Here is a 144,179-nt window from a genome sequence, read left to right on the forward strand (position 1 = left end):
TGTCGACCTCACCAAGGCTTTTGATACTGTGAGCAGAAAAGGTCTCTGGCAGATTTTGGAACGTTTAGGTTGTCCCCCCAAGTTCCTTAAAATGATCATCTCACTCCATGAGGATCAGCACGGCCAAGTCAGATATGGCAACACACTTTCTGAGCCCTTTTTAATTAAGAATGGTGTGAAACAAGGTTGCGTTCTCGCTCCTACCCTATTCACCATCTTCTTTAGCATGATGCTCCAAAGGGCCACAGCAGACCTCGATGACCAGGACGGTATCTACATTCGATATCGTACTGATGGAAGTCTATTCAATCTAAGGCGACTGAAGGCCCACACCAAGACCTTAAACCATCTTGTCCGGGAGCTGCTTTATGCTGATGACGCCGCCCTTGTTGCCCACACAGAAGCAGCCCTGCAGCGTTTAACATCCTGCTTTGCAGATGCTGCTGAGCTCTTTGGGCTGGAAGTCAGCTTAAAGAAGACAGAGGTCCTCCATCAACCTGCACCTCAGGAAGTCCCCCATCATCCCCACATCACCATTGGCCAATCAGAGCTCAAATCAGTCCAACAGTTTAACTACCTTGGTAGCCTCATCTCCTCAGATGGTAAGATCGACGGAGAGATAGACAACAGGTTAGCTAAGGCATATAATGCTTTTGGAAAACTCCACAAAAGAGTATGGCGTAATAAACACTTAAAGAAAAGCACCAAGATCAGCGTTTACAAAGCCATAGTGTTGTCTACTCTCCTATACGGCTCCGAATCATGGGTCATCTACCGCCACCACCTGCGTCTCCTAGAACGCTTCCATCAGCGCTGCCTCCGTACAATCCTTAACATCCGCTGGTCAGATTATGTGACCAATATATCTGTACTAGAGCAAGCAGCTGTCACTAGTATTGAGGCCATGTTACTGAGAACGCAGCTGCGATGGGCAGGGCACGTCTCAAGGATGAAGGACCACCGCCTCCCTAAGATCCTGCTCTATGGTGAACTTGCCACTGGCTGCCGCATGAGAGGAGCCCCGAAGAAAAGATTCAAGGACTCCCTGAAACAACATCTCAGCCTTGGCCATATTGGCCATAACTGGTCTACTCTGGCCTCCAATCGGGAGGTCTGGAAACATACCATCTATAACGCAGCTGTCTCCTTTGAAAACTCACGCAGGATCACTCTCGAGGAAAAAAGGCAACGCAGAAAGAACCGTGTCTTGCAAAATACATCATCTAAGGAGTCTTTCTGCTGCGCCTTTTGCAATCAGATATGTCTGTCACGTATTGGCCTCATAAGCCACCAACGTGCCTGCAGCAAATGTGGATAGTGCCTTCCCAAATCTTCGTTCGCGAAGCCTAGCCATCATGATGATGATGATATCTCCTGTTAATTTCACAAGTACTGATGTATTTTTTCTGACTTTTCCTTTCTTCTTATGAGCTCACAGGCATTTCTCCTCCACATTGCAAGTGACAACTTCAACAAACACAAAGGATTCTATCTGTGCTCCTCAGCATGAAAGTCCTATTTCATAGGATATCATGGAATATCCTGAGTGGGAAGGGTCATCAAGTCAACTACTGGCTCTGCACAGGACAACCTCAAAAATCACACCACGTGTCTGAGAGTGTTGACCAAATGCTTGAATTGCATCAGGGTTTGTGCTGTGACCACTTCCCTGGGGAACTTGTTCCAGTGCCCAACTAGCCCCTGGGTGAAGAACTTTTTCCTAATATCCAACTTAAACCTCCCCTGACACAGCTTCATGCCATTCCCTTGGGTCCTGTCACTGGTCACCAGAGAAAAGACATCAGTGCCTGCCCCTTCAGTACCTCTCAAAATAATCTTCTCCATAATTTTACCAGTCACTGATGTGAGAATGTCAGGCCCGTAATTTCCAGGGTCATCTCTCTTGGCCTTCTTGAAAACTGGGACAATATTTGCCAGCTTCCAGTCCACTGGGACATGTCCAGATTCACAAGACTGTTCAAAAATCACTGAGAGAGGTCTTGCAATGACATCAGCCAGCTCTTTACATACCCTTGGATGAATCTGATGAGGCCCTATAGACTTACAGAGTGCGAACTGGAGCAGCAAATCCTGCACAAGTTCAGGGTTGACTAGGAGTTTATCATTCTGGCATTGTATTTCTGTATCGTTGCTAAATTCAGTGGGATGTATTTCACAAGAGGATAGCTCTCCTAGCTGCAGCCTGCAATCTGACTCCATGAAAAGCTTTGGCATCAAACCTGATCTCAGTGAACTATGAGCCACCTGAGTACCTGAGTTACCCAGTAAATTTGGCTCTCAAAGTGCAGGGTGGGATTATTGGCTGGTTGGCTATAAACATGTGAGTTTCCAAAGCAGCAGATGGAAATGCAGTGTAAAGAGAGAAAACAGTTTGGAAGCTCAGTTATTTTGCAGTGTTTAGGGTTAAATCCTCCTGTCCTTGCTTCTGCTGAATAGCACTAATTAGCTTCCCTAATATACCTTCAGGAGTATTTGGGTAGAAGGAGAAAATAAGGATGTTAAAATCAACTTCTCTACATTGTCTTGCATCAGAGTGCTGGTTCAGCACCAAAGCTAGTAGCAAGGTATAAAATCTTGTGTCCCTTCTGATGCTGGGAACCTCAAGATAGATGTGGCATTAGACTGACCTATGGTCAGGGCATGACATGCTGCTCAGACTTCCTGTCAAGGGTGAGATTCACTGGCACTGAGGTCTTCAAAGTTTTTATAGGACTTTCTTAGAAATAAAATAAGCTGCTTCCTTTCAAGATAAAGACAAAGACATCCTGGTGGCATCATCGCTGGTGCCAGGTGAGAGTGATCATCAGGCTTTTCCATTATGATCAACCAGTTGAGTTTATGTTTAAGGGATATATAGAGCACAGCATGGTCTTGAAGGCCAAGAAATATGTGCAGCACAGTGAGGCACAGCATGTGCCTGTGCCTGCTTGGGTAACCAGTGCATGGATCACAAGCTCCTAGAGGTACAGTAGTCCAGTTAAAACAATTACCTATGTTCTATAGTCTTAAGTGGATGTGAGAGACTCCATGAGGAAAATACATCAAGTTCTGGACAAAATTTGTGGTTTAGCTTTCATGGCTGACTTTTGCTCAGAAAATTTCTGGGTAAAACCAGCTTTTCCAGTGCTTTCTGCGTAGAAGTGTTTGTATCGCAGTGATTAAAATGGCTGTGATGGCATGGGGAGGAGCATTTCCACATCATTTATGCTATTCCTGTGTTGGTGAGAAGTCACAAATTGGCACAGGACTCAGACAGCTGTGTTGGTAATTCCCAGATGAAAGCACACGGTATCCAGCTTCTCTGCGTTGCTTAACCCTAACACTGCAGAAACTGCTTTCAAGGAGGGAGAGGGCTGTTTTCCCTGTTTTCCCTCAGTGATCTTAATCAGTATGGACACTGCCAAGGAACAACACCCAGTTGGTGCCAAATCTGGGCTGTGAGAAACAGACCTCAGTCTGCTTGGAAAACACTACAGCCTGCCACTTCCAGGCCTGCAGATGCCTGAGTCTGGTCTGGCAATGCCTCCCTTCTCCCTCTTTTGGTAGGATGTGCCGAGCTCTTCACAGCCTGAAGGAGCCCTTGCAGCAGCTGCTCCCAAGACAGCAACATTTTTCCTATGCTGCTGGAGCTTCCCCGGGCCACAGAGGACCTTCCTCTATAGCCACAATTGCAGAGGATCAAACTAGACCTCCTGACCATATTTAAAAACTAGCAGTGTCAAATAGAGACTCCTTCTTCCAGCTCTGACCATTTCACCAAGAGTATGAAACTGAAAAAATCCTATTGATCTCGTTTTTGTTTCTCTCCCTCTACTGTGCAAGCCCATATCATAAGGATGAAATCTGGGCTGTGCTGAAGCAGGTGGTAAAATTCCTATTGACTTCAACAGAGCCTGGGTTTTACTTCAGAAATCAACTGCAGAGCTATGCAATAAATTAAGTCAGCATTCCAGATGCAAACTTGTACACTTTACTGGTTTGAATTGCTCTACTCTGGGTGTATAGTAATGCTATGGAAGTGTAAATTATTCTAGTGTTTCCTACATGTTACTGAAAATCAGATGCCAAACTTAATCTGCCTAAACTCCCAAACTAGTGACACGTAATTCAACTATAAATTGTGTGCAAAAATGTGCAAGCTGCGGAAAGGAGCTTCGGTCAAATACGTGCCTGGGGGTTGTGTGCTCAGTAGTGGATACAACATTACACTTGCACATTTATTGCTGTCTGTGCTTCCTCCGGGCATGCATCCTTGACTTACATTTTTACCTAACTGTAGGCTCCTTTCTTTCTTCCTAAAATACTTAGTAGGGAACTGAAATGAAAAATTAAGATCATTGGCTAATTTTGTATGAACAGAAGGTTCTTTGGCATAGATATGCAGTGAAACAGGCATTACTGACAGCTTTGTCAAGCTTCCCATATGGACAGTTATGCTGATTTCCAGGCAGTTACAAATAATTGAAGTTAAAGATCTCTGTAGCTTGTCTGACAAGGTTGAAACAAGAATCATGTATATGTCTGACCTCAGAAAGCTTATAATTTCTAGTGCTGCTGGTTTGCTTCTTCAAGGAACTGGCATGTTGTCTTCCAGCACCAAACAGCAGAAACTAATTTGGGACTACCAGAAATGATCGCAAAGTGACTTGCATGAGTGATCACATTATGCAGCCTGAGGAAAGCTGCTAATGTCAGGAAAAATAGAGCAAATCCTTATGTTCAGTATGTGTTCAGCAAGAGTCCATTTCACCTCATTTTCATGTCCTATGATCTCTTTTTCGATATCTTATAAAAACGGTTCTAAGGAAAGGGAAGCTTGCCAGCCTGATTAAACATCTGTTTTATTGTGAAGATGGCTGTGGGAGAAAAAAATCTGTTTATTAAAGTCTCTGAATATGTGTAATTATAGGGTACTCTGTGATGAATAAAGATGATGTTAGGCAAGAAATAAATGGTAGACACTTGCAGTAGTTGTTGGATACCTTGAAAGTGTCCCAGCTCCCAATGGTAATGTATGAACAGAATGGAATTTCCTTGATGACAAAAGTGGGCAAAATTACAGATTATCAAATCCAATAAGCAGAATCACCACAGTGATTATTCCTATTTTTATGTGTATGTCAAGATTTGCATCGTGTATGTTATGTTTGCACTTCTCTTCTAAGAAAGTCAATAGGGGCAGGACCAAGAATCCACTGATAACTGATGCGTGTTGTAATTTTGTTGGGCCTGGTATATGTCTAATGATAAGATTCCTGTGTTTATATAATTTAGACACCTGAAAAGAAAAATGGGAGTTTGGAGCCTCAAGAACTGAGATTTGTATAAGAAGGGAGTTTCTCTTTCTGCTGATTCATGGAAAATAATAGGGCTGAGGGTTGAGAGGTTATCTAATCCATCCTCCTAAATCTGTGTAAGCTCAGTGCCTTTTGTGCAGCTTCTGAGGAACTGGGAGCAGATGAAGACCATTTACATACTCAGAGGCTACTCTCATGCTCATTCTTCAGTGCTCTTTTTTCAGTCTGCTGCAGTAGCCTTTTCTACACCAGTGCTCCTGACCTTTTCTTCTTCCTCCATAAGGTTTATTAGGGGAGAAAGAAAACTCCAGAAATGCCTACTGTTCTTGAAAAAAAAGAACCCATGGTTGATCTTTTCAGTGAAAATGGATGCAAATCTTGGTTTTCTGCACCTTCAATCAACAGGTTTACCCCCTCACGTCAGAATGGTGCATTTATGGAATGCCACAACTTGTTGTCCTGGTTGAAAGCCTTTAAGGTTAGCTGGTTTTCTACAAGAAATAGGAACTTTTTATCTTCATTGACATATAAGCATTCAGTGAAGCTCAGGCTCATGCCTCATTAGTAAATTTTAATGGGAATCCATACTAGAAAAGTCTACCTTCCAGTTATACTGGTATGGTGCATTTGCTGGGAATGTTCCATCTGAGAGAAAATCTCTGAAGTATCTATGTTTGCTGCTTAACTCCAGGAAGGTTTAGCACAGTACATAGGTCAGGTATAGACAAATCTGTTGAGATATTCTCCTGCGATTCTGTCTGTCTAGGGACTCTTTACCTTTTGTTTGTTCTGATAGAAACACTGAAAATCATGAAACTGAGAAAAATGTTATCTCATTTGCCAGATCTCTGTTTCTCTTCTCAACCCATTACAATTATATTGACTCATTTGAGCTGATGTAATTAGGAAGTCGAAATTACTTCTGAGTTTTGATACTGCTCTGTTCTTTGCTTCATCTTACAAAAAATGTTGGAGTTTAATACATGTCTTACAAATGTATGGTGCCTTCAGAAGCAATTGCTTCAACTAGAGCTATGCATAATTCATTTTGAACAGGAAATTCTGGGAGATTCTATAAAATCTAGGAAAAAACCCCCTCGTTCTGGAGCATTTCTTCCAGTAAATTTTGATCATGACTTACTGAAACCAGTGCGAATTTTTTTTATTGACATATGAAGGATGTGGTATAATTGTCCTTAGACTACTCTTGTTTTATATCTCCTTGTTGTGCTTAACCTTCTCAGCGTCACTTCCTAAGCTTATCTAGAGTTCTCTGTTGGCAATAAAAGTGCTGGCTTCCACTAGGCTTCCCAGGGATGAATTTGGAACATAACCTCAGTGTGCTCTCAGAGTGCATTTGATTTCTTTATGAAGTCACTTTGACTGTCTTAAAAAATCTCATTCAAACATCTAAAAACCTAATTGCCAGACTCTTAAAAGGCAAGCAGTGATGTAGATCTCCGGAGTTCATCCACTGGTTGCTGCCAGAGTTCAACACCCAAATATCCTGATTAGCTGAACCAGACTGATGTTTTTATATGGAACTAGTGAACATCTATAGCTCCAGTACAAAAAATATCCCACTGCAACTTTTCATATTCCTCACAAGTACAAATAGTTTAGAATTGTGAACCATATCTTAAAAGTCATTAAAGATACAGAGAACTAACAAACCTAGTTTTAATTTAGATAATATTCTTTTAAAAAAGTCACCTTTGTCAATCTATTAGATCAAATCCACCTGTCTCATACTCCCTTATTGCAACATTTCACCTTAGTGGTTTATCACTTTCTACATCAATAGCAACCTCCACGTGTGTAATCCTTAATGGTTACGGGGACTTTCTCCCTTTCTGAGTTTGAACTTTATTTGTGAGGAGCTGGAATTAAATTTTCATCTAGTCAGTGTTCTGTCTTTTAAAATAGCTAAGTTTTCATTTACCCTAAGATTAATTCCTCAGGAGTATCATCCTCAGGCCAGATAAGGCTTTGATGTCAAAGAAGTCATGAATCTCTCTTGCAAAGTCAGTGTGCATTTCCACAACTCTTTGGGATTTCCTCTATTTCTATCAGTTTATGTGTGCATTTTACATTTAATCTGTCCTCTTTTTTTTCCTCTTCCCTAAAACTTTGTGCATCTTTGTCTCCTGATTGTTATTTCTTTCTTGTCTTTTCTTCACTTTTTGCTTCTTTGAGGAAATCAATTCTCATTAATTATCCTAGCATTGTCATTATAATTGGCATGATCTTTGAGATTTTACCGTTTTGGCTGATCTAACTGGCCAAGTGACACACACTCCTCATGTTTACTGAGTTCCTCTCCTGACTGTAGAACCTGATTTGTTTTGTCTGAGTGACATCGTTCTCTCAGCTGTAATCCTTGAAATTGTTTCAGAAGAGCTTTTTCTTTCTTATCACTCCCTTCTTTCTTTCAAAATAAATTGTATTAATTAGCTTTTAAATCATAAGTTTGAGGATTTCTGTGTAGTCTCATTCTTATCTCTCAGTTCTTTACACCGAGGCTGTCCTCAATTAGGTTGTGATGGCTATTTATATCACTCCTGAATGTTCATCTCCAATTAAAATCTGTACAAAAGGCCAAGTCTGAATTTACATGGAACATACTTCAACAGTTCTCATAATATAAATGACTGAAATGTGATTAAAGAAACTAAGAGAGAATTGTGAAGACAATTTAAGGTTCTGTTGAAGTCATTTAAGTTACCGAAGCTCTTTTAAAGTGGTGAAATCAGAATTTGGTGCCAGAATTAGAATTTTATGTTAGATTTAGAATCCTATTTGTCAGGCTGTGAATTTTTTTCTATTATATGAAGAAGAAATAAGAACAAATCTCTTAACATCACTGCAACTAGTTTACAAAAATGATTCCACTTGGGCACTGTCTAGAGCTGTTCTGCTCAGCTGTGTCAAGAGGGGGGGGACACTGAAATATCTATGGACAAAAAGTGCCTCCAACATTAATACCTAACTGCAAATTCAGGACTTTAATTTGGTGTAGACATCTAAATGACACTTCTCTCTTCACTCAATTTTATCTGATTTTTTTCCTTCTTTGAGACCTGTGTCTGTGTGCTTTCTTGATTTGTCTCAGGGAGAGGAAATTAGTCTAACTGAGGTTGTATAGCCTCAACCAATGGTTGATTGCTGTGCCTAATGTCATTGGGATTACACCAGTGATGAATTTAATGCAAGTTTAACAAACATAGTCCAACCATAAAAATGTCTTGTATAAAGCTGAAAATCCCTTCGCCCAGTTCATTAAACAACCTCCATATTGAAGAGTAATTCAGTGACACTTTTTTCCCGTCTGTAAACATTTGCTTCTGGTTTTAAAAATTCTCATTTATAATGTATCCAACTGTAGATCTTATCTACAGTCTAGGGTGAACTGTACAATAACACCCTTTAAATACTGCAGTGTCTTCCCTCTAAGCACTACTTCTCTGGATTGTTTGTATTATGAGAGCTTCTGCAAAGATGGGGACTGTTTTCTTTAATACTTTTCCCTAGGTTACAGAATCTCTCTCCTGCTTTCCTGCTAAACAGGATCGTGTCTGGTCTAACACTGGTACTGAAGATAACTGTTTTCTGCCAATGAAGCACCATAAATTTGTGTAGAATTGTCTGGGAGTTCAGGTTTGTTCATTGTAGTCTCAGATATATTTGACTTTCTCATGGGTTATAGTTATGGTTTACATCTTCTTTATAGCTATCTTGAAATGACAGGCTTCATGTGGAAAATATTGTTCTATGAATGGCAGAAAAAAAAGGCAGCTGCACTAATAACCCTCTTATTTCTTATATTCGGAGTCAATGTGTCTCAGACAGTGTGTTGTGGTCATGGGGGATCAAAGAGGAGGAGTCTGAATTGAGTCTAGTATCCACCTTGGTGTGACTGATGTCCTGTCAGCAGTTAAAAGTAGCTCTTATCCTGGCCTGTAAACACTTAGAAAGGAAGGCACTGCAAAGGGAGATGCATCTGCAAAAGGTTTAAGGAATACTGCTTTAGAGTTTGTATAGAAAATGACACTCAGTTTCCTGAAAACTGGTGAAGTGTTTGCAGTCTAAACTTGAAGTCTCAGATAAGACTGAGAGATGAAGAATCTGATGTTAATTGTGAATTTATTGAAGGAGAATAAAAAGTAAATCCTCAGGATATATCTGAAATATCTTCATTGTAAATGTCTATTTTGAAGGCACTAACCATATATTTTCCTTTGCTCTTTGAAGATCTACAATTGTTTTGATTTAGTATAGTTAACTAGACCAATACACTCTTCTTGAAAATTCTCTTGCAAGCTTTTCATGACTTTTTATCCTTTTTCTAGTTTACAAATCAAGAAGATAACTTTCATTAATAGTTGCCAGCATTTTAATTCTGATTCCCAAAACTAATCAATTTCCTTTATCAGTCTACCCACACCCTTTGTATTCCTGTCATCAGATAGCACAACAGAGATGAGGGAAACTCAGTGCTAGTAATTGTTGTCTTTCTTTCCATTACCCTTGTTTCTGTTCTTAGCATGGAAAAGCAAAAAGGTTGTGACACTGAGAAGAACTGAGAAGAAAAGCTATCCCTTTTTACTTGGTGGAGGACAGAGAAGCAGGTGGGAAGCAATGTGTATCTAGCCTACTGTTAACAGTTCCCATTTAACAGCACACTTTAGCTTGGAAGCCACTGTGTTCATTTTGTACTTACATCTGCAAATGATGTACAGCTCCTATAGAGCACTGTCTTGAGAAAATAAATCCTCTTCCAGTTCTCTAATGGTTCATTTGATTTCCTTTATTTGGGCTCAGTTTATTTAAAGCTTTCCGAGCATTGAATCTCTAGCATGTGAATAACCTCAGGCAGTCCCATCTATTGGGAAGAACATCTCCAGTTATTTATCATGTTTCTAAAATGGCATATATGCAAAAGCAGACAGTGAAAAATATCACTGCATAATAATGTTATATAATTGTGTTTATCATAAGGAGGGCAATGTGCTACCTACTCTTAATTGCCACTTGCCACTATAGTATCTTGAGGCACAGATCTCTCCTTTCAGCAGTAGACTTGTTTATGGGCACAGTAACTCGCTGTCAGATAAATGGTGCTGCCACCTTTATTACAACCATATAGTCATTTCATATGTGCAGTTTTGGGGCAGGATTTCAAACTACTTCATTCAGCCACTTGTTTTTCCCTTGTTGCGGATAGATGTGTTTCTGGGAATAGCTCATACACAGTGATTGGCAGCATTTTGTTGATGTTTTTCAGTTTTGTGGGGGTCTGCCTACAGGTGGCTCACTGCAAAGCAAAAGCTGACCATAGGGGTTAAGTATTACTTACTGTATGTTTTCAGTAGTATCTGCATAGCGTGAGCATCTGTCTGGAACAGGCAAAAGAAAAAGGAATTCCAAGGAAAAGTAAGTGCAGAGCAAACTGTGCCATGTGGGAGTCCATTCCAAACCAATTTCCTTTAAAAACAAACATAACAAATTTCCTCTTTTTGTATTTACCAGAAATACAGTGTGCTGAGCCTGCACACTGCTGAGCTTTTTGCTCTTCCACATCCAACTCCCTATTGGCATTCATAGTCTAAGTGCTTGGTGCAGTGGTCTGAGCTCTATCAGTACCTCTTTATAGATTCATAGAATCATTAAGGTTGGGAAAGACTTCTAGGATCATCAAGCACCAACATGTTCACAACTAAACCATATCCCCAAGTACGACATAGAGCCAAGTTGCTCTGTCCCAAAGACAAGAAACTTCAAGTACATCTGGAGCTTCAAGGAGTTCCAAGGAGTGCTGATCCTGTGTTACCTTTCCTCCATATACATTACCTTTGGCAGGGAAGTTTGGCCTTCTTTACCTACTTACCTCCTTTGGGGCACTTAGTGCAATGTATTGGGAGGCCAAAACAAAACCTCAGAAATTATACATTCTTTGAGCTGATCTTCCTAGTTCTGTTGAGAAGGGAAAGATGTTTTGAGTGAAGATTTCTTACATAAGACAGATCAGAAGCAGAGAAGATAGAAGATCAGACAGAATCTGAAGAATGGGCAGCTATAGCCTTGAACACTGACATATTAGTTTTGGATGACCTGTCTTCCATTTAAAGAAGTTGTGAGGGATTTCTGAGGTCTTAGCTGCTCTTGTCCATGGGGACAACTGAGAGAGGGAGGAGGTCTGTCGAGGACCAAGAATCGGAATGGGAACGATTCCAGAAATGGAAAAATATGTATAGTGATTGAATGGACTTTATGATGCAGGCTTTATAGCTATTATGTATACACACATTGTATGTTCCCTCAGAATTTGTATCTTCTGGGCACATCCGGGCCTGTTTGCCTCCCTGCTCCTCTGTTTCTCTGCCGATTGGCTGGAAAAGCTGCAGACAGGAGACAGCCCCCATTCACCCTTCCCTCCCCTGGTTCCTCCTGCGCTCCTCCCTTTTCTGCCCGTTCCCCTACCTTGGTTTGTCCCCCCGCTTGTCTGTCTCATGCTCCGCCCTATGTTCTGGCCCTTTCCCCTCCTGAGCTGATAAAAGACCGGGTGCACACGTGAATAAAGCATTCTACCTGCATCCCACCCTCACGTCCTGGACTCGTGTAGTGCCACGGCCCTCCCCCCCTTTTTGGACCGCGGCAGAGGTCACTTCTGTTATGCAAAAGGATGTTGGCAGGGGTAGTTCCTGATTTGGTGGGAACATGTCTCTGCTCCAACTCTCTCAGCCTGTCTTCATAGGAAAGGTGCTCTAGCCCTCTGATGACTTTCATGGCCCTCCTCAGGACTCACTCCTAAAGGTCAATGTCCTTCCTGTGTTGAGGACCCCAGATCTGGGTGCAGTACTCCAGGTGGGGTCTCACCAGAGCAGAAGAGAAGGGAAGGATTACCTCCCCCAATCTCCTGGCCACACTGCTCTGATGTAGCCCAGGACACGGTTGGCTTTCTGGGCTGTGAGGGCACATTGCTGGCTCGTGTCCAGCCTCTCATCCATCAATGCCTCCAAGTCCTTCTCCCTGAAGCTGCTCTCAATCCCTTCATCTCCCAACCTGTATGAATTCCAGGGGTCATCCCAACCCAGGTGCAGCATCTTGCACTTGGCCCTGTTGAACCTCACGAGGTTCATATGGGTCCAGGTCCCTCTGCATGACATCTCATTCTTCAGGCATGCCAACCATACCACTCAGCCTGTTGTTGTGAATCTTAATTTAATTCAATCTCTTAAATCTTTATTCAGCTGAGACTAGATTTCATTAAAATACCTAAAACATATTGACTGTACTCTTGTCCATAAAGAACCATTCCCTTTCTCTTAAAATATGATAGTACAGTGCATTTTTACAAATGGAACTTAAGTTCCATTCTAAGATGGATTCTTTTGGACAGACAGAGGGAGATTTGGTATTTCTGCAAATAGAATAAAACTGTTCCTGAAAACATAGTTTAGTTCTAGAACACAAGCTGAGTTAGAAAAATAATAATTTTTACAACTAGTGAGAATTAAACTTTAATTAAATGAAACAGAGAAGGAATTGCCAAATGTAATATACAACATTAAATTAGCAACACATCTAGCAAGGATATTCTGAACTATCTTTGCAATTTACAGCTATCTAAATTGTTATTTCATTATCAAGAGGGCTCAGCAAGACAAAGAGGAGTGACATATGACCAGAAAGCTGAAGGAAAAAAGAGTAAAGGTGAAAAGAGATAGGAAAGAAAAGTGAGTTATGCAGCAGCAAAAGGAGGGAAGGAGGCCTCCACCCATTCAGCTGACTACACAGCAGCTTGAAAAAATACGTTCAAGCTGTGAAAAGCAGCCTGCTATTGGCATCAGCAGTGGCATTTAAAGACATGAGGGAGAAAGCAGAAAAGCTGTTGTGCATCATCCCTTGCTGTACCAATTCATATCTGCTGCTGGGGACAGCCCAGCTGGCAGTGGCAGCTGCCTCGGTGTCAAAGAGTTGCTGTTGTGTTTCCTGCCTCTGCCCCTCAAGGGTGGCAAAAGGAACTGTGCAGCAGTGTGTGACCCTGGGTGTGCTGGAATGAGTGACTTCCCTTCCACTGAGTGCAAAGTTACTTTCTCCTACATTTTACCAGGCTCATGCAAGTGGAGTTTGTTTGAAGCTTATGGTAAAAATAGGTCATTGTAGGAAATAGCTATAATGTCAACTCTGAGATACTATTTTTGGATACTAAAATTCTCAGAGTTTTCAAAAAGTAGATGAGAGAAGAAGGAGAGAATCCTGGTGCTGCATGATGTGATCAACTTTGTCATCACAGAACTTTCTTCTTATCAACGTCTTTGATAATCTTATTTAGAAGATAGTAGTAAAAGTGAGTGTTCAGTGTATGGTTTGAATTTCAGCACTGTCAAAGCATTACTTTTTTTAGCAGACCTGCAGCTACTTTTCAAGTGTTAGCATCAAAAGTTCAAGGCAAGTGCCAGAAAGCAGATATTCAAAACACGTATCGGGGTCTTTTGCAGGCTCTGCAAAGGCAGATGTAGCAGTAACAGACACTGATGTCTGCAGAGCTGACCATAGCAGCTCCTGCTGCCCTGCTCTGGGGCCTTCCTTGAGCACGTCTGCTAACTCCTCCTCCCATCCATCCTGTCCTGCCTGCTTTGGGGCAGTGGCTGTCCCCTTACCTTCTGCTTCTACTGTCCTGTGCTATGGGACTGTTAGAGACACAACTGTGCCACATCTGGAGTTTTGGAGGAAGTCAGGGTAGGTAAGCAAACTTCAACTCTAGCACTTTCATTTAGGGGCATTATCACCTCTTATCTCTAAGCTATATTAAATCTAAGGGCCTCTCTGCCTTATCTGCTGCCAAATAAAAGGGGAGTCCAGATATTCTGGCAAGGTTTATAGGCAGGCTGTAGGATAAAATCTGAAGAAATACAGGCAAAAAAAGACTACAGACATCATATTACTAGCCCCTTTTTTATTAAGTTGCTTTACTGGAGAAAATGGTTTATTTTAGGTAATTCCATCTTTTCTCTGTCTCATGGACAGCAGAACTGCAGGCAGACAGTGGTAGTTGTAAATGCCATCCTCTTCCTTCCACTGATTTAGCAGAAAGGCAGCATGTCTTTCAGGCAAGTACAATAGAAGGAATTGCTAAGATGGCTTTGAAACATTCATTAAGATTGAAGAAACTGGAAGGGAATGCTTCCGCAGGCCCTTTAGCACTATTTTACTGCTTCACCCAAATAAATTCATACATTTTATTCTGCATCTTGTGCCCAGTGATTGTACCAGAAGGTCTTTGCTACCTATGTCCATTTTTAGCAGCTGAGCAGTACCTTTCTATTTTGAGTTGGGTTTTCAAATGGGAAACAGTCTCATGAGAAACTTCAGCAATTTGAAAGAGCAGTAAGTTAGTTAGTAGTCATGAGATGCTGCTGGGAAGAAAAGTAATCCCCACAATTTAAATATTCAAAACACAGCCCTGCAGTTTTGATCAGAAAACAATCTTTAAATTTTGATTGTGCTTCCATACAGTGGTATGATTTTGGTCACAAGGAAGGGCTGCAGTTTTGTGTTAGAAGAAGGCAGGATGAAACAATGCCAAATATTTTACCACACTATTTCCCATTGCTTTTTTAACAGGTTTGATATAGTGTGGTTGCTGAAATCACCCATGCATTTAGCCAGTCCTATAAACCTGTTCAAGGAAACAGTAGACCAGATGTAACTTTTCATACCTTTTGCACTTAGTTGTCTAATAGTAAATAGAATTTGCCACCTATTTTTATCTGATTATATAAACCAAGCTTGGTAGTACTGCTAGGCACTGATTTAAAGCCGAGATAGTCAAGGTCACAAATCCACCCTTTGCTTGTGCGGTCTGTCAAGGGTTGAGGCATATTTATGGGAAAGTGTGGGAGGAAGTTTGTACATTTCTAGTGACTTGCACAGACTGTCAGTCAAGGTGCTTTGAACACAAAATTAGTTTTATGTTACTTTTAATCCCATTCATTTCTGCCATGGCAGAAGTGTCTGTTTCTCAGATAAACTCTTGAAACAAGCAGTTATACTGAGGGGAAGACATGAGGTACTTGCACTTTTTTGAGACCATTGACCTTCCAGGTTCTCTGTCAGTCACACCGATGGAAGTGTGCAAAGAATTAACCTTGGTTCAAATTTCCATCATACTTTGCAGACTTTTTTTTAAATGAAACCTGGAAGTTGCTTAGCCCCAAATATCTCTGTGACCTGGAAAAAGCAAATGCACCTTCTAACTGATTATGGATAAAATGTTTTCATAATCATCTCTGAAGTTTTTTTAAAGAATAGGATTGATAGTCAACTTTTAAATGGAAAGAGCTGGCTGAGTCACATCAGCTTTGATGCCAAGTTCCATAATGGAAGGAGAAGATACTATTAATTCCAAAGTATTACTACTTTATTCCTTAATTTACAATACTATGCACATGGGCAAAATCCATGTTCCCCACTGGGACTATACAATAAGAGTCAAGACATGGTTTTGTCAGGACAGTGGAGTAGGAATTGTATGAGCAAAAGAGCCCGTCACATACTTGAAGCAAGTTGAAAATATCCAAGTGACCTAAAGCAAAGAAGGTATTCCCTCATACCACAGAGCATGTTCATTCTGGGAAAAGAAGAAAAGCGTCATTGATTTAATTTCAATTAAAAAACTTTAACTAACCAATAGCTAACAGTTAATTACAGTACACTTAAAACACTATAGGAGACCTTGGAATGAAACAGCATTTAGCTGTATCTAGTATACAGTGATCTAATATGATATTCTTCAGCTGTATACAGTATCCAGCTGGGAATTTTTAAATATAAGTGTTCAATTTGGGAGAGGAAAAGTGGTCAAAAATTCCAGCAATGTAATATCCCTTTCATTACTGAATCTTGTAATATATTTTAAATTCAGTTAGTATCATATTCTGTCTTTAAAACACAAGCAAGTATTTGAATCGACTCCAAAATACCCATCTGTAATCAGCAGCAATGTTGAGTTCCAGACACCATTTATTTGGTATTACCCAGGGATAATCAGTACTAGCACTCTCAGGGACAGCTATAGGCACTGTCCTACAAGAGCAGCTAATTCAATTGCAGCCCCAATTCTGACTGTTAAATTCAGCTGTCTGCATTAACTGTGAGGAAAAATATCTAATTTTTGAGTGCAAGTTGGAGTACAATATCAGCCCTGTGATATTCACTTTAAATTTTTTTATGGAAATGGAGCAAATAACAACAAAAGTCAGTTTTTTGTGTAAGAAATTGCTATAAATGGAGGTGTAAAGTGCTGGGCATATATATTTCTAAATTGCTAAAGAAGTGTGCTTGAAAGAGTATTTAAGAAGGGGCTGGGATTGCCCTTGGTATACTGCTCTTGGCAAGGCACAGATGGAGCTCCATGACTCAGCTTCCTTGTTCTGCTGGAAAGATAGGACAAGTCCTTGGTAAATCCAAAGTGTTATTCTTGCTGTGCCTAGACAGCTCCAAAGACAAATTCAGTTCGGTGGTACATGCAGTCTTCTGCCCAGAGCACAGTCCTCTCTCCCTACCTACTCACACAGTGCTGTCAGCATTATGTTGTGTAACTATCACCATGTTTTTCCCATATAGCTACTGCCAAGGCAAAATCGCTACTTATCCATAGACTAAAACTGTAACTCGGGGATCTTCATGCCCCTTAGACTCCTTAAACTGTTTGCTGAAAATGAAATATGTACTCTGTATGGACACAGGCATTTATGACTGACTGGTGATACCAAGTCTTCAGAGAGAAACATTATGCAAGCAGATGGCAGCTGCTTTCAGTTGCCTTTAACTAGGAGACGAAAGGGACCAGCTGGAGTCTTACTAGTGCTTGAATAGAAAAGGCAGCCACTCATTGACATTTCCCTGTGCCACCCAGTTTCCAGAAAAATGATTTTTAATGTCTGTTCTGCAGTGCAGAGTTCGAGCCAGGAGCTACAGCCCAGCATGTAGAAAGGGAAGAAGAGGTTTTATCAGCAGGGACTGATACCGATGTCTTCACTGGCTGTAGGTAGAGAAGTTGACTGCCATATAGTCATATGAAAGGGAGCATCTAAATCAGGGATTAATTCTTAGCCAGGCATCCCACTGACAATGGTAAAGTACTGATGGGGCTTCTACACTGAAATGTGCAGTAGTTCAAAAGTAGCCAGTACATGCCCCACGAAAACTGAATGGTAGCCTATTTTTTTATATGTTATTCTGGAGTCTCAGTTTTTTTCTGATGTTTTAGTGACGTTTGCAAACTGTTATGGCTGGTTACAATATGAAAAAGTGCATGGAAACTGGGATTAGTTGGAATTCAAGCACACAGGTTATTTCAATTCTATTCTGTTTTGTTGGGTTTTTTTTAAAGAGGTTTTCTCCTTTGAATTTGGGTAGCCCTCTCTCTTCTCCAAGCATCACGTATTCCAGGGCCAGCCTAAAAGCAAATCCCAAGCCCTTTCCTTTCTGCTTGCATTCCTTCTAATGACTGCAGGCAGTATTTTGGTCCCCATTGAAATACAAATTTTAAAGTAATAGAACAGATAATTTTGGAAAATGGCTGACAGAAGTTCACATATATGCATGCAAGAAAATATTGTCAGTGTCCACTTTACTGCTGTCTGGGAAGTAGACTTCTGCTCTACTCTATCAGAAGCTGTGAAGCAGGGCTGGAGTGCTGTGCTCTTCTCTAAAGCCTCCCTGTAGTGTGCGCACATCATCACTTGCATAGCCAATGCCCAATTGACCACCAGATGGCCTTTGCAGAAGCAAGAAGTTAAGGTCAACATTTTCATTTCTGATTTGAAGGTAGACATTGTTTCCAGCCCCGCATAATCAGATTTTCTGTGCACCAACTGATTTCCTAAGGCATAATGTATTTAGATGTGCAGAAAATTGCTTATGTTATTATCCTCAAAGCACTACAAAGGTAAGCAACAATCCTCAGTATCCTTCGTGTAGACAGACGGAATAAAGACATGAATTGTTAATCACACAGGTTCTCCATTCATTCCCAACAGGCATTGCAGGGTAGTGGTGCTTCCAGCTGGCTCAGGACAGCTTAGTTTGCAGAAGAGCAGATAACATCTGTCTGTTGTACACACAACATCAGGGACTGCAGAAAGCGCTGCAAAATGGGTTGGAGACGCTGAATGAGCAACAGGGTGGTTACTTCCACACTGAGATTTAGTGCTGCAGCAGTAGCTAACCTAAAGAGTTTCTAACTTAGGTACATCTGCACTATTCTGTCATTGCGGCAGTGGTGCCTGCTCAAATGGCAGGGGTGGGAGTAAAAATCAGCTCTTCTGAGTCACTGTCAGGAAGCTAAAAACTGAGCTGTACATTGGTAATGATAATGATGCTACACCTCAACCTTTACCTCTGCTGTATGTGGAAAATAGGAGTGTATACAGCACTACACTGGAAGGAGTTATACACATAGCATCATGGAATCATTAGAGTTGGAAAAGATCTCCAAGATCATTGAATCCAACCTTTGACCGAACAGCACCATATCAACCAGACTTAGTGTAGTTTGCGAACTTACTAAGGGAGCACACAATCTCCTTGTCCAGCTCATCACTAAAGATTTTAAACAGGACTGGCCCCAACACTGAGCCTAGTGACTGGCTGCCAGCTAGATGTAACTCCACTCACCACCACTCTCTGGGCCCAGCCACACAGCCAGTTTTTAACCCAGCAAAGGGTGCACCTGTCCAAGCTGTGGGCTGCCAGCTTTTCCAGGAGAATGCTGTGGGAGGCAGTATGAAAGGCTTTACTGAAGTCCAGGTAAACAACATCCAAAGCCTTTCCCTCATCCACTGGTGACCAGGTCACCTGGTCATAAAAGGAGATCAGGTTGGCCAAGCATGACCTGTCTTTCTTGAACCCATGTTGGATGGGCCTGATCCCCTGGTTGTCCTGTACATGCTGCATGATCCCACTCAAGATGATCTGTTCCATAACTTTCCCTGGTGCTGAGATCAGGCTGACAGGCCTGTAGTTCCCCAGATCTGACCATTCTTGTAGCTGGATGTCACATGGCAAACCTCCAATCATCTGGGACCCGGTTATCCAGAACTGATGATAAATGATGGGGAGTGGATTGCCAAGTTCCTCTGCCAGCTCTCTCAGTACCCTCAGTTGGATCCCATCTGGACCCATAGACTTGTGAGTGTCTAAGTGGCACAGCAGGCCAAGCAAGGCAGTCATGGCTGATGGTATCATTGAATATACCCTCTAAAAAAGGTGGGGACAGAAGACTATGGAGAAGCTGCCAGTGGTCTCCTGCAGAACCAGGAAGAGTGCAAGAAATCCTTCTCCCAGAATACCACCATTCCAGCAAAGGAGAGGTTTGTGGCACGTGTTATAAGAGGAAGTGTTTTTACAGTATTCCTTACCACACAAATTGAGATGTCAAACCAAAATCATGACTATTAAATGGATAAAAGTGGGAGTCCTGAGCAGGAGCTGTTGCAATGGCTGAATTCACAGGCCAAATCTGTTGAATTCTGTGCCATCACTAATTGTTGCCTCATAGGGTGCAAGCAAGCTTTGGATGAATAAAGCCAAGAACAGGGATTTTACTTATACAAAGCAATCACGCGCTTTTTGCTAGGTGACAGATCGAAACCATGGGAGGTGTTTATGTTTTTTCCCAGCTCAACCTGGAGCCTTGTTTTGGCACAAAATTAGAACATACCTAATTCAAATCTTTGACCAGTCAGGAAAATTCACCTTTGGTTTCTGACCCAGCCACAGTTCTCATTTTGTTTCCTTCCCGAAGCCAAGTTTCAATTAGCGCATTATGGGCAGAGACTCGGGCCCCACATGACAGCATTTAGCTCAGTGCGAAACCACGGGAGATTGTTGAGCGACCAGGACTGCTAAATAGTCCTTGGGAACTAGTGCAGAAAGAATAATTGAGGAGGAAATGAGGAGTGTGTGTGGCTCGCGTTCACACAGGCACACACAAGCCTGTTCTCAGTTGTAGTAGCTGAAGTTGTTCCTACTAACAAGTCTCAGCAGAAACCATCTGGTTCTCTAGTGGACAAAGGGTGTTTGTGCAATGTCACATAGTTGAAATGTAACATGTTTGGGTAATTTTTTTCCCTCATTTTCAGTGTACTATAGGTTGTGTGAAAGCAATCCCTTATAAATCTCCATTACATAATGCTGTTTTAAAACATTCTTAAGTTCCATCAAAAAAAATCTCTTCTAATTATGTGATCAGTTTCTTCCTTTAGTGTGCTTTTTTGCATACTACATACCTTTCTACCCTATTATCTTCATGGGAGAATAAAGAATAGCACTATTTACTGTTCTAGGATTACAGTTTCATAAATAAAACATACAGTGAGAATCACCAGGTCTAAATAGGATTAGCATTATTTTTCTGCTTATTTTTTATGTGGATTATTTTTATATCATTTATTCTCATCCATCTTTTCTGTAGCAGCAAAACAGCTTTAAGCTCCTAACCCTCTTCTCCTCTTCCCTGGCCTGCTGAATATTTTCTTAACACAGAAGCTGATGAATAAAGCCAGAGGCCAGGCCAGGTATGAAACAGGATCTGAACCTTTTTTTTTTTTTTTTTAACTGGAGCCATAAACTTAAAAATCTATATCTCTCTTTCATCCTTTGGTTGTGCATTCCACCAGGAAATATGCACTAAATGAGGCAGTTCAAGTGTGGAAAAGTGCCCTCCCCAAGGCTGAATTTCTAGGACGTGTTTTACAGGCTTTGCCTAGAGCACGCTGATGAAGGGCTCCTTGGCTACAGGGAGAGCTGGGCTATAAGCAGGTGGAAGAGGGTCCTTGCTAGGATAGATGAGGGTCCTTCCTAGGCCTTGGCCCTAGCTGCGTAGATGAATGCTTTAGGGAGCACAGCTTGAAGGCTTTACCTCATTTTAAGTCCAGGCTGGTGGTAAACCATTTGACACACTCCAAGCAGGAATATTCTCTGAAGATAACGGCCACAACTACCTCCCATCTCACCAAATCCCCAAGGAGTGGGTGTCTCTGCCTTTCACACTGTAGGTCCCCTCTTGGAAAGGGTGTATGGGGACTCAGACTCGCCACTGAGTTTTGTGCAAGAACCAGGCTTAGGGGGCTGCTGGCAGCTGCTTTTGCAAGTATGATAAACAAGCAAAAGTACCAGTTTGATTGTTTCAGAGGGGATTAGTTCCAGAAAGAGAAATACAGATGCAATTGGGATACTACTGCTTCCAGGGCTAGGTGGCAGCCGACAGAAATCTTGAGGGCACCTACCTGAAACAGGAAGTCATTACTGACAGTTTTGTTAGACAACCTCACCGTGTTCACAAACAAGTCTGAGACACTTTATACAAAAACTTTGTTAAAAATATCCATTAAAATGGAGAAAGAAGCTATTTTGCTTCCTCAACAACAGGAGTTTTAAATGAGCTGGCTGAGGACCTCGTTATTTGTAGGATGAATTTTAAATAACTCTTTAGAGACAGAGGCCTCTCCCATGCTATGCCAATGTTTACAATCAGAAGATGGCATGACTCACATGCTTTTGACTGCTATTTCTCATTCTGACATTCATTCTGGGTAAAATATTTTAAATGGGATATAATAAGAAAATAGAGGAGAAAAATCAATGGGCTTATAATTATTATTTCTTACTCTTTATTAAAGAGCTTAAATGGATGCTTTCATATAGATTGCTAGATAAAGATGGGATAAATTTGGCTAGCATTAGGGATATAATGTGCTCAGACATCTGGTAAGAATTTGATTAGATCTTATGTGATATTTTTAAGTAAATAAGATTGCAACAAAATTACCATAGCACATCTAAAAAAATAAGATGGGTACTAGGTCTTCAGTACACATAAGCAGGTAACCGTGAGCAAGTATATGTGCTTTTAGAGTGGTCAGCTGCTAACTTCTTCTTGGTCATTGATTAAGTGCCAGAAACCAAAGAGGTTTACAGTGACAGCAATACTGGGCTTAAAAGCCATACAGAACAACGTGGTTCTCTGAACAAACTGAGAATAAGCTAAACAATGTAGGTCTTAACCTGAAGTTTATTACATGATCTGGGTGCAATTTATAATAAAAGTGAGGTGAGGAAATCTTCCTGTGCCCCAGAAAGCAGCATCTCTGTATAGGATTTGAAGGGTAATTTGAGCTGGTGGGGTAATAAGCTTCTCCCTGACAGGGTAGTGTCTAATGCAGTTCTTGGATGTATAAACAGAGGTAGCTCAAATAGCAATGGAGCGATGATATTTGTGTTTGGCACTGGAGAGAGCACTAATGGAATCCTGTGTCCAGTTCTGTCATCTGCAATTTGAGAAGGATATTGGTAAACTGAAATGGGTTCAGAGAACAGTTAAGAGAACAGTTAAGAAGCTGGGAAATATTTATTATGGGCAGAAAATCCACGACTTAGGAGCTAGTATGTATTTTATAAAAAAAAGTTAAAGGGTAACTTATTTGCAATCCGTAAGAGCTTACAAGGGAGGAAAGCTTTGGTGATGGCTTTCTGCAGTCTTGAAGCCAGAGAAATGGGACTAGAAATAAGGCACAGGATTAAACAGTGAGGCTTTCATTAAAATCTATGGTAGCAATTTGTAAAACTATTTTTTTCATTTTTTTTCTTACAGCTACACTGTAATGAGAGTAAACATGGGGGAGTGCTGCTCAAGAGCCACAAATCTGAGAAAACTACTGAGAGTATCTCAAACAATAAGTGAGTTAAAATTGCATGATCATCTACACTGACACAAATACAAGCATGAGGTCAGGGTCTTACCTAAAATCAAATCTTTACACTGCTTTGAATATTGAGATAATTGTTCTAGACTGCTCACATGTACACAGAAAACAGACACCTTACAGAACACTGGCTGACAAGAGAGATGTAAGAAAGTTCCAGTGTTTGAGGCTGAAATGAAAAAGGAATCCAATATTGCAAGTGAAAAGGTTTGGTTGGGCAAATAACATGTGTAAGGCATGGAGCAATGAGAGTAGCAGAGAAGCCAAGTAACTCCCTGCCAGGCAGGGAGGCCTGAGAAGAGTGGAGTTTTACACAAACACATGAGGGTGAAATGAATACTAAAAGGAAAATGGATGAGGTAGGGATTTGTGCTAGGCTCGTTTCTTATGCAGGTGTTCACATTTATGTGAGAGTAAGGAAAACTGCAGATGATGTGAAAGTATAAGTAAATGCCCTGGAGGAAATGGAAAATAAGAGACAAAGGCTGTAAAGGATAACAACATGGGCACAGAATAACAGCATGAGGTTCAGGGTGAAAATACATAAACTAACTTATTGAGGCAGAGGAAATGATGGAAATAATCCGACAAAGGAAGAATCATACAGAGCAGCTATGCTGAAAGATAAGAAATGTGTAAAGATGGGAGTACAGCCCCAATGAAATGAGTCTGCAGTGTGACATGGTAGCTTAGAAGATGACATTAGTTCTGGATTTCAGATGTAAAAACACAAACTTGGAGTCTAAACTCTACCTGTAGGAAGGTCTGCTGGCAGTTTCCAAGCACAGCATCAGGTGAAGATGCCCTGCTAAGGTACAGCTCTCCTGAAAGAAAAATACCATGCTGCAAGTTGAAATATCAATAATACAAGGCAATTTGGGAGTAATTGAAATTAGTTCAAGAAGGATCCAGATGTGGGTCAAAGTATGTTTGGATCAGAGTTTAGCTGAGGTATTTTGACACCTGTCAGGCTTCAGCCAAACTCCTGTTTGCATATTGAAAAGTGATGCAGATTGGATTGAGGCACATTGCTCAGGAAGTTATGGGCTGAAACTTGGAGAAAATAAATCTGAAGCTAATCTGGAAATCTGGGTCTTCCTTGGTTGTCAGATTGGGATTTCCCTAGAAACCTTCTAACAACATTTTCACCAGCTTAGATACAGCACTAGCACAACTGTAGCATAAAGAAAAATGTTTCAAAGGCAAGGAGATGGATTAGATGACCCACTAGGCATTTTCCATCTTTAACTTGTGATGACTTTATGAAAGCACTTTGTCAACCCTTCACTAACTACTGTGTACTTAGGTCTGATCTGTCTTGTCAGACTATGGTTTGGGAAGTTAGATTTCACTATAAATTCCAATCTGAGCCTCTCTGAAATCTAAAAATAGAATAGTTGAGAATGTACGGGCTGAATTATGGATCAAATATGTCACTGCTGAAACCAAGGACAAAATGTGTGACATTAAACTGATGTAAAAGAAAAACTACTTGACTATTTCTGTACTCACAGAGTGCATTTTTCATACACAGAGCTCTGTGAAGATGTTAGCTAATTAATCATCACAGGATGTCAGGGGATCATTACTCATACCTCCATTTTTTAGATGAAAGAGAAGGTTTAGAGAATCTTTCCACGTTACAACTGGAGTCAGGAATATGAATATCTTGCCCATTGCCCCATGCTGAAGTCTCCAGTCCATACTGCCACCTAATGCCTGTCTAATACATGCGAGAAAATGCAGCAGGTGCTTTGAAAAACAAATTAACTAGACATTTTCAAACTATTCACGATGTTTAATAGTTGAAAAAATATATGATACATAGACTGATTTCAGGGAGGGAAAAGCAGGAGAACGTGTGATATGAGGTTGTGGTAATTGCATGTAGGAGCATTGATTCCTTCTGTGAGAGGCTGCAGGCAGCCTTCCTGTGCTGGTTTGGTACAAATGTGACTCCTAGCAGCACAATGCACTGCTGGGGTTCCCCCTAACCTTTCTGAACATTACTAATGTGTCACCCTGGTTGGGGTAAGCAGTGCTTGAGAGGAGTTTCCTCATAATTTAGGGGCTTGAGGATTAATATTCCCCACCATTGCTGAGGCAAGCATTGGCATATGAGGCTCCATCCTTCTGGTAGAGGGGGAAACTAGGCCAGCCTGTGAATTGCAAGTCTTCTCAGAGATCTCAGGAGCCCAGGAACCCCAAGCCGTCATTTGTGATTACAGCAGCTGCTTTGCCCTACATACTGATGAGGCCACAAACTTGTCATGGGACCACAAGGCCAAATTGCTGCTCCCTCCATAGCGGTAACTTCTATCGCATCATCAGTCACAATTTCATCAGTTTTCAGATCTGCCACAAACAGTTACGGGAGCTATTATTCACAGATTCAGCCACAGCACGATAATATTCATAGCTACACAAGCCTCTGTGTGCTGCCCCTGGATTGTTTGCAGCTGCTGAAGCAGACAGACACATCTACACTGGCTCTGGACCAGTAGCAGACAGTTTACACAGCCATGGACTGCAAGATACAAGTGTCCTTAAAAGCAAAAGATGCGGTGTACTGGTTGTGCTGAATTAACATTCCTGATGAACCTACACTCAGGACTAGCTAAGGAAACATGCTTGTAACTACAGCATGCAATTAGCCATTGCCCAGAGGCAGCATAAAGCCATTATACCTCTTTTCTAAAAAAATTGTCTAACAGTTAGAAAATTCCACTAACAGTAATATTTGCATGGTCTTGCTACTCATTGAGCAATTTTCCTGTAACTATTAGGGGTTTTTTAAGTACTAGTTTAATAAATCCTGGTATTTTATTGTCCTGACACTGCTAACAGCATTGCTACTGGAAGAAAATAACAAGGGAAAATGAACTGATTTTCTCATCTTGTTGCCATTGTTATGGAGGTGAAAGTCTCTTTTGCTGTGGTTGAATAACCTTTAAATGGGGGGGGGGGGGGGGGGGAAATCAGGCCTATACAAGCACTCTGTGTTTTCATATGCAATATGCTGAATGTAGGGGATTGCTGACAAGCAAAGGAAGCTTTCATAGTGAAAGCCAAGCTTTTACCATTGGAGAATATTTCTAATTGTCTTTCTGACCATCATTCAGAAATCCCTTATTAATGTAATGAGTGACTTGTCCAAAACGAAAAATCTATGTATAGAAACACATTTCTACGACTTTGAGGATTTGGAGATTACACAGTTTGGTTTTGCCCTAATTCAAGTGGAAAAGACAACTTGAGTCCCTCATTTCAGCACTTGAAGGCATCTTTACTCTTGGCTAATATTGTCTGCATAGCAAACATTGCTAGAGCCTTCAGTCCTAGAAGTATACAAAATTTTTGCCTGCCAGAGATCTGTATGCCAGGCAGACTAGCTTACCTGGCATCTTTTCCCCGGGGAAGAGAGCTGCCAAGTGACTGGGAAGTGGGACAGGCAAGAAACCTGCTGAAGAGATCTTGTTTGTTTTCTTTCTTTCTTTCTAAATTTCACTGGCACAGATAGATTTGCAAAGCATTTCAGGTTCAGTTAATTCAGCAACTTGTAGTGAAAAAAGAATTTTCTCTGTTCTGCCTTCCTGCAGTGGTTTTAATATCACCAGAAGATGGCTAAAATTACTGAATATTAACTCTCATTAGAAAATGTCAAAGAGAAAAATTCTTAGCCTAATTTTTAAAAGGCAATGACTGCAAACTCTCCCTCTGGAGTGCACATTCTTAAAGAAATTAGGTTATTTTCCTGTTTCAGTATCTTCCAAAATAGGCCAAATTCAGCTTGGGAGGAAGTAATTGTATTTATTGTAGGAGAATTCAGGTTTCTGGGAGGTCAGTGTTTTTTTCCCAGGAAAGCTTGCATTACTATTATTATTATTGTTGTTGTTGTTGTTGTTATTGTTGTTGTTGTTGTTGCTGTTGTTGCTGTTGCTGTTGCTGTTGTAGGTCAGTGGGGTTTTTTTTCAGGAAATCTTGTATCATTATTGTTGCTGTCATCATTGTTGTTATTTTCCTTAATTCTGTATGGCAGTCCCACGATGCTATGTAATGTAAAAGTACTTAAGAAAAAATATCCCCTGCCTCAAAGAAGGTATATCCTAAGCAGACAAGAGCAAAGCAAGGAAAGGAAGGGAAAGGAGATGAGGGAAATTGAAGTTCTTACATAGAATTATGGGTATAGGCCTTATCATTTCTTATCGGTCATCTAACTTTCCCCCACTGCCACTCGAGTTTAAAAAGCAAATGTTTTTGATGGCACCCACCCACATCTCAGAGCAGCACAGTGAAGGAGACAGTGTGTCAGCACTCTGGGTCAGGTTTCCAACTGCATTCCCAAGCAGCCAATTAAAGCAGACAAGATAGGTACCAAAGGAAAAAATAAATATTCGTCAGCTCCCACCTCGTTATGGAATCCAAGTGCTTGTCTCCTGTCAGGATCACTGAAAGGTTTTTGCAAATGCATAAAGTGCATAAATTGTGTCTGTGAGATTGCAGCTACCATTGCTCCTAGGGAAGCACTGTGCACCTTTCTAGCTTGCTCTCTAGGTGTAATAATTAAAGCTCCAAGTAAGGATTGTGCAAAATTCAGATACTAAATCTAGAACATGGACTCTTACAATATTAAAGGTGCTGCTGCTCTCCACATTTCTTGGCAGATATCCTCCTTTATCAACTGTTTCCATTCAGCTTTTACTAGATATGGGACGGGCTGATTTCAGAAAGAAGCAAAATCCTGGTTTTGCCTAAGAGCACAGACACAATTTCTTGCCTGCACAATCAGGTAGATTTAGTAGTCACCCAGATGCTGAGACTTAGGTATGTTAAAAACCACACAATTCTCCCTCAGAAGAATAATATCCTATGCCTAGCCATCAGACGTCAACTTAAATTATTTATTAGGGATCGCCATAATTAGCATAAGGATACATGCTAGGCTTCATCACCAAAGTTATGTGGATAATGTATTTGTATAATAGAAGTACTACGCTTTTTTGTTGTTGTTGCTGTTGCTAAAACCAGTACATAACAGAGTTATTTGTACTGAAATAGCGACTGTGGTGGGTAGACTTCCCCTCTCCCCACTGAGCAGATGATGGGACAGAGGACATCTTGGACTGTGATTTCTACCTTTAATTGCTATTGTTTTGTTCTAAGAGGCAGGTTAGAAAGGATACGTATTTCCAAGTCTGATAAAAGAAGCTGATATCAAAGGGTTGATCTTTTTCTTCTTAGTGGTGTTGCTGTAACTAAATAAATTACCTGGGAATGCAAAGATAACAGATACAGAAAATGGATTAGAAATGTTACCAGAATACCTTAAAGAAATTAAAATTTTAAAAAAACATTTCAGCAACACACTGATTGTCCCTTACAAAGTCACACAGAACAGTTAGTGCACAGTGCAAAGCACAGGAGGAGGGAGGGCTTACCACAGTGACCAGCTTCCATTGAGTAATAAAACCTAATGACTGAAGGTGTTTGCCTCAACTTCACCTTTGATAGGCTTTGATAATGTCTGTAAAATCTCTTACTAAACTTCAAGTTTCTCAGGTTACTTTAGGGGGCAACAGAAGGGAAAATCTTGCCATTGTAAGTTTTTGGTTTAAATATAATCCCAGTTGCTAGTGACCATCACTGTGTGACAGCTGCTTGGTGATACGAATGTCCAGATCCCAGAGATCACCATAACCGGCTTTGCTTGCATTTGCAAGGAAGGGTTGTAGCTGATTTCCACTTCTGGAGGCCAATATGATCATGCACACAGCTTTTGATATTTCTTATCTGGAGGCTCTCAAAGATTCCTTAGTGCCTCGCTGAAGGGGAATTGCTGGTGCAATAGAAAAGAGTGTTTTCCCACACACTCTTTTAACTCTGACTCCTTATAACCATAACCTTTACAGAGTATCCCAAAATAATGAAGTAGGAATAGAAGACTATCTCAATTCTGTCAGCTGTCAGGTGTTTTCATGTCGCTTTTAAAAGCCTGGCACCTTCAGCAGCAAACCCCTGTTCCCTAAAATCTGAGTTGCTGTTTTTCAGTCAGAACTGAGAGAATTGTTGGTATCCAAGCTGCACAGGAGAACACCTTATTACTCTGCTTGTCAACTGCGATGCTGGGATCATTGCCTGCACGCTTCAGTGCACATCTCACAAATTATAGCTGTACCTGTATGCAGGTTCAATTAGGTACGTTCGTGTACAGGGGAGCTGAGCCATTTCAGTGCTGGCTCTGGTAGTATCTATTTCCAGCACTCTGACGTGGAAAGAAAGAGTAAAAGGACTCACAAGAGAAAGCAGAACAGCCAGAAAGGAAACCTACAGTAAAAGCGGTCAGTGCTTCCCACTATATTATCTACAGCACAGGCTGAAAGATCCAGGTTAGGACCAGGGGCCTGAGATGTGCACAGGCAAATGGGAAAGCAGAACAGGAGTGCCAGTGGCATCATGAGGAACTCAGGCCAGACCTGTAAGGGCAGAGAGAAGATGGTAACAGAAGCAACGAGCTTGAAGTTGGTCTTTAATCATCTGTTTGTTGGGGGTTTTTTACCTTTTTCCCACCCCCCAAATCAAATGGAACGATAAATTAATATTTCTCTAGTTTTCTGGTAACTGAAACCTTTAATTTTACTCTTGAGCTGAAAAAAGAAATTAAAAAAAACCTTTTCAGAATGAAAATTTGAACCTTTAGGTTTCAAAGGCATTGAGATGAAATTTTGGCTTATCCTAAAATATGTTATCGGGGGCAGAGAGGAGCACAAGATCCAACCTAATTCAGCTGAATGCATGTGAGCACACCTGAGACTGAATTCTTTATTATACTTAACTGCATTTGCTAACAAAATTTAATCGGGACTTGTTTTTTTCTTTTTTGTTTAATAATTAGAGTTTATGGTACAATTGTGCTCATGCTGTGGCCTGGATAGTTACCACATGTCTATGCCTGCTATAATGTTATTTCTAATAAATTCGCACTCTTTTTCATTTTTTATTTCTTACTATTTAAATGAAAATTGTTTCTGATCTGAAATACTTCTGGATGATGAAGAAAAGGTGTTATAAAAATGATATATTGCATGTTTGAAGATTTGATTTCTGTAGGAACACATGGGTTTGGACAAATTAAACAAATCTTGCCAGAAGATCCCTGAAATATTTTTATCTAGGCTGTGAGAGATGTTTATAATTTATAGAGCAGGATTTGCCCTTAAAATGTTTTCCGCAGTTAAGGTCCTTATGCCACTTGTATTTATGAATTATTTGAATAAAGGAGATATCAACCAGTTCCTTAATATCTGACTAAGGTATTTGTCAGTATTTGTCAGCCAGGCTCTGAAAATGTGAACATAGTAAAGAAATAGATGTTGGAGTAAGACGGTGATTGTTACAGCCAGCAGGAGAACAGGGGCTACAGATGTGCTATAAAAGTCTAAAACCTACATTTTCATCATCACAGTCCTCTGTACTTTGACTCAGTCTTCCCTGCAGCTTGAGCTACAGCACAGCTTTTTCTAGAGGGTTTGTCCTGTTAGAAAAGGAGGGTGGTGACTTTCCAGGCTGGGACTGCAGATGAACGCTTTTGGAAAGGCAGGAGGAAAACTGTCCTTAGTTTCAGCTGTCAAAAATGAAAAGCCTGACTATGCCAATCATGACATATGTAGGTATATCCAGTGCTGAATTATCTCTGATCCTACTTCATTTCAGTGTTACAGACAGGTTACAATATACAAAATGCTATTTTGTTGTGCATTACATTGCATTTTACAAAATACCTAGGAGATATTTTACATTGAAGGCTAATGTTTTTTACCTTTAATAAGGTGTATGGTAAAGTAAGTTGCATAGTTGTTTAAAACACAGGCATAGAAAAGCAATTTACTTTTTCATTAAATATTTCTATACACAAAACCAGTGGTGACAAAGTTGAATGAATATAACTTTTTAACACTCTCCCAAGAATAATTCCCCTTTTACTTCAGTTTCCTTTCTTGCCTCTCTTCACAGATCTCAGTAGTTTTTGTCCCTGCTATTTGTCTTCTAGTTCAGAGCATGGCTTCCCTGCAGAGAAAACACAGATGAAAAGAGTTTTGCCATTGATTTCAAAAGGGACTTGATTTGACTCAAGACCGACTTCCTGGCCATCACAACAGAAGAGTGAGGTCTGAAACACAAAGTCTGGGAGCTTTTATGGAAATCCAGGGCTTTATTCTCAGTGCATTCAGGTGTAGCGTTTCACAGGAAATTTCCAAAGGCTAAGCCAGATGATAAAAATCAAAAGTACAGTCTCACAGCCAGTCTAACCACTTTGCCTGTGACTGAAAATGATGAGGAGCTCCTTTGAGCAGTGCCGATCCCAACAAGTGCACCAGGCCTTTGAGGTTAAAGGTAGCCCATGTGAAAGCCAGTCATTAATATCACTGGAGTTACAGCAAGGATGCATTTATGCCAATGTGCTTAGAAAAATCTGTGATGTAGAAGTACAAAATGCCAAGCACAATTGAAAGGGTTTGGGGCATGTGTGTGCAGATGGGTAGAAAGATATGATTTCTTTCTGCTCTGCTTGGTATTTGTTTTTTATTCTATTAAATTTTTGGAGTAGTAATTTATTCTATGCAGTGTGTAGTGCTGTTTGTCATCTTTATTCCCTCAACTATTCCAAAATTGAGGTTTACTGGTTTTGGGTGAATTGAGAGGTGACAAGTTTCAGGTCAATAGATCAGGAAATTAAATGAAACTGGAAAGCTTGTAGAAGTAAACCACCGGGAAAAACTCTTAAATGAGTGCTATTATCAGAGGATTTAAGAACAAATATGGAAAAAATATGCCTGTGTTTCCCATTTATCTGAGCAAAACAGTGACTGTGACCTACATAAGCTGTGAACAGGCCAAGATATGTTTGTCTAGACACCAACCACGGTACGGACACGTACAGCACTTTCTTCAGGGCTCCCGAGGGAACATTTTAGGTGGTCCACAGCAAGTCAGTGTGGAAGCTTTTGTTTATAGATGCCAGAATGCTAATAATATGGGAGGATTTTCCAGTATTGTTCTGCAATTGGATTGAAATCTCTCCCATTACTATGCATAGACCATAGTAATTGTGTGTGTGCATGAATATTGACTTTGTTGGAGCACAATTTCCCAACCTAGGAGTCTCCCCTCAAAAATGCTTAGCTATTCTAAGGTAAAATCAAGGTGATCCCATAACCCTTCTTGTATGCAAGAGAAGAAACTATCCCCAAAATGCAGATCACGTCTGTCAGTGAAGGCATCTCAGAAAGAATAAGTCAGTAGCACATGTTTTAGTATTCATTTTGGTCTCTAGGGGGTCTTTGCAAAAGCATTTAATGAAAACATGATTTGGGATGTTTGCATTGGATGTGAAGGTGAAATAGAGTCCTTCCCTACATTGCTGTCAGCAGAGGAAAAAGCTGTGGTGGAGTTCATAGCAGACTTGAACCAGCTGAGGTCAACTGCCCTATCTCTGCTGACTTCCACCCAGATAAAGTGGCTGACCCTCAGTAAAAATCTGTCCCAGTAATTCTGCTCTTTCCCCAAATCTGTGTCTTATTAGCAAATGAGTTTCATGAAATAACCTTCATCCATCTTGTGCCTATCTTCCTACCTAACCATTCTCCAGAGTAGGACATCCTTCAGTAGAACACATTTCACTAGGTTAATTCCCCTAAGGTTTATAAATAATAAGTAGCATAAGCAGAGCATCTGATTTGCTGTATCTGCTTCATTTAACTCCATATGAGTTGTATTTCCCTGTACAGAAGGAAATAGCTTGGAAGTACCTAACAATACTCAGGACAGCACAAAAGATGATACTGAGTAATGAACTCAGCATAGCTCAAACATCCAGGGAAGCTGAGACAAAAGCCTTCCACAGACCACAGCTTACAGACCCAACCTCCAAATTACCTCTTGGTGCAACAGTCTTGATTCTCCCTGCCAAACAGAGGAGAAAGCAACACTAAAAGCTAGGTCAGCAGCTAGACCCACTTATCAGGGTTTCCCAGTCCCAAGACTGGAATCCCTCTATATTCAGTACAGGAGAGAGATGGAGTGGGCACTGGGGAAGAAAGCCTGCTAACAGGCTGGAAATTCCTGTATAGACCGCAGGAATTAATTAAACTCCCACTGGAGCAGAGAGGAACCAACAGTGAGATTTCCTGCGCCCTGCACCTAAAATTTACCTGGGAGCACAACACCAGAGCTCAGGTGCCTGACCCTAGGGTTTTTTCAGCATCCATCCAACATCCAATGCTGACACCTTTGCAACCAATGGGGCCTTAAAACCTGCATGGGAGAGCCCCATCCCTGAGACAGCAGACTGGAGAAGCACAGCCTACCAGGGCACAGTTTACCCTCAAGGGCACACACTAGTGGGAGGGTGCCTGTGGATGGTTTACTTGGATTTTAGCACTGTCTGGCCCCTTTACCAAAGCCTGGTTTTGGGTCTGGTCCTTACCCAGCAGTGTCCAAAATGCAGGCTCCAGCAGAGGGCACAGCCACCCAGCAGAAGCAGGGAGTTGGGGCAGAGGCAGAGACAGCATCAGTCGGAGGATGTTCCTGGGAGACAAGATGCCCCAGTACTCAGCAGGGCTGGTTCCTGCCGACCCCAGCTGCATCCTAAAAGAAGCTGGGGTCCTTTAAAAACAACCTAGTCCCTGCCACTTACAAGAGAGGTGCAGCATCCACTTTTGGCACCAGAGCACAAGTGCCTAGTCTGGGCAGGTGAAAGGAAGCTAGCACAGCCAGAATGTTCCCTTTTTTGCAATATTATGTTTGATGATCTTATATTGGATATATGCATCAGGCAGCCTTCCTAAGCTAGCAGCTGAGGGTTACCATTTCTTCCTACTGATATGGTACTGGATTTAGAGGTAACTGATGCAAGGTCAGAATTTATGACTGAGATGAGAATTTGGCCCTCATTCTCTATTTGCAAAAAACCTTCCACTATTTTGGGGGTTACCTGGTGAGCGGTGTGCTTGCTTTGCAAGAAACAGGAAACCCATTGGCTCTCACCCATAAGCTGATAATTTTTGTCTAGCTTTTGTGCCTAGTTCAACAGTGAGCCATGAGGTAGAGGTGGAGATGGGGGCATGGAGATCTTTCTTCTGGGCTGGGACAGCTCAAGTCCCTTTCCCCTCACTTATCCTGTGCAGCATTTCAAAGGGGCCAAGCAGAGGAAGAGCATTCCTCCTTTTGAGCCAACACGTGCAGAGAAGCTGATATAAATCCTTCAGGGAGTTACAAATCAGGAGATGTGCCTTCCTTATGTGAGGGAGAGCTCAGGGACCCCTTCTTCCTGTGAAGCCTCCCAATGTTCATTTTAGCTCTGTGCTCTCCCCAGTCAGGGTTCTCCCTCTGTGGCATGACTAAAAGCACACTTGAGTTTTCTGTTTGTCTCAGTAGATCATCATGGCAAGTGTAATTCTCATATTATACAACATGAAAGCAATTAACACCTAGTTACAGCACTATGGCATCTAGGTCTTTCTTCACACACAAATCACAGGCAAGCATTTATACTGTGAATATGCATATGGCACATTTTAATTTTGTGGACTATGTATATAACAGACAAGCAACATAACAATTATGCTTTGTACATAAAATAACACTTTTCTTCTAAGGCTTTCCTAACTTTTAACACTCACTGATGAATTCAGCCTTGCTGTATCTGCTGTGATGGGAGAGTTATTAGTTTTGCTCTTGAAGCAGAGAAGTGACTAGTCAGAAGCATGTTGGAAACTCTGTCATTAACCCATTTAAGCTCAATGAATAAAAACCTTTAAGTTCACAGTTTTGGGGTATAACCATAAATTGTATTTGTACATGCCTGCTTCTGGGGCCTGACTGAAGTCCAACAAATATTCTGTTGATTTCTGTAATTAAGAATCAGCACTTGAACTTCTGGAGCCTATGCCATGAATTTCTGGAGACACACATTATACGCATGGGAAGTAAGTGATGAAATTTCCTGTCTTCTAAGTGCTGGTTTGAACAGATGAGGTGCTCAGATAAGAAATGCACCGATTCACTGTCCTTCCTAAGGAAGCTCATGAAGAGCTTCTTCTGGTCAGTTCCTCATGGGGATCAGTGGTCATACCTGACCTATGTGTGTTCAAACCTTCATATCATATGAGCATGCTGGAAAAACTGATCTTTCTTTTTTGGATTATCCTGGAAAAGGGAGAGGGAAATGACTGGGAAAAGAAGTATGAGATCAAAGACAGTGGTATATTTCTGTATCTTCCTGTGGGAAGGCAATTCTCATCCCTGGAAAGAACTTTCCCAATATCTGTACATTTAAAAAGGCTGAAAAAAAATTATAGTTCTAGATTTTATCACCTTTTTTTTGTAGTCAATAATACTTACACAGATATATTCCCATCCTACCTTATGTCTATATGACAACTTACATATGGCCCTAATATCAGAAATATGAAACCTCTCATTTCCAAACCGGGAGCCAAACCTCACTTCAAGTAGAGCCCTCTTCCACATGGAGCATGAGTCATCCAACCTGAGGAAAACTGAACTTGTCCTTTTCTGGTCAGAATAGCTGGCCATACAATAACCTATTTCATGCACTCCGCTTCTATTAGTGAGAAGCTGTTTCTGCTGTAAGCTTACACTGCCGTGGATTTACCCTCAGACAACACCTGGCTGTAACAATATGCATTTCCCGGGTTACACATTGGTAGATAGATGACTACTGAAGCAGTAAAGCAAGAAAAAAGCAAGCAGATAGCTGAAACCAAGAAACAACCTGTCTGCTCAAGAATATATAAACCCCAAAGAGAACTAACACTTCACACTTTAGCACCCTTGCCATACTCAGCAGGTGGTCTTTCTTCCCCTGGGTCAAATGCACCATTTAAAGAGTTGGCCACTACAACCCGCTGGCTTGCTTGGCCCCTTTGAGAAAGTGGAAGGGAGCATCCCAGCTCCAGCTCCAACACCAGCCACGCTACTCACCCTCTCCATGAGCCAGACCTGACCCTTCAGGGAGCCAACACAATTCACTACACAAGCTATTTACCTTTTTTTTTTTGGACAACTTACACATCCACTGTAGTGAGCTGAATCAGCTGATGGAGGGACCAGGGGAGTGCCAGTGGTGCAGAGGCAGGGCAAGTGCATGACCAGCTGGAGAGCAGGGAGCAGAAACTCCCTTTCTGTGGCAACTAGGCCCTTCCACTCAGGAAGTCTCTCCCTGCTAGTGTGGCAATCAGCTGGAGTGCAAAGAGCAGGAAGACCAGTTATTTTGGAACACTCCCCAAATAGCATTCATCCTCCAAAGGACTGGCATTCCTGTGGCTCTTCTGTTGGAATGCAAACAGCTTGTGGCACACAGGCATGGTTATGTACCCAACTGCAGGTGTCTGCTTCCACCAGTTGGTGGGCTAGGATATCCCCCATTCCTGGGGCTGGTAGAGGGGACATGGGATTTAGGGGAACAGCTGCTGGAGGCCAGGAAGAGTATTGGAGGACATCTGAAATAGCAGTACCACACACTCATCTCTGAAAATGAGTTGAGACTGAACTGATCAATGTTAGAATCCTTATCAGTGACACAACACAGCTCCAACTACACTGATAAAACTGTCTGGGAAATGGGGTACTTCAAGGCTTGAGTAGAAGTGGTAGAGCCTGCTCCCAGACTTCCCCATACCTCTGAAATAGTGACAGCAGATTTTATATACAGCTGGGTAGAAAAGTTTCCTGTTGACCCCACTGAATTCCTAAAAAAATCCGGATAGTTTTATTATCGTCTTAATTTGTTCCTCTTTCTTCATGTATTCAACCTAATGCTATCATAGACCACTTTTTATGCCAACAAAAAGCACTTATGAAGCCAAAAAATACCTGTGCAGAAGATGTTCAAAGACGTATTTAAAAATTAAAGGCAGCCCTTTAAAAACAGATCCTCTGTGCAACTGTGAAACTAATTTTCTATAAAACATTTCTTTCTTGTACTCTAAAGTGCATGCATCTCTAAATTGCAAAGTAAAGTTCTTTTATATACTATTTTTGCACAGATTCCAGATGGCACAGAGCAAGTGATTTTGCCATGCAGAGCTAAAGATTTTAGAAGAGGTGACTATAAAGATTTACTCAGCTTTTGTTTCTCCTTCCTCACTGACTGCAGGATTTAGTCTCACTGATAAAGTGCATGAACAAGAGAAAAGCTCAGCAATCATTTCCCATTTTCAGTCTTGAAGAATCAGCCTAGGCATCATTTGAGGGGTTTATTTTTTTGATAAATCCCTAAAAGAGAATACAGTCATTATTTGTATGGTTAAATGCTCCATTGTTACATGGAAGAGTGAGACCTTCTTTTTCCCCTTTCTAATCAGTGAGCGTCTGTGCATATCTGTATGATCTCATCAGCAGAAGGAAGATTATGAAGCATAACTGATGACTGAGTCCTGTCCTTCATTTTTCTGCATGGCATTTGTGTAGCACATTCGATTTAATAACCGTAGAAAGTAATAGTAACTTTAACTGAATAGTTAAGCAATAATTAACAGAAATTAATCCTGTTATTGCCTTCCTGCTGTGAAGGAAGTGCCCAAGTGATGGTTTACATCTTCAAATAGGCAGCAAGTGGGCTGAGCACTCTTTCAAAATCCTATCACTGACTCCATTACCTCAGACAGCAAGTGTGCCACCACATCTAGTCCCTGCTGAGGTCAGCAGGACTTTCCACTGCAAGATACAGCACAAAATCCTGCGTCAGAATCACTGTCTGTATGTAGTGCAAGCTGAAAAAGTTGGGATAGAGCCCATAAGCCATTTGGCAATACCACTGTTGCATTACTAGGGGTTTTTTTAAGAAGGGAGTGAACTGATTCGTTCAGGAGAGATAGCAGTATCAGTTGTGTTGGCTCTGGAAGCAGCTAAACCTGCACAGAGCAGAAGCAGGTGAAGAGTCCAGGCCTGCTTGATGACACTTTCCTAATCACAGTTGGCAGGCAATCTCACTGCTAGAGGGTGAAATCGAGAAGAGAAAAACCCAACCACATGATTTTCAGGGTGCCCAGTACTTGGTTCTACAGCCACTTTACCAAAGCACCTGTCAGCTTTTTGCCCACTTTCCAAGATCATGGAATATGCAGAAACAGGCTTTCAAGAAATCCAGAGTATAAAAAAGCATGTAAAGTTAAGGTTGAAGTACACACACTTGTTGCTATGTTTATATCTTTCCACTCATCACCCAAAATATACACATACCCACGCATAATAGGCACCTGTAATAACAGCACTAAACACATGAAGCTTTCTGCTTCTGTAGCTCTTTTGTACTGTAATGTAAAATTAAAATAGTCTTTAGAACGTGATTGCACAAACCCCATTATTTCAGCCACCTTTCAATTTTTAACTTAATTCAATTAAAAAATAATACATAGGAACGTCATGAAAATATATGGATTAGCATCAAATACCATAAGTCAGTTCCTATTCCAACCTCTACTGCAGACCTTTAGCATGACCTCAGCATGCAAACTTAGGTAGTTCAGCACAGGCATCCAGTTCCAAAATGATGTGCCTGTACGTGAACTATTCTGCCTTTCACTTCTGCATCTCGCCTCCTTGTCTTACAAAACAAATTATTTTTGTTGAGCTCTGAGCAATGAAAGTCAATTTATTTTCTCTCGCATTTACTGATATCATCGTACTCAAGGTGGTAGGGAAGGAAGGATGCTGTTGGTGTCGTGCTCTCCCCAGCTTCTAGGGATGAAGCGCTCCACAGGTCTGCAGATGTGCTGGCAGACAAAGTAGAAAAAGACTAGTGTCTTTTGCCTATGAATGAATACCATCTGGGATATGCTTAGAACTGCTACTAGTGTGTGCAAACATAGCAAATACAAACTCTGTGATTTATATGGAAATGGCTATAATGAGGGAGTTCTTGCTGTTGGATAGCACTTTATACACAAGACTTCATTTGCTCCAAAACCATAGATATTTTCTGCTTCTTGCCAAAAACCATGACCTAGTGCTTCTGCACCAATTGAAGAATGCTTCTGCTTCTTATGGCTGCGAAGGAAATACTGAGAGGGGCTGAGGAGGTGAACCATATGAAGACAAGGAGAGAATTACCCCACTTACAACACTGAGCTTTTATCAAGCCAATCTAAACCATAGCCCTGAAATGAGGAGGAGCAGATTTCCATCTCAGCTACTCACAAGGACTGCACCCTGGAGCTGCTGCCTGGCCCTGGTAGTGCACTCTGCAGTTTGTTCCTGTCCATTGTCTTTTCTGCTGTAACTGGCATGAGCTGCACTAAAAATATTTCAGAAGAGCTTAGATCTAGGTGGTTTCAGAGCACACAGGTGATTTCTAGGTGCATGATCAAGCTGAAGTCCGTGGGTAATGTAGCACAACAGAACAAGAGTACATTGAGACATGGATTATTTTATAGAGCTGAAAGTTGACACAATAATTCTACTTTAAATTTCCTTATAACATTTTATTTTGGATTAGTGTTTACTATTGATTATAAGCTGACACTTGATGAGTACAGCAACTTCTTCATAGGGTTTGCTTAGACTTACCACAGCATCCACTCAAATAGCTTTCCAGCTACCCGTGGTTGAGTCTGGGTTCTATGCAGTGGCACAGATGATTTGCAGGCCTGAGTTGCCACATGGACTTGGGCTGCCAATAACCATCCCTTGGCTATTTTTTGTTTATTGCCTGGCACTTGATGAAACCTCTCTCTTTGTTAGGACCAGTCAGGACTGGCTAGTAGTCCTAGGGAGTCTACTATTCATTCTTGATATAACTCCCATTATCTTATCCAAGAGCATCACCCAATTGCTTCTAGATTACAGGGTATATCAGAGAACCCAGTTTTCCATGCCTTCCATTACTTGTATGTTATTTTGCTTTCAAGTATGGCAAAATCACAGAGAGAGATATTAAATCCTTTAATCCATTAATTGATACAGGTGGAAATAAGGTTTTGAGCACACTGGCTTCCTTCAAGTCCTTGTGTATTTTTAGTAATTGTTGTTATGTTTAAATCACAATGTCAGCTCTCATTGCCACTTACTATACCTTATGTTGACTTGTCAGCAGTATAACATCTCATTTTCCAGCAGCTGCTAAGAGTTTAGTTGAGACTCAGCTATACATCAGTACAACAAACTATTCAAAATTACTTCTTATAGCAATAGAAGCCTAATGGTTTTTGCAATAAATTAACACTATGACAGGGAGGGAAAAGTATTAGCTTAGTAGCAGAAATGATAATGGTAAGGTGCCCAACCTGGTTAGAGAGTTATTTGTAAATCCTGAATGAACCTGCTTGCATTATTCAATCAAAGGGCTTTTGGTAAATGGAAACAGCACTAACATATATCTGGTAGAAAATGTACCATTTAGCTGCTATGCTTTTTTACAGAGCCTTAGGAGAGATGCTAAATAAAGAGAATAAAAAGTAATGCTCAATAACTATCCACTTACTGAACTAGATGGAGATGGGCACCCCATAAAAACCCACAACAATATAGAGGTATGCACATGAATGTGCACAGAGGGACTAAGACTGTCTCTTGAAAATGTATCATTCTCTCCATATGCGTTCTCCTGAGAGGCATTCACTACTTCAAGTTCGTGCTTTTATGTGAGAATTAACTAAAATACTTCAAAAATGGTTACATAAAAGTTATTTCCCCTTAAAATAGACCATGAATTTTTGTTTATTGTTCTGGACTGCAATTGATATAATCAACTAGAAGCACAGCTTACAAACTCCTCAAAGCCAACAAGGTTTTATATGTTCTTCCATTGTTCATGCAGATTTTGACAGTAACCCCAAGCTTAGGCATTAGCTTGCAGATAGTCACATGTTAGGGGAAATTTTCAGACAGACACCATAAGACCAGGACAGGCAGGGAGGTAGGATTCGTTGCAGATTGTTTAACCTATGTAGAAGTCCTGTGAGCTACAGAAAATCTGGAAAAGTCCCTGGTGAGCTTTTGAGACTCACATGAATCCCAGTAGGGTTTAGCGTTTCCAGGTTATAATTGTATTTCTTGAAACTGTTACAGTTGATTTTCAAGTGTTGCTGTGACTTAACCTCTATGTCATGTCTTGCACAGTCAGCACTCCAGAATGAACACTGAATGCCACATGGATGATTTGTGAGTCTGGATGGCAGCTGAACTCCTAGGTAGAGAGAAACCCTGGAGGCAATCGTCAAACTCATCTGAAACCCTATAGCCATCCTAACCCTAAAGGAGCCCTTGCCATAGCATTTTATAACGTTCAGCTTCATCCTGTAAACCTCACCAGCTCTGGCACCAACTTTAGGAAGCCACCAGTGTAAGAGAGCTGGTCTCCAACTTTCTGGCTAATGTGCTGAAAAACATGACTCAGAAGAGCATTGTAGTAAAAATGCAAGCAGGATCACCAGACTGGTTACCTGCTGATGTCCTACAGCTTTGGGGCTCTCTTTTTTTTTTTTTTTTATTTTCTGAGTGCTTGGCTTTAATATTAAAGACTTCCATGTCAATGAGAACTAAAATCCGGGAGAGTAAAGAGCATGCTGACCTGTGCCAGATCTGCTCAATTACAGCTGGCTTTTCTGACATGAAAGCATTTCACCTCCTGTCTTCAGACTGCAAGCTCAGTGGAGGCTGGGACCACTATTTTAGGTCAGCTCGTACTGTAACACACATCCAGGGTGCTGCTGGAGTCGGAAGAACTCAGCAAGTGGCAAACTAGACAGGAAGGCAAAATTAAGGCTACATAAACACCATGTGACCCGGCTGTGAGATGAGCTCAGCAGGTGATAGTAAGACTCGGGGTCTCTGCCCCATGTTCCACCAGCTCCATGCATGCTGTAACATCCAAAAGTGTGTCTGTGCACAGCAGGGAGCTCGGGGTAGCTTGTCTGCGGGACAGTGCCCCCCGCATGGGGACACCCAGCCGCAAACCCTTCCCCTGTAGCATGCCAGGCCCGGGGCAGAGGGCCCAGTCCCGAGGGGTGGCAGCAGCCACAGCAGGTGCACTGGGATCTAAATGCAAAAAGGACGTGTAGGGGGTGTGTGTAGGCTTCTTCTGGGGGAGTATATGCGTCTGACCTTCTGCCCAAATCTTAACTCGTCCTTCTTCAGCTCCCGGGTGGCCGGGGAGGGCGCGCAGGTCGTTGCGGCATGGATTCAGCCCGGGGATGGGGGCTTCCTATTTTTGTAGTTATTTTTGACGGCTTGGGGTGGCACGGGGGGGTTCCCTCCCCGCCAGGAGTGCAGCCCCTCAGCGGATGCCCCGAGGAGCGCTGCGAGATGTGCGCGGGGCGGAGGGGGGCGGGTGTCCCGGGCGGCGGCGGCGGCGGCGGCGGCGGCGGGCGGGCACTAAGACCGCGCCGCCCCCGGGCGCTGCGCGGCGGCCGCAGAAGAGGAGGAGACCGGCGGGCCCGGGAGGAGAGGCGCGGAGGGGAGCGGAGCTATGCTAAACCCGGGGTACCGCTGAGGCGGGGCGGGCCAGGCCAGAGGCGGGGGCTCTCCGGCGGCGGGCGCGCAGGGGCCCGGCTCCCGAGGCGGCGGCAGGCAGCATCTCGGCGCGGGGAGCGGCTCCGCAGCCACCGGGCCAATGAACATGTCGGTGTTGACTTTGCAGGAATACGAATTCGAGAAGCAGTTCAACGAGCATGCGGCCATCCAGTGGATGCAGGAAAACTGGTGAGTGCCGCCCTCGGGCCCCGCCGCCCGCCCGGATCGGGAAGGCGCTGAGCCCATCCGGGTGCGCGGGTTGCGCCCGGCCGGCGCGGCGCGGCTGGGCTCGGCTGGGCTCGGCTCTGCGCCGCCGTGCGCGGGCACACGGGCGCTGCCGCCGGCGCTACCTGCGCGCCCGGGCGGAGACTGACCCGCCGGGTTACACAAGGCCGGGGCATCCCGCCACCGGCGCGGTGCGATGCGGGCCCTGAGCCCCGCCGCCGCCCCGGCCCGGCGGCGCAGAGCCGCACACGTGCCCCGGCTCTGCCCTCGGCCTCCCCTGCCTCCATCCCTGCCTCCATCCCTGCCCGTCCCTCCCGCTCCCGCACTACGCCCCCGTTCAAACAAGTTGCGCGTTTGCCCGCGTTCCCCGTGGAGCCCCTTTCTCTTCCCCTTCCCCTCCCCCAGCTCCTATTAAACTTCATTTGCAGCCATGCGGGTATTAACTTTCCCGGCGTGTGCGTGTGGCTGGGGAGCCGGGGCGAGCCGAGCCGAGCCGCGGCGGGACCGGGGCTGCGCAGAGACCTGTCGGGGCTCCCCGGGTCGCGGCGAGCCGGAGCCTGACGGACCCGCAAAGGGACACACGCACTCTCACAGCCTGGCCCGCCGAAGGGGAGTGGCTGTGCCGCGAGCCTGCTTTCCGCCCGGCGCCGCCGCGGGAGCATCCCTGGGCCCTGGCCGGCAGCATGGAGACAGGGATGGAGGGAGCGCCCCAGCTGCCCCTGCCCCCTCCGCGGGATCCACTGGCCTGTCCTCGGGAGAGGATTCCTCTCTCCATCACACCTACCCACACTGTGTCCCAGTCCTCGCCCTAGCTTTGTCCACTTGCACTGGCCTTGTGTTCAAGGCTTGCCCAGGCTCACCTGCGCCCTGCTGCTGCACCATCACTGACCACCCTCGCCTGTTGCCCAGTCTTGCCCTTTCTGCTGCTCCTGTGGTCTGTCTCCCGAGCTAGCCCCCAACTTTCTCATTGCTGGCATGCCCTCCCTTGGCAGTGCTACCTGCCCTTTTGGGCTTCCAAGCGAGGACCCTACCCATACCACCCTGATGTGACAATGGCAGGATGAGACTGTCTACATTTTCAGGGCAGAATGGTCCCAGATTGTAGATGGATGTCAGCCAGGGATTTGCTAGAATACTCTAGTGACTGGTCTGGGAACTTTTAAGGGCAGTATAATTAAAGTGACCATTTAAGTGCATGTATGTCTCCCTCTGTTCTCCTCCAGGTGAGCTCATTAGCTCTTGAAGAGTGCTTAGTGTCACTCATGTTTCAGGAAAAAGGAAACCACGTAGATATTCTCGGGCTGGGAGTGTTGGATGCTTCCCATTCTGTCCATGTTCCAGAAGAAAATTGGCATCAGAATAGGACAAGCTGGTAAAAGAGGATAGAGAGGGTGTTGCATGAGTGTATATAATAGCCAAATAACCCAGGAGAGATGCAGTTTAGAATAAAGAACATGACTAGCAACCACCACTCCTGCATCTTCTTCTTGGCTTTCCTGTGCTTCATGATATGACCTTGGGAACATTACATAACTTCTTCCAGGCCTCAGTTTCCCCAGCAGGGAAAGACCAGGGGAGTTGGGGATAATAATGCTGAAATGCCCTTATGAGGTGCTTTAATGACTTACGTAATGTTTGCCGAGTGCCTTGAAGATGTCAGGTACTATATAAATGCTAAGCAGTGTTATTAAAATATCCCTGGCAGTTTCATGTGCTGCAGAAGTCACCAGCTGGACTCTGTAATGCTGGGCTCCCACTTCCCAGGTTCAGAGGAAGAGACCATCAGTGTTATGCTGCTGCTGTACAGCTAAAGAGACGTGATCATCTGTGTGCACGAGCTTTCCAGTCTAGTTTCCCCTTCTCTAAGGGAACTGATGAATTAACACCTTTGATTCACGTGAAAGTAAAGGAGAGTGATCTGCTTGGGAATGTTTCTGGAAATGAAATGGAGCTGTGCCCTCTGAGGTCTCTGTCGTGGCAGGCTTTTCCTGAAAATGCTGAGGATGACTTCTGAGTTTCAGGTTAAATTGTGCATTTTTATCTTCAAGAAATGCACTTGCTTAGTGATACATGTCCTGTTCAAGCACTTGAGTTTTGCAGGGAGCTTAACTGGTAAAATACAGCAGCTAAGGGCTACACAAGAAGGCTTTTTTACTTATCAGGGTGACTCAATAGGTTCGTGTATGCAAACATCAATGGCAGTACATGGCTTCTACACTTTGTAGGAGTAGCCTTAATGTACACATCACTGACGTAAGAACGTTTTAAGATGAGGTTGTTAAGTAGTAGTTTGCAGGGATAAACATGTTTTTTCATTCTTTGGGCAGCAAGACAGACTAAGGAAACACTATGGCAGGATTTTAAACTGTAATCACCATTTAAATTAGGATGCAATACTATTACAATGTCCAGCATAGAGGGAAATAAATTCTTTAGGTGTGGCATTTGTTATTTTATTTAATCTCAAAAATATTTCCTGATACCTTATAAAACAAAAAAAAAGGCTGTGAGGTATTAGGGGGGATGAAGTGGTTCTAAGGACTTGACCCTGACTTTTGGATTATTAGATGCATCTTTGGAGTCTGACTATGTTGCATATGAAAACGTAGCCTAGTTTGAGGATGGACATGAATTCTTTTACATACCTTCTGACTTCTGAGCTGGTTAAAGCACCAACAAGCCCTTTTAATTAAAGCTGCGTAAGGCTAAAGCTGGAAAAGCTTGAATGCAAAGCCCGGGGTAGTGGCATACCCCTAGGTGCTGGTATGGTTGGTCGGGAAGGATCATGGTGCAAGGAATGAAGTGTCTGGGTCAGCCAAGGTTTGCCCCTCCTTTTCCTCAGTCCTCTGAGTCTACTTCAAGCTCCATCACTGCCTAGGGAAAGTGTGTGTCCTCTGCCCTCTCCAGTCGCTGGCTCCCAGGCTTTTCTTCAGCACACCCTCATCCTAGGGCTTGTTTCCTCACTGCCATCTGCCCCTGGAAATCATCCCTTTGAGTCCGACATGAATGGAGCCCATCTGATGGTATATTGGTCTAATGGCAGTGAATGAGGACCTCCTTGCTTCATTCCAGATGTTTCTGTTTCACTGTATGGAGGACCCCATCCTTCAACTTGCATCACTCTGAGACCTCTTAAACCTTGGGCCTGGATTAGCAGTGCTGTAAAGAGGGTACTGTTTTGACACAGAGGAAAAATGAATAGTCTGTTTCCTGATACTTATAAGCTGATGCATTTCATGCCTCCCTGAGTGCTTGGCTTTATGTTTGTGCACACCTTAATGGTATAGCCCCCAGACTGCCTGGTTCTTCTGCATGGAGTCAGGAGAGGCTGAGCAAAGTTGGAGGCTGTGAAGACAAACCTCCAGCCTGCTGGTCTCTGATGGTAAGAGCTGCCAGTTAGTTGTCTTCCCTAAACAAGCAATGGCAGGTTTTCAGGAGGTTAAAGAACTAACAGGTCCATTTACTGTCATGAAACTTCTTAGACTTTATGCTGCGGGAAAGCTGTTGTTCATATAAGTTTAAGTATAGTGCCATCATGTAGCTTTGAATATAAAATACAGTATCACTTTAAGATACACTATCATATTGTGCTGAAACCATGGGAGGTTTGATTTAAGCATGACCAGGATTAAGTAAAATGTTTATTAAAGTAATTGCTTAAAATGATTTCTCAAATCAAACTCTCCCAGCACCTCCTCCCAAGCTTCTTCAAACAGGGAAGTGGTATGAAGTAAATACTCTGCAGAGGATTTTTTTCCCCTTAAACTGCTGTATGAGAATTAATGCAGTTCTAGTTCTTTATCTCTCATAGAGATTATATTATTATTTTTGAAATATTATTATTTTTGAAAATTCACAGTTCTGTCAGACATGCAGCAAAGAGGGTTGTAGTGCCAAGATCCTGATTCCCAGCTGCAGCCAGTGAGGCAGCAAAAACTGTCTGGTGCTTAGGAAAGCCGAAGTGACAGAAATGCCTGGATGGAGTGGTGACTGCTGGAGTCCTTCTCCATCCTGCTGCAGAGCACCAGGTTCGGGCATCAGCATGAAGTGACAGTCGTTCCTGTTATAATTGTCTGGCCAATAATAATTATCTTCAGATGTCTGCTGACGAGGGGCTCGCCAATGGGGAGCCAGGAGGCCTGTGCTGACTGCGCCGAGATTATCTGGGCGAGGTGACGTCACGCTGGGGCTTGCCTAAAATCACAGAAACTTTTCCTCTGCTGCTCCGCCGGCTGCTGCAGCGGTTGGGCCATCCCTGCCCTGGCACCGATGCCCTCCAGCCAGCTGCTGCCCTGGGCAGGCTCTCCTCGCTCCTCTCTCTTCTGCCTCTGCTGTTTTTCTCCCTGGAAAGCCACGGTTTAACCCTTGGCAGCCGGCAGTGTGCTTGCAGATAGTAGCAGGAGCTGAGTAGGAGTGGAGGATGAGCAGGATGAAAGCGAAACTGGTTGTTCCCTAAAGATGCTGTGGGGCTCTGCTGCAGAAACAGGCTGGTTTTGTTATCTTTAACAAAAGTAATGATTGAATAAGGAGAGAAGCACTGCATTAGGACTGCTGGACATGTTTTGCTTTTTAAATAGCTCTAGCAACTCAAACTCGATTCTGAAATTAACTTTGTGAACCTTAGGTGAGTATAAACGTTTGTGTATTTGAAAGAAAACATCCGTGCAGGAGGTTATTTTTAACATTTTGTTACCAAAACTTTTATGTGGTAGAGGCAGAAAGTGCAGCCAGCGCTGAGAGAAATTTATCCTTTGGTGTGATTCTCTTTCAAGTCAAAACTGCAGATAGATGTGGAAGGGCAGATGGTCAGCTAATTTGGATTTGTAAATGCAGTTGCCTTTTAATAATTCACACAAGCACCATCATCCTAGACAGGTTTGTTTCCTAAATGCAGAACAAGCTCTCCTCATCCACTTAAGCTGCTCTTACTTCATGGAGAAATCAAGAGTGAGAGGCTGTGAACATATCTCTCCAGGCATATGTGCGTAGTGGCCAAAAACTGATGTAAATTACTATTTTTTTTTTTTCCCTGAGCTCTTGCTAGATGCCAAGTGAAGGATGTGGAGAGGGACGCTGCAGTCACCCTGTCCTTTTCTCTGTGCTGCAGCAAGGACTCAAAGGGAAGATGTATGAGTTGCTCTTTTCAACAGAGAGACTATTTTATTTGAGCAGAATTCAGTTGGCCCAAGAATTTAGCTTGCCTCCACATGTCATTCTCCAGAGGGGATTTTTGCTGCTCTCTTGTGCAAAGTGGCCATAGAGCTGACAGGGCCACCAATACATGGCAGCTTTGGTGCGGCAGAGGTTACCCACCTCTTTGCCTTCATCCCACAGGCCTGTCTGAGCAAAAGACTGATGGAGTATCGCAGGGCTTTGGCTCCTTGAAAGTACAAGGATGGAATGTGTGGAATAACAGTAGGTGTCCTTTCAGAGTTCAGGTATTTTCAGTCTATGTGTGGGCCTGGGGAGAAGAAAAAATATGGTGGGCACCAAAATGTCATCCTGAAGATAAATACATCAATGTCTTTTGGGTTCAGCCTACTACTAAAGCATAGGCCTTGGCCTTTTGCTTACTCTTTCCCTAGGGTATGAACACATCTGTCATCATGTAGCTTCAGTAACTGTAAGCCTCTGAGAGTGAAGACATCTCTTCTACTACGTGAAACACCATGTGCTTCTGGGAGTAATAATTTTGTAAGAATGGAGCAAGGAGTAATCTAGGAGCTTGTCATAATTTTCAGAAGTAAATATGGACATTCGGGAACATTTTAGTTTAGGATGAGATATAGGATTCTGATTTATTTTAGCTCTTTTGAAAAAGTAGCTCATATCCTCAAGTAAGCGTACGCTGTGAAAACAGAAGGGTTTTTGTAATAAGCACGGGCTGAGTAGCAAGTGGTGTTGTGAACCCTTGGAAGCAGTGTGCTTTTTGTGAGTGGGCAGAGGAGCAATGGGAAGAAACTGATTTCCTCTAGAGACTGGAGTGCAGAGTGCCCAGCTCTCTCCTTCCTCCTCTGAATGCTGTGGCCCTTTTGAATCTGAAGAGAGTTTTTTGCCTCACCTTGAGGAAACAGCAGTTTATGTACCAGCACGTGAGTTGCTGTTGGCTGTTCTGCTCTCAGGTTGCATAGGCTTCTAAGCCCTTCCCGAGCACCACAGCAGCATTCCTGTCCCAATTACCGAGCTTTAGTCGTATCTTGATGATGACCCACTGTTATTAAGTTGATGTTTTTTTCCTCCTGCTAGTTACGTGTTCGTTGTCCCTTGCAACTTAGAGACATTTAAAAAATGCCTCCTTTAAAAGCAGTGAATAAAATCTACATGGCTACAGCTTCCATGTTCTTCTCCTCCCACAAACGGGCACAGTCTGGTTGTCTGTAGTCTGGTAAAATAAGTGCTGTAGACAGGCTACAATAACTTGTTAGATCCTGTTCTTTTAATGGACTCCATGCTGGTAGTTGCTGCCTTTAAATGGGCTTAGGGAAAGCAGGAGATCGCTACTTGTAACTCATAGTGTGATCTGCAACGCCTTATGTAGCTGGCCTTTTCCCTGACCCCCCCTGTAAAAATGCAATGAGCATTCATGTCCAGTACATCTACTACTCCTTTAAAAAGTCAAATGTGGTCGCATTCCCACTGGTCTCAGCAGAGAAAGGTCTGTCAGACTGTTTAACTCTCAAGTTTATGCACTGTGTTTTGCTGTCGATCTCTTCTCCACAGCTGCCTATAGTGGTACTCTGAATAAAAGGATGTTTTGTACTTTTTTCTTCCATCGTGTCTCTGCCCCTTGCTGAAGAGTCTATCCCAAGCCCTTTTCAGCTGACTTTGATGTCCTGACTCTTAGGAATAAATATGGAGATAAAAAAGGGGAAAAAATTTTAAGGGAAAGGCTTACAGAGCTGGAAGTGTTGGAGGGTACAGAACTGGGGTTTCTTTTTTTGCTTTGAGAGTGAACTTTTGTTGGTTCTTTTCACAGATTTGAGAATGATTCTCAAATCACAGGGTCCACTGGGACTGCACAAGGCAAGATGATGTAAAACACTTTTTGGAAAGCTTAATTAAGAATTCAGATACTTCTTTTTTATTGGAAATGGGCAGAGGTTAAAAGATATTATTATTTTTAAATGTAAATTAGCATAATCTAAAATATAAAATAAACTTCACTGACTCAGACTATATCAACATGTGAGATGTTTGTGCTACCCAGTACCTTTTTTCTTGCCAACCATTTTGTCAGCCCACTTGAGCCCTGTCCTGGGTTGGAATAGAAGGGGTTTGCCTTCTGCTGTGCTGCCCTGTCCCTGACCAAAGCACCCTAGCCTGCTCCTACTACAAGCCATGCTGTTCCTGTTCATGTCACAGCATCACATCCCCCTGGGGCTCCCTTGGTTTGCTGGGCAAGGCTGGTGCAGCCTGGTGGGGAGCTCTGCAGGGACACCCAAGTTAGCATTTTGCAAGCTGGTAACAGAACGGGAAACAACCACGCTGTGGTCAGACCAGGCTAATAAAAGGAGAAAATTGTATCAGTTCTCATGGGTGGTTATTAAGGCTTTCAGATCCAAAGTAGCAATGGTACCTGATACTGCCCTTCATGGTGTGCCCTGTACTATGTGCTTCGTTGCAAACTGTCCATTGCAAATCTTGTTGACTTTTGTGAGGAGGTCTTACCCTTTGATTGCTGAGAGTTCTAGTTACAGGAACTAGGAGCAAGGTGGAAGGATTCCAAAAGCAACATAACCTCAGTTTGGCTAGAGAAGGGACCCAGGTCCTACGGACATGGCATGAAGTGGTGGGCAGATCTTACATGCTGAGCAGTCCTTGACCTCCTGTGGGGATGAGCTGATATTTGGAGTAGGGAAGAAAAGGGGCGGATGCAAGTCAGTTGTTTGCCTCATGCCAGTGGACTTGGGACTTTGCAGAGCACGTGTAATGGTTTATTCAGCGCATGGTATGCAGGGGACAGATACACCTCTGAGGATGTGGGGAGACTGACTTCAAACTGAATGCAGCTATAGCCACCTTGTAGAAGTTGGGCATCAGTCAGGTGCTTGAGTCTCATGATTTCAATGGAAATCAAGGACCTGTGTCATCTCTGAAAAGGTCTCTTTGTGCTTCAGTTCCTCAGTTGTAACATAGGTAAAATTCCTCTCGGGGGATATTCAGAATTGGTTTTCTCCCATGTCAAAAAAGTGATCCTGATGTGGTAAGACCCATATGAATAAGTACATTAAAATAATACAGAAAACATAACTGTCTTACACTATTACTATGAGGCTTGTAGTAGCACTGAAGAATACTTTATTCTTGCCAAGGATGTAGGAGAAAGTTTGTCTCCTTCATTGGGGTAACTGAGGACTGAGAAGAGCTGCTGTAATATTAGAGGCAAGGCAGTTTAGTGTTGGTACCATGCGGTTAAACTGCAAAAGTTTTAATTGCAAATTTATGAAAGGAATTGTCCTTCAAATAGTTCAAGAAAACTTCAGACTATTCAACATTCAATGATAACTTTTAAGTAGAATTTTAAAAATTTGTTGGTAATTAGTTTCAGTATATGAAATCTGCAGAAAGAGTGAAAAATGAATTTGACGTCATCCAGGTTGTGAGCTCCTCAAATTGAATGTGTTGATTTTGATGTCTGATGGCCTCGGTTACCCCTGAACATAGAACTTGAGGTCAGTCAAGAGTGTTATTAAGGACAAATGTCTGCCCTATATGTCTTGAGCCATCAGTAGTATAAATATACCTGGAAAGAGCAATCCCAAGGAGTGCCAATTAATATTTTAAGGGGAAGAAACAATGGGCCAAGCTAATTTCAGAAAAAGTACCAGAATGCTATTATTGAGGAATCTGACCTTCTGACTAATAAAGATGGTTTTCAGTTTTCTTTTTTTATTTTTTTCTTCCCCTTTTTTTTTTTTAGTTTATTTAGAGCCATTAAGAGCTACTTAAGATGACAGTAAAATCCCTTAAGTATAAACAAAAGCAGGATGCCAAAGTTCTTGCACTGTGCCTTTCAAATACTGGGTTTATTAACAAATGTTTATGAAGTCTGGCTTTTTCCTTATGTAATTTTCCTTTTAGGTTTAAATGGGAAGTTCCCCTCTAGGTCTCTCTTCTGAATGCAGGTCCCCTGTAAACATTAGTGGGAATTTTGTTGTTTCCAACATATGACATCTCCAGGCAGCTGAAAGCCCTGGGTTTTCTTCCTTTTTTTTCTCCCTTGAGGATCTGGCTGTCCAACTCCTTTTCCATGTCTTTACAGGTCATGACCAAGTGAAACATTGGTTATTAGGAGGAAATTATGTAGACACCTTACATTTCAATTCCTTCCTTCTTGTTTCTTCATCCTCCTGGTCTTGGCAGCCAAGCGGAAAACTCCAAGCTATTTTGTACACCACATTGATGTCTAGATCTTCTTGTCTACCTCCACTTTCACAAGGAGTTTTGCTCTGTTGACATGGTAGCTCTGGGGCTGCCGGCTGCCCCAGCCCGTGTTACATCTCTGCCCCTCTCCCGGGTGTACAGGGGTCCTGCCCGTGTGCCTCAGGCATCTTCTGTGCTCGGGCAACTGACCCAAACCCAGCAAAACCCGCTGGTGATTTCACTGCCTTTCCTAGGCAAAAGCAGAAGCTGTGAGGATGTGCTAAGTGGAACTGCTGATGAGTGTGTGCAGCATTGATTGCAGACTTATGATGAAACAGGTTATTTAACAGGTAGAAGTATTTCAAGGTGCATAATGTTGTCTTTATATTATTTTGTAAGGGCATTTCCCCATTATGGTTTTTCATAAGATATTGATGTTGGCCACTGTCTGAAACAAGATACTGGCCTAATTCAACCTTTGATCTGATCTGATCTCTCCTCTGTGCTTAAATATCCTTTTTTGATCATATGCCTGATAAAGTGACATTCTCTCTTGCAATGGCAGTGTACACAGACAATCAGTTTATTTTGTTGCATCATTATTTGTTATTTTAGAACTCTGTAAATATTGTGGAGTTTAAATACGTTATTTTTAAATCTTGCTTGGGAGCCTGATGCTTGGCAAGATTCCTTCTGGGCAAGGCACTGTCTGTGGACACAGTAAAAAACTCTTCTCTTGCCCCTAACAGCTTGTGGGTTTAGTTTAAGACTAGTAGCCCAGGCAGACAAAACTTACTACTTTCGAGAAGGTTTAGATAAATTATTGCATGTACTATGAGAGCCAGATCTGTGCAGCTACATTGCCACCATCTCTGTGACCCAATTGGGAGTTTTGCTTCTGTCCCAACAGAGAGAGGATGGCTCTAGACAGCCAAACACTGTGAAGAAAAGTAATGGTATAGCACTGGAAGGAATCCTCAGCTAATGTGTCCTTGTTCACTGACTTCTGGTATTGTGTCTGAAATGCATGTTTTTTATTTTTAACAAATTCACTTGAGCTCTCCAGCATTTTCCAAGAACTTCCCTCCTATATCAGCACTTGGACCATGGACAAATTTAAAAATTTAGTTTGAAAGATAGGATCAACACCAGATATTCCTGTTGCAACACTTGGAGCCAGACTGTCACAAGGCTGTTGTACTCAGGATGCTTACTCTTGTTAGAAATGAAAGAAAACTGCTGAAAGAAACATTTTGAAAACCTGTCCCTCGAAGTTCATGAGAGGTGGCCCTTGTATAATGGTTCCCCTGCAGGAAGATGGTAGTTACAGGGGATGCCCTTTCCCAGATTCCTTCATGTATGTGTTTTGATCCTGCTCAGGATGTTTGCACGTCTGAGGTCCTGGTATTTGGTGATTGTGGGCAGTTTATGTTATTGTTCACTCATCCAGTTCTTGGAGCACCTTGCAGGCATGGTGATGGGATTTGTTTGACCATGGATGCCTGCTGTGTATGGAAATAGGGAGCTGAGAGAAATAAGTTGTGTCCTAAAACCACTCCCTTCTCTTTAACAAATGTAGAGAGACTCCAGGGAGCTAACTGAACCATAGCTATTTCTCACAATCCTTCTTCCTTCCTTCCCCACCATGCTTTTTCTTCTTTTTTCAGATACCTATTTGATTTTTACTTGTTATCACCCTTTGCTCCTCCCTCTTTTTCTGTATATCTTCTTCCCATTTAGGACCAGTCAGGTCAGCAGCACGGGTGACCGTATGCTTCTGTAAAACAACTTGCAGGGTGGGACACAGCTGGCACATGTTTTGGTGTTGTGCTGGTGGAGCTGGGCAGTACAGACCAGGCCCTGAGCTGTCTCTGGATGAACAGAAAGAAGACTGCATCAGGGTAGGACCACTACCACCTTTTGATTAAGTCACTTCGTCCTTGATTTCTGGAAAAGGACAATAATAACCGAAGAAGAGTGCTTGTTTGTAGCTTTCCACAGCGCCCATCGTATCCTGATATAAAAGGGCCATCTATTTTAAAAGCTACTTTTCAGTCACCAAATGGAAAAATCCTGAATAAAGTCTACAGTAAAAATTCTGTTGCCTTCAATGTAAGAGATTTTGTTCCTAAACTTGTATGTGTTGGCTAAATGTAATGTAGCATCTGGTATGTAAAATGATTATGACAATTCACATATTTTGAAATGGTCATTACTGTAAATGGAATAATTAGGAAAGATGCTAGAAGAAAGTGAAGAGAAAAGAAATTGTGTCTGCATTTTGGAGAAATACACACCAGGCTGATAATATGGGCAGTCTAGAGATTAGAGAGAAATCGTAAGATTTCATTGTGGGGTGAACAAGCAGAGCTCTTCCTTGTGCTTTCTGTCATAGCATGCCCTTGACTTAGAAGAAAAATGGACTAGGGTAACAAAAAAGATCTGTTAGAATCTATCATGTGTCAGCATTAAAGCTGGGAATGCAGATTTTAACCTCAGGCTTTCCAAATACTCTTCTTGCCTTGGCAGTCCCCATGACTTCAGCTGTTGTGATGTCATGGAGCATCTTCCCTAATGAAATGCTGGTGGCTTCAGGGTGGGCATGCTAAGTATGTAAGATACTGGTGAATCTCAGTGAACTGTTGCAAGTACTGTGAGCAGTTTTCAACTGCTTCCCTTAAAATGGCATATAGGATTGAGGGAGGCTTTTGACAGACCACAGGTATCTTGCCTACAATTATGTTCCAGCATTTTGTCTTCACAGGCTGTGTCCTGATGACCTTAGTTACTATCCATATTTATTGCTGACAGAGTTAGGCCCCTTTTCATTAAACTAGATAGTGTTGTGGCTGTTTACAGGGGACATGAATTTGACTTTGGACATCTTTAGCCCATTTACCTTGTTTAAATTTTCAAGAATGAGGCTTGATGGAGTTTCAAGTAGCTCTTCTGTTGTTAAAAGAGCTGTACATCTTGAAAGAGGGACACTTGTGTTCACTGTATTACCATGGAGAGTTACAGTATTTTAGTATCTTTTTTCACTTTGCTAAGGTCCAGACAGAATTCCACAGTCACATTCTTGGTGAGTTAGATGCTTTAATGACAGAAGCTCTATAATGTAACATTTCTAAGAACAGGAGGGATGCCTTGAAAGTGGTGAATCTGCACTACCAGGGCTGCTCTGAGAGCTGCCCAAAGTAATTTCAAATGGAAGTCTTGCTGAATGAAAATGGCCAATTTCTCCGACTTTCAGCTGAAGTCTCTCTTCTTAGCGCCCAGGTCCTATATGACATTTAAAGAAAGCAAGACTTTGGTTGTTAAGGCTGTTGAGAGTCCCTCATTGCATATACAGACATAAACTTGGTACCATCATGCATTTTTCCTAGCTGCTGGATCAAATGCTACATCTTGAACGTCAGCCAGCGTATGAGGCAAGAGGAGCAGCCTCCCTGTCACCCAGGTTGCACAAGGGGGTGATGTCAGGGTGGGTTACCTTGGGTTTGCTGGCACTGGAGTAGCTTCCCAGGGCTGAACTTTTGCCCCATGCCACACAGATGCAACCACTGCTACAGCTGGGTGAACTGAGCTGCCTGTCATGGCTTCTCCTGGGACCATGATCTCCTGCAGTGGAGCAGAAGGGACCAGCAGAGGCAGAAAATTGTCACACTGCTCCACCTGCCTTGCCTGGAGGTTCCTGAGAGCAGTCCCAGACACAGCACAGCATGGAGGTGATGTGTCCTAAATAGTACCCATGATGGCTTATATACAGAGGTATTCATGGCTCGTGTGCCCAAAATGTTGCACCCATGCAGTCAGAGCTGTTTCCTTCTAGCTGCATGAGTAGGGATTCTTAAGTAGTGAATTGGACAAACATCCCTCTCTAACTGGCTCTCGCAGTCTGCTATGATAACAACCTGTGGTGTGGTCCTTAGACCTACTTCATTCAAAGAGTGAATAGGGCACCCATCTGGAGAACTATAGACTTTCAAGGACCTTCATTATTAAAATTGGGGTCTGGATTCTTCCAATTCAGTGGGAGACATCTGTGATGTAAATGGGAAGTAGATGTGAGTTTTTGTGCCTGAGTACAAGACGGCTCTACCATTACCTGTAGCTTTGGTGTGGACAGAGATATGAGTGCTGCTGAAGTTGGAATAAGCCAGCATTCTGCAGGTTTCCCACAGAAATACTGGTGAAGAAGATGTAAATGCAAGATTTGGCTGTGGAGTAAATGGTAATATATGGGGGGTCACTTCTTCAGTGTGAAGATTAAACTGAAAAGGACTTGTTTCCCAGAGACTGGCTTACATGCAATCCTTTCTGTGCAAATGCTTCTCTTCCGGAATAAAACTACCCATTATCCAGTGTTGAACTAGTTAATGTTAGCAGTGGGTAAGGGTGCCACCTTCTCTGCTCTGAGGTAGTGGCTGCACGTTGCAGAAAGCCTTACAGAACAGGAAGGAGAAAGATGTCATTTTAAGTCAGGCTGTGTTGACTCATAGGAGACATTCTGAAGGTTATGGATATATGTTAAGCAGGTATTAAATAGCCCTTGCTTTATAAATATCATTTACAAAAGCAAGTATCCTTCAGGGCACCAGGGTGTATAAGAATATGAGTTAATTAGAGTCTGCATTTTCAAAGCAGCGGAACAACTGGATTTAGATCAGAGGAACTGCAAATAAGTTTGCTAGTGACTTGAAATCCGGTGATTTTTGTAAAAATTCCTGGCCTCATCCCTTGCTTTTTCTTCTTCCTCGCTGCTTTCTGCAGCTGTGGCCACTGGACTTGGTGTAGTGGTTTGTGATCTGTGTGACTCCAGAGAGGAGTGGTGCAGCCCCACTGTGCGGTGGCTGTTTGCAGAGGGGTAGGTTCACCCGCTGGTGGGATGTCACAGCACTACTCAGAGGCACTCAGTGACTTGTTTTGCAGAGAAATGCAGGCTGGCAGGAGGAAGAGCCAGAACACAGGCTAATTTGTAAAGAGGCTCGGTGGAGCATTTCATGGCCTGCAAAGTGACCAGGTTAATCCTGGAAACCTGCAGCCTTTATCATGACACCTGACACAGCAGCACAGCTGGCCGGCTCTGATTTACCAGATTTCCATGGTCATGTCTCCGTCTTTCTAAACATGGCACAGATTTTTTCCTTTCTCAGGCTTAAGGTGGGGAGCGGGGATGGGGGGAGCTGGGCAGCAGTGGAAGAAATCGACATTAAGCCTTCCCAAAACCAGTATGAAAATGCAGGGGTCTCATTGTAAAAGAAAGGGACCCTAACACGGGGGTGGTGCGTCGTTCAGGTTACTGAGGCTGTGACTTTGTCTGCAGCGTGAGCAGCCTCGTGGTGCATTCAGAAATGCTTGCCTGACTAACATATTGCTTACATTTGCTGACTCACTCTTGCACTGCCTTTTTCTTTCTTGTTCCCTGGATGTGTTGATTTTTATCTCTGTTACTAGGGCTGTGCCCCAGACACTGTATAATCAGCGTGTTTGTGTTTGGCTCCCATGTGGGTGGGAGGTATCTACATTTGGATACAAATGTTAATATAATTCACCCGCAAGTGAATAATAGGAACAAAATACAGAGGTCTGAACCCCCCTGGCGTGGGAGGGAGGTTAGTGACACACTGCTTTTGGGGCAGGGCCATCCCCAGAATCATTGCCTGGCATTTTGCACCACCACCTGTGTTTGGTCTTGCTGTCTCTTCAGGTTCTGCTCCCCAATACGGTTTTGACTGATTAATTTAAATTCAGACTCTTAAAATATTCTGAATTGGAAGGGACCCACAAAGATCATCAAATCCAACTCTTAAGTGAATGGCTGGTAGGCAGCTTAGTGCTTTCACCTGTAGAAGATACTAACACGAGCAGCCTGTGTCTGGAAGAGCTTTCAAAGTGGGAGCCATACCCGGCCATGGTTGAGAACCACAGCAGAGCTGCTGGGTCCCCTTTGTCTTGATTTTCTAGGGGAAGTGTGGGTGTGTAAAGGTCCTGCTTTCCAATTGCACTGGTTGTAGGATGCTCCTGAAAGGGCTTCTTTGGCAGCTCCTCTATGGCTGTGCTGCAGCAGCCCTCCGTCCTCACAGCCCAGCTTGTTTTCCCACTTTGATCTTTCACCCGGAGCCATTAAATATCTTGCCACTTCAAAGAATGTCTGTTCTTAATGTGCAGTGCTCGTGTACTTCTGGAGGTACAGCTCATTTCAGACATATCTTTTCAAATACTAGTGATCCTAAGCGATGGTCCTAAAATGTTTGAAGATCCAGGTTAGTATGCAAGGACAATTATGTCTTCAGGTTTTTTTCCCTTTACAGCCCAGGCTCCTAAACTTTGTGTATGAGTATGGTTGCATCTATCTTGTGTTCTGAACAGACCACCATTTATTTTTCTTGTCCAGCTTGTTTAGGTCTAGTTTGAAGCCCCTCTCATTAAGTCGCTATCACAGAACACTCCTGTCTCCTGTTTTAATCAGATGATGTCCAATATTTTCACAGTAGTCCTCATGTGAGGAATGACACTGTATGGCTAACTACCAGGGAACTAATTAGCAGACAGTTCCTTCCCTCATGGTTCAAAGAGCATTATGTATGCATTCCCAGGAGATCATACCACACAGAATCACCATGTAGCAGCATTGCTGTAAACAAAATATGCTTTTTCCCTCTGTGCCTTTTCATACTTATTACCATTGTGTTAGATGGGGAGCATACAGACAGTGCTCCCTGACATCACCAAGCAGAATCCAGCTTCGATGGTGCCTTCAAAACCCTCCCTGTGTTGAAACTACAGCCTCCATGTGCTGGTTCTGCACAGCAGCGAGACAATCTTCTGAGTGCCTGGACACTTCAGGGAACTTCAGCCTGGAAAAGGCTGCCTTTTTGGTTCTTTTTAGGCATCAGTGCTTTTTTCAAGTTAAACAGTATTTATAGGATTTCTTATTGCAGGTTTCAGTATTCCACATTCAGTGAGATCAGTGATATTTAGCATTTGCAAACAGAAATTTCAGAAAAATCTTGGCATTTTTGACTGTGACTTTTGTAAGTGCTGGAGGGCATTAAACATGCAGCTTCTCTGGTGTCTTCTGTTAGCTGTTTCTTCATAGTGGAGATAACTGTCAACTTCTTGAATCAAGCTCTGAAAGACCTCCAGGCATTTCAGTGGCAATGCTAAGGACTTGCGACCAGCTTTACTCACTTTAGGGTTTACATTTTTGTTATTGATTCTGAATAGATAATGGACCAAATATATATTCAACCAATATCAGGACTATGTGTGCTTGTACACGCATTTTTGTACACTTGTTAATGCATTTTTCTCAATCCCTTTGGCAGCAGAGTGCTGGCTACAGTTTGCTTTCACTTGGAGGGGCATGCAGTACACCTGAAATCCACTGCCCCAGTGGTAGAAATACAGCCCTACCCTCTACCGTGGACTTACCTAGACTGCACTGGAGCAGGATGAATCTCTGGAACACCTGCAGTACATTGATGATATTGTGTGGGGCAATACAGCTGAAGAAGTTTTGGAGAGAGGGAAGAAAATTGTCCAAATCATTCTGAAAGCCACTAATTTTTATTGACTCTTAAAAACAGCGCCTGGCACCTTGAACCCATGCAGTGAGAACTTACTGATTTATTTTACCCAAGTGAACAGAAATCAGTCACATAACAGACAATAATAAGAGAAGTTTAATAAAGAGGCCTTATCTTTATCAGTGGTAGCATGTGTTCTGTTGAGATATCCTCTACTGAAATATTTTTTTCATTTCTGTTGAAGTGAAGGTGAGCAATAAGCTTTTTCTTCAGCATAATACACTCTCACAGGACTGGGTGAGCACTGATACTGGAACAGATGAACTCTTCTCCACCTCCAGACTGCAGCACCTGCTCCCAGTAACATTTTTATGTCCCTTGTGGAGCTGGATAATGAATTTCTGGGATGAAAAGCTGCTTTAGTGCAGATTTTAAACTGGAAACCAGGACTTTGCCACCCAGCTTTCAAATGTCCTTTATCAGAGAGTTGAGGAGAAGGCTTCACTGCCTTACCAGAGTACCCTGTAGGCTGGAAACCCTAAGCCTACTCCCACCATGGTTGGCCCTCAAAGTGCTGACACTTCAGCTTTGAGCCATATCCTCTCCCCAGCCCAAAGATGACCACTTGACTTTTTCTGTAAGGTATAGAAAGAGGTTTATATCCGCTGGAAGATGCTTTGGGCTGCAGGCAGAATCCATGAAATATCCATATATTAGTTATAGGATAGCTGGATCAGAATTTTCCAGCTGTTTATTTTATAAGCATGTTGAGACATCTCAATGCAGTTAGAGGTTATTAAGTCCAAGTTGTTAAGTTAATTTTAATTACTTTAGTAGACCTTTAGCATTCATGTTTAATCCAATGCTACTTATTGGCCTACATGGTATGTTGATACTTTTTAAAGCTTCAGATTTGGCAGGACTCTGAAAGAGTACTTGTATTTCCCAGATACTTGGAGGGTTTTCTTTCTGCTGCTGTTAAACAGCATAGACTTAATTTCTGCATTTGGACTGAAATTTAAAGCCATCTGCAGAAAGGAGCCTGATGCTGTCGTTGTAAGCAGCATCACTGACTGATTTTGAAAATTGTACCTATTTGCGTCTGCCAGGCAGAGGCATTGGGTGGAAGGCTGATGGAGAGAGAAAGAAACAGATTTGGTTTGGTTCAAATGAGGCATAAAACATTGCACCAGCCAAGGAGGTCTGAGAAGCTGCCCAACAGACCATGCGACCTTGTTCACTGAAGTGAAGCCTAGCACAGGATGCTTTCAGCCCTCTTCAGATTCCCTGGGAAAAACATCCTGCTGGCTACAGCACAATAGAATAAGTATCAGCCACCACGTTTTTCTGTGTTGTTTGAACATCTTTTCTTTGCTTTTGTCAAAGTGCTTCTCCAGCAATTCAATTTTAAATTTCAGAGTTTCTTGCCTACATTAGTGTTTAATCTGCCTTCTACTAGCTGGCAATTTCTATCCTGATTTGCAGTGATTAAAAAGTAATCTAGCTAGGATTTGGTGGTACTCCAGGATTCAGGCATTTTTATCTTGTAAGTCAGGTTTTAAACTAAACGCACATTATATGTATACCTGCTTTATTTTAAAAAAGTTTCATTCAGTGTTTCATTTTTAATGTAAAGACTGGTTTATTCTGGTTTATTCAGAATTGAAGATGTATAACTGTAACTACACAATGAGTGAGCATCTTCCAATTGACTATTTATCTCTTCTAGGGGGCACCTTTTGTGGCCAATATCAAAAATGTACTTAAGCAGTTTTTGAGTCTCTACCTGTGGTTGCTACGTTTTTGCTGTTGTGTTTCAGGAAGCAAACCCAGCCCTGCCATGTTTTGCTGAGGCAAAGCTTCCACTAATGCCATAGGACAAGTTTTTTCCTATACCATGAACAGCTGTAAAAAGAATGCTAACGTAAAAAGAGAGGAGATTCAAAGGTATATAAATACCTGATTCTCTTACAGAGATTATCCTTATGCAATTTTCTTAAATATTTGGTCAAGCTTTTCTGTCTATTGTTTTCTTTGGTGTATGTTGTCACCAAATGTCTGCTGACCTTCCTTGCATCAGCCTTCACTGTTTAATAACTCAAGATAATGTGTGCAAATCCTGGAATTTATATATTTGACTGATTTATGAGTAAATCTGTCTCAATGTCTGTTTAAATCTGCCTCAACCTAAAGCAATGCTGATGTTGATACCCTACAGATGTGTTGCAGTTATATTGCAGGTACTTGGACATGACAAATTTTATTTATTAACTCTTCTCCAATTATGACGAAGTACCAAGTAGGAGCACTGATTTGAGTACATAAGAAGGATGTGGACCTGTTGAAGTGAGTCCAGACGAGACCACAAAGATGATCAGAATGCTGGAGCACCTCTCCTGTGAAGAGAGACTGAGAGAGTTAGGGTTGTTCAGCCTGCAGAAGAGAAGGCTTTGGCTAGACTTAATAGCACCTTCCAGTACCTAAAGGGGGGCTCTAAGAAAGATAGAGAGGAACTTTTTACAAGGGCCTATAGTGATAGGACAAGATGGAATGACTTCAAACTGAGTGTAGATTTAGATTGGATATAAGAAAGACATTCTTCACTCTGAGGGTGGTGAGGCACTGCAACAGGTTGCCCAGAGAAGTGTGGATGCCCCATCCCTGGAATTGTTCAAGACCATATTGGATGGGGCTCTGAGCAACACAGTCTAGTAGAATGTGTCCCTGCCCATGGCAGGGGGATTGGAAATAGATGATTTTTAATGGTCCTTCCCACCCAAACCATTCTGTGATGCTATGATTTTCCATCAGGTAAGTGCACTTTTTGCAGAAGTTGTACTTGACCTGCAAATATTCACACAATTTTGTTGTGGTGGGTTTCTGGGTTTTTTTACAAGTACACTTTAATTAGCATTCCTCTAAATTCTTCATGACTGCTTATTAGTTCATGAAGGGCTACACAGCACTTTCACTGGTTAAATTCAGTGGTTAAGCATGTATGATGAAACCCATATTACCAAAGCTGTAGTCTTTGGTTCCTGGTGTCAGTGCTCGGTCCATACAGCTTTCATGGCTTGTCTCTCACTTTTTCATGTTGTGATCTGTTTAGCTTAAGACATCTTTTGATCTTTGGCTTGTAAACAAAGGCAATAAACACTTCTGTAAGGTGTCTAGGGCTTTGTAGAGAGAGTTGTCCTGTTGTGCCATTAGGCACTGTTAAGTGAAATAGCGTATCCCAGTAGACATTGAAATGGGAATCTTATTTCTAATCCAGGTTAGACAAATAACTATATTTGAACTCCACCAAATGTTTATCCAGTAGGCTGCAGTCACACTAATGTCAAACATCGTTTTATCATCCATGAGAAGAAAGTAGTGGTATCCTTGAGTAGCATCATGCAGTGTCTCAATTTTATGGCACTGCTGAAAAGCAAATGCAATGAATGTTGCTTTGTAAAGACTTACCACACCCTCTGTCACTGACACATGGGGATAAACCCCTGTTCCCATTTCACTCTGCATTGTGGGTACTCTTGTGTTTTACAGCATCACATTTTATTTGGTGCCAGCCTGGAGTGTGGTCCTGCATGAGTTAGTACCCTTTCTCACTCTGGTAGCTGCTTCCAGTTCACCTCAGAATGAAGATCTAGAATGAAGAATGAAATCTGCATGCACAAAGTGAAAGATTCAGGCCCAGGTTTCAACTATACTAGAGTTTTTGAATATTGAAAATCTTTGATTTTGATCCTAATTCATTTCCTACAGTGAGTGTGAACTAGGTCTAAAATTCAAACAGGCTGGACATTTTAAAGTTCAGATGAGTTCATTTCACTGAATTCAGAGAAGGTTTCAAACCTTCCAGGGTTACTTTTTCCAAATATAGAACAACCACTCTTACTATTCTTTTATATATAATTCTGTTCTATAACTTTTTCAGTTATGTACAATACATTTTTGATGTTGCTTGGGTGGCCATCCTAAGTCTGATAAGAGGTTAATTTGGGAGACCTAATTCTTAAACTTCTGTCATTTTAGCAGTGTGGTCTGGAATATAGTAGCAGAGTTTTCAGCATTATACTTTAGTTCTTTTCTGCCAGTGGATTTGTAAGTCAGGACCAAGTTTTAAGTTAAGTAAGTAGGAAAAAGTAGCAAGTACAGACTTCCAGAATCAAAAAACCAAGGCCATTTCATGTTTTAGTGAGATGTGAAATGTTCTCACCTTGCAGAAAAAGCTCTCCAAAGAAAGATCGCTTTTGTCTTTAGGTTATTCTGTGGGTAGAGTCATATTTTTTCTACTAACAGCTAATGTCTAATACAGTTACTGTTCAGTTATAAAATAATAATTTTGCTTGAGAGGCCAAGGCTTTTTTCTCGTTTAGTATATCTTCTTTTTGTTCTCCATGGGTGAGACCATAACAGCTGTCCTACTATACAATAGATGTCACAGACCAAATATGGGCACAGTAGTCCTTTCCCAAAATAAAGGTTTTCCTACAGGCAAAATCAGGTAACCAAATTCCTGAGAGCATTGAAACTTCAGCATGTGATGTGCGTGAATCTGCTCAACATGGGACTTCACATCAGAGTTAACTGCAGGGACAGGTTCCATATTTCAATGGTAACCTTTTAGAAGGTGATAAAATAATATCTGAAGTTTAACATAAGCTATTCCTCAGTAACAAAAGCTGATGAAGTAATCTGCACAGGTTAGCGTGACCAGACTAGAGTATCCGATACAGTGTTACAATAATGCTGTTTCTTACTACCTATTATCAGTAGAAGAAGAGTAGACAGCCCCAGCTGCAAACTCATGTAGACCCTGCATGCTCTTTCCCCAGTTCTGTGCTTGCAGAACTGTGCAGAGATCCATTTGTTCTCTGTGCACTTCAGTGTCTATGTGGGGAGAGAAAAATCACAGGTTTACAATGTTTTTAGGCTCAGTCACAGTCCTCCCAGAAGGCAAATTTTGAAGTCATTTTAGAAGATCATAATGAATGAATCAGCCTGCCCTGTACTTTTAGTTGTTCTTAGGATGATCACATAATTGTGTATTAGATTTAGTTTAATTCAGTATAGTTTAGATAGTTAAAATAGCTGAGAAATAAGCAAAAAGACTGGAGAATGAGTCCAGGAGGAAAAAAATTCATTGAAACTTCCTCTTCAACATCTCAAAGGCTTAGAAAATTAGCTGCTTTGCAAGGAACTTCAAGCTGCCATTTCCTGTAAGGCCAAAAGGAATTTGCTGTATTCTGTCTGATCTTTCTGGATCACTCCTCATAGCTCCCAAGTGTAAAGGTGGCTAAGCCTAAATTTGCTTAATGGTCAGTAGAAAAGGGCCTTGTATTTTTAAACTTCTTCCTTGGAGTCCAGGATGGAGAAAATTTGAAAGAGAACAGCATGGTCTGGACCTCTCTTTGCAGACCTGATTAACCTGGGGAGCTCTTAGCAATTATAGGGTTTGCATTTATAGGGTCCTTTCAGTGCTGGGTTTCATGTAAACAGGAAACAATTGGAGAAGAAATATCATGCTCTATTTTCATTGCATTTCCTGTGCAAAACTGTGGGCCGAGCCATTTGGGAATTTCCCTCTTAATTACACCCTTGGTTGTAAGAGGTGTGTTGATTGAGGTTCAGTGAGACCAAGCACTGGATCCTACACTTCGGCCACAACAACCCCATCCAACACTACAGGCTGGGGGGGACGATTGGTTGGAAAGTGGCCCAGTGAAAAATGACCTGTGGGTGCTGGTTGACAGCAACTGAACATGAGCCAGCAGTGTGCCCAGGTGGCCAAGAAGGCCACTGGCATCCTGGCTTGGATCAGCAATGGTGTGGCCAGCAGGACCAAGGCAGTGATTGTCCCTCTGTGCTCGGCACCAGTGAGGTCACACCTCAAGTGCTGCATCCCGTTCTGGGCCCCCTCACTAAAATGAGGAAGAAAGCTGGAGTAAGTCCAGAGAAAGGCAACAGAACTGGTGACAGGTCTAGAGAGTAAGTCACATGAGGAGCGGCTGAGGGAGCTGGGGTTGTTTAGCCTGCAGAAAAGGAGGTTCAGGGGTGACCTTATCACTCTCTACAACCACCTGAACAGAGGTCATAGCCAGGTGGGGGGTTGGCCTCTTCTCACAGGCAACCAGTGACAGGATGAGAGGAAATGGCCTTAAGCTGCGTCAGGGAAGGTTCAGGTTGGAGATCAGGAGGAATTTCTTCACAGAAAGGGTTGTCAAGCATTGGAACAGGCTGCACAGAGAGGTGGTGGAGTCACCATCCCTGTAAGTGTTAAAGTCTGGACGTGGCACTTTATCCCATGGTCTTGTTGACGTGGTAGTGTTTGGTCAAAGGTTGGACTTGATGGTCTCAGAGGTCTTTTCCAACCTAATTGATTCTGTAATCCCATGATTGACTTTACCTGATGCCCGCACACACGCACCTGCCAGGAACTGATTCAGGCAAATTGCCTTGTGTAATGAAAGGTGTTTCAACTCAGTTTGCTCAAAAAAACCCTGAGGGCTGAATTCAGTCCTCAGTTATGCAAGAGGAGTTGCAGAGATTGTACCCCTCTTGCTAGCTGTGGGAGGAAGATGGCATGGTATGAGCTTGGCACCATCCTCCTTTCAGGCATTCCCAGGGTAGTATCGTCATGATTATGGCTTTTGCTGGTTGCAGGTAGCCACACTGTGTGGTTGGGGAATGCAAGCTGTCCGCCCCTGCCCTTTGGTCACACATGAAGTTGTGTATGTTGCACAAATAAACTTACCATGTATAATCCTCTGAGCTCTGTGGGATGAGCTGCACTGCTTGCCTTGGGGTTTCCTGTTTGTTACCACGTCACTGTAGTAATGATGTACCATCAAATCAGAAGAGGCAAAGACCACCTGAGGCAGGCAAGTCCTTTGAAAGTTTAGTAAGTGCCAGCAAAACGAAACCAGAACATCGGGGTATCCATACACCCTTGAAAATTCAAGGAATTTGTGCGTAATTAATGGCAGTAACCAAAGCAGAGCAACAAGTGAACATTGGTCTTGGCTTTCTTTTGGCAAATATATGTCCCTTCTCTTGACTGAGAAGAAGTGAGACCAGATGCAGGTTTCAGTGCTATCAAACTCTACTCAAGATGCCACTGCTAAGTTTTATTACTGGTGAAGGTCCCAGAATTGTATTGTACTTTCATTTGGCCTCAGAGATGCGTTACCTCTAAGGCATCCAGTGGAAGACTTTGACTGCATATACAGAAACCTGAAAGCTTCTGGAATTGCCCAAGATGACCAAAATCTTTCCAGAACTGTGTAGTGCTAGTTGAGAGCAAGGCACAGGCAATTGTTCTCAAAGTACCCCTGTAAGTCTGCAATTAAAAACTATAGGTTTTTGTGATACTTGCTGGATTATTTGTCTGGATTATCCAGAATATGTGGCTGTGCTGTATGAATGGATGCATCCCTACATGAAAACTTTTGAAAGGCAATTTTTATGGAGAAACAATGAAAAGACACAATAGGGGGATGACTGCCGAAACATTCTTAATAAGCCACAGAAAGTTAAATAAGAAATAAATACATGTTGTAACTTAAAATCAGGGGGTTGTGTTTGTTTGTTTGGCTGGTGATACATGTACTCTTTGGTAAGATGATTTTTCTTGGTATGATTGATACGTGCGTGAAGAGACAGGGATTGGGCTTAGAAGTTTCTGTGTGAAGTGCTACTTTGCTTCTGCCCCATAAATTTTCATTAAAAAGAATTTTATGATCATCCAACATGAAACATGAGATTGGATTGATAATATATCCGTAGCTATGGGAAAGAATGCCTTTTGAATCTACGCACATGGTACAGATTCATGTTTTTGCAGAGTTGTATTGGAGGGATGGTACTTAAATTGCAGCCTAGAGTAATTACAGGAAACCAGACAATTACATTTATGCATCTAGTATTTTAGAAGTTCAGTTTCTTAAATATATTTGCTGCATAAATGTCACCTCGGTGGAACTTGCGCAACCAGGTGATTTGTTCACTTGCACAATCAAGAGCAATTCAAACACACAAGAGGACAATGATAAACTTGGTTTTGTAATGATAATGCCAAAGGCCTTCACTTTTGTGCAATTAAAATTTCACCTCAAAACTGCGCAGTGAGTTGTTTGCATAGCACTCCCTTTGATTCTTCAGCCATCTTATACCAAGAAGGACATGTAAAACATGTGTTAAGCAGGTGCTGAGCTGCAGTTTGTTTGGAGCACTTCTGGGCCTTGGTGCTTACTTCTGATGAGGCAGTGGTTAAGATCTTAGGTAGTGCTTTTAGTTGTAGCCATCCTAAGTTTTTTCTCTTTGATATTTCTTCCCAACGGCTGGGAATGACCTCCAGTCAAACCTTTGTGGGGAGCCTAACCATTTTGCAGTCTGTCTTGTGCTGCTCAACCTCTGAGTGCTTTGGTATTTGTTTTTTATAGCCAAGAAGGAGGAAATTCCAGCTTCTCTTGATCATTTCTAATCTTTGGAAAAGTGCCTTGTAGAGAAATCAAGTGCACACAGCCAGTGTTTAATGGTACATCCAGTGTGTTTGGAGGTCCAGTGATTTCAAACAGCTCTTTTGGAGAATGTGCTGGTGCATCAGCTGTTACTGTTATAGACAGGTCAGGTATTTCCTTGCGCAGAACATGTCCAAAGAGACATGAGTGCATGTCCAAAGAGACAAACGTGGAATAAAGGCAAAAAATTATTGTGAATATTGAAAAAAAATTTATGCGTGTATCCAGCATGGACAGTGTTATTATGAAGATCAGAAAAGTTGTGAAAGAACTTGAAGACGATGCAAGGGCCGCAGAAGATGCCCTCTGAGAAAAACTTCAAACATTTATCTGGTGATTTAATCCAAAATCATCATGTTAGCACCAGAAAGGAAAGAAAATAACTGAGCACTGAAGAGTTCTTCCATCTTGTAAAGGGAGGATGAACAAGGGTCTGTGCCTGAGAGGTGAAGCTCTGTGCACAGCAATTGTGGGTAGTAATAAGTCTGATTCTGCATTAGAGCAAATTAGTAACCTACATAATGAGACTACTGTAAAACCTTTTGGCACCTAAGAAGATTTTGCTCTTTTCTTAAATATTTTCTGTTAGTTCTTCTTGAGATAGTTACATCTTTAGAAAAAAGCATATATTGTTATCAGTCCCTAGGTAGAAGCTTCAATGTAGAGTTTCTGGAATTTCAGTAGTGAAGCAAGGTTAAAAACTTGTATTACTCTAACTGCCATATTTAGTTCTTTATTTGTACCACTTCATATGTTACTAGTGTTGATAGGGGCATCTCTGGGAGGTAAGGCTCGTTGTCACATACACAGCTCCTGGAGGCAAAGTGTATCCTTTTCTTTACTTTTGCTCCTGAGCTCACAGGATCAGCTTAAATGTATGTTCAGTCTCTTACCTGCATAGTTTTATTACATGCTGTGGATGTAACAATACTTATAAATACCATTGCCTTTCATTTCCCACTGGATTATTATGTTCATTTACTTATACCTTTGACCAAATTAATCACCCAGAAAGTGGAGCTCTGAAAATGAGGAATCCAAAAATACTGAGGGCATTGAGCTTTGGTTATGGGTAGCAAACCAATTTTTTTTCTGAAAGCAAAAGGTGCTGGCAGTGAGTAAAGACAGAGGATGACAGAATATTTGATCAAATACTGCTGCTCAGAGTTGCCACTTGGATTTCAGAAACCAAATTTTCAGATAAGATAGAACTAAATACTTGAAAAGAAAATGATTAAACACTTGCAAACTAAGTTTGCGTCGACATGTAATTTTCTGCCCGATAGCTTAAACTGAATTGAGTGCTGCCTAGTTTCTTTTCCATAAGGCACCAGCTCTGAGAGTTTAATCATAGCAATTTAAACGCATAATTTGCTGATTCCTTTGAGGGCAAACACAAAAGAAGTACACTGGGGTCATCACAACTGAATGCTGTCTGCCATCAAAGGTGTGATAGGCTGAGTCTGAGAAAACAGATTTTGAGTTTGTTACAACTAAATGCCCTCTCCTCCCAGAACTTCCCAGTACCAGTATGCACACAGTGTGTATATAGAATGTAGGTATTGTTTTTGCACAGTGCAAGAGACATAGACGGTCCGGATAGTAAATTTTGCGAGCTTGTCTTTCCTAAATGCATATGTTATTAGAAAGCCCATTATTGGCTTCTTCTGGAGTAGAGGCAGAACAGTTCATGTTGGGCAGAGGAGAGGAGCCTGCCTCTTATGTAAAAGACATTGCCATAGTCCGGCTCAGCTCCAGGCCGTCCCTGCGGGTGCTCTGATCTAGCAGCAAGTGACCTCATGCTCTCTGCAGGGACACAGTGACTCAGTAGCAGACAGATCCCATATAAACATCACAGCGCTGATTGGTGAGTGCTCAAACACAGCAGCCAACAGGGATTTGAACATAGTGTCTGCACTTGAGAAAAGGAATCAGAGGCAAAGAAAAAAACTACCCTGAAGTGCTGGAAACTAAAAAGAAAACCAAACAATCACCAACCAAAACCAAATCCCACACAACAACCTTAGCACTACATTGATTTGCTTACTTAGAGATGTCTGCGTGTGTCTCTCTGTCTCTCTTTCTAGTAATCTCCTCCACTGATACTTGGTATGTCTGATTTTTTAAAGACTAGGATTGCTTTTTTAATAAGAAACTAACAAAATCACTATGTTAATTAGTCAATTGTTGTGGAAGCAGGCTGCTTATTTTAGTTTATTGTAGGAGTAAAATGTGCCGTTAGGTCAGCCGAGACTAGCTAAGCCTTGTAAAGCTGCTTACATTGTATTAGAGAACCTGTAAAGTAAGGGGAGGCTCATTATTTCTTCTTCAAAGTTATTTCAGGAATGTCACTGTGAAATGCACAAGATCTCACTTCAGAAGAATCACAAATACTTGAAAAAAAAAAAAAAGAAATTATTGCAACCAGTAAAAAGGTCTGTCAATGGTACAACAGTGCCATAGCTTGCTGTTTGAGGGAGACTATAAATACAGAATAAAATGCCCCATTTCTAGCGAATCAAAGCTTTGTATTCAAGCGGTGATATTAGAAGTGCACCTGTTTCCTGTCGAGTCTCTGAATTCAGATAGAATTGGTTTTGCTACATTGAGGTAATCCTTCTGTTGCCTTTGCCTTGTAGTATCAATAGCTACCATCCAATCTGTTTAGATTAAGTATTAAAGCCAATAAACAAGCAATTTGAATGTGATTGTAGTTAAGATGACAAAACTGATGGTGTGGCATCCTAGATAAAAGTACTAGCCACTCATCAAGAAACTGCAGTTTGTCAAAGGTTTTTTCGGTTGGAACCTTTTTTAGTGTTGAGGGTTTTACTGAGAGAGGTTGTCCATGTGCAGTCCGTTTACACAAGGACCGCAGGGGTGACTCCATATCCCAGCTGGAGAAGAACAAGTGAAAGCACAGAGCAGCTGAAGGTTGCACGTGTAACTTGGGCAAAAGCTCTGTTTGTTTATGTGGTGTGGGGTTTGGAGGGTTCTTAACTAGTTAATTAATTATTTGTTTGAATCTTATGCATGACATTCATTATTCTGCTGCATGTATTTGTATGAATACTGGAAATGGTGGGAAAAGAGTGTTTATGAGAGAGCCAGTAACTATGGAATTAAGGCTACAGGATACAATGTGAAAGTTTCCCTTTGAAACATGCATGAAATGAGATGATTAACCTTGGATAACTACTGCGTCTGGAGATTTTCAAAGTGACTAATGGTTATATCTCCCCAGTAGGTTCCTAGTCAGAAACACCATATGAGAGTCTGCAAAAGGTACTGAGCAGCTCCACTCTAAAAGCCAGACTGACTGCCAAGATCTTGGCATCTGAAAGCTGCAGGCAGCTATAGTCACTGTCCCCTGTGACATGTACGACAACACTACTCAATAAGTTGTTCTTGGCTGTTTCATGTATTGTCAATTGCTGATGCCCAGTCATATATATATGTAAATGTAAATATGTCACAACTGCCCAGTTAGATGAGTGACTGATTTTTACCCAAGCTGCAATCCTTTAAAAAAAGCGTAAGCTAGAATTACTATCTTATATGATATGACTGAAAGCTAAGTCTTGATCATTATTTTTAAAAATTAAAGGAATAACAGGCCCCTGCAAGCATTTCGTTTATCCTACATCTGCACATATGGACATTTGAAGCCCATAACTACAACTGAAAGAGTGCACCCATCATAGTGTCAAGTCCGCAGAGGCCTGGGTGCCACAGAGCAGTTTTAATTTCATTTTCCATGGCCAAAAAATGGTGAGGGTTTGTGAGATCTCCCACCAGTAATCTCTTGCAGAAGATAATCTACTCCAAATAAAACTATATTCTTAGGGCACTAAAAAAGAAGAAAGCTAAGGTAAGCTAGGGAATTGCTTTTATTGCATACATTGCCTATTTTTTTCAAAATCAGTGCTTTAGGAGGGTGCTTTTTCAGGATTCATTATGGATCTGTGCTGTGACTCAACGTAAAGGCATGAGTTAGATGGCAATGCGAGGGAATGTGGTGCTGAGGGTATCATCCTGTTAGTGAGACACATAACCTCAGTCGAGCCCATGTGAGAGAAGGATTGCCAGCTTGAGTGCAGTGATTGAATTTCTGTTTGAGTAATTATGTTGTGCCTACCCTTCCTAAAGTTCCCTGTGAAAACTTAATAAGTCCTAGTTCTTTTAAGTCCTTGAGTAAATAATTTTATTGCATGTGCATGTCACATTATTTACTATCTGTGAAGGGGTAGCAATATTTTTTAAGGCTTGCACTGGTGTGCTGTCGGGATGAATTTATTAATTTTGGATGTGCTTATGTATGGTCTGAATTATATCAGTGCCCAATTATATCAGTGCATAATTTTTTAAAAGAGTGGATGCAATGTGTTGGCCACTACTGCAGGTCATGTTTAACCTTTTGGTTTGCTGGACTGGCAAGAGGGAACAATATACCAGGAATAACATGGTTCACCTTTGAAATGCTTTTCTGAACCTAATGAATGACTGGCTAAAACCTAGAAAGACCAAGTATGATCTTCTATGGGTTTAATATTTATTTGTTTTTCCTGTTCTCTTTACGAGTGTGCTAAAAGCAAACAATCTGCGACAGTGAGTCAGAGAGGCTAATTGTATCTTGCACAGAAAATCCCCAAGCTTTTTCAACTTGAATTATTTCTCGTCTACCTTCATTGAATTAATTGCTGGCAAAAGATGATGGGTGAACAGTTCTAACAACTGGAATTTTCTGACCGCAGCTGTGTAAAAGTAGCACACTGCAGTGACCTTTCTCTGCTTTGCTTTTCTGCTGAGAGCAAATTATAAGGCTGTTTCTTGCTAAGCGTGGGCTTAATGCTACCAGCTCGTCTCACGCAGATTATCAAATAGTCTTCAGGTAGTAATGACCTTTGGTCATGGTGGACATGGGCCAGATCTGAACTAACAGACTGTAAAAGGATCTATATCCCATTACCGAACCACTATCTGGTCTTACTCATTAACATTTTAGTGGCAAAAGTTCAAATGAGTTATTTCATTAATAGTCATGAAACTAATTACATTGAAGTGCATCTGTCAGTGGTAAAGGCAACTGACTTCTGTGCTTCTGAATAAATTCAGTCTGTGTTAGGAAATGTTATTCTGCTTCTAAATGAGAGAAATACATTGCAAATCATGAAGAGGTATTAAAAAGGAGAATGCAGATGTGTCCTAAATGTGATGTGCTTGATGCTGCAGTTCCCTAATACAATCAGTTAATGAAATGAATAATCAAAAGTGTGTTTGAGTAGAGAAAGGATCTTGGGTGATATTTTGTGCCTTTTTTCTTCCCTCAGGCACCAAAAACTCTGCAAGATAAAAAAGGTTGTAGGAAAGGAAGGTTGTCATTGATTTGGATAAAATCAAACACAATCCAGTATCAAGACTAGTTTGGTTATGTAGAGATGAGACCTGAGCATACCAAGGAATTCTGACCAGAGCCGACAAGGTTCAAGTGATTTCAGTAGGAATTTGGCATCTGATTGTGACTAAGGACGTGGTCAGTTTTTCTTTGCTCAGGATCACAGGAAGGTTTGTGACTGAGCAGCTCTAGTTTCCCGAGTTCTAACCTAGCAGCCCAACACTGCAATGACTCTAGTTTGCTCAGAGTATGTGAATTTGTCTACTGCATAATTCCCCTACCCAGTATAGCATGTCAGGTCAGGTCCTTTCCCATGTCTACCTGAACCTGAATGTGCTCCACAGACATCGTGGAGATGTGAAGGTCCAAGCACACACTTGGAGGTATCTGCTGCCTTCAAGAATGAAAAACAAAGTTGTCCTGATCATGTGGTCATTTATGGTTCCCCTACAGTCACAGAATGGGAACTGGCTGGTTTGACCCCAAAGAGAGAGTTCTTTGCTAAGGATCATCCAAAAGCACTGTATTTATGATCCTAGACCCTATGAGAAGTCCAAGATACGTTTTTCTCTTTCCTAGAGTGAGCAAGTTGAGGAGGGGAGAGAAAAGGGAAGAAACCTTAAATCTGTTTCTGCTAATTCTTGCTGTTGGACAGCATTCCCTCATAGAAGCGACTCAAAAGAAAGGATAGGAATATGACCAAGTCTATTTTTGAAGCACAGTCTTCTGTCTGTAAAATGGCCCTGGCCTGTTCTGGAGTGAAGTAAAAGAGTGTGAGAAGAGTGTGAGCAGTAACAAGGTTACACAGACATTTAAGGTAGATTAACCACTTTATATAGTAATTTATGGCCTGAAGTCAGCTGTATTTACCAACAGTCCACTGTTAGGAAATATACTGGATATGGGTAGTTATTGCTGTGAATCTATGCATATTAACATGTCTTTATGTGACTTATAATGCTGTGGTATTTTTCACAGGTATAAGAAGTTAGGGAAAAAGGATAGTTTTCCCTCTTGGCTTTATTATCTATGATCTTTGTGTTGTTCTAGGCTCTAGCAAAAAAAGTTGTGTTATAGATGCATTGCAGGAGGTGGGAGTCTCCAAAATTTAAGACAACGATGCAGACATAGAAAATATATATTTATTTTATTTATAATTATATATTTATTTATTTTATCTGAACAACTAAACTGAGATACTTCAAATTACCTAAAATGAAGTTCATGAGGTGGTACTTTCATATGTCACATACATGCTGTATCCAATGAGCCATTATAAACCAAAGATGAAGCTCAGTTACCTTTGCTCCAGTAAGTTCTGGTTTTACTTCTGTTCTTCAGACATACTCTAGAGAAACCTGCACTAGAGTAAGTGTAACGGGGTTGTACAATGCAGATTCACAATGCAGACAACCTGGCACCAGTGCAAATACCGTCATGTAGTATTGCCACAAATGCCAATGAAATGACCTGTAATGGGCTCAGATGGGTTGGATAGGCCAAGAATTAATAGAAGGAGACAACTTGGGTTTTTTATTTAGTAGAGTGCAACTTGCTCTTACTTTATATGGAATGTTCCTCAGCAGTTTGCGGACTTCTCAGTTCATCTTGAGAAGAAGTGAAGCTGCAGAGGGACCAGGGATGTCACCACCTGTGTTCGGTGAGTGGGAGTCATAAAAGGATAATCCCCAGGAAGCAGGAAGGCAAGGCTGCAGTGACATCTATCCCCCTCTGACTCCCAGCTAATGTCTGTTGTGAGGATGCAGAGGTTGTAAATGTCTTGAATTGACTCCTGCGGTTGGCCACAGCAGGAACACAGTCAGACATGTAGTTCCGCTCATGAGATGCCTTTGTTTAACTCACTCTTGGAAGCTGGGCCATGTGAATTTTTTAGATGAGGAATAGCTTTTTCAAATGTTTCTTTTTCACTTAGTAAGCGATAGTGAAATAGTCAACACATCCATATAGGGAGTGGTACTCTTGCCAACCGAGTCAGAAAAAGGCAGAGTTGAAAACCTTGGAGGTACTGCAGGGAACCCCAGGGAAGGAGAGCAGACATTCAGTGCACCTGTGCCTGTGAAGAGGTCGCAGAGAAGGAGAGATCACTGAAAGCTGATCTGTCCCTCAAGAAAGGTTGCTTAATCAAGAAAAAATATTGGATGAGGGCCTTAGGGGAGCAAGAAATAAAGTAACATTATTAAAGCTGTTGAGTTTTGCTGTTTGACTTAGGGGTGGAAAATGACAAAAACAAGAGTCCACCAATTAATATGCAACCTCTCCAAACTGCTCTGAAATTTAGGGAATTTTCCATTAATGCCTTTGAGCTATGGCTGAGACCTAAGTGTTTCTCTGGCAGTAAGAGAGAAGTGCAGTCTCTCCTTGCTTCTGTGCAGCTTCACCACATATTTTGGCAGTGTTTGGCCTCCTCACTCTGTTATTTCCCACTGGGCCTGTGCAGATAAAGAGGACAGGATACAACTATGTTTGTTATTTTACAGGCAGTAGAGCAGCTTTGCCTGCAGAATTTATGTTTGGCTTGGAGTTGCTGAGCTGTATTTTTCAGCTGTACAAATAGATGCTTTCTGCCAGCTTATGCCCTAAGCAAGGGTTGTTCCCTGCCCTCTGTGCCCAGTAAGTTGCACTAACTTAAAGAGTGTGTCCAAAGAAGGGTAGTGAAGCTGGTGATGGGTCTAGAGCACAAGTCCTGTGAGGAAGGTTGAGGGAGATGAGGTTGTTTAGCCTAGAGAAAAATAAGCTCAGGAGTGGATCTTCTCACTCTCTACAGCTACGTGAAAGAAGGTTGTAGTGAAGTGTGGGGTGGTCTTTTTTCACAGAATCACAGAATGCATTGCATTGGAAGGGACCCTGGGAAATCATCTAGTCTGACCTCTGTACTCAAGCAGGGTCCCCTGGCACACATTACTGAGGGCTGTATCCAGATGGCTTTTGAGTATCTCCAGAGGAGACTCCACAACATCTCTGGCCAACCTGTTCCAGTGTTCAGTCACCCTCTAAAGAAGTTCTTTCTCATGTTCAGATGGAACATGTGTTCCAGTTTCTACCCACTGTCTCTCATCCTATTGCTTGACACCACCAAGAGGAGTCTGGCTCCATCCACTTGATATCCTTTCCAAGTAACAATTGATAGGACAAGACAAAACGGCCTCGAGTTGTGCCAGGGGAGATTTAGATGGGATATTAGGAAAAATTTCTTCATGGAAAGGGTTGTCAGGCACTGGAGCAGGCTGCCCAGGGGAGTGGTCGAGTCACTGTCCTTAGCGGCTTTTAAAAGATGTGCATATGTGGCACTTAAAGATACAGTTTAGTGGTGAACTTGGCAGTGCTGGGTCAACTTGATGGTCTTAAAGGTCTTTTCTGACCTAAAAGGTTCTATGATTCTGTTTTTTCTTGATGCATGCATGGCCACAGCTAGAGAATTATGTGGAAAAGCATATTTACAATTGGGAGCAAACACCAGCTTGGCAGCCCTTGCACATTTACAACTGGGAGCAAACACCAGCGTGGCAGCCCTTTGTCCACCCTTAAAGGTTGATTAGTACAGGTCTCTCCACGTCACCTCAGCTGTGACCTGGGCTGACTTGACTTGGAGTGGGAGAGTGACTCAGTTAATTCCCCTTCAGCCCTTTTGGCGTCTGCTGCAACAATAGCTGAGCTGCCAAGTGCCGTCAGTACAGTGCAGTGCAGTCCTGTCCTTCAGGAGGTCTCTTGGAAAGGGGATTGAAACTACAAAAGACTTGCCAGCATCAGCTGGTAAAAACTTCTCGTTACCAAGACTTAAGCTCAGATAAATATTGTTATCTCTAAGAGCCAGACTCCCTTTCTCTCTCCTTTCTGCACACACAGTGTTGGGCCAAATCCTGAAATCTTTATCCTTGTCTTATTCTGTAGTGATACCACTACAGAATAATGCCACTGATCCAAACCAAGCCAGGAAAAAACGTGCTCTTATTATAAGTGACATATTTACTGGAAATGGGCTAGCAAATAGTTTACTTTTTAGTACCCAGGAACACACTGTTGTCAGCCAAATCAACACACTGATGCAGCAAAGCATGGGTGCATGGGTGCTGCTTGGTGAGCTTTTTTGAGTGAGGTGTTTAAACATTTGGCTCTGAGTTGCCTTCTGAACTGGAGCCCTTTAAACTGTGTAGCTACAGGGATGTGGAACGCTGAGTAAAGCTGGGCTTGGCTTGGGGAGGTGTGGGAGCCCGGTAAACTGCAGTTCTTCATCGTTCTGCTGCAAGGGAGGCAAGCACATGGGGGAAGGGAAACACAGGCCAGTAAAAGACTACACGTCTGCTATGAGTCAGCCCCAAAGGAATCTTAATTTTAATTTATTTGTTTTGGGTTGAGCTGCCAGCTTTTATCGGTGCAGCCAAAACCCCTGGGTCTACAGAGCACTGTGCTGGAGGAAGGCTGGATACCTTGACAGGGACCACTTTGGAATCCCTGCTGATCCCACTGCCAGAGCAGCTACAGCCACTCCAGCCCATCTCAGGGTCCAGAATAATGAGACATTTCCCAAGCCACCTCACAATTCCTGGTCACTGAGTCGGAGGGGTTTAGACAGGCCTGGTCTTCAGGGGCCCTGGGGACAGAGACCATCCTTTTCCACTGGGCTGCAAGGATGCAGAAGTGATGCAAAAGAGGATATAGCAGCTGGGCTGGGTTGACTCTCACTATATGGCTGTGCAAGAGCAAATCTCTCTGCCTCTTAATGCTTGCAAACTTACTTTTCCTTCATTCCTTCTCTGAATTTCCCTTCCTTGCTGATAACTCTGCAGCTCTCCTCAGGAGGTGGTTTGTAGAAAGTTGCCTGTTCAGAGGATAGCTGTATATTGTTGTTTCGTTGCTGTGGTGCTGAGCAGGAGGCTCAGTCAGAGTTTCACTGTGTACATCTTGCTCAACACCTCCCAGCCTTGCAGCCTGGGGGGGTTTGCATTGGCACTGCAACGTGCTCTTATTATAAGTGACATATTTACTGGAAAGGCACGGGAGAAGCTTTTGCAAATTAAAGGTACCAGGTTTGTGTGCTTCTGTTTGCATCTAATCTATTGTAGGGTAGAGGTGAAACTTGTCTACCACCTTCACATGTCACACCCTCCTGTACCAAGCACCACTGAGCTTTTCCTCTCCTGGATCTGTGTTCTCAGGGATCGCTTTCAGTACAGTCATCCAGGAAGTGATGGGCTGCAGGCAGGGATGCCTAAGCCCAGTTTTATTTTGTAAGGGACCTGAAGGGTCATGCAGCCCCTCACCTAGTCTTTAATTATTTTTTTCCCCAAACTTGCCAAACCCCATCTTTGAAGCAGGCAAATGTTTTTGCACTCGGAAAGCAGAGTCTCACAGAGTTTGGATGTCCTAATGACTGGGAATCATCTTCCTGCCTACACTTAGGGCTGGCGTCTGCGTGCTTGTTCTGGTGCCAAGAAAAGTGAAGCAATTTTATACCTTCCTCACCTTCCCCCTTATATGACAGCAAACTCAACCTGCCAGGTTCTTCTAATACGCATGTAGCAGGGCAGAGTTGTGTGAGCCTATGTAAGGCATCAAAAGATCTTTAAAAAAAAAAAAATTAATGCATATGTGGTTAGCACAGGCTGAGGATCAAGATAGTCTTTCCGACCTTGTGAGATCAGCCACCCACTGTGTTTGTTGTGATAAATTTGCCCCAACCTGCATGCTAAGAGACTGTTTCTCGCTGTTATTTTGTTAGTGTTTATCATTTAATATAAATGCAGAAATCCTGAATCATTTAAGACACTTGCTTGTTCGCCTTCTCCCTCCCAAATTAAAGATGGCTGAAAAGTAAGACTACTTTAGCAGAGAAGGCAAAGCCTTTTCCCAGTATTAAAAGTGAAAATGAATTGCAAAAGGCAGCTGCGTTTTGGTTTGGGGTTTTTGTTGTTTTGGGTTTTTTTAATGCAGGGAAGCATATTTCCTTTTCATTTGTCAATTATAACAGATAATTCACTAAAGGGAGTCTTGTTAAGCAAGTCTGGCATTGAGGAGAGAAAGAAAGAAAAGGACCTACCTTCTTTCTGTATTTATATCTGAATTTAGTTTACTTCAGTTTTTTGTTACCACGTTTTTCCTCCATTTTTTTTTGGTCCAGTATTGACAGCTTCAGAAGGGACAGCAGAGCCTTTTATTTTGCCCCTAGGCACACCATAGAAACAACAAGTTAGAAAGTTCACAAGGTTTGCTGGGAAACCAACTAAACAGTGAAGGAGCCTTCCCTGTGTAAAGGAGCCCTAGTCCTGGTGGGTTCATGACAACCTTGGATGTCAAGAGTTCTCCAGGACTGTTCATGCTGTCCAAAATGGATTAGCATACAAGAATAAACCGTGCCAGGACATGAAGACAGTATTCTGTCACTTTTCAATTATATTGGCTGCAGGATGATTAAGTTTAGTACCAGAAATTTCACATTTTCATTTTGGCTGCAGGATATACGCCAGGCGGCTTTTCAGTGTGCCACCCCTATGGTTTAAACGACTGCATGGTTTAAAATGCTTCAGAATACCATGGTGAGGAAGAGAGGGATCTGCTTGAGAACATTGTTGCATTGCTCTTTTGGATAACTGCAGCCGCTAAATTCACATAGGCCCATCATTAGCAGCTTTTTCTTGGTCTCAAGGAGCTCCCAAACTCTTGCTTATTGATATATACTGTCATTAGTAGGTTTTAGGAGGTCTAATAGAACCAATTCATGAGCTTTCTCAGAAAGTCTGTGAGCAACAAATTTCGCCAAGTAATTTGAATGTAGTTTTACTCAAAGTTTATGGTATTTCTGTAAATGCAAATGCAGCACTGTGGTTGGGTTAAATTTAAATTACATAGTGCCACATTATCACCTGTTTTCTTTAATTATTATTTAAGAGGATCATTTGCATGTTACCAGTAGTAGTATTATCAGTAGTATTTGGTTGTTATCTGTAGTGCTGGTATTATTTAACAGGAGTGAGTGCAGAGTAGAAGTGGGATTTATTCTTCTGCCATGTAAGCAAACGAGCACATCTGAGACATGAATAAAGTGTGTTACAGTGCTATAGGAAGTTTGGTGTATATCAGCACAATGTTTGAATAGAAGAAGAAAGAAGCACAAGCCAATTTAAGTAATAGTGACTGGTACTGTTGTGACTAAAGTCTAGTTAGGTCCATGGTCTGGTTTGTAGCCATGTTAATGTCCTTGTTTTATTCAGGGTAAAAGCTGCCAGGGGTGGGGCAGGATGGGTGGAGTGGCAGCTGTAACACAGAACCAGCATTCTTCAGAATTGTGGATGAGAAGTGCAAAGCTGTATTTATAAGAATTCAGTACCCCAAAAGAACAAACTTCTGCAACTGCAGGTTTGATAAATCTTTGAACAAGTCACCAGTGTCCCGTGAGTTTGCTAAACATCTCAGGTGGGGAAATGCTGATTCTTTTGGCTGGTAGAGTAGATGGGTAGAGGAACAAAAACATAAACTGTAGGCTGAATTGAATAATTTGCAATGAATCATAAACTGAATGTGTTTTTGTTTGGCCAAAGCTGTTATACCAATGGGACTGAAACTTCTGAACTGAAATGTATTTTGAACATGGACGTTGTGCCTTCTTGGCAAAAGACAGAGGACTGGACTATTTTTCTTCAGAGATTTCTCTCTGCCACTCATCTCTCTGCACTTGCAGTCACTTTTGTGATTCAGGCTAGTGGTAAGGACCAAAATGAAGTGCTGCACTGGATATCCACGTGAGCCGGTGCACCCTTGCACTGTGCTGACCACGTGGAGATAGAAGCTTGGAGACGCAAAGAAGCAAAGTAGAGGTCATGCCTAAGACCATTGCCCTGGCTCTCAGTACAGGGACAAATTGACCTCAACACAGCAATACTGCAGCCAGGATGCAGGCAAACACAGGGGCTGTGTTTGTCAGTTGGCTATGTTTGTCAGTTGTTGGTGCAGGTCAAGGTCTCTAAATATTTTTGTTTTCAGTGGGCAGGACTCCCAGTGAGCTGGGGAAATCAAATAAAAGTACAAAATCCCTTGCAGTGGGACAGGAGGGGAATCACTGGCATAGATCCCTAAAACATAAGTAAACTCTTGTCCCTTGATGTTTTCAATTTCAAGACTGTTTGCCATTTGGAAAACATGCTGGAGTGAAATGTTGGTCCAGATGCAGAGTAATTCTTGAAGTCTCTGATACGCATTTATAGTGTGCTTACACTCATTAATCTCAAAGCAGGCTACAGCTAAAGAAGAAACAAAACTAAAAGCAGTAAACATTAGTAAACTACCATGTGCTCTAGAGTATCATGGAAGTGGAAGAACTTGTTGAATACACAGCATTACAACTTTTTCTCTGGGCACTTAGGTTAACTGGGTGGCAAATATGCCATTGTGTTTATCATTACCAACCTCAAAGAGACAGCGTTTACCTTCCCCCAGGAGAGAGGCTTGTAAAAGCAAGCTATTGTTAGTGTGTACTTAATGCCCAGAACTAGAGTGCCCCACCTGTGCAGACTGTGGTAGGCACTTGGATCATGTGAGCTTAGCAAGAAGGCATCAAAGATGCCCAGTCTTGGTGTGCGTGAGTTGTGTGATGGAGCCACCAGGTGCAGTGAGAGTGCCCAGTGTCTCGGCATTCTTTTGGTTTAGCTGCTGGCAGGGGCTTTGGTGGGAGAGTTGCAAAGCACTGCAGCACCTCAGCGCATTCTCTGAGAAAACAGTATCTTTGGGAAGATCACTTTTTTCCCCCCTCTCTTGCCTACAGATCCTGCACACAGGGGCCAAAGGACTCTTGTATTCCCTTTGCAAAGGGAATAGAGCATCCTTGAACCAGATACTGATGTAAACAGGTTCGTGTGTCATCTGATCATAACACGGCAGAAACGGTGGGTGGATACAAGAGGCAGATTTACTGCTGATCTTACAACAGCCACAGGAAAAAAAAGCTGGTGAGCATAGGTCATGAGGATACAGGGTATTCTACTATATTAACTATGTGATACAGAAATTAATTTAGGAGTAGCCTGGCTTTGTACTAGAACAGATTTTTTTTTTTTACCTCTTTATAGGCCAACCATAAGTTAGTAAATCTACCATGGAGAGAAATTTGAGCAAAATCCACAAGTTACAGAGGTAATCAGTGGTGGACAATCCAATTAAGAAAAAGAATAGCAAATGGAATATGTTTGGAGATGTAAAACAGATTTTGGTTGTGTGACCTTTGGGAACAAAGGTCAGGTAACTTACTTGATTTCTCTGCCTTCATGAAAGGCTGCATCCTGTTTGAAAAGAATCTGAAGCAGTATCATTGACATGCTAACAGGCTTTCTTATTCATTTGAGATAATATTTTTCTCTTTTTTGCCCCTTAATGATCATAGCTATTAAGTTCTGACTGTTGATATATGTGAATTTTTTAAAAATGTGTCCCTGGTAATGCTCCTTTTCCTTCTCATGAGGTCGTGTGTGCAGACACTTCCACCATAGTCAAGATTCATCACCTCATTTGTCTGTGATTTCTTTCCTTTTGGCATCTCCTATCTTTTAACAGGTCCCCTGTGACCAAGATTTAGCAGAGACTAGGACAGGCAACTCTCTTGTATATATAACACTTTAATGTTATACTTGCTAATCCTTTAGTAACCTGGTCTTCTTATACTGCGATGGAAAGTGAAATACTGCTAAGCAGTTTAGGATCCCATCTGATTAGGTGAGGGGGTGCCTGAGGGCAGAATGCAGTCAGCCAGACCTTCAGAGTTGGAAGCAAAAGGACCAAAACTCTTTAGTTTGGAGAGCTGGCAGGTCCTGCCACCTCGAGAGAGAGACGAAGGGGCCTATGCCAAGCATGAAGCTGTAGGCAGATGTGGAAAGCCAGGACAAGCTGTCACAAACATATTGCTGACAGGATAGAGATAAGCTACTTTAATGCCATGTACTTTGTACTGCTTTGTGCCACTCCTGATGGTTTATTCTGATTGTTTCAGGCTGGTTCAGGACTGCAAGTGGGATGTCTGCAGGAAAGCCAGGCTGTGATATTTAGCTGAGGAATGGCTGTTGGTGATTGTATAGTTTTTGCTATGTTCCTTACTCTCATTTTTTCCACTACAGGTTTAGGAATGTCATCCTGCCTCTTACATTTTGTCTGTGTCAGATCCTGAAAATTCTGACAGTAATTAGAAAATTACTCATACTAGTTTATTGCTTGCAGAATTTCTCATTGTGTTTAATGTACTCCTCAAAGAATTTTAGTCGGATTCAGGCCAGTTTGCCTCTTCCTTCACCTTTGAAAGGGTCTGCTTTAAAGGTATTGCCGTGACTGATTTCAAGTGAGACAATTCTGGATTTAATGGAGAAGCTATAGATTATGATCAATGACATGGGAATTGTGACAGGTTGAAAGTGCTGGGAAATTTATTAGTAGATTATTTTGGGGACTGAAGCCTCCTGGGAATGAAAAGCAAAAAATTCTTACGTAAGCAGTGGTAAGGTTTAGTTCATGAAATTGCCATTTGTTAATGATAACTTAGTCAGCATGTGCTACCTTCTCTGCCAGTGGACTTGTTGGACAAGTGGCAAAGCATCATGTTGAAAGGAGGTAGCAGCACATAAACCTGCCTCCTAGCTACTCTGAACTGCTTCCTGTTGCAAGTTTAGAGCTCCACTGAAACACCTTTGTATCTGTTCTTACCTGATTCCCAGTTGATTAAGAAGGAAAATGGCTGTTGGGTAGAGCTCTTTGTTTTAGAGAGGTAGTTGAAAAGATTATGACAAGATTGCCCTATTTTTTTCTGTTTTCCTATCAGTCAAGAGTTAGGTCCAGGTTCACTACAGCATTTCCATTAGCATCCTTTGTCACTTGCTCTCTCAGCGATAGACAAAGGTCAGATGTCCTTGAAGATTTTATTGGATACATCAAGCAGTGCTTGACATCATGCATCAAAACATACTGTAGGACCAATCAGAGCAGTTGTTCTCCAGATGACCTGATTTTTCTTCAGTAAGGGATGCTGGAAGATATTCTTTCATTTGCTTCTCTACCAAAATGTCCTTTTCTATAAGTTCAATTTGCTCCCTTCTCTTCCACAGGGCACCTGAGCATTCACAGGGTTTGAAAGCAAGACATTTGATTCCACAGCTCCATTATTGCAATGTCACTAGTACCAGCATCCCCTTTTAATCAAATAGGCCACCAATTGTATTCCTGGCTTGCTCTGATCTGTCTATATGGTTTTAGGTCTTTAGATGGGTAAGGGAAGGGTAGTAGGTATATATTGTAAATTATTATGCTTTTCAGGCACTCCCTCAGTTTGTTTTCCTCCAGGATAATTTAATTGTTTTCCAGCACTGAAAGTGTTATGGAGTGATGTTTTCCAGGTGGTCACCAAGCCCTAGCTGTAAGGGCTTATTTATACATTACTTTTTGATGCCCTGTTTCTAAAATTGTGCTCTGCTCCACAGGAAAATCATGCATGTCTATTTTGGCTGTGAACGCTCCCAGGAAAATCAGAACAGTTTTTATTTGCTTGTGTTTTGCAAGCCACTGACAGTTGTAGCAACATCATTTTCTGAGGTTGTATTGCAGAAGGCTGGAAAGAAGGAATGCCTACTGGAATGCCTTTTAGGGCAGACAGGTGGAAGAATAACACATTGGTTGCAATCCCTGCATTTTCCATGTTTCATTTTGAATGACTATTTTTTTTTTTTACTTAAATGTTTTTTGAGATCCGACAGACATTATTTCCAAGGCTGTTTACAAGTTACATTTCCAACAGTAGAGAGACCTGAGCATGCCACTGTGATGGATAGGATTTCTGTAAGTGCAAAGGTAACTTCAGTGAAGTATTCTTATTGATCTGTTGCTTTTGTTGTGTTGTGTCCTGTTAAACAAACAAATACCTATCTGCTAAGTGGTTTAAAAGAGCAGCACTTGTCTATATAAATAACACTTATGAGTTTCTTCAGGGAGCTTCCTGGAGCTGAAGGACTTATGTTGATGTACTCCCTTAAGTGTAACATTATTAAATGTTGCAATCATTGATTGATTTGATCAGATAAAGCAGATCAAAGGACTAAGACGGTTGGAGATGAGTTATTTTCATGCTATGCCTATATGACATACTTACACTAGCATCTTCATTAACTGCTTTCAAATGAGATGTAGGAACAAACAGAATGACTTCAACTTGGAGAGATGTAGGTTAGTAGTCCCTAAGTTCACTTGCAGTTGTGTTTACTAGTTTTTACTGTGGAGGCCAGAGGTTTACATTGATGAAATTAGAAGTGAAAGTACTGTAGCTTTTCATCAGACCTCCAGTGCCCATGACCTACATTAGCTTCTCTGCTTTCTGCCATCTCTCCACTGACTGCCTGAAAGCCTCAGCAAAGCCTGAAAAAACCCATGGTGGGTCCAAGGGGACATTGGGACATCCTACTTTGTCACTGTTATAATCCCAAGCCTTTGTCTTAAGAAGTAGATCTGTTGTCAGAGAGATATGAGTGGATTTAGAAGAGTTTTTTTGAGAGTTTTTTAAGAATTTTAAGAGTTTCTCAGACTACTACACTGACCTGCTGTAAAGGCTATTAACGGGGACAGGAATGGTCATAATTTTCCCAGTAGGCTCCTATGGCTCTTCTTGGGCTAGATTCAACTCCTACCTCTGGCAATATAAATCTTGGGAGGGTTGTGCAAAAGTGCTTGTTACATATGATCAGTGTCAGGAATAGTGAGGTCAGATGCTGGCCCATCCCTGGGGATGTGTGGGGGCATTGAAGGTGGGGTGACGTAGGCTTTGACTCAGGCTGAACTGTGTCATCTGAGATGCCAACTGGGTAGGAGGGTATGGTAGGGCTCATCCCAGCAATCCAACCCACTGCTGTCTGTGCAAGGTGAAAACTCAGAGGTGGCTGTTGTCACTGCAAGCACACTATCATCTGCTATCTCCACTAGGTGTATCCCCATTTAAAGCATAATTTAAAAGTGGAGGAAATGTGGGGCAGAGCCAGAGATGAAGCTGATTTGCCTTCTAGTGATAACAAAATTTTGGCAACTTGGTTTCAAAACCCAAAGTTCTGGAGCTTGTTTTGTTTTGGTTTTTTTCTGAAGTGCTTTCTATTTAAGAGATTCTTTTCTCTTGTGATGTTTTTTACATTTGGGATTGTAGCTTATGAGGTTTTTATGGGTTTATGGTTTGTTCCATCAAGCCTATATAAGGCTTATAAAGAACGAGGGACTTCATGTGCTTCAGAGCTGAGTTTGCCTCTGAAAAAAAAAAGTTCCTGAATTTTAACTTTCTTTTCTCACCCTTATGCTTCTCTTACATTTTCCCACTCACAGAAAAAGCAAGAAAAATTTGCTGCTGTTTTTGTCCCTAGCTGCACGCATTTTAAGTATACGGCTAGTACTCTGTAACAAGTATATTCTATGAACAATGAGTGTTACAAACTACTGGCAGACATATTTCAACAAAATAAAGTCAACCATCAGGGAGGTGCAGGACATGAGCCACCTTCTCCCATGCCTCCGCTCTGCCGTGCCCTTGTTTCTCCTCTGTAATTTTAGGGTTGTTTCCTGCCCTGCCAACGCAAGACTGCTTCTTTGCTCCTGGGTGTGATTCAATGCAATGTGGGCAGAGCTGCTTGTTTCCCTGGGAGGGCAGCAAGGTGACTGGTGGGGAACTGATGCTACCTTTACTGGACCAGAACAGGCTATGATCTGGTGATATATCACAAAAAAATAGTTTCTCTGCTCTTCAGAGGTCGTCGTCCCTGCAACTCTCATCCTTCCCTCTCAAACCTGGGCAATGAGGGACCTGGAATTTAGGCTATGCCTCAGCTCAGCTGTTAGCCCTTATGGAGCAAGGAGTGCACACACAAGTCTTGCTCATCCTCCATCCTTTTCAGCCAAGTCGAGCTTGGGACAGTTCCCACAGCAGTCGTTCTGGCAGCCTAACAGCACCGTGTTGCTTTCTTTTCTGTGGGTTAAGGAGTTGGGGCAATGACACAAGTACTGTCTGTCAGTTATGACATGACTTGGGTGAGAGGAACAGGATTTTAGAGAGAAGGCAGATGTGGGAGAATAACAGTCCCTGGTAGGTATGTCTTCCGAGGGCCTGACTCCTCTTCCCTTGCTCCCAGCAGGGAGAGAGGTGCCTGGAGAGCTGCTCTGGCACTGGGGGAAGCATAGACCTGCGCATCCAACAGTACCTGCCATGAGGAGGCTGAAATGGTCTTTTGAGAGGCAGTCTTTAGAAATCAAGGGATCAGATGATCGGTATGAGATGCATCCCTGTTTACTCTCTGATGGCTTGTTACGTCAAAGACCATCATCAGTGAGTCACCTACACGTGTGTGTGACTGTCATCATTGCTGTGCTAAATATAAATGTCAAAGGATATTGGGCTGTAGGAATAAATCAGTAGGCATGTATATATCCTCTTCTGTGTGTCCTTCTCTCTCCATTATTAAGGCTGGTATGGTCAATGGGAAACAGCTGCAGAAACTCAAATCAAAATCAGGAGTACAGATTATATTTTCATATGCAGATCTGACATATCCACACATTGGATCTCTTTTTGCTGGTTCTGTCAAAATTATGTAGTGTAGAGAGAGAGAAAGGTTTGTTTTGACAGCATTTCTGAGGTAGAAACACCGAGAGACTGAGAAGCATTTTCACACCCTTTTTTTTGTACAGAATGTGTTATTTTTAAATAAGCACCAGAGAGAAAGTAACTTTGCAAGGCTACCAGCCGTGCCTGTGATCTGCGGACGTGGATATGCTGTGTGATTCACATGGGTTCAGGTTTAAAGCACTTTAGTTATAGGCTCTCAAGTTAGCAGTTTCAGTTATAAACACAAGTGATTGTTCTTGTTTTCTCTTGAAAGCTGGGAGAAACTGGTAGGAAAATTCCCTTATATTTCATACAACCAAACATTCCTTTTTCTTCTTTTTTTTCAGCAAGCCTATTTTTTTACATCAATAAAATGGCGATGGAGAAGGCCAAAAGAACATCAGGAACCTGAAATTGCACGATTACTTGCCAGAAGCACTCTGCTCTGGCAATTGCAGAGGATTTTTTTTTTACCTGTTGTTCTCCCTTTACAGCATATGGAGAAGTTGTAGTGAATTTAAAAAATGAGCTTTGCATGTGCATTCTTGATTAAAAAAAAAGTTTAAAAAATCCTATAAAATGTAAAAATAGGGGGCTAATACTGCTTCATTTGACTACTCCTCTACTAAATGTAGATTATCTCTTACACAGATAATCCTGTATTACGTGAGAGAAGATAGTTAAAAGATCTGTGATAAGGTTATCCTTTGAGCATTTCTATAAGGATTTTTTCCTTAACTATTAAGGAAAAACCTATGGAAATAGTCAATTTTATAACATATACATGTGTCTGTTCCAATTTACTCATTAACATCAGAGAACTCTACAATAATGACTCAGTCTGCGATTTTCATGGGGAATATGGCAATAGTGCATCTGGGCTGAAACCACCTCCTTCAGCAGCACTGCAATATTCAGGGCTATTTCACTTTGCATCAGAGGCATGGGGATGTGTCACACTGCTGCGCATGAGGCTCACCCTCAGGCCTCTTATTTTAGGATTCTTTAGTAATTTTTGTATTTCCAGTATTTTATAAATAACGTACTGCTGGGGCAGTCAGGATTTCTTACTCCTGAGCTATTTGTTTTCCTCTTTGGGTTATTACCAGTGTTGTGTTTTCCTGCCTGAGGCTTGGGTGGCTGACCTGTCCCTGTCACTCCTTTGTGCCTGACTGGGTGGAACTCCCTGTCTGGAAATGAGGAGAAGCTTTGTTCCTGGTGGGTTGTGTTTCCTCTGTCTTACTTTATCAGCCCCAGTTTCTGCCTTCTTCTTCTCAGTTATACTTCTTTTCTTTTTCTTCTTTCCTGTCTCGATTCCTCTGCCATAGGTGTGCTCATGGATGCAGGAAGCATCCTTCCAGGGACTTCAGGAGAGAAAGGACTTCAAGCCTTCTTCCCTTCCATGCTCTCCCAGCTTCACATCTATGTCATGGCTGCCATCTGCCCTCATTTGCTGCCATGCTTGCATTTGTCCTTCCTCTTCTTTCTCCCATCATGTCAACTGCTTCTGCCTGTCCCTTTGCCTCATGATATAGCCACCTTTGTGCTACTGACCTGGAAGATCTGTCTCTTATCTTCAGCCTGTAGCCCAGGCTCTTGCCTCCCTTTCTAGTAGTAACCCACAGCCCAAGTAGAGCCTTTTATAAGTTCTCCAGAAACCTACAAAGGGGGAAAGAGCTGGCAACTTTCATCAGGGAAACACAGAGTTGTATTCAGTAGAGATAGTACTTAGTCCCTGAAGTCTGAAAATGTAGGAAGGTGGGAGACAACTGTGAGAAGCAGAAATGCCAGAAAAATGTGGAGGATTTGGCAGCCCTGTCTTTATGTCTACTGTGTTACCCTACAGAACAGAATTGAAGACAAACATATGAATGTGCTAACATTGAAGTTACTGAATGCGAGTCTGCTACTGAATTACTTTGGGGGATTTTATTCTTTTAGTCTCAAGGTTATTTTTTTTGTCGTTGTTCTGCTCTATTTAGTTTCTCTTCAAATAATAGAAATGAAAATTTACAGTGCTCGAGAACAACTCCAAACCTCTGTCTTTCAAAATGCTTGTTTGACATTACTCTCCTTTGGCTAAAATCTTATCAGATATAATTCAGTGCTGCCAGATCACCATTGCTTTGTGTCATCAGCCCAAGAACCAGAGTATAGTCATGAACCTTTGAGAAAATCAATCATAAAAACTCTGGTAGGAAACTGGTTAATACCAGTCTAATGCAGTTAATCAGATATCTTGAGAGTACATACCTTTGCAACCCCTTTCTAACTCTATTATCTGGCCTGCCCAGTTCTTTCAACCATTTTTATGCTGCAAAGAGGGGAAAATTCAAAGTCCTTTGAATGCAAAAAGTTAGCAAAAGTTATCAACAGGTGTCAAAACAGAGTGATGGAGATAATACTGCTGTGTCCCTCCTTGTCTGAAACTGCTTACTCTGCAGCTGCTCTCAGTGGTTCAGATCATGCATGCAGTCAAATGTTCTCCTCTGCCACTGCTGATACAAAGCTGTATACTGGGGGAATACAATTTACCATCATTGTAAATAATGCTGAACTCATTACAAAACTGCTAAAAGTGATCTAAAATTCATCTGTTCAAATTAGTGTAATGTAACTATTGACCTCAACAAACTGACTGAACTCACAAAAAATAGTTTCAGTAATAAGAAGCAAAATGAAATGTTACTTGCTGTAAATATATAGATTATCTGACTGACTCAGGAAGAAGGAAGTCAAACAGAACACAGACGGGAGCTACTAACTCAATCAAACTGGTGTTTTTTTTCTTGAACTACAACTGAAATCCAACCATTACTTTGAAGTCTTGGCTGTATATGATCCAGAAATGAATTGCTTCTTGCCTGCCTTCCTGCAAAGTTATCTCTAGCTACTCCTCTTGAAGCCTGATGCCCTCCCATGCCAGCCTGTGTAGCCTGTTCCCTGTTGGCAGTTGCATAGCAGCACTGTATTGCAGTCTTTTCCCCTGCTCTACTCGAGATGTCATCCTGCACTAACAGGGATGTCATCCTGCACTACTCGAGCTGGCATCCTTCACTGCTCTTGGTTGCTTTGGAGCTCCATGCATGAATCATGCCTCTGGCATGAGGGACTCCCACTGCAGTGTTGTGAGGTGGGGGGTTTACACCTCCTTCATGGCGTGGGGCTGCGGGGTCCCTCCTGTGGAGCCCCTGCTTGTGACCTGGCTCAGGTGGCTGTACATGTGTGTGCATATCTCCATACCTTCTCATGTGCATTGCTGTCTGTCTGCACTGACTGTAAGCCCAACCTTTTGGGGGATTTAAGGGGCAGAAGCATGCAGAGCAGACATCTCTCCTGATGCCCAGGGGCAGCCAGGACAGGACTGCAGACTGCGGGTACAGCCCATCAGACTCCCTTTGCCTTCCCTCACCCATGCCCAGGTTGACAATGGGCTGCTCTGCACACTGCTGCTGATAAAATTGCAGAGGGAAGGAGCTGAGAATGCAGTCCATCCTCACACTGACAGCCTGCTTCTATCTTGTAACCCATAAATATTATCTAAACAGTTAGGCGGTTCGATGCCAGCAGGTTTGAGGTGATTCGTCATTACCCAGACTAGTTAACAAATATTTGCTGATGTCCAGACAAGCTAAACTGCAATCATATGATCAAATGTGGTGATTCTGCCCCTTCCCTGACTGTGAAATCCAAGCCCAGAGAAGTGAAAATGAATGGGGTTTTTTCTGTATTATGAGATAAATAAGGGCTTTGTGGTTTTCAGAATCTGGTTGTAATAACCATTGCCATAGCAATTAGACTCTCTCAATGTGCAAGGTGAGAGGTTGCTGGACCTGTGGTTGTCCTGGTCTTTCTGGGGGTTTTACCAGTGTGAATGCTAAAGCTCACCAAGGAAGCCACAGGCACCAGGTCCTCCCTTCTCAGTGCAGAGGACTGGGTGGATTTTCACGCAGTTACCTTTGTCTTGCAACACAGAGCTATAAACACATCAGCAGAAACTGAGGAGTTTCTAACTGGGCAGAAAATGGCATGCTGCTGAATCCATACTGGTATGCCTCCATCTCCTTGGACTTAGTTTTTACTTAGCTTTCAAACGTATATAAAATTCATTTCTCTCGAGTGAAGGCTCACGTGCTTTCTTTGTATTTCCAAAGAGATGTGTTTTTCTGAACCTGACAGGAAGACCCATGTCCATCGAGAGTCTTGTGTTCCGTGTACCAGTTCCCTTGAGCAGGTGCAGGCACACGCTGTGCTGTGCCACACTGTGCTGCACGTATTGCTTGGCCTTCAGGACTGTGCTGTGCTGCATGTATTACTGGCTGTGGGGTACCCTCAGCTGGCTAATCATAATGGAAGAGCCTGGAGGTGGCACCTACTTGGTACCAGTAGTGACACCACAGCATGTACTTGTCTTTGTCTTGAGGTGAAGCAACACACTTTCATTTAAACTTCCAGTTGAAAATCCTATAAAAACTCTCAAGACCACAATGTCGGTGAGCCTCGCCACCAACAGGAAGCATGGGCAGCATGCCATGACCTGATCACAGGTCTGTCTGCTACTCCTGTATCTTGGGCTTCCAGCATCAGAAGGAACAAAAGGTCTTGTACCTTGCTGATGCCTTTTCTGGGATGTTAATGAAGTAGTTACCTTTCTTGAGAGTGTTTGTCATTTTCTTTTTGGGGTCCAGAAAGAACCAGAACCTCCTGGTGCAAAATCATAGTCCATTGATATTTGTGAATGTAATTATAGATTTTGTGGAGAAAATTCTGTGCTTGAATAGATGCCCATCCAGTTAGGCTACCATTAATGCTGTACATAAATTAAGTCTTAGTCAGTGTAATACTGTGCTGTGTGGGAAGGAATCCCAGGCCGAATCTATTTTTGACCTCTACTGGTTGATTTACAATGAGTTATAGCAGCAGAGTTCAAATGTTTGGTGATTATTGCTGAGCTGGACTACTATCAGGCAGTTTTAAAAATAAAACTTGCAATTTGAATAGTATCATTGGAGTTATTTAGCAAAACCCTGCCTGACCTTTCAGCAAATGCACTGGATTTCCTGAACCGGCACTCACAGACAGGACTTTTTTCCGCAGGGCAATGCTACCCAGCATGGTTCACTGCTGCTTTATGGAGCTATTGACCTCTCCTTGTTGGTTCTCTGCTTTTCATGAGGCTCATCATATTGTGTTGCAGTGCTCATGATCTTTAAGTGTCTTCTTGGAGGGAACAATATGTAACTAAATTGCCAGGTAGCAAGGATCCTGCAGGAAACAAGAATTTATATGAAAAAGATAAATGAGGCACAGAATGGATCAGGTGGTTCAAGTATCAGCCATGTTGGACTTGCAGAAGGGTGTCTGGGCTCTGTAATATCTGTTCTATTCCTCACAGAAGTTCAGTCTTTAGAAACTGGGGAAGAATGGAAGCCAAATTTGGATGTTCTTTTTCAGAACTTCCCCAGGGTCAGTTTTGCCTGCACCTGGCCCTAACTCTATGTGCAGGCATGTAGATTCATACAGAAATTATAAACTCAGCTGGGATGCAGGAACGTCTTCAAAAGAGTTTTCTTTTGAGGAGATACACAAACCCTTAGCGGTGATGTCCATACGTGATTCTGCTGTGTACCTAATACTAATTCAACACTTGACAGGTGTTTTTTGGTTTTGTTTTGCAGGAAGAAATCATTCCTGTTTTCAGCTCTGTATGCTGCCTTTATATTTGGTGGTCGGCACCTAATGAACAAACGGGCAAAATTTGAACTGAGGAAACCGCTAGTGCTCTGGTCTCTCAGCCTCGCCGTCTTCAGGTAGGCACTTCTTCACACCAACTGCCTTTGACATCACGCCACAAAGGGGCTTTGGGATTCTTTACATACACGAGCACTGCTGGTGCAACAACAGGCTCAACCAAAAATGGCATTTCTTTAGTTCTGCTGTTCAGGGTTGTATCCTGATCCACTCCTCACCAGTGAAATGGTTCCCCGTTGACTTGTCAGATCATACAGCATTTGAAGAGGAGAGAAATCAATAACCCTCCTGAAGAACAAAGATGAAAATAAAGGAGTGCACAAGAAAAAAACGCTTATCATTGCAATAAATTTACCATGAAAGCTACAAGTGGAAATAAACACATTAAGATGTTAGTCTTGTTCTCACTTACTAGTCGTATTACAATTTTATGTGTGCATATATGGACTATTTAGTCAAGACTCTGCTCTCCATTACAGTGAGGTAAACCTAAAGTCACTGCTTTGATTACAGGTAAATTAGGCCACTGTAATTGAAATCAGGATCTGGCTTCTGGTTATTCCATCACAAATTGCTTGTGAGTGCAGCAAAAAGGTGGCTCCACAGGGAAAGGCTGGTTTTTAGTGATGCACATCTCTCTGGCTGTGTGTCACTCTGTCTGGCTGTGATACCGTATCATTGAGTCTGGGCAATGTCAGGTTCAGACTCTGGATAGTTGTTGAAGTCAGGAATACAACTGACCAACCTTAATTCCATTTTAGCTGCTAAATAAGCTAATTTTTAATGAGGCTGAAGATAAATGAATGAAAAAAACAAATGCTTATAAAAATAGCCATTGCAAACAAATGAACTTTTGGTACAATTTACTAGTAACAGTACACAGATGACCCAAGGATTATCCTCCATTTCAGTGCCTATTGGGACTGTAAATTGTAGATCACTCAACAGCATAGAGACCATTTACAAACCATTATCAAACACCTGTATCTTTTTCTAATTTCAGTGTAATAATTACTGATGGTATTAATTCACAAGTACATAAAACAGGTTTGCTTACTGAGCAGCTGTGAACGGTGCATGATTTTTCACAGTATGGGAACAGTTTTAGCTGAGAGGTTTTACAAAGTGAAATAAAGCAGGAATGGAGAAGTTTGGCTTTTTTCATGGCTTTTCCTTTTTGTCTCCAAAATTATATCACCTTGAGACTTCCCAAAACTCTGGCAGGGGAAAATAAATTGTATTTCTAACAGCTAGGGCATGTTAACAGAAGAACTTTATTTTGGCTTGGTTTTAATTGTTCCTCAACACCTTAAAAATATCTCAGAGCAGACAAAATACTTAGCAGTCTAGATAACTTTGAGAGCAATTTCTAACACTGTGAAAATTTACAGTTTTCATCTGGTTGCATTTGGTGCTGTACTTCTGGCTGTGTTTAACATCATTTTGCGTTAAGGTCCTGTAAGCAATTGTCGTCCTTTGTTACAGTAATGGCTGAATTTCAACAGCTGTTGAATTGGTTCCTAGATAGCATTTCATTCGAGGATCAGTTTTTGAAGTGGTTTGTAGCCAGCAGGATCCCAAAATGCACATTCTGATTGCTCTTTCTTATTGCATGTAGACACTAGAAACTAGCTGGCTTACACTGGCTTTGTAGTTTAGCTCCCAATCTGGGGGGGTGAAGCATGATTTCAGAACTGTCCTTTGTGTAAGATGTGTAGAGCAAACTTAAAAATCACATTATTTTGAAGTGGGTCTATGTCTGACATTTGCATGTTGAGGTTTTTAAAGCAATTTCACCAGTTAATTTCATCCCAAAATCATAAGTGATCAATGCAGCGATCAAGGAATAGCATGAATTCACACTACACTGCTTAGATGGACTTTGAAATCAACATATTCATTACTTTCTAATTGTAGTTTCCCATCATAATCATATGAAATAGCTAACTCATGGTCAGCATGAGCTGCTGAGTGATGCTGGGTGATATAAAAACTGTGGCCTTCAGGTTTTAAAGCTACAAGTTCCAGGATGAGTCTACCACAGAGACCACCTCATTGCAGTCACTCAAGTTAAGCTCTGCTTGTGCAGATGAGAAGCACTGGCCAGAAGGGCACAGTTAGAGAAGATTCAACACGGCAGGGTTCGCTTCCTCCATCAGCTCAAATAACACAATTCGGGGACAAACGTTCCCCAAGCACTGCAGAACTTACACTTTCCTCTGTGTCAGGAAATGAGACAGCAGAGTGGAGAGGGAAGAGCTGAACAGGAGTGTGAGATGTTTGGCCTACACAGAAGCACTGTGCATTTAACCTGCTGAATTTGCTAGTGGACATCAGTTGATTACAACTATGCTTTGCTCTTTTGAGGCGCTGAATAGTGTGAAGAAGAGTACAATAGGGAAGGGGGAAAAACAACTCCAAATGCTTGCAGTAAAACAGAGGCTGAAACCTTTGTAACTTCATAGCAACATGCAATCCCATACAAATCCCCTTGACTTTTTGCCTAGAAAACAGAGGAAATGCCAAAGAAATCATTAAAACCTGAGATGAAGACTTCTTATAAGTGTTCTCTGGAAGATCCATTACCTGGTGCTTCAGCACCACTGTGCTTTCTAGGACCATTTGTCACTCCCAGCCTTACAGACTCTCTTAGGAAGAAGGATTTTGAATGCTGTAAACTTTCCAGGTAACTTGGATCTGTTTTTTTTCTGGTTCCTTGCATAACTAGGTGTTTCATTTATATATACTTGGCTTGAAAGACATTCCTGCTTCCTCCAAAGGTCAATTCAGATAAATTTAGATGCCAATGTTTTGCTTGTAGACCTACTATGGATCTAGGAAAATGCTCCTTAACTCTAAAAAGACTTCCTCTTTGGCTTTCTGGGATGCTAAAATAGTAAAACTTTTAAAATACCTTGCAGAAATTCTAAATAATTTATTTATTTGCTATAAGTGGTTGTACTGAGGAAAGAAAAACCTGCCTGGAGAGCCCTCAATATTCTGCCTCAAGGTCAGTGTGAGGCTTTTTTCTGGACTACTTGTTTGTCTCCCTTCTAGCACTCCTACCATTTTACCTGCTTCAAATGTCCTCAGAAATAGTAACACTTAGCAGAGGCTGAAAAGATGTGTTTTGGTCTTGAAAAAAAAAAGAGGAAATTGCCTGCCAGGCAATCACATAGTCCTTCTTCAGAACGTATCCTGTATGCTTTGCTCTTGCCAAGATCATTTAAATGTGGTAGCAGCTACAGTAGGAAACTTGCCACGCTTATAAATAAACAAAACAACTACACCACCCTGCTGAACTTGCTGAGCATTCAGGAGCCCAGTCGAGAGTGATTTTTGTGTCAACACTGGCAACCAGGAGGACTTCTGAGGAAAAAAAAGCAGCTTTATTTCCCTTTGAAAGTGTTGACTAGTTTTGAACATTTTGTCTCTAGAATAGGTTACCACTTCTCAGTGAAAACTTCTGTAGGAGCAATGACAGTAAATCTTGTTTTTGACTTGGAAACCACTGTGAAAACATGATCTTCTGGGATCTTTTGCTGAGAAATTAGTTTCATATATTTCTCTTGGGTTGTGGGGTTGGTTTGGTTTTTTATTCCCTAGCAGGTTTGTTGACTTGTTTCAGGCATTGAAGATTTGTTGTCTGAAATGTTTCCAGTCTTTCGTTTTGTTTGGTTTCATTTTGTTTTCTACACTTTATTTGAGTGATTTTGCCCAGCCTGGTTATGTACCGAGGTTGTGGGGGAGCAATCCTGTGCTGCTCTGTGTCAATGGGAACCCCCTGTTAGAAAGCTGACACAAAAGATCTCTTTTCAGTCCCATAAAACCCCAAGGAAACCATTGCTGATTCACCTACATAACCAAAGTGGCAGTCAGTCCTGTATTTCTGAATATTTCCCGGGGTTAAAAATGTGCAAAACACATGAAACATGAATTGCCAGTTTTATATTCATGACATTTTGAACATAAAGTTAAGGCCATTCATTGAATGTTTTACTTGGAGTGTATCAAAAGTGTCATTCTGGCATCTGTAGAAATCAGCAAAGCTGAGGCCAGGATTCATGGAAAGATATAAAATTATTCATGTTTTCATTACATTACATCTCAGATGGATTTTTATAATTCCTTTTATAGACCATGGAGTCTGTGTGTGGCATCTCTATCAAGGAGCTTAAACATGTTTGATCGCCTCATCGTCACACAAGACCAGCAGCATGGCAGCATTTTCATGTGCTCTCCATCCTTAAGGGGCTGACAACAGAAGTTTCAGGGTCAAGGCACTAACTAATAATAGTAAAAGGTTGTTTTCCCTCAGGAGTACTGTCATATCAATAGGGGAGGCAAAGAAGCTAAAACATCTAATGTGATGCAACAATTTGTAGGCAGAGGCTAAGCCTGACTATGACTGGTGGGTGCAGTGAGAGGAGGAATATCTCTTCATCTAAGCCAAACTACACTACCACAAAGCAATTATCATCACCTGAGATCGCTGAGATTCTAATTCAAACCCAGCTATGCTTTGTAGCAGTGGTTGAAATGAGTTGGTGTCAATACAGTTTCCAAATGTCTGTCTTCCTGGTAAACACCTTTTAGCTACATTTGATATAATTTCTACGACTTTGAGAGAAAGTGTTTACCTGCCTGCCACAAAGCTAACCAGAGCCCCAAAAGCAAAGTTTTCCTACAGCAACAGGTCTTATATTTGAAAGACAAAACCAAAGAGTGTCACTAAAAGAAGGTGACTCACTTTGCTTTTATGGGACCGGTATTAACTGTTTCGTTACTGGAAGCACAAAAGCATGCTGTAAAGGGTTTGCCTTGTTTCACAGAGGGCTCCTGACAAGGCAGTCTGAGACACGTCTTTGTGTGAGGAATTCAGTTCTGAGCTGAATTGAATGGAAAAGACTACACATATGTTTAAAGAAACTATTTCAGTTGCTTGGATTTGTGACTCTCAAATACATTCTAGTTATCATGCTTATAACTAGGAAAAGTGGTGAAAGATGACTGAGATTTATGTCCTGTTGCAAGAGCTGCTATTCACAGATACTTGCCATGGAGATTAAACACAGCTTAATTTCATGTGTTGCTGAGCAACTCATCAAAATCTTAAAATACTCTGAAATTTTATAAGGTCCTGACAGTACATTCAAAGATTAATTACTGAAAAGAGGAATGTTTACCAAATAACATTAAAATTAATAAGCAGCATTTCAGGTGAATTAATAATCTTCTCACTTATAAATTTAAAAGCAAATGAACTCTAAGTGAAACATTCCCTGTATTTGTGAAGCATTAATGTATATGCTCAGTAGGACATTTCTCAGAACCCAAATCAGTAAAAGGCTTAATGTATACATACTTAACAATTTATTTCTATAGGACCATGTTTGTCTTTATATACTTACCTGATTTTCTTATGTAACAGATAAAGAAACATCTTTTTAATTACCATTTTGGAGCAGAAGTTGAAAGTTGAGTGAACAGAAGAAATTCAGAATGATTGGAGAGAAGACAAAAATCCCTTGTATGAGATTTAACAGTTGAAGAAGAAAAGTTTCTTTTTCGTAAACTTAACTGTAATCCCAGTAGGAGAGCAAACAGTGCTATGTAGAGTGAATTCCTACAGTGCAATACAAGTACTAGCTGGCATTAAAATAATAGTATAGAGGTGATAAAAATATAAAGACTAAAATAAAAAAAAAATATAGACAAGACCAATAAAGTACTGTCAAGAAGATGTATCTCCAGTATCTACCTTATTTATTCTAACTATCCTTATATCCAGAATTGTAACTGATGCCATGTGACAAAATGCTGTGCCCATTCTCTTCCAGAATCTCACTCCTTCATTACCTCTGCTTTTATTGCTGTGGACTCTGTTGTGTCCATCAAAGTAATTTTTAACGTAAACTGGTTTTACTGTTTTTACCTAATCAGGCCTAACTGAAAGTGAACCAAGGAGTCACCGTGAGGCCTTGCTGATTCCAGTTTACAGGAGATATGGATAGGACTGGCTAAAAATTATTATGAAAATCTCTTTTTTTTCAGTGCTAAGCTGGGCTTCTTTTCTTTAAAACTTTCTTTTCTCTGACTTAGCTTGCTTATCTTTATTGCTGGAAAATGAACATCTTAGCAAAGTGAATTGAGTACATTATTTGGAAAGCCACTGTGCTCGTTTTACCCCTGTTCCTTCCCTTCTCTTACAATCAGTGGGTGTGTTGACACTCAGTGTTGTCACCTTGAATTACATCTTCCTCGTGAGATCATCCTGTCCCAGCCCACAGGAGCTCTTGCAGGCAACCACTTATTAGGAATGGTACTCAAAGCAGAGCCCCTGGGAGTGAGATTTGTCTCTCGATTTTAAATGGGGAGCAGACTGAAAAGTGTATTTGAGGAACAAAGAACATCTGTCTGGTGGCTTAAGAGTGGAACTGCACTAGAGATAAAGTAGTTAATTCAAAAGGAATCAAACTTCCCTACTGTCTCCCTGTGGCAGCACTTCTGCATTTTACTCAGCCTCAATACTTGGTTCATGAGCATGGTAAAAGGACCTCCTCCGTGCAGAAATCCCCAGGGAACTGAAATCCCTGTGTGTTTTTCTTCTGAGTAAGTCCCCAACAGCTTGTGCTTGTTGGAGACAGTGGGAATAAAACACTGAGAGGTGTTAACTTGCATGACCTGTCAAATCCAACACTTCATGTGCGGACAAGCTGTTAATAAACACTGCCAAACCCAACAGTGCTTGCTTGCAGGGCTTGGCTGCATACGGGTATCGAGCTGTGGTTAAGGAGAGTCACTGTTTTCTGACAAGTTTGACTTCTTCTAAACAAATGTGTGTCCTCGTGCCTGTACCATTCAGCATCTTCCTTAGGTTGCTGAATAAGAAAACTATATTTATTATTTACCAACTGTAGGCAGATCCCTGAGATCTGAACCTCTCTAGGTGCTTGCAGGAGTACTGCCCTAGAGAGTGAAAAAGGTCAGTGGCTCCAGGCCTGCAATTGGTATTAAATTTATGGATCTGAGCAGCTCATTACAGCTGTATTATAACTTTTAGCTTCTTCACGCCTTCTTTATTCTGTCAAATGCTAGTCTTTTCTTGTAACTTAGATTTTGCTTACTTTGTTATCTGCCAGTTTTACAGCTTTACTGATGGCTGGCTCCACTGGTGGGCTTGATTCTCTGCTAAATCTTTTACTTTATTACTGTTTGGCTTTATTTGCATAGGATAATTTCAAACTCCTGAATACATACATTTCAGTGCAATACATGACAGTTACTCTGCCAACTTGATACATTTGATCCCATAAGTATCTTTAATTTATCCTGCAGAACTAGATAATGCCACTTTTTTCGGATTATCATTTAAATCTCTGCAATACTACACTTATTCTAAAATTGCCTTGAGATAATGTTGGATGCTGAGAATAATTTCAGTAGCGACACAGGAACAAGTGCAAATGCCCCTGAAGCATTCATTAAGGATTGCTTAAGAGGTACACTGTGCTTATGAATCCTCATGGGCTACTTTAGAAATCCTCAGGTGGATTCCTTAATTCGTATGAGATTTTGCACCACATACAAGGCTTAAGTTGAAAATTGATTTTTTTTCCTTTTCAGTCATTTAGCCACAGTCCAAACTTGCTGAAATAAATATCTAAGAACTAGAAAATGTTTCTTGACAGAAAATCATCTCACCAGGTATACAGCCTTCACAGGGTTCCCGGGAACTTCAGCTACAACAAAAGTTCAATTATTATTTTGTGATGGAATAGTGACTTATTGCTCAAGAACTAACAGCTTTCATCAAGAAACTGTTCCTGCAAGTTCCTAACCTCCATGAACCAGATAATCAGGGCGCAGTGTCAGGTAGCAGCACACTGGCAAGACCAGATGATAGGTGATAACTATCAATTAACTTGTAAGTGACTCTTTGGAAGTCAGAGGAGATGCAGGAATACATGGGTAGAACCGAAAAATTGTTTTTCATTCACTTAAGAAAACAGTTAGATGTTTTTCAGCAGTGTATGATTACAAGGGTGTCCCTGTAAGCAGCTTATGCTATTCTCTCATGTTCCTAGGGTAATGATTGAGTGCAGCTGCCCTTCAGCATGACCATTGCTCCTTGCTTATCTCTAGCAAAACCCAACGGGCCTTGTGTAGCTACCAAGTAGTTTGTAAGACTCTCCATGCAAGTATAACTCCTTTTACCCTCACCAATTATATTCTCCTCTGTTACACAGACTACTGGTAGGGATCTAGCCCTGGCATTTGTTTTTCTACTATGCTTTGTAAGCAGTGCAGGTTCTTCCACCAGCTCACAAAACTTCAGTTTAATGACTTTTTTTGTACTCTGCTCTCAGGATTGTCTGAATATAGCTATTTGCAGTCATAGGGAAGGCAGGTCTAGGGGATCAAATTGCACTTCCTGGAGAGGGAATTCAGGCTCTGTGAGAAGGGACTGGAAGACGGTAGCTGTGGTAGATTGATTTTTATCCACACATATAAATAAGCCTTACGAGCAGTAGTTGCAGCAACTGGCAGAATTTGTTGAGCTTGCCACTTTAACAAGGGAATATCAGATGGATTTTCTTCTACTGTGGTGTTAATGTGATTAAAATCTCCAGATGACAGTGTCCATTGATCGAGGGCCCTGCAGAGATGTCACTGTTTGAGTATGCTTACTGAGGTCCCTGGGGAAAGAAGGAAATAAGTTAAGTCTAGTTTTCTTTCCACTTTTGTCAATAAAACGGACAAAGAAATGGTTTTGGGAGCCAGGTGAGTTGTGACTAAGAAATCTGCCAATGAGAGGGAAGGGCTGAAGGGAGTGGACCCACATGGAAGGATTTATTGCTGAGGAGAAAAAAAAGGCTGAGGCAAGGCACACAGTATGTGGCCTCACTCAGAAACCACAGAGCAAGCTGTCACTTTAATGGACCTCATTACCCTCCCCAAAATTTATCGCATAGGATACTAAACACCACCCAGGCATGTATGCATATGCTTATGGGTATATAAACCTGCACAAATGGTGTATTATTTCTTAGAGCCATGTAAAATATTTGCAGAATTTTTAAATCACTCTGAGCTGGCCTGACATCAGGTTTTGGTCCCAACTGAAAACTCAAATTATTTGCATTGAAAAAGTTACTAGAAAGGCATCTGGGTCAGATACAGTAGAGGTCTGAAAAGTAAGGCTTGCGTGCTTGGTTCAGTGATGGGAGTCTTTTTTAGAGATGGAAGGGGAATTCTCTCAAATATTACTTTGGGATTTTGATAGGACTGAACCCAAACCTCAAAGTATGCATGAATTTATGCAAAGAAAAGTCTTCTGCCAAAAAGAGTGATAAAAACTGCAAAGATCAGCATGAATTCTGCTCACATTCATGGTACTGAGAGCCAGAGCACCTCATTATAAAACACATCCACTACTGCTAACTATCAGATTTAGGATAAGCAAGAACCACACTGAAAAGAACATATTATTGCTTATCTTCCCCTTTTCTTACCTTTTTTTTGACCTTTTGCTGTGGCTTGGACTCCACCTTGAACAAGTCTCCATCACCTTCAAGGAGGGCAAAGGAGGACTGTGTGGGTGAGCTGCGATATCCATCTGTTCTCCTTCCCAGTTAGGAAATGGGCAGGGCAAGAGGCTGAGGAGCAGCTGGGCAGTAAGGCATCAGAAGGATGGGGCTTGTTAAATTCTTGGTGTTCTCGTGCTCTTGCAGAGACGGTAACTATTTGTGTGAGTATGTTTTGGAGGAACCCAGTTTTGTTATTCAGAGCAGTGGATTATAGAGACAGAATTTGTAGTAAAAATAATGGTAGTTAATACAGCATTGGTATGGTTCCTGCTGCATTCTTGACTATAGCATAAGTGTACTTCCAAGATTTTGAGTCAGTCCTGAAATTTTCTGTCACTCTGTAAAGGAACCATGTTTGAAACAAGATCCAGCAGAGATGCAAACCGCTGTCTTAAATGCCTTTTCAATGGTTCCCAGAGCAGAGTAGCTGCTCAGAGCATGTGCCACATTTTGAACTCTCTAGTGCCAAGACTGGCTGGAAAAGTTCCTACCTTCCATGGTCTTCTTTTTCCCCACTGTGACTAAGAGCAAAGAAATAATGTTATAAAAAAAAAGTAGAGAAGAGACTATTTTATCTACATCATTCACCAGTCTAGTTAAAGGGCATGGCCATGCAACCAGCCAGAGCAGCACAGCTGGGCAGGCAGCAGGGCAGTGGAGGCAGCATCCTGCCTGCAGGGTGAGTGGTGAAGTTGCTCCAGTGCAAGAGGGCCAGCGGAGCTCACTGTGGGATGCATGGGTACAGGAGCTCAGAGAGGGAAGTGCCACAGAGGGTGCCCATTGCTAGTTACACCTCCTCAAAGAAAGTGAACATTTTCAAATAATGCATTCCCTCTCCTTTCTCAACTGGAGAGGTAAAATTGCAAGTGGGAACAAAGGCGTTAGTCATTACAAGCTTTAAGGGAGTTTGGGAAGTTAGAAACATTTCCTAGTCTAAAACATTTGTGAAAACTGTGTTCTTAATTACAATGGTTTAGGCATTTGCAGCCTTTCAGACACATGGGCTGAAGAGGATGAGTTCTGTATTCTTTTTAAAGAATGAGATTAACATAAGTGCTCTTAAATGACTGTTAATTTTTGAAAACGTGCTTTTAAAGGTGTTCTGTTACCATAGGAAAAAAGTATATCATGAGACCAAGGTGCTTTTTCCATAATTTTTTCTTGTCCCTGCCCATTGCAAGAGAATAAATAATGGTCCCAAATAAGTTCATATATATACTAAACTGGGGAGGACACAGGGAGTTCTTTCAAATATCTGCTAGCAACTGAATTGTAGTAACTGAGCACGTGGTTGTCTAAACACAGTTAACAAGGGGTAAAATATGTTAGTACAAACCTCCTTCTCTGCTTTTGCAGTTTTACACTAAAATTGCTAAATATAGAATGAGCATGTAAATAGTTACCATAGTTTAGCAGCACCAGAGAAGACTCAGTAACATGTTTCCACATCTGTGCCCCAAATTAGTTTTCTTAAAGGAAAAGATGAGAAAATTATAACCAGTGTGATTTTTTTTCCCAGTGAAATGCAAACAGTATAGAGCAGAAAGAAGTTCAGCTTAGGTTCTCAGTAATGTTATGATAGTCCTAAATCCGTATAAAAACAATCATTGCAATCCTCTGCAAGACTGACTTAGAAATAGTTAGATTTTTTTCATTTTACAGTGAGAATTTAGGGTTCTGTTTTTGTCCATGGTTGACTCACTGGTTATGTCTTCAGGCTTTTCCTTCAAAGACTTGGATGGATAGAAACCTTTCAAAATTAATTTCCCACAGAATCAATTGCTGTATTAAAAGTGCATTTTTGTAGTTTTATCAACTGAAGGCATTAGTAAAAGAGAACAGGAGTTTTTCAGAGTATTGGCATTGAATTTTTCACCTCACTAGCATGGCTTTTGTACCTGTTCATGTTGCAAGGAGTTAGGCACCCCCCCATCATGGATTCTGATCCATGCCTGCTTTTCTTCTGTAGTCCACTGGTGCGAGTAGGGGGATCGGCAAGGAGCATTAATGCAAGCAATTACAATGCTTGGAACAACTGCAAAAATTCCACAGGGGAGAAAATCCAAATATTTTCTCCTGTGGTTAGGGTCAGTTGCTGTGGTCTGGTCCTGCGCAAACTCAAGAGGTGTGACAGTGGAGGGGAGATACAAGCAGGGATGCTCTTATAACTAACTCCATAGGTTCACATTCTCTGTGGCTTTTGTCCAGCTGTATCAGGCCAAATCCACACTGGTATTTGCCTAACATATCAAGGGAAAAGAGCGGGAAAGCAAGGATCTGAGTGAGTGTTAGGACTGGTCTTCTGGTTAGGTCAAAAACTTTTTGAGCTCTTAGTGTTTTTAGGACAGCACAAGTTTGTAAACTTGTACTGTATGTCTCTGCCTATCAACCTGTATTTTTAGGTCTTGAAAGTGTGCTGCCAAATTATCAAATGTGCAGACAATGAAGTCTTTTGTTAAGAAGTGTACCAACAGCTTTTAAGCCTATAAACTATTTATCTTGAAAGATATAGGTGTACCCCAGGTAATTAAGATGGAGAGTCTGGGCCTTGAAGGTTTAGAAAGCAACTTTAAAAAGTGAAAAGAAAATCTGTAGTAGGTCAAAGAACTATTCTTCCTGAAGAAAATTCCTCCTACTGGAGCATATTTACTGTTAATTCGGTAATACTATTTTCACTGATGAGGCCAGACCTCTTTCTGCTTACATCAAACAGACCTCATGGTAGGGTACTGAACCACAGCTCATGACATTGGACATTATTTCTCATCATGACTCAGACACAGATTTTTGACAGGACAATTAAATTTCAGTTTACCTCACCTCTCTGTCTTTGAAATGGCTCTTATGCTTAACCACCTTATGAGGCTGTCACAAGTAAAAAGGCCCTTAGGTTCTATGAGGTATTCACAAATACAATGCTAAGGGCTTGAAGATGTCAACACAGACAGAAGTGTGAAGGAAGTTAGGTCTGAACCTGAAGAGACCCCACCTTATAAACGGCTTTGTACTTAGCAGTTCTTCACACAGGAACATCTGGCCTAAAGCAGTTGCTGGCCTGAATATTATTAAGACGTTGGTAACTCTGGGACAGCCCAAACTGGAGGTGGTAGGTCACTTGGTGGTTGGAAAGCAGAGGAGAACAAAATTTTGGTGTGGCAACAAGAAGGTCTGCTATGGAGAGAGAATGAAGATGACCTTTTCATCTTAGGTGGATTCAATGAGGAGACAGAGTCTTCTGGGGAGGTCCCTGAATTGGTTCTGGGAGGTAAAACAGAGAAGTGCTTTACAAGTGTCCTGTAACAACAGTCTTTCTGCAGGAAGAGGTCTCCCTTTCCATCACTAACCTTGTCATTGCTTGAAAGCACTTCGGAAATGTTGAAAGATGATGAAACAACAGCCTAATTACATTAATTTTCTTTGCCATGTCTTATGAAAATAACAATTGGGTTGAGTTCATCAGCTGTAATTTGACAAGTGTCTCTCTAGGATTTCAAGGTACCTCACTGTTAAGAAGTCCTTTCTTTAAATGCTTATATAATAATTAAAAAATATTACATTTAGATTTAAGAGGGACCAAATCCATATTCAATACTATTCTTTTTCAGATTTCATCACTTACATGAATACTGTATCGCTGTGTGTCCTTCACTCACCAAGAGACTGCTTAATTTAATTTGGAAAATGAAACCCTCTTCCACAAACCTAGCAAAATATTCTTAATAACCAGGTGCAGACTTACCAAGCTGGTTCTTCTAGTCAGTTATTAATGCAAATGAATATTTCATATAGACTGTCCTTGTGTCACACTGACCATTTAGGATGCTGGGTGCCAGATCCTTCCCCAGGTTGCTTTTCTGTGAGATCAGAGGACATGTCATATTGCATGACATGTAGCCACAGGTCTCAGTAACTCTGTGAAATCAAAATAAGAGCCATTAATTCCATGTAGATCACTGAACAACAGCCAAATGATAGCTTTCAGTCATTACCCACATTTCATTTATACTTAATGATTGGCTTCTTAGTGTACGGTTTCTCACCGTACAGTGCAAATATCATGATTTAGCAATCAAAGATAAGCCTAAAGCAACTTCATAGCTTCTACACCTATCTAAGTACAAGAAGATGCAGGATTTTATGGTAATTCATGGAACTTACATAACTTCAACCCTATTGAATATCATCAAGGAAAACTAAGACAGGAGTCACATCTAAGATAACGTTTAAGTAGTCTGACAACCTTTTTAATGAAACTATATATTAAGATTTTCATGGGCTTAATTGATTCCTCCTTTCTTTTAGAAAATGTATTCCATCTGGAAAGTACAACTTTTTTTTTAATACTGTATCATCATATATTGCACATTACCCAGTGAAGGTGGTGCTGCTCCTCCCCTCCCCCCGCAGAGCTGGCTAAGTGTGGATGGAAGGGTACATCACTGGAAAAAAATCACAGGAAGAGTTAAGAGGCAATTCATTAAAGAAAAAAAAAAAAAGAAAGAAGGAGTGGAACAGCTGCAATTAAATCTAGCCACTCCACAAACACCTCCCAGAGCAGCTTAGGTATCAGAAAGCAGATCAAAACAATTGCAAATTCTGGTGGGTTGTGCTGCTCCTTCACTATGTTCCTGCTCATGTCAAAACCCCCAGAAAGTGGGGCCCGGAGGACCCACATTCGCTGTCTGTGATACCCTGTAAACATGTGCCTGTGGACGTGCAAGTTTAAGGAAACTTAATTAGCCAGGAAACATATTTATCACCCACCCTTTGCTTCAGTGTTCTGGAAGGTTGGTGTGTGACCAGGTTTTACCAGTCCTCTGCCTGCGGTGGAAGGAGTGCTGTCTCTGTCAGGCAGGCTCTTAAGGAGGCTACTCTCATGGTTTTAATTCACTTCCCAGCCTCAAAACAGTCTGGCATGTCTACCCACAAAAGATTTTGGAACAAGAAGCTTTGAATAAGCACCTAAGCACCAGGAAAAGTTAATTCTGGTCAGCACAAACCAGACTCTAATATTCTTTTCTCATTTGATACCACCCAGATAAACACTTTAACCTGGACATTCCGTTCTGATTTGGCTCAACTTTAAAAAGAAACTACCCTCTCTATAGCCATATCCTGGGAGAACTGAAAAAAATGCGGTTTCATCTATTTTTTTATAGATGATGAGGGCAGACTCCCATAAACCTTCTGTGTAGCTGCTAAAGTTTTGTTTGACAGTCTTCTCTTTTTGCCATAAAGGTTAGCAGTTTCCCAGAGTACTCTGCTCCTAGGGGACCTGAAACCACCACAAAATGTAAGGACAGATTCTAGATTGGGAGCAGGCCAATGGTTCATTAAATCTTCCATCTTTCCCACTGGTTTGATAATCACTGCAGAAATAGCAATGCAGCAAGCACGCTGTGATCCGACTACCTCACCTGTCTACACAAATAACAGTTTAGGTATCTCTTCCTATAATACAGTGGTATTATATGTATGTATTCATATGTATTTAGTGTGTGGTCACCATACAAATGCATGTTCCCAGAACTCCTGCTCTGTTTGCTAGGTAGGACCTATTCTTGTATGCTTACTCCCTGGAACGGGCCATTTCCCAACACTGGTCTGCCAACTTTATCTGAAGTCACCTAGGAGAAAGTAATACTGTGGCAAGCATGGAAAAAACCATTCTCTGCTCTGGTTTGCAAGGCAAGGGGCCCCTCGAATGCCTGCATCCTCCAGAGGTGCCTTGGTATCTGTTGAGTCAGCCAAAAACTATCATTCCTTCTCATGTGGCCAAAGCAGGGTTTTATGGGACACAGATAGAAATCTCCCACAAACAGCTTAATTTGCAACAACAAAAGACATCCATTTCTAAAGAAATTGGTCATCTAGCCCTGTCCCTGCTATGTTATCTGCATGCTGCACATCATTGATGGGCTGGTCCTCTGGGTCCAGGTAAGAGTGAGTGGCAAGAAGCTTACTCATACCAGGTAGAGAGGAAAAACTCTATAAATACTTCTGGAGAACTGCAAAACAAACCTACCACTCATGCTGAAAAATTGCTTTGTTACAAACTTATTTTTAGGAATGAGTTGAAAAGAACAGCAAGGGAATGGTTGAAGGATGTGAGATGTTTCTTTCACCTTAGTACATGCCGCTTCGTAATACCGGGAGTTTCTGAGTTTCTTTGCTCATGGGAGTTTCTTTACAGATTTGACAACTGTCTTGTTGGGAAGTTCAGTGATGTTTGATGAAGCTGCATTTCTTTTCCAGAAACTTAGTTCTGAGAGTTGTTTCTCTTACATGTGCTTCCTCCCTGTGTTTCCTTAGTATCAGTTCATATTTTACATGTTTTCTGTTGCCTAGCTGAGCACAGAAATATTCTGCTGCCCCTTTTTACAGTAACTGCTGTCTCTAGGTGTGCTCTTGGACTACCCTGCTGCTCGGGCCTGTCAGACCAAGGGGTTGCTGTGCTTCCTGTGCTCCTGTGCCTCAGCATTAGCAGCACGACTCATTCCTCTTTCCTGAGGACTGTGGGTTTTAAATCAGAAGGGCACAGAAAGGTCATTTTATTATGTTAAGAGACCAGCTCTTCAGCAGCAGAAGGGAAACTTGGTATGTCCACCAAAACACTTCTGCTGAACAGAACGAGAAGTTGAACGTGGTTTGATTTGTCATGAAGGAAGGTGTAGGAAGCTCCACATTATTCACCTGTTGCCCTTTAGAAGTTTCTTTTGAATTCAGAGTGCTTCCTCTGTAAATATTTCACATGTTAAAATGAAAAAAAGAAGAGTCAACAAAAACTAAAGAACCTGCTTCCTCATTGCCATTCCGGTATAAGCTGGATGCAGTCAGAGGGCTGTGACTTGCATGTGTCAGCTGCTCAATGTGACTTTCACAGAGGAGGACCATGTTTTTGCCACCTCCTTGTGCTCCCAGGGCACAGACTCACCTGCTAGGACTCCTGTGAGTCGCCAAGTAGGTTGGGACAGAATTAAGATTTCTTCTCTTTTGCAGCTGGACCCCAGTGGCTGGGTGTATGGCCGGCTCACTGCTGGACTAGCCCAGCGCGCCCAAGGCAGAAGATAGTCAGACACCTCAGAGACTAGTTAAACAGCTGGGTGCCAGTGGTTTGGGCCATGTTGAACAGCCTGTGGGCCTAGGTTGGGAGGGCTCTGCTTGAAGTCCCAACCAGCCCTTAATTTTGTGCAGCTCAGCTGGGTCTTGCTGTCTGCAGCCTCCCTGCTGCTCTCTGCTGGTGATGGGTACCCAGGATGGCATGCTTTCGAATAGATACTCCACTTCTGATCTCTAGCTTGTAGCTAACATATTTTTCATTCACCATAGCTCTAGTCAAGACTTTTATCTCCTTCAATGCCATCTTTATCTAGTTCTGCATATACAGATTGCATGGTTTGTTTGGTTAAGTTCTTTTAAAAGATGCAAACCAGAGCAGAGACTTTCCACTGTGGTTAGCCTTTAGGACATGTTACTATATTCTGTGCTGAACTTTTAAATTTGTTTTTATGTGAAAGTCCCATTCTCTGCACAGTTCCACAGTGTTGATCCTGGACTGGGATGTCCAGAGGTGTCAGGAGCCAAGTGCAGAGATGGGTCTGCATAGAAAGCAGCTCTAGCAAAAATGGGCAGTGACCTCCACTGTGAGGACGAGCTGAGCTTGCTACAATGGCAGCTGGGGTTGGACTGAAGTCTTGAGCTACCTGCTGCCCTCTTGGGCTTTTGAGAAACAAGTACTTCATTCCTTCCTGACAATTACGATGGAGACAGCAGAAAGCAGCTTCAGCATTCAACGCCTGCATTGTCTTCAGTATTCAACGCCTGCATTGTCTTCCATCAGCCACTCTCCAGCCCTCAGTTTCCCTCCTTAATGCTGTGCCTAACCTATGCATGGAGTGTGTTTTGAGGTCCTCTGTTTTGTGTTTGTATGGCCAGGTTTTGGTAGCAGGAGGACAACAGGGGTGTCTTCTGTGAGAAATTGCTAAAAGCTTCCTCAACGAATGCCAGCCAGCTCCAAGACATACCCAGGGTTGGCCAAGGCCAACCTATCAGCAATGATGGTAGCACCTCTGGGATAACATATTTCAGAACCACGAAAGTTACTGCTCGAGAGCAGTTGCAGGTGGAGAGAGGAGTGAGAATATGTGGGAGAAACAGCCCTGCAGACACCGAGGTCAATGCAGGAGGGGGAGGAGGTGCTCCAGGCACTGGAGCAGAGATTACCCTGTAGCCCGTGGTAAGGCAGCTGTGCCCCTACAGCCCATGGAGGGCCATGGTGGAGCAGAAATCCACCTGTAACCCATGGAAGACCCCAGCAGAGCAGGTGGAAGCCCAAAGGAGGCTATAACCCTGTGGGAAGCCTGTGCTGGAGCAAACTCCCAGCTGGACCTGTAGGCCTGTGGAGAGAGGAGCCCACACTGGAGCAGGTTTGCTGTCAGGACTTATGACCGCACAGGGGAACCACACTGGAGCAGTGTGTTCCTGAAGGACTGCACCCCACAGAAAGGACCCACACTGGAGCAGTTCATGAAGAGCTGCAGCTCCCAGGAAGGAGCCACGTTGGAGAAGTTTGTGGAGGATTGTCACCTGTGGGAAGAATCCCATGCTGGAACAGGGGAAGCGGCAGCACATCTCATATCAGGAAGAAGCAGCGGTGACAACGCATGAAAAAACTGACCACAACCCCTATTCCTCATCCCCTCCTCCCTGAGCCTCTGGGGAGAGGAGGTAGAGAATTCAGGAGTAAAGTTACACCCAGGAAGAAGAGAAGGGGGGGTGTTTTTAAGGTTTAGTTTTTATTTCTCATTACCCTACCCTGATTTGTTTGGTAATAAAATCATTTCCCCATGATGGTAACTGGTGACTGATCCCTTCCTGCCCTGACCCAGGAGCCTTTTGATATATTGTCTCTCCCCTGCCTGGGGGAGAGACTAATAGAGAATCTTTGGTGAGCACCTGGCATCCAGCTACAGTCAAACCACCAACTCTTCTTTGAAAATAAGTTTGAGAGGGAAAATTATTAGTTTTTATTTTACTCATGGATATATTTTGATCATACTATGGACACTAAAAATATCAATTGGGCATTTGTTAATCTACAAGAGAAGTTACTGCCTGAAGGGAGGACAATGTAGGACATTTTGAGTCTGAGTAGATGAGAACGCTGCATTAGCTGGTGCAGTTTGTTTCTGATCGGTCTCTCTAGTTGCAAAAGACTGTAATTGTACAGTAAATCACTGCTACCTTATTTCTAAAATCCCTGCAGATGATTCCCACCAGACAGAATGCTTTGGTAAGCAGTTCATTTCAGTGCTTCACAAAAGCTACAGCAGAGACCAGGGCGAGGACAGAATGAAGCAGAAGTGATTTACTGAGCAAGCAGTGTCATCACTCTGCTGCACATCATGTCTTTGCAAGATAGAAATTTGTTGGTTGATCTTACCTTACAGAAAAAACAAGATTAAGTGGTAGAGGCACAAAAAGCAGTCCTGGCTCTCTGGGTCCAAGACACATTTGCAGTTGTGCATTAGACCTTTTTCTGTCTCCGATGGCGCGCACTTGTTCTCAAGGTAGAGTTTTGGCATGCAGCACATCTCGTATCAGCTACCTGCTCACAGTGTCTACTTAGGTAATTGAATCTAGTTTGCTATCCTCCTTACTCATAAGACCTTGCCTTGTGAGTTACACGAAAATGTAACTTTGTTTCTACTGATGAAAATTCAGATTAGTCTGACTCACACTGTGTAGAGCAGTAACCGGAGTCACTTCTAGAGTCATAGAACTAGAGGAAGCCACCATCCTCTGGAATTATAGAAAAGTGTGTGAATGTGAACGAATGTGTGTGTGCAAGTGCACTCCAAGGAGAACTCTGCAGTACTTGCTAAACAGAAAGACAGGAAGAACTACATCAATATAATCTCAAGCACAGCAAAGGGAGACTGTAATCCAAAGGCCTGAAACGGTCCGTGTGTGACCATCAATATAATCTCAAGCACAGCAAAGGGAGACTCTTTGGCTCTGTTATCAGTCCAGATTAGATCTCTGGGTGTCCATACTCAATGACAGTTAAAGCAATGTTTGCCTGTTGCTCGAACAAGCGCTCTTCTCATCTGGGATTGTGTTCAAGGCACAGAATTCTCTTTGGTTTTAAAACTTTATTAATAAATTATTTTTTAAAAAGGCAATGTAGCTTCTTTACAAGAAAAGACATATTGCTTGCAGCTATTTGATTTTATAATTTAAAATTTCCTTTTTTTTTCCCCATTTTAATGTCAGCAGTGAGGTATTTGCTGGTGGGAGAATCAGCGTATCATTAGGTATTCTGTCTGATCTTCCTCCACCCAGTTTTGCCACCACCCAAAACATAGGAGCAAGCAGCAGCATGCCCTGGCTAGCCTGAGGAGTACACTGCCTCAGGAGGTGATCAGATCACATCTCTTGTCAGGATCTCCTGTCTTCTTGGGAATGAGAAATGCAACTCCTGAAAAAAAAAAGTGCATGTGTTAAATGCCAAAGAGTAGACACAGAATGAGTTGCACCTCATTTCAAAACTCCTCCTGCAGGTTTTGGCAGTCTGCTGACTTAAAAGGGCTGATGCTTGAAAGACATAAGAAAAGTGTGCTGAGAGAGCATTTCTGGGAGGAAACAACCCTTCATGGAGAGGATACGCTATGGGCTGCATAGATGCTAAGAATACTGCGCTGTCTTTTCTGCACACAGGGGTGGATGAACACAAGAGACTGCAGTAGCTGTCCTGCCTAAGCCTGGGAATGCAGGCATTGCTTTGGGCAGTGCTAATGGGAAACCCAGGCTCAGCTGAACTTCTTCAGCATACCTGTACCACAGCAGGAGGGTTGTTTATTCGCACATAGCTCAAGAGGACTCATCTGGCAATAGAGCCCATGAGCAAATACCACTATGCAAATAGCAAATAATAATAGTAGCTTCATAAGTGCTCACATTTGTATGAATTTCCTGACGGTACAGTGAAACCTCATGCAATGGTTGCCTCAAGATAATGGTGGGGGAGCCAAAATGTAGCATTTCTCCCTGGGCATGACCTGGCTGTAGAACCCCATCTGTGATGCCACTGAGAGCCTAAGGAGCACCAGACAGTGTGGTACTCCACTTGGTTGCAGTGGACAGGGGAGAGCAAGTTGCACTGTTGCTTAGCAGCAGACAGATTTGACTGGGTATGTCAATGCTGCAGATTTGAAAATCTAAATACTTTATGCAAATCATATAAAAGTTTAAGTAAGCAGTATTTGTGTTCAGCAGGCTTACTAGAACCATCTAGTCAGACCAAGTGCCATAAGGACTGCTGTAGACCTCAGCTTTTGAGGCTGCCTTGGTGATTTTAAAATATGTTTTTTAAATACTGACTTCACTAGGAAAGGACAAGTAGTAGAGAATCTATAACTTCAGAGGAACTGTTCCTTATTTCACATACTTTGCATAAATGGTAGCATGCATTGCCCACATGTGTTTATACTTCAGTTTTAGGCGGCTTGTTTTGCCTGCTGCCAGGCTATAGTCATGAAAGACAAGGCAGAGCAGGAACCAGGGTAGGTCAAGGTCACAAAGAAGTTAGAGGGGAGATAAGATGGAGCTGGGTAGAGGGACGAGGACATACGATATAGGCATAAAGTAAGATATACTCAACCTCAAGTGAGATTGGGTCTGTTTTTCTTCCTTTTTCTTGAAATCTAGTTCCTTCACCTAGTATTCATCAACACTTATAAAGGGCCAACAAGCTACAATGGTAGACAAGGGGCAAGCATGTTCTTGCTGTAAAAGTGAGTCAGTTTCTTCTGCAGAGCTCCTTGCTGCTGAGAAAGAAGCCTTTGTTCCTTATATCAGCTGGATGTCAACCTATCCCCTCTGTAATTGCACTAAATTAATATAGTTGCAAATCTCTCAATGTTTCTAATTTACAGAACACTGTTACCTTGCATCTCACTTTGATGAGGTGAGGGTGAATCTGCTGTTTATGGCTTGATTCAACTGGTGGTTCCCTCTGTTAGCTGTGACCCATTAAGAGATGAAGTCAAGCATGTGCACCAAAACACCAGCCCTGACTGAGACACTCCATCAAAATCTGTGTGTCCTGCCTGGGTTTGCCTGTGGGTATAACAAACACAGGGAGAGACAAGAGAAAACTCTGAGAAAACCAGAAGAGGAAATTTGTCCTGATTATCATGATGATACAGCTCTTTATCAACTCATTTTGTCTAGTTTCCTGGCCATCAGCAGCAAAACTCTGCATGTCATTTTCAGCTGAAGTAGATGTTTCCCTGCTCCTGAAAACTGAAGGATCATTCCTGTAGTAATGAAATAAAAACCATTGATGTTACCATTCCAGACTTTCACCAGGGGATACGGCTGCAGTCCAGTTTACAAGTCTGAGTTCAAAATAAATTCCTAGAAGCCAGCAGAGTTGCTTCAGCTTTTAGGCTGTCTCAAACTTATTATTTCAGCACATTTATGGCCTTTTTCCCTTAATAATTTGAAGTGATGGCACGTAGATTTCAAATGTCCACTTAACTTTCTTATTTTCTCTTTTTGTTTTAAAGTATATTCGGTGCTGTTCGAACTGGTGCTTATATGCTGTACATTTTGATGACCAAAGGCCTGAAACAGTCAGTGTGTGACCAGAGTTTTTACATTGGACCTGTCAGCAAATTCTGGGCATATGCATTTGTGCTAAGCAAAGCACCCGAACTAGGTGAGTACCCTCTCTCTCTTTCTCTCACTGTGCATATTTAGAGCAGAAATGTCCATGCAGGAAGCACAAGAAGGGTCTCAGTGCTGTCAAAATCTCGTTTAAGTCTTAGAAAAACTGAGTAAACATAAACGAAGCCCAAACTGCATGTTTTAGTCTCTAGAGATTAATTCCAGCCTGGCTAAGTTAGAGCAATGTGCAGTTGAATAAGACCATTCCCAGCCCAGGAATAAACTACAGTGATCATACATAACAGGGCAGTCAAGAGGTAAAAGCAACCTGGTACATACTTCTTCCTGAGCTGCTTGTAGGTAAATAAGAGTAGCATAATCATCAGTCACTGACCCCACAGGCACAGAAATGAAGGCTGGGCTGTAGCAGCTATGTCAGCAAGAAGCTTTGAGTCAGGTTCTGCCTCCATTCTGTAGCATTCATCCTTTAATACACATCTAAGTATATGATTAGGAACAGTAAGGTGCTTCCTCCCTAAGCATTGAAAGCTGTGGCTGTCTGCTTCCTCTGAATAGAAACAAATTTCCCATAATATCTCTAGCTTTTCCAGTCCTGATTCTTATGAACTTCTATCTTTCCAACAGCTTTTCTGGTAAGGATATTTATAATAAACGTGCCAAAGGCAACTTAATAGTCTTAATGTGTTCTCATTCACAGCTTATTAATGTAAGAAAGGATTGCTTTAATGGAAAGGAGGAGGCAATGATTTAGCAGCCCTCCAGCTTTCATTTTGGAGGATGTTCTCACTAAACCTCAAAGGGCTGCAGCTATCACTTGTTCAGGTGTACAGCAAAAATAAGACTTTACCTTTCAGTGGATAATTTGATTCAGAAAATTAGAGCAAAGAAATTCATCAGCATGAAAACTAGAAAGAGACTGACACCAGTTGCCTTGCTGTGTCAGAATCCCTTGTTTTCCTGCTGCTTAAATTACTGCAAACCCAAAGAAATGTAGTTGTTAAAACTGGGAGACATCAGCTAGAACTGCATGGCAACAATAAATTGAACATATGATTACTTATTAAAATGTGAATCAACATCTTCAAGCTAATGAAGTAAACAGTAGCATTATGGCTCATTATAGACCTTGTGCAGACGGTGCAGTTTTGCTTCCACCCATGACTAATATTCATTATATAGATTTCCTTAAATCTATCCTATATAAATCTGTTCTATATAAATCAAGTCCCCAGATTCACAGCTCAAGGATTTTTTTGGAAACACTGTGCCTATAACAATGGAAAACAAGTAACATATATATATCTGTATATCTAATTGAGATGCTCATTGCAATGACAAAAAGCAGAAGGAAGAAAAAAAGCAGGAAAGAGGAATAAAATTTACTTTTCTACGATAGTAAGATAAATTTGCCTGAAGAGGATGTGCATTTCAACAAAACCCAAATTTCTTTCTATAAGAAATTTATGTTATTGTCTGCCTCACAATAACATACCTTTCAGTATTGTGGGTTGTGTATGCAATAGCCTTTTGCATATTAGCTCAAAAGGCTCTACTGATTTTAACTAGGTTAAGTTTCCATGTAGACATTTGAATCAGAGGACAGTGTACTGCTTCCTCTTCAGGTTTTCTGCTCTCTATTGAACTGCATTTCTCTTCCAGTGACCGTATATAATGGACAGTCTCACAGTCAGAGATGATACACATACATCAGCCTACCTCACTTCAGACTTCCGTGGATTATGTTTGCAGCAAAGGGCTGCCATGTAAACCTATGGAGTTTTCAAATGGGGATTATTCACACAGGAAAATGTAGATACACTGGTTTTCTAAAGATTGCATAGAGATTAAGAGCCAAACTGGCTCTCGGATCAGACAAGCTCTCAGATCTAGAGCTGAGGTGTTTTTTCGTGCTCCAAAGTAGTGTATACTACAGCAACAGCAAAGGGAAGAGAGCACTGCATTAATTATAGGATTGTTTAATATGTTTCTCATTTCTTCCCCCCCCCTTTTTTTTTTGTTTTGTTTTGTTACAGGTGATACTATATTCATTATTCTTAGGAAACAGAAGCTCATCTTCTTACACTGGTACCATCACATTACTGTGTTACTTTATTCTTGGTATTCCTACAAGGACATGGTGGCTGGCGGCGGCTGGTTCATGACCATGAACTATGGAGTACACGCTGTTATGTACTCTTACTATGCCTTGCGGGCTGCTGGCTTCAGAGTCTCACGCAAGTTTGCCATGTTCATCACCTTGTCGCAGATCACTCAGATGTTGATCGGTTGCGTGATCAATTACCTGGTCTTCTCCTGGATGCAGCAGGGCCAGTGCCATTCCCACGTGCAGAACATCATCTGGTCCTCTCTCATGTACCTCAGCTACTTTGTGCTCTTCTGCCATTTTTTCTTTGAGGCCTATATTGGCAAAACCAGAAAAGAAAGGAAGGTTGACTAGTGGTAGAAACGAGAAGCCATAGCTCAGGGTCATCAAGAAAAAAAAAATTATAAGAAAAAAAAAGGCACAAGGAAACATATATGTATGGTGCAGCTAAAACTTGGCAGCTTAGGGAAAGTTAGCTTGGTTTAACCCAGTAAGTTTATGATCCTATCATGGTGAGGACTCACTGAATTCTACTCTATCTCAAAGGACTGCTGATGAAAGACAACTTCCTTCTTGTACCTGTCTGCTCTAGAAAAGAAAGGTGGAAAGAAAGAAGGGGGAAAAAAAAGAAAAGAAAAAGGAAAGAAGAAAGAGAAGAAAAGAGAAGAAAAGAGAAATGGAATAATGTTGAGGGGGGGGGAAAGTATGTTAAATAAGCAGTGTGTTTCCCCAGGGTGGAGGAGAGACTTTTATTTAAAAAAAAAAAAAATTTCTAAATCTTTTCTAATAATTTCTCAGCATTAAACTTGAACAAAAGCAGAAGTGACAAAAAAAAAAATCTGTCTATGATAGCAGTAAGATCGCAGAATTAAAATCTTTTCCATAGAAGGTTGATACCTTTAGCCAAAATGAAGCTGAAAAGGATGTTTCCTGCATGGAAACTTGCTGAACTCCACACTGTGGTCATGAATGAAAAAGAGAAGAGATTGATTTCTCTGCTATGTACTCTGTCAGGAGAGCAGATCTGGGACACAGAGTCACCTCCCTCAGAAGGTGGAAAGGAGCAGTACTTTTACAAGAGTTTAATGTGAAAAGATGCACTGTTGCAATACATATCTCAGAGAGTGCATTTTCCAAGTGCATTTTTCAGTTAAAGGCAAGGAATTTCTACAGCAGGATAAGTCATAGAGGGTTAAATCAATCAATCAATATTTGCTAAATTAACAGGGGCTAATAGCAGAGGGATGTTCAGGAAGGAGAGGGAGACAACTCCCCTAATGTGATTTTTAGGAATTATCCGTTACTCTTAATTTAGCCTGCAGCAGCACTGAATTAAATGGGGGAAATCGGAAGAAATCCTAGTTAGTGAGAAGAGAGTGATATATCTGCCCACTGTTTTCAGAACAGAGCCCTGTGGTACAATATGGATTCCGTGTTTTTGTGGACGCAAGGGTGCCTGCCTGGGTTGGAAGAGGTGGCAGGACTGCACGACATTGGGTATCACTGTGCTTCTGCATCTGCCGCCTGGGCAGTGCAAAGATGTTTAAAGTGCCCTCCTCTGGTCATGTGGAGATACTACTACAAAACATACTTGGAATAGGTTTTTCTTGAGATTTGTATAGGAAAAATTAGTCTAAACGAAGTAATTTTGCTGCAACAGCTTGACTCTAAAGTCCAGAGAGAATTATCTTCATTAAATATATATGTATCTCTGCAGAATCTGTACTGTAACTGACCACTTAAGAGGACATTCTTTCTTCTATGAAGTCAGCTACAGATATAAGGAGAAACATATTTCACTCTGAACCTTAGAGAGTTAGTTGAGAACAGCCATATTCTTTCAAAGACAAGTAGGTTGCATTATCTGTGATATTTCAGTCCTTACAAAGCCAAATAAAATGTGTAAAAGTTCCTAGTATTTCAAAGACGCAAGTATGTAAACTTGATGTTAAATGTGTTAATGTAGTATTCTAAATTGTAACAGCTAGGTAGTTTAACTAAAAAATTAGAAGAACTAGATCAACAAAATAGGGACTGCTGTTCTGCATAGGATATACACACACCTATAACTACACTCATATACACATTCTGTGAATTGTCAACAAGAAAAAGCAGCCCAGTGGCAGAGAATCACGTTTCCTGGCTAATGCATAAGATTGTCATTATCTTTCTTGCTTTAATTTGAGATTGTACAGTACAAAAGGGTTTTCTTAATTACGATTTTTAGCTTTAATTGTGCTGTCATTCATGAAACAGAGCTGCTTTAGTATCCTGTTAAGAGATGACAAGGGCTTTCGGTGTCTCATTATATACAAAAGAAAAACAAATAAAGTTACATTCCATATTATGTGAATGGTCTTACAAATCAAAAGCCTATTCAGGCTAAAATCATAATTATAACAAGCAGAAAATGAGTTTACATTTGTGTTATTTAAGTTATTGATGTGCTGACGTTATTTTATCGTACAAAACAGCAAAATGTGATATGCAGTAATGAAGCTATGATATTCATTATTAGGACTACTGTATACGTGGAAATATTAGACAAAACCAATTAAATGTGTAAACCATTTTGTTATACAGCTTGGGAGTAGATAATTATAATGCTAAATAAGCCTTTTTCCTCATGTTTAATTTTGCCCTGGCTAAAAAGCAGGTTAAAAAGACCGATTAAGAGTGGAAAAGGCAAAATTAAAGTCATGCTGCAATTAACTGATAAGCATTGGTAGAAGTCCACCATGGTGCCATTTAGACCCTCAGTCCTGTGTGTCTTGAGTTCTTCAAATAGAGCAAGAGGGGGTGGAAGTGGTCCAATGTCTGGAGCTGAAGCTGGAGCAGAAGTCTTGGACTCTGTGAAGTCAGTGGAGGCTTTGCTTTGCTTTGAACAGAGCTGGTGTGCCTGACTGCCTTTTGTCTGAGCAGAGGGGAAGGAACTATGCACATCTCCTGCTACTTTGAGGCTTATGACTCATGACTTAAAAACCCCATAAACTTTATCTATAAGAAGTGATATCGCAGCATGGCAGGGACTTGTGGCCTCAGTGTAACACAGGCAGAAATCAGGATGGGTTGCAAACAACCACCTACCATGTTTCATACTCTGTTTTCCTTAATGGCATAAAAAACCCCCACACCTCTCTGTGCTGAATGGCAATGCTGGCAGTGCTGACACTGACTTCAGTGGAGCAAGAATTTCACCTACTCCTTCCCCATCTTCTCAAAGCCCTCGTGGGTACCTCTGCACCGTTCCCAGCACCTGCTCCTCGATGTGCCCACTACCCTACTAGCCGAGGCTGGGTGGGCGAGGGCCAGCTTCCTTGCTACCTGGGAAGCGGCTCCAGCGCAGACACCCCCCCAAGTGACCTCCTCAACAGGCAGTGCACATGTACCCCTGGTGTGCAGGGGTTACTCAGCACAAATTCAGTGGGCACCCTGGCGGGGGACTAGGCTGCAGACAAGCGTACATGTAGGGAAGGGGCAGCAAGATCAGACACGTAAGGTACTAATTTACCACATAAGTGGTAAATTAGAGTACATTTATTATCACTCTGGGAATTGGCTGTCACAATGCCATTTGCTTCAGGAGATGACATCACACATACATCACACACAGGTCCTATGGCCTTACTATTCCATTAGGCTTTTCCTCTGAGGTTTTCCACTGAAGTCAAAGGTGTAACTGGCATTAAAGAATTTGAGGATAAGACAAAAGCAAGTTACATTGTTTTTCTTACTTCCCCCCCCAAAAAACATACATGCATAATATTTAGACATCACATTTAACCCACTCACATGTACAAACACTGAGCCAGTCAACCCTAATGTAGTGACACCTCAGCAATACTCCAGCTGTTCCAACCTATGAGCCACAAGATAATTGAGTCTTATTTATTTCTGCTGATTTGAGCCTTGGAGTCACGCTTTCAAGGTTTTTTGCCCAGTCCAAGAACCCTTTTTTCTCTAATTGTTTTAAAGGAAGTTGTAATTCTGTTGCTTGCACATATGCCATGGGGAACTCAAACTTTATATAAATTTACCAAGCATTATGGGACCTGTGACAGCCACAAGAGACGATGGAAATGCTGTTATGGGATCCACTATTGAAGTCAGGAAAGTTACTCTGGTGATAAGGTCACTCTGCCAGTGTCGAAGTCTGTGTTTTATGTTTTGATGCATTTATCTAACGTACTGAAATAAAACCAGAAAGATCGGTATGGATTTATGCTTAGGCAGCTGCCAGCTGAGTTTGGCCCTTCCTTAACACTGCTTCTGTGTAGTGAACACTTTAAGGAAAATATTTTCAGCTAGTTAGCAAAAGAACAAAAACTTGGGTAATTCTGCGGCCTCTTTAGGTTGTGCCTGTGATAAGAAGGAAACCCCTTGTTCTTGCAGACCTTCTGTAACTCAGTCAAAAATTATTTATGTCTGGGCTCACTGATAACACACAACTAGGAACAGCTGGCTCCAAAAGAGACCTCTCACCAGAATCTCACATTAAAATAATACAAGATAAGGGCCAAAGTGTGCAAAAGGAATCACTCGAAACAGCCAAGCAGGGTAGTAGGCATAAAATATTGAGCACAAGTTGCAGGAGAGGCAAAGAGGGAGACATTCCATATGCCAGGACAAAGTATTTCCAGGCTGAATGCTCACTCCTTTCCGAGATGAGGAAAGGCAACATGGAAAAAGAGTGGGCTGCATAGCACCAGGTGCCCCAGATGAGGTGGCTGGAGGAATAAGGCTTGTGTGTAGGGGTTCCTCCTGCAGAAGTTAATTAGGAAGTGGCTCCTTCAGTGCAAACATGGGTCTATGGATTTGTTTGTAGGAACATCGATCATCTAATAATTTTTTCAAGTCCTGAGTGTATTTTATTTTTCTCTCCTGAAAGTAAAAATATGTGACATTTTAGTTGAAAGCAGCGGTACCTCAGGGATCAATATTCAGGTGGCTTCAGGCAACAAAGAGCATAAGAGACCAGTTATTATGACCACGAAAGAGCTTTTTAAGCAGTACAAGATATACTGCATTAATGCTGTAATATCTTTAGTAGTTGTAGTCTATCCTGTGCTTCAGAACCAGTAGCAGAAGTATAACAGCTTTATATACAAATCATATACACACTCATACTTCAAGTAATAAAGATGGCTTTGATCGAGGAATAAATCAAAGCAGATTTCAGACTATACCGCCTAAGTTCAGGACTTGTTCCAGTGCCTACTGAAAGTGAGATTGTTGGTGAGATGTCCAGTGACTTCAGGGAGCTTTACTTCAGCCCACTGGAGACCACTTGCAGACAGTGATGCAAGACCTAAATTCGCTTGTTTGCTTAGTTGTGACATGAACCACCTGGGGCATTACTCAGGCGCTGACATGGGTCTTCAGTCATATTTTCCAGCCTAGCATCAATGAACCCTCTAAAAGGGAAGAATTACAACTCAGAATTGTTGGTGGGTTTTCACTGTTTTATTTCGATACATTTTCCATTCCATTTATTTTATTAAAAGCAAGCAAAAGACAAGTCCCTGATCCTGCAATCGTCAACGCTCCATTGCAGTCCATGCAGCAATACACGGGCACAGAAACCTTTTGCTTACAGGGGTAAAGGCAGGACCAGGATCTTGTTACTGACTTAATTTCTAGCAGAGTAAACATCACAGGGTAGCATTTGATTTCTTAAATTAAATCAACTGTACCGACGCAAATAACATTGGATCTGCACATTATTTTGACAGCTAAGGGGAACCAGGGCCCTCCCCAGGACATCATAATGTAAAATGCTGCATGAAGAGGGGTTAGAGTGTATTTCCCAATGGGTACAAACTAATACTCCCCTGAAAGAGTGACCTTCCTGAGAAATCTCACATCTGTCCAGTCCTGGACAGCTTCAAACAGGCCTGTCTGCTGAAAAAACCCAGCTCTGATTGACTTATCTGCTTTCTCAAAAGGGCCACTACATGCTTGAGGCTTTTTGGAGCCTTAAAGCTTAAGCTAGATTTATATTCAGAAAAAAAAACCTTAAATATGTGTACAATAACTAGAAGAAATAGTATGATAAATATCTTTATTTTACCATTTTCAAATGGCTATTTCATTACATGAAAGGAAATTTTTATTTTTATTTTTTTGGGGTATATTGATATTCCAAATAAAATTTTAACTTTTGGTTCAAATAAAATGTCTCTGTGTTTTATTAATCCATAACATCCATTTCATTCTCTATATTGCTACCAAGTCAGCTATTGAAAAAGAGAAGCAGTTCTCCAGGTATGAGACTGCAGTGTGACACGTCACTTCCCAGCAAATCTCTACCAAGGTTCATATTTTTGTGTACCACCCAGAAGCATCACATGGTTTTTTCTTTATGTGTATGTCACAGGCACGTGTATAATAGAGGAGGAACCCAAAGTGTAAATGTTTGGACTGCAGCATATCCCTGCTGAAAACCCACCACTCTCCCCATGGGCAGGCTTACAGCCCCACAACAAATAACAGGTTTCTGAGCAAAGAGAGCACAAGCTGGAGGCAGAGGGAAGAGGGTAAAGCAGAGTGGGAAGCCCACAGTGGGGATGCATGGGGCTGTGAGAGACCCTGGTGACCTTCCTGAGGACTGGTTTGGGAACTGGGCCAAGGAGCAGCCTCGAAGTGGAGAAGCAAGAGGAGGAAATTGGATATACATCCCAGGAAGTGCTGCCTACCATCTTCAGTATTATCCCAGGGAGAGTGGAAGAGGGGAATTTCCAAGAGACTGTAGCCGAGCAGAGAGGGATTTCCACGGTAGGTGCAGCTCTGCTGTTGGGAAGAATTCCAGCAACTAGGGAGAAAAAAAAGTAGAATGTGGGGAGTATAGGATTTTTTCAGGCTTATAGCAGAAACTATATTTCCTTGGCTCCACTACACACCTCTCTATGCTTCTGGCAGCTACGTGTGACCCAGGCTAGCTTACAGCTATAGTTGAGGTAGGAGTGGAGATTAAGCATGTAAATAAATCCTTCTTTTATTAAGATTCTGTGGAAAGTGAAGGAGTACGGGTTTTGTGGATGTACTGCACACTGCTAGTAACTTTGGCAAAGCTGTGGGTAGGGAGAGTCACTGTCTATGCCCCAAGCAGAGAAATTAACTCTTCTTTCTAGTTTCCTTTGCCAAGCTGCCATGACTTGCAATGACCTTGTACTAGAAGTCCCCAGCAGAATTGATCATCCTGACATCCCACACAGCGTGGGCTGCTGCTTACCCAGAGAGATGATATCAGATGAAAGAAATTGTGTCATGCTTGTCCTTTAGAACTATGTGGCCAGGTACAAATCCATCACCACGTCACTCCAGCAACACTCTGTTGCTATCCCTGCAAGAAGAAACGTTTTAGGTCCAGAGAAGATGCTAGCTAGGTATGAATGACCTAAGTTGACTCCATGCAGGAACACAGCCACAGTGGTGGGGAGTAGCAGAGCCATAGCTTACACTCTCCTGCCAGTTTGTCCAGGGAGTACAGTACAACCTTACCTTTAGCTACACTTCGTCCTTCATGCATAGCGATTGCCTCAAAGACAAAGCTGAAATGCTTGACAAAGCTGACAGTAAGTCCGTGCAAGCAAACACAGATTCTATAGTGATGCTGGACTTGACCAAGAAGTTTGTTGAGTGTTTGCCACATTGCCTAATGTGAAAATGCTGAATAAACATTCTTTATCCATTCTCTTCCAAGCAGCTTGGTGACCTCTGTGCTCCCTCTGGGTGATGTGCCCACAAAATCACTGGCAGAAAAACTCACATAAATGCCTTCAGCCGTGCCTGCTCTGCCACCTTCCAGCCCTTCAGAAGCTTAAGAGCTTGGTAGGGAGCAAAACCTTGCTTCAGCACAAGCAGCACCTCCACAGCCCAGATAACAAATTAAAAAATGGCACTAAGCTTTCCACACCCTCTTTTGCACCTCCAGTAGGAATGAAATTGCAGAGTGTAGTGCCACCTGTTCAGATCAGGCTGGTTTAGGAATGTTAATGCGACTCACCATTAATAGAAATACTGCACTTCCAAGTAAAAATATTAATGAAGTTCTAACACTTAACTGTGTTAGCTGCAGTATCAAATGATGCAGAAATTTAGTTTTACCTGTTAAAAATGAGCCATGAGGCTTCTTGTGTATTTTGCATCTAACTCATCCAACCATAGAAATGGTAGTAACTCAAGTTATAATAAAGGAATCAGTAATAGAAAATATCAATTTTGGAATGTTATATAGAATAGTTTACTTTTGCTAAAAGGGCCTTAAAGGTCACACATAAACCATTTTTTTTTTGGTCAGTATTTTTTCCTTTAAAATTTTTCTAGAAATACCAGGGATCCCAAGTTTGTTCAGTACGATGATGGCACTTGCATACAAATGGTGTCACTAGAACTGTTAAGAGCGTTTAAATGCTTTTTCCTAAGTATTCATTAGACAGCTAAATACAGTTGGCAAAGGCTTTGCTGTTCACCTCCTCTGCTTTTTTCTTTCAACATGGCTTTATAAGATAAACTGAGCTCACAAAGGCTGATGATCATTCAAGGTCTCTATCTGTAAGATACGTAAGATCACAGCTGTTTGGGGGCATGCTGTCTGCTTGGGAACATTATTGCTGTTTTATAATGGAGTCCCTGTCGAGGGAGATAAAAGCAGTTCAGGCCTGTTATCACTTCAAAGAGTTATGCATTTCATAAAGGCAACTCCGTGCCATTTCAGAATTTATCTCACAACTATTGGCATCCAAGAGTTTTAGGCTGGAAGTATGTTATACAACTTCCAGCATAGCTCATGAAACTGTTGCTTCAGGTAGAGCTTTTGCAAGCCCCAAGCAAATATCACCTCCTTTGTCCCATATCACCCAGCATGACTGTGCCCATATGCAAAAGCTAGAGAGTGAGCATCTGCAGATGCGCTGGGCCTGGCATCCTACAGTTGTAAGAAATACTCGACCCAGGGGCCCCTGGCCCTGTCTGTGGGCAACGAGTCTCCCTCAGAGGGGATGCCAGTGCTCCCAGGGAGCTTGGAGAAGACCTAGTCAGCCTTGGGCAGTGGTCTGACCGCAAAATGTAGTCTGGAGGCGACTCTTTATGGGCCTTCTGCCCCTTGACTTACCCCACGCAGCTGGTTTTTTAGGTTGGCAGAAGAGAACCTTGACCCACCCATGCAGAGTGCCTGAAGCTACTACATGCAATTTGAATGGGTGGCTGCTAACGCTCGTATGATGTTGAGTGTAGGATAGATACTCATATTCTTCACAGGGCTAATTTAAAACAGAAAAGGATGGTATGTACAGGCAACTTGGCTTCTGCTCTGCTGCTTTTAACTGATGGGACGTTCAAGAGAAAACTCGGAAAACCTCAGAGACTCCAGCCTGAAGTCTTGGTCCTAGCTGAGGTCCCACCCCATTTTCACAGCCAGCCTTGTCAGTACAAAACAATCTAGTGCAATAAATCTTGGGGGCCAGGAGAAAAATTTGCATGAGGTAAACATTTTTAAGTATGCACTATACCCAGGGAACAAAATTCCAGAATATCTGGTCCTATGCAATATATGTCTCTTTGAGAGGACACCTTTGAGCTGATATTTCTCTGCTTGATCCTAAACTTGTTTGAATTAAATCAGGTAAAACCTGTTCCTTCAAGCAAAAGAAGAACACAAGAAATGAGATGTGGCAGCTGTCCAGGAGCACTCCACGCAGCATATAATGTTGATGGCTTGTTCAGATTTGCATACAGAGGCTGGGAACCTCTGGCTTGCTCAGTGTGAGGAAGTTAGACAGAAATCCCTGGCAGACAACTACCAAGGTCTTACACAGCTTTAGCATTGGGTTGCTTTCTTCCATGCAGCTGTAAGCAGTTTTGACCTTCCTTTGCTAAATTACCCATCCCTGCTGCTGTAGGAGCACTCTGGCACCCAGGGACTGCTCACTTCTTACACTGCCTTGACAAAATATTACTTACTCCCTGCTCTGCAACCCCAGGGTGTGGTCTCTCTCTGTGCATCAGCAAGTGAGACTAAGGGCTTTGCTCTCAGCAGAGGAAATGATTTATTTGTAGCAGGCAAGGAGGTAGCTGCTGTATTAAAGCTGTGTGCTGCCCTGCAGGGCAGCAGGAATGCCAGTAGCAGGCCCTCTAAGCTGCCTGTGGCACTGGTGTAGGCTCCAGGACACATGAACAAAATGGCATGGCTCACAGAAAGCAAGTTTGGCAAGATAATACTGCGTGGGAGCCTCAGAAACAAAGACAACTCTGTCTCCTAACATCGTATAACACCATGGGGAGGATTGAGTGAAGGAGCCAGCAAAGACTGGGCAAGAAAAAGGCTCCTTTCCTTTCAATGTCCCTCAATAGAGTCAGGATAACAAGCTTGAGGGTCTTATGCTGGGAAATAAAAGCGCTAAACTTCTAAAAAATTAAACAACTTGAGATGTAAAACAGAAAGAAAATGTTGCTGGTATTTGGAGAGGACAAATTTATTGTCACATTACCCAGAAAGACTTTCCTGAGCCTGCCTTTGTATAACTGCAGATACTGCACTTCTGACCAAAAGTCCTGCCACAGCTTGGAAAACCAGCACATGCTGTGGTGTCTCTAGTACCCTACGTTGCTACAGCCAGAGCCATCTGCTCACCTGCAAACCCCAGAGGGGCTGAGCAGCACCTGTCCTGATCTCCCTGGCTGCCCAGAGCTGCTGGACATGCATCGCTCCTTGGCATCCCATCTTTCAGAGGAGTGAACTTCAATTGTGTACAGCTTCAGTAAGTCCAAACTGTACAAGGGTCTCTAGAAAACTTTTTTTTTCCTAATTTTCTCTCCTTTTTTTTTTTTCACTTTCTCATGCTCCTCTGTGTATGATAGTGATAGTACAAGGCACCAGGAGCTAACTTGGCTGCTTAAATTCTGTCAAAATCTAGAAAACTCATCAAAAGTATGTGGGCATTTATATATATAAAATACCAATATTTTAAATGCAGAGGTCTCATAGGTGAATATTTGATGTATAGAACTTCTTGAAGTTATTTTCTTATGAGGTAGCAACTGAATTTCTTTTAAAATCGGAGATTTTTAAAAGAACATATAATTTTCATTATGAATAACAGCTCACTGCTTGAAGTATCCTATGCAAACTTTGAACTTGCAGTGTTGTGAAATGGCAACCAACTATAAAGTAAGTTTACAGAATATGGTTTTATTCCTGATACTGCCTTCAAAAAGGGCTTGTATGATTCCATATGCAGCATGCATTTGTCAGTCCTTCATGAATTCATTCTTCTAGTGGGAAAGTTCTCAGTAGTTAAAAAGCCACAGCGCTGGTCAGATGCCTGCAGAGCGAAGTGTGGTATCAGACATCAACAAGTTGGTAATTTTGCAGCTGTCACTTTTTAGTTTTGAAGTTAAGCAATAATGCTGGAAGCAAACTGTTCTTTACTGCTACTGATAAGCTTAATGCCACAGTATGGCAGACACTCCAGGTATCTACAAGATACCTCCTCGTTTCATCATTTGTTGCTCCTTTTCTTGGCATGGTTCCAAAGAGTAACATAATATTATCCACTTCCATAATTCTTTACAAGAGCTGCAAGAGCGAAACATCCAGTCCTGCTTGCTGTTTTGTTGAGCTATTCCAAGTTATGCTTCCCTGCCTGTGCCTACTGATGGCAGTAGTCATAAATTGTGCAAGAGTAGTACAAATAGTCCTTCTTTATTTCACAGAGACTGTTTATACTGTTAAGTAATATATACCTTACAGGGATTGCAACTCTGTAGAGAGAGGAATAGTTAGAATAAAAAAGTTAAGTTAAACTATAAAACTTTAACTGTAGAAAGAAGCAATCATTAAAGAGTGACTTATCAGTTCTTTAAGTATCTTCTACATTTACAGCTTTAGTACTGTTATAATTATTATTAACTAGGAATGCTTCCAAAACAAATATAAAGAAATCCATAAGAAAATATTTTTGTATTTTAACTGAAGCTAGTCTCTACAGTGGTCATGTCAATGACCATGAATGGGAGCCAATGTTTTTCTTAAAAATAGATATTTCACCAGCAGGACTGTCACAAATCGTAAATTTGTAGTAATTATTGCATCAAGGCTTCTTGAAGTTGTTTTCAAAGACAGAAAATTAAAATCTTGATGTTGTAATTAGAGGGTAGTTCATAATTATGACATTTGTGTGACCTACTCTCTAGGCATGAGTGTAGGCATCCTCTAACAAAGTTCTTGCCACTCATTACTTTACTCATGTTTCACTTGAATATGGATGTCCTCACTTAGCCTGGCAGCTCTCCATTTGGAGACGAGATAGAAGATGGCACAAGGCACAAGAAATGCCTTGAAGGACCTCTCTTGGTTTAAGAGAGACCGTGCTGGTATTATCAGGTTCTACTCTGCAGTACAAAATTACCACAGATGCACAGTCCATGTGCAGATTATCTACTGACCTGCCTTTCTCTGTTTCTTCCAGTCCTTCAAAAAATGGGATTTGAGAGGCAAAGGCACTGGGTATGTTGCGATCTGCATTTTCACATGCTGAGCAAAGGAGAGAGTGGGCTCTGCAATGGCCTGCAATCCTACATCTGGATTGCACCTGGCTGACCAGTGACTGTTGCTCTTCACAAGTTCCTTCTCTCTGAAGATGGTATTTTGGGGAATGAGGGGATATTTGACTTCCTTCTGTTATTTGGACCTGGAAACCGCAAAAGCATTTTTTTCCCCTTAAAACTTTCTGGAATCTGCCTTTTCAGGAAAAATATTCAGAGCTTTATTCATAAGCATGGATCCTGAGATACCAGGTTTTCAACTTTCTGGGCTTCAACTTAAAGGGAAGCTTTATTTTGTTCTTGTGTTAACTCCTCTTCCCATTCCTCTGGTACCAGGATTTAAAGGAAACTTTGAAAAAATAATCTTTGTTTAAAATTGAAGGGAAAATGGTCTCTACTCCTGCTTGGAAGAAACTTTATTCCCATGCAGGGAGCCATCAAGTAGTTGCTGCCTTGCCAAGAGAGAGCATGACTGGGTGAGAAGGTAACGAGTAGGATGACAGATCTGTAGACAAAGGCACTGACTTCAAATGCAAAGTGTGTGGAAGAAGTTGGCCTCTAGCACTTTTTTTTCTGAGTTGCTTTCCAACTAAGAAATGCCATGCCCTTACCAGCGTCAACTTCCTTTTTGCCACACAGCAGGAAGGTGAAACCTCCATATCAGCCTCCCATCACCTGTCAGCAGTAAATGGATTGTATTGACCTGGATGAGCAGGACATACGTTTGGAAAACCTTGCTTCTTGCTGCCAAGGCAATGCGTGCTGGGGGACTGTCCACTGCCCACAAGCAGAACCCATGTCCCAGAGTCCCTGAGTGAAGAGTAGCAGGAGCAGCAGCAGCTGGGCCCCTGACAGCCGTGAGGGCTGCTGCAGGCTGGAATAGCAGCCCTCAGGTTTAACAGCCAGTACCTTTTCTTCCTAGAAATACATTTGTTATTAAACTCTTGGCTAAAAGCAGAGAGCGCCAACCCTAAAATCACAGCGTGCCTAGAGTTTTGCTGTTGCAACTCAGGAGAGGAAGAAGCAAGTGCTCCAGCCAAACTCGGGAGTTAGTTATTTTAGAGGAGACAGGAGGCTGGGAAGTGCATCTAGAGGGGGAAATTAGTAGCTTGAGCAGAGCAGCCTGCAAAGGGAGATCAACCAAGCCAGTGCACAAGCCTCTGGAGTAGGTAACAAATGGGCTTTAATTTGCCTGCCCTGATGTAATTTCTTACTCTCCCTCATGATAGTCGGATACATACAAGATTTCCTCATGCTCTGCTAGGGGATTGTCATATGTTTGTGTTTGTACAAGCTTTCAAGTACATAAAGGGATATTCATGTGAAAAGTTAACCCTGGTGGAAGGAAACATGCAGATACTCACTGGGAACACAACAGGGAGGAAGGGGTGTTTTCTCTTTCATATTGTTTTTCTTCCTTCGCATGTAAGCCTATTTGAGGTTTTCTGGAATTTGAAGGAAAGGAAAAAAACCAAGTTTCTATCAGGAGGACTGTGTGGTGATGAACCTGTACTATGGAGGGTGTGGACAAGATGTAATTCCGAGCATGTGTCCACCATGGATCACTCTGTGATCCATGAGCAAAGCCTACAGTTAGGTATGTGCAAAACCTGGGAGAGAAAATGACTGGGAGAGTACCTGACTTCTTAAAGCTGCATAGCTTCCAGAAGAAAAATACCTGTTTGACAACCTTCTCACTCAATCTAATAAGGCAAAAAAGCACACATTCCCAAAAATTTCTGCTTTCTAGACAAGAGAGCTGAAATCAGGCAGAAATTAGAAAGTGACTGCAAATGAGTGACTAACAAATATATAAGCCAACACATATATTATTGGAAGAAAGTGAATGTCTCTGGGGTGTTCTTTAATCATCCTTTAAGAGGAGCACAGCAGATATTTTGAGAGGGAAGGAATCTTTATTTTATCTTGCCATGAAAATTAAAAACAAGAACCAACCGATAGGCTTCCTTTCTTTCCTAGTGAGATAAGGGTTAGGCAAGCAGTGATAGAAGAAGTTACATGGGGCAGCTGAAGGCTCTCCCCAAGGAAGGTGGGAAGCCCTTATCTAAGCTGCATCTCTCCGTTTCAACACGAACTCTCACAAGTGGTGCAGACACAGCCCTGCATCAGAAACAGGACCTGCTGTGGAGTCAGGCTGTACAGCATTCCCAGAACCTGCCCAGCTGATTGCTGGACAAAGCTGGGCCACAGCCCTGCTCTGTTACAGAGGTCGTGCCATGTCGTACTGCTAAATGCAAAAGAAATCACAACAGCAATTTGAATACTCCATGGGACACCAACCTGAGTGCAGAGATCCTGCTAAAAGTAATGTGGGTCTGGAAAGTGACTGCTGGTCTGTTTTGTTTTGCACAAATGAAAGACTCCTGAATTTGTTAATCAGGCTGCTTCATTACCTAGTAAAACATCAGTCCCTTGAACAAAAATTTACAGTCTTCAAATTAAAAAAAAAAAAGGTCATGTTTCTTCTCCTGCCTGCAGACTTTTATTCATGGAGTTCTCAGACATTCTGCTGAAAAAAAAGGTTAACTAAACTGATTTTCCTCTCTAAATGCTCATGTAGCAGAACAAGGTGACAGGCACTGAACGTGACAAATCCACAGAAAGGGAATCACCTAAGTGCTGGCTCAGTGCCACTTTTCCTACAGTTTCCCTAGCACTTTTGATTTTAATTTTTTTACACACACTTCCTGCTGGATAGTTAAAATTTGTTTCTTGGAAAACCAGAGAGAATTTGCACTGGAGTGACTCACTCAATGGTCTGGATTGAGGATCTGTTTTTCCTGCATAAATGACCACAGTTCACATTCCTGCTTCCATAATAATATTTTGTATATAAAAGGGAAGGACTGTGCATGCAGAAGCTGTGAAGAAAACCCACTCTGCCCACTGTCTCTTCAGTTAGTAGACTGCAGGTTTGTCTGACTGATGAGAAAAGCCTTCTCTTACTAATCCTGATATGAATCAAGTAGAACAGGATCTGGAAGTGGCATTTCCCAAACCTCTGGGAAAGCCCTGCCCAACAGCTGTGCTGTCTCACTCCTGCTCTTGCCCTGTGTGGTTGCATCTAGCAGCCCTGTGTTGCCTTCCTTTGACAGAGGGAGCAGACAGGTGGGAGTATGATGAATTTCTCTCTACTGGTGCCTCTGAGAAGCTGGATCACCTGGCAGAGCCCTAGCAGTGGGAAGCATCTCTAGTGCATCCTTGGCCCATTAAGGAAGAGGGCAGTATGATATGAATGCAAGCATGGGCTACTTGCCCATAATGGGATGGACAAAACCATTCTCCAGAGACAATAATGGCTCTATGATTTCTTTGGCAGCATTCAGAGCGCCAGAGGGACAACCACAAGCCAAGGTAACCTGTATCAGCTTAGAGCTGGCAGCATGGAATGACAACATTCTCTCAGCTGATCTGCAGGTGTGTCAGAGTCAGGTCCCTCTATGACTCCTACTAATACTGTGTATTTCAGATGGACATCCTCACTTCCACCTGTTGTCCCTTTCATCCTAGCTTCTTTCTCACTCCTCTTGTCCATTGTCCCAGGAATGCAAACCAGGAGGTGATTGCACATACATGGTAGATGGGTCAACCCACTGGTTCTTATCTTTCATCTGGTGCACAAAACATTTCAGACATGACTTGTGCTTTTGAGTTAATCCTCTACGTCTACAAAATATGAGCTAGCCCCAGGGTTCTCTCTACATTAAATGTGGTGTTTATGTGATTTGGAGGAGTGTGTAATGGAGTAGGAAGTACTCAAATAAATAATGGAGGCCAGCCAGCAAGTCAGTGGGGAACTACTCACACATTGCAAACTGGCAAAGATGGCAACATCCCCTTGAGAAGATTCAGAAAATTACATTGAGGCAAAAAGCTAATTTTCTTTCAATCCACTAAGGACTAAGTGCTCCAGTGTCACTTTTTCTCTTGGAAGTTTTATAAAGTAAAACTTCTTGATATTCCATAGATCAATATTACATACTGCTGTTAATAAGGTCTTATGAAACTTTGTCCTTGAAGGAGCTATCCAGAAAGTCAGCAGCCCAAAGGGATGGATTAGCCCTTAAGAAATGGTAAAGCCAGAAGTGGCCTAAAACTCCAAGACTGTAACCCTCAGTCTCGCTCATGCAAAGGCAAGACAGATGCACCAAGATTAGAATGAATATGGAGATGGTTCTGTGAGGAGCAAACAGAGGCTCTAACTAGAACTTGGTCTTCAAGTGAGCATGAGTTCATCTCACAGCAGGGAACCAACTAGCACAAATTACTACCCAGTGCTTCGCACTGCTTTCCATGGCAGAGCAGAGCAGAACATCATTCCAATGATGTAAGGAATTTTAGCAGGATTAAGTAATTTTTTTCTGAATCAAGAGAGTGATCTTTGATCCTTCTCTCTGCAGAAATGATCAGCAAAAGCACGGTAATGTGTCTGCAGAGTAGCATGAATGGCTTGCATTGCTGTTAGGCAATACATCAACCAAGAGACCTACCTCCTGAGAAGTTAAACACTTGATTTCTGCAGGTCTGTGCTTTGCCACTAAAAGAACTGTCAGAATCAATTTTTTTTGCTTCAACTCACAGTGCCAGGAGACCTTTCAGCATTTTCTTTCCTTCTCATTTTCCTTCTTCTCCTTTCTGAGGAGTCTTTGTTTGTCTCACACAGCTTGCAAAGTTGTTAAGGCCAGAACAAAGTAGAGCAAATCAATCATTTCTCCATTTTTAATGAGGTGATCAAAGAAAGAATGAACATACGCAATCAAAGTGAAGTGGATGGTCGGAGGTTTCAACAAGGCAGACTCTTGTTTGGGAATAGAAACCACTCTTTTTCTTTCTCATGATGCAGTTATTAATTTTCCATGAATCTGACATAAAGAATATTGAAGCAAATATGTCTTTCCTAATAGTCTGACTACCACATGGAATTTCAGCAGGTACTTAAAAAAAAAAAAAGGCTATATTATTGATCCAAAAAATAGCTTAAAAAGATAATGCTAAAAAATGATGAAAGAATCCTTATTCTAAGACTATTCACTCAATTATTGTTTACACTGTAAAGATCTTACCATGGAGTAAGACCAAAGATCATCACTAGAATTAAATTAATTGCATTAGCTACAATATCTATGTGTAAAACACTGCAAATTAGATGTGCTTTGTTACAATTTTATTTTTAATCCAGAGACAAAGAGTGAAGAAGAGGAGAAGATCTGACTCCTAGGCCTATCCACTATCCTGCTAATACCCCTAGCATGTGGGTTTTGCAGTACACTAGAGTAGGAGCTCAGTGGATAATCTGGGACAGTGGCAGTGGGAGTTTCTCCTTGGTTTTAATCCAGCCAGGATAACATGCACAGAAATGCTACACAGCAGGGCTGCACCAGCTCAACCAGGTTCTGAGCAAGTGTTGGGCAATTGAAGTTCTTCCTGCATCAGTTTCTTTGCTCTCAGTGTCAGGCTTGTGGAGTTTTAGTCAGCAGGGACTGTCTGGCCCTAGGCACGGTCTGCCTAGAAAACCTTGAGGTGCTGAAGATGCCTTGTGTGTGCCTGCATAGTAAATATCTGCATTGAACTAACATTTGCAAGCCTCACCTCAGCTGTAGAGCTGGTTGGGCTTTGCTTTGAGATGGTCAGGTCTTTAGGTGCCCACTGCCTAACTATAGGCTGTCTGGTTTTCCATCAAATTTTGAGGGTAGGCTATTCTCATAGTCGTATAGCAGGTATGCTTTGAACATATTTTTACCCCTTGTCAGCGTACCGAGCTGTAACACAGCCTGAGCTCTTCTGTTAATTCACTGTGGTATAATTTTTCCCTTAGAGTATTAAACCACAAAAACAGCTTATAGGAAATCTTGACAAAGTTATTCCCATTTGTCCAAACACAGCAACTATTCAATGTGATAAAGAGCAAACAAGGGTCAGTGTTTTGCTGCTCTTCCCAAGTTACAAATTAGTTCTGTACAATTAGCTATTTATGTATCAGATGAGATTTAAATTCTTTTTCATAGTGATCTCCTTCCTTTAATTCTTTATAAACTTGTTCTGGGGATAGGCAGAAATTTTGCAGAGGCAGCAATAATTTTTATTGTATTCTAGTGGCTTTCAGTCAAAATGATTTGGCACAGTGGGACATGTTGTTTCGTGCTATTAAGTAATTTCAAAGCTTCATGAAATATCATTCACAGAGCTTCTTCTGAACTATACAAACCACAGAGCATCTCCTTTTCTGGAGATGAATGGGAAACTAATCCTGTTTTAAACACACACATATATGCAAGTTGCAATGTTGTTTTTCATCTCATACCATGTACAAAGGCTTTTCTTTAGGGGGCATTTTTCACTACTCACACTCATGCCATGTTTCTTGATCATAGTCCTGATTATTCATAAACCAGAAAGCCCTGACCGTTTCAGTGATGCTGGTTTTGCAAAACTGCTGTTTTGAGGAAGGTCATTCAGAAAGTTTTGTTCTGAAACAGACGTGGTTTGACCTTTTTGGGCTCATCTGTTATATTTCAAAGCATTCACAGAATGAGTGAAGGATTTATAGTACACACTGTTTCAAGGTTAGACATAGGGTAGTGGTAAGTGGTAGGGCAGTGTACTGCAGGCAAGGCTGTGATGTGCTGTTTCCACAAGTATTGAAGAATGTATTAGGGAGGTATGATAACAGAATACAACATTAATATAAAGGTAGTTGTTCTTATCCTGGAACAGAAAGAACCAGACAAGCTACTGGATTGCCTTTCAACACTCCGCTTCCATGATTTTTATTGCAACCCTCAATGGGTTTTCCTCAATTACTTTTACCAAGCTAGAGTTGTACAAAGTACAACTAGGAAACATAAAACTCATGACTACCAATTGGTATGGTCAGTAATAAAGCTGTAAAAGTTCACTTTCTAAAAATGAACAGATGGGGTTTATTCCAGAGGATTACATATGATCAAGTAAGTGTACTTGCAGAAAACAGCCAAAAGAAGTTCTCAAGCAGCTACTAGGCAAAATGGTATCAAAAGCACAGTCAATCTTTCTGTCATATATAGCAAATTATAATAGAAAAATTGTAACTCTATAAAAATCAACTGGTATTTTTTCAGTGGTCATGCTTGGCCAGTGATGGTGGCAGAATTTATGTGGATTTTCAACAGCAAGTGTTAAAGTATAGGATTAGGTGTCTTTATTTTTTTAACATAATGGGGTATCTTTTGTCTTCCCACTGAGATTTAGCCTAGAGACAAAGGATTAAACCACTACCACAATTTAGATAGCATGGGACTATGCTTGAAGAATAGGTTCCAATATTCAATTACCATGCATGGTCTTTGTGCATCACTGAAAATTCACTGTATTAAAAAAGCATACTTAATGAATAAAGCTCATTTACTTAGTCACACAGGACGTTTTGGAGTTATGCTACTTGTTATTGGACATGCCTGAGAAGGTAGGAAAAATTTGAGTCAGAAAAAAGAAGCTGAGAGAAGCACTGTCAAATTTTAATTACTTGAACCAGCTATGCTATGCTAACTTGTTATTCTTTGTGGCTGGGCTTTAATTCATACAAATATGGATTCCACTCTGCCATGGGGAGTCAAATGCTTAAAAGGATGCCAAAGAATTCAAATTGCTCAAGTGTTTTTCCCAAGCAAGCACATTCTCTCTTCATTCAGACATCATATCCTTTCTCTACCATGAAAGCAGATCACAAATTTAAACTGTATCACCTGCATTGCCTTGCATAAATCCCTTTACTCTGCAGAGTCCTGGGTCCAAAGTCTCAGATAGTTTCCTGGATTTTTCCATTAGTATATGGACCTCGTGATGTAAATTTTTGCCAAACTGATAATAAATCCAATTTGCAGAAATGTTCAGGAAAAAACGGTCACTCTGAAAGAGAGTTGCCAGGAGACATTCTCATGAAATGCAGATTTCACCTTCCTATCAACTCTTAAACATTGCAGCAGCCATGTCCTTCCTACGGTGCTCTTCCCACACCTTTCTCCTTCTTTTCCTCCTACTTGGTTGCTAAAATACATTTTTCTTAACCCTTGTCTGTTAAATTATACTTTCTTCTTCTTGAATATTATTTGACAATATTCTATTTGAGGATGCAGTGCAGGTTGCAAACCAGTTCAAATTAAAAGGCTGCATTTACAGCAAGAAAAAAAACATGCAAAACCAAACCAGCAAGTACAAAGAAATTAACACAATTAAGATGTTGAGATGAGTCTGCCAAAGTGCTTACTGTTGTATATGCAGTAGCATATAGAAATCTTAGAAGATGAATAGCTTACCAACAGTAGCAGATTAAAATATACATTGCACAGGGACATACAAAGCCAGTGGAAGTCACATCTGGATTTCAACAGCTAGGGTTGCTCCACAGTAGAAGCCACCTTAACAGAACTTTCATTTCTTATTCTGCACCTAAGATTATTTATATCAAATCTTCAACCATGCTGGAAATATCTGAAAATACATTATTTAATAGTTTTGGTCACAACTCAGATATGCCTCTGCATGAAAGAAAACAGCAACACTGTCTGACTAGAGAAGGAGCCAGGAGCTGCTGTAAAGTATGATTTTGGGATGTATAAATGAAATATGAGAAAGGTAATGTACCCACAGTGCGGCTGGCTGCAAGGAGTGGGGCCTAGTGGTCAAAAATAAGGTCATAAGCTTCTCTTATTCATTGAGGCCCTGCTTGCACAAATGACCAAGTTTTATTTTATGGAGTTTTAATTTTCCATGTGTAGGGAACTAGCTTAACAATCAAACAAGACATTTCAGAGCCACAAATAGAGCATTTTCTATGTTCTAGAGGGTCAAGTCTAGGTGCTGCATAAATGTAGTTCTAAAATATTTTGAGGTTTTATATCATTGTTTCCTCCGAGATCATATAGCTGCTGCTGTGTTTCATCAGCATGAACATATTTTATAGCAATTATTGAAACATCCTGTGATTGGGAAGGTGGAGTGACAACAAGGGAACATTTTTTTAATAGACAATAACAATACTGCACCAGCTGTCTTCAGTCGACTGGTCCAGGCACAAATAAAATATGAAATGTCTCCTGCATCACAAATTTAATCTAATAAACCCTTCACTGTGTTTACATCCTAAATGCTGTAATTGGATTCTGGTCAGACTGCTGTTTCCTGCTGCAGGAGCATTTGCACCTGGGTGTTGGTAACTGCACACACAAAGCTGTCTCTCGTCTGTGTAAAAACCCCCTCTGCTGGACCAACCTGACACATAAAACTAGCAGATCGTCCCACTTCCTCCCTAGAAAATGGACAAATCAGTGAAGCAACTCTCCATCAGCTGTCCTTTTTGTAGGGAGCCCTTTTCCCAGCTGATGCAATATGAGTCACAGAAGTGGTTTTCTAAAACACGTCATGATTTGATGAACACATACTTTATCTATCCCACACACGAGGTGGACAGAAGGCCTTTTCTCCAAAGTGTGGAGGACTCCCAAGTTTCAGGCTGTTTCCTGATATCATGCTGCATGCCAAGGAAGTTCTTAGCTGGTGAAGGAAGATGCCAGCCCCCAAGAGATATCTTGTATTGCCAGTCATTTCGTCTTTGTGTAGATGATCCTTCTAATACTGAGGAGTCTAAACTGGGCAAGATGTCAGAAAGGTGGAGAATAAAACCAAAGTGTCCCAGTGAGTTGAGCAGGCTACTCTGACAACTTAAAATCACTCAGCATAAAAGAAGTCCTAGAGTAAAAGTAAAGATTATTATTTTCCCAAACATGATGTTGAAGAGTTAGTTACTCCGTTTTGAGAGAGCTACAGAGAAATAAATCCATAGCTTCCTTTCTCTGATTTGGCTAAGTGTTGTGTATGTTCCCTTCATTCAGGAGCCACTGTAGACAAAGCAACTCCACAGTTACATTTGCTATGTTCTCGTGGGTATCTGATTCTTTAGACAAGCTCCATCATTATGAGCCGCCTTCTTCCAGGTCGATCTTGACTCCCAGGAAAGCTTCCCAATTGCCCCTTCTCCTTACTGGTGTCACACCAGGATAAAAACTGCATCTAGAGATGACTCCTGTCTAGGTGCTCATTATAGGATTAAGACATCAGTTATTATGGCTTTTTTCAATGAGCTGCTGCCTAGAGCAAGAGTAACTTTTAACATGCAAGAAGTGGAATAGCTGTAGATGCTTACTGGGGAAAACTGGATGCTGTTACTACCTGACTTCATAGTAAACCAAGTTATGCTACACTGTCAGTGTGAATTTTCCTGTCAGCACTTCCACTTAAGCAGGTAATGACAGCAAAAATCTATGAGTTCAGTATCTAGCCTGGCCATAACAAAGTCATTTATACAACCTATGTGAGGTTCTTTCTCGTGGCTGGTGAGAGGAGTTTTGTGTTTCAGAACTAACAAAATGGATTATCTTCACCATGCAGTGTTTCACAACATGTGCTGAAAGTGGCATTTAAAAAAACCTGTAAGTGAGAGGCAGTGATGCAGCCACTCACTGCACCTTGATGGAGACTAAACATGACAGCAGCTCAAATAAACACAGAGGCTATCATTAGTTTGCAATAAATCTCTCCTACACGTGGCTTGCTGGAGCTATGTAACAGCATCTCACAAAGACAAAAGAGGAAGCATCTCCAGTGAGCAAAGGGAAGAACTGGAAAGAAAAGATCCACAAACCACTGAAGAGTGAGAGTAAAAAGCTGCTGAAACATATGATTAAGGAGAAAGAAGACTTGTAATTTTGTGAGGACTTAAGTGAAAAGCATGTAAGGCAAGGTACTCAAGGAAAGGCTTACAACTGTATTTTTGTAAATGGAGTAATTAGTATAACAATAAATTTAATCAGCATTTTCAGTGCAGGTAAAAATGGCAGAGGGGCATCAAGATGTGGGAGAAGGGAAAGACATTGGTGTAGAAGAGGTGGCACAGTTTCATGGAAGAGCATCACAGGGTTGGAGGAGGAGCAGTCCATACTATTTGCTGCAAACCATTACACCTGAAAAGCAATAAAAATAAATAATATTCCTTTATTTTGGAAAACAGTAATCAGTATATTAATCTGAGTCCTTAAATGACTTATTTTCTGGAATTTGTGTTCCACTGTGAGTAAACTGTGAGATACTGAGACTCATTTTTCTGCTTCAAATATGCTTCTGTCACAGTGGGCAAAAGTTACATTCTCTTCCTCATTCCACAACCTGAAAAATGAGAATAATATTACTATCCTGCTTTATCAGACCTTCTCAAGGATAAATGCTCTGAGATTGCGAGAGCACAGGTACAGTGATAACTTGAAAGAGATGAACACAGGGCACTCTTTTCAGGCCTTGTGCTCCAAACATGAACATCCTACCCCTCTGAGACAAAAGAAGAAGCACTGTTTGCTGCTTTGCTGTTGTAGTCACTGCCTTTTCCTGATGGTCAGTCTTCGAACCCACATGGAAATCAAACAGACCAGTAAAACCCGCTTCAAAGTGTACTTTTAAAGCTCACCGACTTTTTAACCAAAAAAAACCCACAAGTCTTGGTTGGTAGTGTTAGCTAACAAAACACTTCCCAAGTTTCCTCTTTAAATTCTTTGAAACAGGAGACAAGAGAAAAATTAGGCAGAAGAGGGTATGACCAAAGCTTTCACAACACATTTCCTTGACATCCAGAGGATTTGCTGAGGTCTGAAACAGTGAAGTTAACTTTATCCTGTTGTCTTCTCCTTCTCCCTATGCACTCTATAAATTTGGCTCTTTCTTCCCCTCCAGTCCATTTCTTCCTTGAAGCAAAACTGTGTCAAAAGGATCTCATCCCAAGTCACTATCTCAATTCAACCATGGGGAAATAGCTCTTTCCAATTTCCTACTTGAATTTTAAATCACACACTTACTGATCTGCGTAATTTTTGATCACTTTAAATTTTGTCTTTCATCCACAACTGGAGCTGGAACAACTGTTTCTCAATAAATAACACATCCCATGATGTAAGAGTCTCTTTCCATCTGCAGAATATCTAAAACCAGTTGTAATTTCCTCAAATGCATTTTGCTTTCTACCATTGTCAGATGAATTATTTTGTTCTATAGAACTCTAGTTGCAAACACCATCCTGCAAACATCTGCAACTGTTTAATTTACCAATTATTTCAATAAGCACATATATAATTATCTACCAAGTCAGTTTGTAAAGAAATACTTAATGTTCCAGACTGAGCTTTGCTCAGCTATTATTGGTCATGACTGGGACTGGTTCCAGCCCTTGGCTGAGAGAGCAAAAATAACTGTGTAGCTTATATACATTTCTGTATCACTGAATACTTTTGCATTTAGAGTCTGAATGTAACTCCTCTCAGATATTTTCCAGATTAAGTTTTTTACCAGAGAACAGACAAAACCAGAAATAAAAGTAGCTGCCAAAATTCACTCAAATGTTAATTTATAGCAAATGTATCTTTGGAATACCAACTTTAAACATAGTCCTATACAAGCTAAACCAGCAACAAGGCTTCCCATTGATAGTGCTAAGGTCAAAAGCTTTATGATTAAATTACAGTGTTTATAGCACTCTCCTTCAGAGAGAATAGGAAGGCTTGTTAACAGGTTCATAAATCAAGGTGTAAAGATTAACCCAGTCATCCAGGCATACATGTCATTACTGAAAATATATGTTTTTAGAACATGGTAAATAACAAGATTAGTGTTTACTGTTATGTGCTGAATACAGACTGGAGTAATCTTTCCCTTATATACTATGGGATATATAATAGATCCTGAAAACCTATTAGCATTCTGCTTCAATATAGCTTTTATTCTTCTGAGTCGGGTTAAACAGTTCCTGGATTCCTGATTATATCAAGTAGTGAACAAAATTAACACATGAAGAAACCAGCTCTCCATGTTAGCATGCTACAGAACTTGCAGTCTTACTTATCTAAAGTGACAGCCCCTCTAGGTATACACTCCTTACTGTCCTTTACTTAAATGCTACAGTTTCTTTTCTTTAAATGTACTTACTTTTGAACGGAAGACTAAACAATAACTGTTCTATCCTAATTTAATCCGTGTAAAACCCCACATCTAAAGGGTTTGAACAATAAATTAAACGAAAGAAATAACACTGAGTACAAATGCCCAAAACCAAACTCCAGCACGTAATTCTCTTACAAATAAAAACTACATGACATGACTCCAATGGAGTTTAGAGCCCAATTCCTGATCTGTC

At 41.8% G+C, this 144,179-nt stretch overlaps 1 protein-coding gene and 2 long non-coding RNA genes across 4 annotated transcripts; 1 reads left to right on the forward strand and 2 right to left on the reverse strand.

Annotated features, from left to right (window-relative positions):
- Positions 1-22,639: 22,639 nt before the first annotated feature.
- Positions 22,640-26,506, reverse strand: LOC116785606. Its single transcript, XR_004356609.1, has 3 exons — positions 26,487-26,506; positions 23,843-23,913; positions 22,640-22,654 (listed from the first exon to the last, which is right to left on the reverse strand). It is a non-coding gene; the product is annotated as an uncharacterized LOC116785606 (long non-coding RNA).
- Positions 26,507-27,109: 603 nt separating this feature from the next.
- LOC116785485 lies at positions 27,110-28,251 on the reverse strand. Its single transcript, XR_004356562.1, has 3 exons — positions 28,226-28,251; positions 27,715-27,806; positions 27,110-27,138 (listed from the first exon to the last, which is right to left on the reverse strand). It is a non-coding gene; the product is annotated as an uncharacterized LOC116785485 (long non-coding RNA).
- A 14,280-nt stretch (positions 28,252-42,531) lies between these two features.
- On the forward strand, positions 42,532-119,825 carry ELOVL6 (ELOVL fatty acid elongase 6). Of its 2 annotated transcripts, none has more exons than XM_032685730.1 (4): positions 42,532-42,808; positions 93,949-94,080; positions 116,184-116,335; positions 118,338-119,825. In XM_032685730.1, exons 1-4 carry the CDS (start codon positions 42,720-42,722, stop codon positions 118,760-118,762), a joined length of 798 nt encoding a protein of 265 aa, XP_032541621.1. In that variant the 5' UTR covers positions 42,532-42,719; the 3' UTR covers positions 118,763-119,825. The 2 variants fall into 2 exon arrangements, with proteins under 2 accessions (XP_032541621.1, XP_032541623.1); XM_032685732.1 differs by lacking the exon at positions 42,532-42,808 and adding an exon at positions 87,857-87,933.
- The last annotated feature ends 24,354 nt before the right edge of the window (positions 119,826-144,179 follow it).

The sequence above is a fragment of the Chiroxiphia lanceolata genome, chromosome 4 (genome assembly GCF_009829145.1).
Source record: "Chiroxiphia lanceolata isolate bChiLan1 chromosome 4, bChiLan1.pri, whole genome shotgun sequence".
NCBI classification, from domain to species: Eukaryota; Metazoa; Chordata; class Aves; order Passeriformes; family Pipridae; genus Chiroxiphia; species Chiroxiphia lanceolata.

Excerpts from the sequence above, each read along its gene's own strand:
- ELOVL6 (XM_032685730.1), top strand. The coding sequence starts at position 42,720 with ATGAACATGTCGGTGTTGACTTTGCAGGAATACGAATTCGAGAAGCAG. Across the intron at positions 94,081-116,183 it reads CTCAGCCTCGCCGTCTTCAG|TATATTCGGTGCTGTTCGAA; the intron begins GTAGGCACTTCT and ends TTTGTTTTAAAG. Across the intron at positions 116,336-118,337 it reads AAGCAAAGCACCCGAACTAG|GTGATACTATATTCATTATT; the intron begins GTGAGTACCCTC and ends GTTTTGTTACAG.